Here is a 121,896-nt window from a genome sequence, read left to right as displayed (position 1 = left end):
CTAACGAAAAAAACTGTTGATCTAACCTGATCTAAGGAATATCTACCAAGATCCATTAAAAAAAATCCAAATTTCAGTTGAGGGGGGGCTAGCCCCCCCTCATTAAATATGCAATATCTCAGTAATTAGACTAGATCTAACAAAAATTTTGTCTGATCAAACCTGATCTAACGTAGAGCTATCATAATCAGTAACATTTTGTTGAAATTTTTGTTGAGGGGGGGCTGGCTACGGGTTAGCCCCCCCTGAAAAAGATTGTTAATATTGCCTATTTTAGAGTTGATCTAACGAAAAAAACAGTTGATCAAACCTGATCTAACAAAGATCTAACAAATGCCATGATCTTTTGTAAAAAAATTTAATATGGGGGGGCTAACCCGGGGGAGGTCCCAATATGTGTTCAGGAACATCTCCTGAGTACAGCGATACCCCACATGCATGGGCTTGTCAGATTGTTTGGCTGGTAAAAGGCTACTTTTGGGGCATGCGTAATTCAGGTGGTCATTTGGTCATTCTGCCTCCATCTCCTCTTTGGAATATCTTTGAAGCCGGTTAACTCAATTTAACCCATGGTAACCATATATTTTTGAAAACTAGACACTCCAGGGTATTCCAAATGCTGTTATTTTAACCCTTTCCATGCACCAATTATACAACTACACTTTGTCAAACTTTGTAATAGTAATTTTTTTTTTCCCCCACACAAATTGTACTTTAGTTATAGATATACAGGTTCTGGTATATGTCACTTTCAAACAACACCCCAATGTGTGTTCAGGAACATCTCCTGAGTACAGCGATACCCCACATGCATGGGTTTGTCAGATTGTTTGGCTGGTAAAAGGCTACTTTTAGGGCATGCGTAATTCAGGTGGTCATTTGGTCATTCTGCCTCCATCTCCTCTTTGGAATATCTTTGAAGCCGGTTAACTCAATTTAACCCATGTAAACCATATATTTTTGAAAACTAGACACCTCAGGGTATTCCAAATGCTGTTATTTTAACCCTTTCCATGCACCAATTATACAGCTACACTTTGTCAAACTTTGTAATAGTAATTTTTTTTTTTCCCCCACACAAATTGAACTTTAGTTATAGATATACAGGTTCTGGTATATGTCACTGTCAAACAACACCCCAATGTGTGTTCAGGAACATCTCCTGAGTGCAGTGATACCCGACATGCATGGATTTGTCGTGTTGTTTGAGATTTAAAATGCCACATTTGGGAAGTGCGCTTTTTTTGTCCATTTTGGAAAGTCTGTACCTATGCCCTATCTTTGAGCTCAGCCACTCCAATTTACCCCATCAGCCATTTTTTTTTATATTAGACACCCCTTGGGTATTTGAAGTGCTTTTATTTTAACTCTTTGTTGAGATTTTTGAGAAATTTTAGCACTTGCTCAAAATAATAAACTTTATTTTTTTATTTTATTTTTTTAATACTTTTTTTTATATTTTTTTACACATTTTGCTGGTACTGGATGGTTCATCTAGTGACATCACGGCATAATTATTTTTAAATGTTAGCACTTTTTTTTTTCTTTCTAATATTTTACTAATCACATTGTGATTAGAAAGCTGGGCTCCATTGACTTGCATGGTTGAATGCAGTACCTGTATTTAACCTGCAAGTGGAGCCAGAGTTCTCTAGAGGGTCTGGAGACCGTCTAGCGAACTTTTAAAACTTGATTGTTTTTTTTACAGGGTGGCCGCCATCTTGCTGATGGCGAAGATCACCGGCAGCGCTGGATGCCTGATCGCCTCCTAAACGCTTTTAAAACGGGCGTCCGCCGCCATACAATGTAGGCCGGCTGTTGACGCCCTGGGGAGGGGCCAGACATGGCCTCTGATGCCGATCTCGGCCTTGCTGAATGCCTCGACATCGAGGCATTACAGTAACGCCGTTTAAGCGAAGAAAGTGATCGTTGATCACTTTCTAAGCTTATTTAACTTTTTGACGGTTCAGGACCTGAACCGGCAAAGGTCGCGAAGGGGTTTAAACCACAGTCCTGCGGAAATTATGAACTGCAAGAAATATCTTTGGTTAGCGAATACTGCCTCTCGTTTATTGGCAATATTATAATCTTCAAAGGTGTAAAGAGGCGGCTCATGTCTTTTTACACTGATCTTGCTTGCTGTCTCTGTATGGCATTTCAGTAAATTTCAATTAAAAAAATTGTAAAATAACAAAAACAATATTTATGTTGGCTGATGAAGTTTTGTTTTTTTAGACTACAGCATCCATCACCTCCAGCCAGAATCATGAAGATAGCCCCCAAAAACCCTCGCACCAGGGCTACAAAGATTGTCATAAAATTTGATGCCAGATTAGAACCTTTCAGCCAATCTAGTCTACCTATTGTTCCTGATGTAAAGACCTTAATCAGTGCTTCCCGTGTTAGATTTATGCCAAACCCATGTAGAGATGTGAAGGTGTGAGAAAAAACAACAAAAAAACAGGGTTTTTTTCCCCATTTTTTTCTAAACGCCATTTTTGTTTCCACCCCCCCCCCGATGGAATATCTTCTTTTACAATAATAAATAATATGTTTATGACATTCACTATTTGCAATTGGAGCTAAAATGCAAATCTGATTGGGCATGTAGGGGGATTAGAGGAGATCTTTTGTTTTTTTGTGTTGATAGTTTCTTCATTTTTTTTGTTGTATTTGAAGGAAAGGGGGGTTACCTGTTCTCAAGCATAATTGAAATGTTCCTAATATATACAGACTTTCCATTTGCAACAAAAAAAAGTTTTTTAAAAAGCAAATTTAGTTTATTATTTACTGAATACGCTCCACTCTGCATTAACTTTTCTGAAAATGTAATATTTTTCCATGGCTTCAAAATTTCCAGAACTTTTACATCTCACAATTCCCTGACTGTATTAAACCCTACTACTTGTGATGGGAGGCTGTTCAATTTATCTACCCCTCTCTTAGTAAAGAAAAACACCCCTACATTACACCCATGACTCTTACTGTCTTCAAATAATGACCCCATACACTTCCTACATATAGCTGTGATCTGCCATCTCTTTCCTCTTTTTAGATCTATTAGCCGCAACATATAGCTTATATATATGTAAAAACTCACAAGTTCCGGAGCAAGCAAGCTCCTTTATCAAAGTGTACAGCCCACTGTACAGATTTGGACTGTACATTTGTATGTACACACTAAATGTGTACAGTCTATGTAGTCGTCAAGGGTTTGTTTATGTTGCTGTTACAAGTGTTTGAGACAGTCTGTTAATTGTTGGGTTGCTTCTCTTCTCAGTTTTAAGTTACCTTAAGAAAGGAGCTGCCTATGTAAGATTTGTGAGATAGCCATACTTGTCTGGGTGTGACTACTTAAGTTTTAGTTTATTTTAAAGTACTCATTCAAGTTTATCTGAATTTTTTTATTGAGCACCTGTCACAAACCGGATCCATACAGATGACTGTAAAGACCCAGAGCGCCCAAAGATTGTGTGCAGGAGTTACGGTGCAGGAGCGGAGTTGGACAGGGCCTGGTGCAGGGCAACAGCTCTCTCCCAGTGGGCATCTAGGGTTGTGCAGCCACATACCAGCACCATGACATAGCAGCGGATGATAACAGAACAAAGCTTGGAGATATCCTGCAGGCACCCTGGAGCAGGCATGAGACATAGCACTGGAATCATGTGCAGGAAGCAAGGAGCAGGGGACCAAGCAAGAAACATAACCAGACAAGAAATACATAATACAGGGCACAACATGGAACAAGACAACCTCCCCCGGGTTAGCCCCCCCATATTAATTTTTTTTACAAAATGTGTCTGTGGAGTCTGTTATTTATGACATCACCTCATACCTCCCAACATCTCGGCAAATTGGGACGCTGGCGCGCATGGGCATTGCTGCCATCACTCTTCCTAAACTGTGAAGATCAGAGTGTCAGCGTTACCGCGCATGCGCGCTAGTGCTGTCACTGAAGCTGGCAGTGTTACTGCGCATGCGTACAATGCTGAGCATGTCCAGTAGTCGTTTTCTGGTGACCCAGGCACCAGAGAACACGATCAGGACCCGCAGGATTCTGAATCCCGAATTCCATGGAACAAAGGTAAAGCTCAGCGGGACAGAGCCTCCAAATCGTGACTGTACTGCATTAATCGAGACAGTTGAGAGGTATGCACCTGTGGCTTGATGTGCAAATGAACAGGCATGGATCTGTAAAATCAAAAGAAGATTGTGAGTAGATAGATCTAACGAAAAAAACTGTTGATCTATCCGGATCTAACAAATATCTACCAAAATCCATTAAAAAAAAAATCAAAATTTCAGTTGGGGGGGGCCAGACCGTATGTGTACCCATCCCCCGCACACAAAATAGGATTGTGAATACCGCCTCCTGCGTGGTAGATCTAACGAAAAAAGCTGTTGATCTAACCTGATCTAACGAATATCTACCAAGATCCATTAAAAAAAATCCAAATTTCAGTTGAGGGGGGGCCAGACCGTATGTGTACCCATCCCCCGCACACAAAATAGGATTGTGAATACCGCCTCCTGTGTGGTAGATCTAACGAAAAAAGCTGTTGATCTAACCTGATCTAACGAATATCTACCAAGATCCATTAAAAAAAATCCACATTTCAGTTGAGGGGGGGCCAGACCGTATGTGTACCCATCCCCCGCACACAAAATAGGATTGTGAATACCGCCTCCTGCGTGGTAGATCTAACGAAAAAAACTGTTGATCTAACCTGATCTAACGAATATCTACCAAGATCCATTAAAAAAAATCCAAATTTCAGTTGAGGGGGGGCCAGCCCCCCCTCATTAAATATGCAATATCTCAGTAATTAGACTAGATCTAACAAAAATTTTGTCTGATCAAACCTGATCTAACGTAGAGCTATCATAATCAGTAACATTTTGTTGAAATTTTTGTTGAGGGGGGGCTGGCTACGGGTTAGCCCCCCCGAAAAAGATTGTTAATATTGCCTATTTTAGAGTAGATCTAACGAAAAAAACAGTTGATCAAACCTGATCTAACAAAGATCTAACAAATGGCATGATCTTTTGTAAAAAAATTTAATATGGGGGGGCTAACCCAGAGGAGGTACAAGACAAGGAATACTCAAGATCCGACATGAACAACACAGCACACCCCTCTACCGGGGTTAAAAGACAGGACACCCCACTAACGGGGATACACAACAGGGCAGGTCAGGACACCCCACAGGTTACATCACAGACTGACACACACATAAATACAGGAACTAGCCTAGGACTATATGATAACTATTGGAGATTCCGTCACATCTTATGGCCATAGTATGCTTAGCCCACCACTATGCCAAAGTACTCCAATGACGGTGGGTCCTAACGCTAAAGCCTGCTTACAGAGGTACGAAACAAACCAAACAAGAAATCCAAACACATCACAATGAGACATACCTTTAGACAAACATAACGGGTGGGGCACACCTATGAAGGAAACAGAGCTGAAGCAAAGAGCAGAACTAGAAGCAAGGAATGGAAGATCAGAACAGAGCATAAGGAAATCCAGGAATGGATTGAAGCAAAATAGAGAAACTATAGCAAGATTGAGACATGCAGCTCCACAGCCTGGGTAGAACGTGACAGCACTGCAGTTAGGGTGACCACATGTCCCGGATTGCCCGGGACAACCCTAAAACATCTCTACCAGCCCTGTCACACCAGTTCAGCCAACACTCTTTAGTATCCTATCACAAGTTGAATATTGAAAAAACACAGGCTTTATGCCTTAATCGAGACCATACTTTAAAATCTGAGCTAATAGAAACTCATAAATTTGATTGGAGGAAAGATTATCTTTCTTATCTTGGTATAAAACTAACCTGTCTGCCCCACAAATTGAATGGCCAACATATTCTCTACCTGGAAACAAGTACATAATGATATTATGCCATTGAAGGTCCTGAACTATCCTGGCTAGGGCGCATTGCTGCCATTAAGAATACAGTGCTACCTAAATTGCTCTACGTTTTCCGAACTGTACCGGTCAATGTCCCACATAGGTTCCTTTCCAATTTACAAAAAGCACTAACTGATTTTATTAATGTTAAAGGCAAATCGAGAATCTCTAGATCTTCTTTTTATTCCCCTAGATTTCGAGGTGGTCTGGGGACCCCAGAGGTAGAATCATATTACTTAGCTGCCAATTTATCCCAGGCAATTTTGTTTCATAACCCTGATACAGCTCCGCCTTGGGTTAGACAAGAGAACCAGTACTTATAACCCTTCATATGGGTGAAATCACATTTGGTTCCTTGCCTTCCTCCGCTTCTTCCTACAACTATGTGTATGCTTGAGACATGGACTAAGGCAGCTAAATGGGTTAAACCATTGAAAAGTATTACAAAAGTCACCCCCCTAACAACATTGGAGTTGTTGATTCCTAACCTCCAAATTCAAAAATGGGTGCTCTATTAAATGCCCCCTTAACGCCACTCTGCCTCCTGAAATGCCTTATACCTCCCTATATGCCACTCTGCCCCATAATATGCCTTTTAACCCCCTAAGTGCCAGAGTGGCATATAGGGGTATAAGGCATTCCAGAAATGCCCTATGCCCCCATTTAACACACACACACACTTACCAGTGCTTCCAATTTCCTGCTGTATTGTCGGGGCAGCGGGTTGACCTCTCTTTCCGCTGCAGCCGGAAGGAGGTGGAGTTGGCAGCGGGGGTTTGTCTGCGTCCGTCGCGCATACCTTCCCCGGCTGTCAGAGATCAGAGTTCCCCGCACCGGAGCCGCACTCTGATCTCTGACAGTCGGGGAAGGTATGCGCGACCGACGCAGACAACCCCCGTTGCTAGCCACACCTCATTCTGGCTGCAGCGGACGTTGTCTACGCGGATCGCGTAGACGTCAACCCGCTGCCCCGGCAATACAGCAGGAAGCACCGGTAAGTGTGTGTGGGGGGTGTTAAATGGGGGGGGGAGACAGGAGGATCCAGGTCCCCTGCAGCGGTGCGGGGGATCTGGATCTTAGTCTCATAATCAGACCTCTATTTGAGGTCTGATTAGAAGACGAGGGGTATTTTTCAGAGCATTTGCTCTGAAAAAAACCACGTCTTATAATCGAGCAAATACGGTATATACTATTTCTATGTACAGACATACTGCACTATTGTTTTTGTATTCCTGTTTTTTTCATTACATGTTACCACCCAGCGACTACTTATAAGGGGTGAGTTTAAAAAATAAAAAAATAAAAAAATTTGCGCGCCACACTTTTCTGGTGTGAAAGCGCCAGAATATATGTTTGCACTTTGTCACTTTGTGGAATAGGGGGTCATTCCACGTGTTTTTTGAGCTGCTATCTTCTAAACCTTGCACTACCATCACTACTGTTTGCTCAACCGGGAGATGTGGCAGCTGGCCCCTCTCCCCAGCAGCAGGCCGACCCAGAAGATTCCCTAACCCCATCTGAAGCGCTGGCAACACGGCAGAGCATCACTGGCCTCTGCCCAGCACCTGCCAAAGCTGCAGGAATTCAGGGAGATACAGCAGCCGACCCGTCTCCCCAACAGTCAGTCCATCTCCCCATTATAACATTATATAAATATATTCAGGGCCAATACAAACCATTGTGTGGAAATCTATTCATAAACAGGACTATGCATAGGACACGTGGTCATGCGTTTAGACTGGAAGAAAGGAGATTTAGTCTAAAGAAGAGGAAAGGTTTTTTTACAGTAAGGACAATAAGGATGTGGAATTCTCTGCCGGCAGAGGTAGTTTTATCTGAGTCTGCACAGACGTTTAAACAGCAACTGGATGTATACTTGGAAAAACATAATCTTTAATTGTGGGGAACAGCTTATTGATCCAAGGAGAAATCTGACTGCCATTTTGGGGTCAAGAAGTAATTTTTTCCCTGCTTAGTGCAAAATTGGAAAGAGCCAAACTGGGGTTTTTTGCCTTTTTTGGATCAACAGCAACAAATTAACCGATATAGGAAAGGCTGAACTTGATGGATACATGTCTTTTTTCAGCCTATATAGCTATGTAACTAATTCCGGGTCCAGAGGAACCTGACCTCCCTCCCCAGCGGCAGTAGGAGCACCAGGGAGGGGATGCAGGCGGCATCACTCCCCAGCAACTGAGTGAGTACCCGGGAGATGGCGCATCCGGCCCATCTCCCCAGCTGCAGCAGGAACACCAATTTTGGGAGGGCATTGATGGGCCAAATGAACTGACTGACTACGTTTGGGGTCTCCTCCTGGGTCAGTGCCATTCAGAAGGGGGAGAAATGTGATATAACCCTCCATCACTGGGACCACTGGAGAGGCCTGAGAGCCGGCCTCCTCCCTATTGACTATGGGCCCTGGGTTTGTAAAGGCTTCTGTGTCTACACCCAGCAGTATATAATCCCATCACTAGTTGAGGGGATTATCTCTGGCAGACAGCCAGGATCTGCAACCAGGGAGCTTCCACCATTGTTTTAGTTTAATATTGTATGTCAGTCCCTCCCCCCAGTTCCACCACTACAGACATTTACCAAGACCACCCTGGAACTGATTTTGGCCAGTAATAGATAGTGGAGGTTGGGACCATATTGTATTGTTAATCCTGTTACTGCCCCTGTTGTCTCTGGGAGGCAGATTAATTTATGTTAATGTGTGTTTTGCTGAATATATCCAGCCCTGTGTGTCTAATATAAAGCAGTGTTTGTTTTTGGTTATACCCTGCACTGAGTTCTGGCTAGCGACGGGGAAACCGGGGAAAAAGTGTCCCAGGCACAAGTCAGCGTTGGTGGTCGGTCGGACTAGCCAGATCCGTGACACACATGCCTACCCATACATATACAATGTCTATATCCATGCCTGCCCATACACACACATATACTGGCTTACACATACGCTGGCAACACCCTTTCTGACGTCATATCCCGGAGCCCGACACCAATTGCTGGAACACAGGGATAGGGAGCATGGAAGTTGAGGTCTAGTGCTCCCTTAAATGTTGGGCTAGTTATGGAGATCTACAAGGCGCAGGAGACATTCCTCAGAGATTTTGGTCCATATGGACACGATGGCATCATGCAGTTGTTGCAGATTTGTCGGCTGCACATCCATGATGCCAATCTCTCGTTCCGCCACATCCCAAAGGTGCTCTATTGGATTGAGATCTGGTGACTGTGGAGGCCATTGAAGTACAGTGAATTCACTGTCATGTTCAAGAAGCCAGTGTGAGATGTGAGCTTTGTGACATGTGGTCATAACACGGTCAGCAACAATACTGTGGCGTTTAAACGATACTCAATTGATACTAAGGGACCCAAAGTGTGCCTAGAAAATGTCCACACCGTTTCTACAGACATCTGGTTTAGGGCTCTCTTGCGGAGATGACCAGCAGGACCATTAGGGTAAGCCTCCATTGTGCTCCTTCCTCCCAACCCCTGGCGCCAATCTGCCTCTAGTAGTTTGAATAGACTAACTAATGTTGCCTCGCTCAGCTGCTCTAAAATATCATTCTTGTTTGCAAATGTAAATTAATGTCTGGCTTATTCTGTGTACATTTTGAGTGGCTTTCTTCTGAGCAGGCTACTCTGCGTTTGCACATGCAGCGTCACTTCGTAACTTCATGCTGTCTGTCACAGACCTTTTCCATTTACTATCCTCAGTTGGCAATGTGGAAAACAGAGAGATCCGACCAGATTGAATGGTAGTGCCTTGGTCCCTCCTAAAAATTCTCTGTACTCGCACATGTTTTTAGTTTTTCCTTTGCGTGTGTGCTGTATTACAGTTATATGAAGCCAACAAAACGTGATTATTTTTCTTATGAAATGTGGCTAGATATATAGATTTATTTTTTTTTTTAAGAGCTTGCATTTTACTGGTGTGTAGCCTCTTTGCGAATACATTTTCTCCCTGTTTTACCAAAAGCTCATCGTCTGTTGCACTTTATTACGGAACAAGGAGTTTTGCAGACACCTATTTAATGCATGATTAAATTCTCTCATTTTATTAGCCTCTACCACTTGTGGTTGGAGTCTGTTCCACTTATCTACCACCCACTTCGAAAAGGAAATCTTGCTGAGATTAAGTAAAATTTACATAAAAAAAAAAAAAAATCTACTAGTTTTGAATTTTATTCAGAGCTGCACTATAGGTGCAGCACGAAATTCCCCAAAAATAACAGTGGCTTCAATGAAAAACTAACGTTGCCTCGTTCAGCTGCCCTAAAATTATACAATCCTTGCATCTGCAGAGATTAACCAACTAACAGTGATCATTCCTTTAACCTCTGTGCCTCATTAAAATATAAAATGGTTATAAAACCAACTACAGATGCAGGACATACTAGTACACGCTGCAATCTTTAGGACGCAGGACAAATACCATGTTGTGTGTAAATGTCCTGAATCGCTGCATTAAAAAATAGCGAGTTTAGTGATGGCATTGTCACATAAAAAAATTCCCCTTCACCATGTCAAACACAAGTTTAATCATTGTTTGTCAGTGGTATCTAAGTGAAAAAATTCTAAGAAAAATTACAATTTATAATTGTAGTTTTTTCTTTTAGTAGCAACTATTAATTCACATGTAAACAATTTTTTCATTTTTAATAAAAACTATGAGAAAAATGCATTTCTTTTTATTTCCTGTTATTTGCCACGCTGCCCCCAGTTATGCACATCTGACACCAGGCTTGCCACTCTGCCCCCCCCTTCCGACTTACCAATGAATTCCCAGACTTGTCCCCCATGCTCCAGATTCCCTGGTGTCTAGTGGGGGCAGCTGCTGAACATCTGCGCGATGCACGTAGACATCTTCCGCTTTTGCCAGGCACTTCCGCCAGGGCTTCTATGACGCTCCGTTGTAGAAGCCCCAGCAGAAGTTCCGGGTAGCAGTGGAGGTTGCACAGACATTCACCAGCTGCCAGAGAGGATGATCCCCCGCAGCACTGCAGGGGACCTGGATCCTTCTCCCTGGCAGCCTGTGAATGTCTGCGCGATGACAACCTCCTTAACTACAAGGAACTTCTGCAGGGGCTTCTATGGCGGAGCACCGGAAGGTCATGTCACGCTGGCGCTCCGTCATGGAAGCCCCGGCAGAAGTTCCAGGTAGCAACGGAGGACGGCTGTCAGAAAGGAGCTTCCAGGTCCCCTGCAGCGCTGCGGGAGATCAGGACCTTAGTCTTGTAGTCAGACCTCGATTTGAGGTCTGATTATAAGACAACCTTGAATACAAGACAAGGGGTATTTTTCAGAGCATTTGCTCTGAAAGAAACTTGTCTTATGTTCGAGCAAATACGGTAGTTTAGCAACTTAATGTATGTGAGCTTTTTTGGAGGATGTGAAGTTATTCATTTTATTTAGAAAATTGTTTGAAGAGAGGTGGTTAATTATATTTAGGAAGAGGGGGGTTATTATATTTTGGTGTAATTTGAACCCTCTAAAATTTAAGAAGCTTAGACCTTTTGACAGAGTGCCTCCAAGAGAAAATTGTATGCTGCAGGTCTTGATGGCCAATCCTACTGGTACATTGGTCAAACATTAATCATGGTATTCTACTGATGTTACAGAATTAAAAGTGCTGACCATGTTAACAGAAATAAGAAAAACACACATACACAATATGGTCATACTGGAACACAGAACCTATGAATCTATTATGAATCTACTAACCCCATTTTTAACAATAATTTATGGAAATTACAAGGACCAGTTTATGAGCCAATTCTATACTTTATGCACTTTGCTGAAATTATAGGGTTTATAATATACCACAAAATGTTACCACAATGTTAAGCATCAAGTGTCTGTTATGTTGAACTGTGTGTTTATCATGGGTAAATCTGTGTTTTGTCCCATACTAAATGATACCACATCATTTAAAGAAATCCCACTTGTTCTGAAGAAAAAAAAAATAAAATATAGCGTGGGTGGAAACACTAAATGCGAGAGTGAAAAACAACAAGCATCTAACAAAAATGCAGAAATATCTTGCATCCTCAAATGCAACCTAGCTCTTGGGTTAAACTGTTGACAGGGGCTTGTTTTAAAAGTTCATTTCATAATGGACTATTGTTCAAATACAATTGAAGACCTGCTGTTTTTTGATTGGTGAAATATTTACTTAACTCATTTTAAATGGCTAATTTAACATTTTACAGTAGAAAATACTGCAAAGCAATGTATATCAAAAGGCATCAGATGTACAGAACTTTCATGTTTCTATTTTTTTAATTTTAACATAATTACCATCACACAGATGATCAAGTATAAATTGACAATCCCAGTTTTCTCATGTTAGTTCTGAGCAATCAGATTACTTTGTGTGCTGCATTACCAATATTATGTTGTCTATTAATGAAATGGCAACAGAAATCTGCCTCCCCCAGTGCAAGTTAGTGGCAGACCCTAACATACAAACAGCTGTGATCAAAGAGACTTTATGATAATTTAAGTCCTTGCAAGTTTTGCTGTAAGTTTATCCTCTCCTTTTCCTGTCTGCTTTTCTCCACCTTAAAGGCAAGTGTATTGGCTTTCTTCTCCATCCTACGCTCCTGGTAAGAAGAAAAGGACCAGCAGTTTATCACACACATTCACAAAAAAGTGTTATGACAACATAAATCAACACTTACATTAAATATTACCAAGCTTGTTTTATTATATGGCTGTGGCTTAGAAAAAAACAAATATTAAAATTGACCCAACAAAAGATCCAACATAAGCCCAACATAAGATCAAGCAACAAAAAAAAAAAAAAAGACTCTCTTCCTCAAACTGTTTCTTCAACTATGGTGACTTAACTCTAAGGAAGGAAGAATATGGGAAAATTGTTGGTAAAAAAAAAAAGTCTGGTCATCCTTAGATCACTGATCATTGCTAACTTTACATGCCTAGATACCTTGCGTTCTTGCTTTATGGCTTGTTTTCTTCCCTTCCGCTCCTCTGTGGATTCTTCTCTGGACCGTGGCTGGGTTGATGATCTTGGCAAGTCAACATCATTAATCATCTCCATGCGCTCCACTTGTTTTGCTGTAGGGCCCCTTGAAGGCAGTACTCCCAGCGGAATACCAGTTTTTGCAGATAACTTTATTGCTTTCTGCTGGAGAGGAAAACAAAAAACGAACATTTTATCTTCAAAATTTTCACAAGCTGATAAAAAGCATAAAAAACGTACACTCGCTGGCCATTTTATTAGGTACACCTGTTCAATTGCTTGTTAACACAAATAGCTAATCACATGGCAGCAACTTAATGCATGTAGGCATGTAGACATGTTCAAGAAAACTTGCTGAAGTTCAGACCGAGCATCAGAATGGGGAAGAAAGGGGATTAAAGTGACTTTGAACGTGGCATGGTTGTTGGCGCCAGACCGGCTAGTCTGAATATTTCAGAAAATGCTGATCTACTGGGATTTTAACGCACAACCATCTCTAGGGTTTACAGAGAATGGTCCGAAAAATAGAAAATACCCAGCGAGCGGCAGTTGTGTGGACGAAAATGGCTTGTGGGTGTCAGTGGTCAAACGAGAATGCGCAGACTGGTTCGAGATGACAAAGGCAACAGCAACTCAAATAACCACTCGTTACAAACCAAGGTATGCAGAGCACACAACACGTCGAACCTTGAAGAAGATGGGCTACAGCAGCAGCAGACCACACCAGGTGCCACTCCTGTCAGCTAAGAACAGGAAACCGAGGCTACAATTCGCACAGGCTCACCAAAATTGGACAATGGAAGACTGGAAGAACGTTGCCTGGTCTGATGTGTCTCGATTCCAGCTGCAACATTCAGATGGCAGGGTCAGACTTTGCCATAAACAACATGAAAAGTGTCATGGATCTGGCTACTTCGACCGACTACCTCCGCTGACTTGTGCTCCCTTAGCCTGAGACAACACACGTTCCCCAGTCACTAGCCAATACTCAGTGTAGGGTAAAACCAAACGAAGACTGATTTATTTTGGACACACAGAGCTGGATATATTCAGCAAAATACACATTAACACAAAATAAGATATTGGGACACAAACCGCCCTCTTAATCTGCCTCCCACAGACAATGGGGCAGTAACGGGATTAACAATACAATAGGGGGGGGGATTGATTTATACAACATTAAACTGAAAGAATGGTGGTCACTCCCTGGTTGCAGATCCTGGCTGTCTGCTGGAGATAATCCCCTAAGCAAGTGATGAGATGATAATGCTGGGGGTAGCCACGGAAGTCTTTACAAACCCAGGGCCCATAGTCAATAGGGAGGAGGCTGGTTGTCAGGCCTCCCCAGCGGTCCCAGTGATGGAGGTCTTCGTCACAAAAAGCATGGATCCATCCTGCCTTGTATCAACGGTTCAGGCTGGTGGTGTAATAGTGTGGGGCCCCTTGGCATAGTTTGGGCCCCTTAGTACCAATCGAGCATTGTTTAAACGTGACAGCCTTCTTGAGTATTGTTGCGGACCATGCCCATCCCCTTATGACCACAGTGTACCCATCTTCTGATGGCTACCTCCTGCAGTATAATGCACCATGTCACAAAGCTCAAAACTGGTTCCTTGAACATGACCATGAGCTCATTGTACTCCAATGGCCTCCACAGTCACCAAATCTCAATCCAATAGAGCACGTTTGGGATGCGGTGGAACATAAGATTTGCATAACTATCTGCAGCAACTGCGTGATACCATCATGTCCATATGGACCAAAATCTCTGAGAAATGTTTCTAGCCCCTTGTTGAAAGTATGGCATGAAGAATGAAGAAGAATGAAGGCAGTTCTGAAGGCAAAAGGGGGTCCAACCTGGTACTAGCAAGGTATACCTGATAAAGTTGTCAGTGAGTGTAAAAAAAAAAAAAAAAAAAAAAAAAAAAAAAAAAAAAAAGACGGAACAGTAGCGTTTTAGCTGGGATCCTTCGCCACACTCCCGGAATCAGGGAATTAACTTATTAAAACCCCACAATGGACCCCAGGAGTGATCTGAGAAGATACATGGGGTGATTGAGTTCCTTACCAGCCACACCCAAAAGTCATCCATGTTACCTGAGATGCGGCCCTCGATCACCTGCTCCGTGAGCGATGGCAGACTATGGGATGCAGTAGAGGATGCGACACTGACCCGCAACAGTTGGAACAAGGCGGGGAGCTGGAGTGGGGATGACATATATATATAGCGGCCGGCATCTTGCCGCCACAAGACCACTAAGCTCCTGAACACGAAACCGTCCAAGCTCACACCCTAACTGGGAAAACTACAAGGTCTATCACACGCTTAGCTATGGGGGTGTGGAGAGGAGTGCAGCAGCCAGTGTGGGGCCCTGGAGAGATTTGGGGAGGACCTTCAGAGGCCGGCATTTATGACAGAGTCCTAGAGAGTGGCAAACAAATCAAATGGTGACAAAAGCTATTTAGCGTAAATCAGATACTCTATGAAGGACAGTGTACCTCCTGACTACTTGTTTGGATAAAGAGTAGGTGAAGAAGGAAAAAAGCAGCAGAAAAAAAAGATTTCCCTAACTCTACGGCCAGGGGAGGAAAGCTTGGAGACCCTTCCCTACAAAGCCTCGGCTTTACATGACATGGGAACACCAATTCCGGGACCCTCAGTAGAGGGCTTGGTAAAAGAAGTAGCACAATCCATTCTACTACATACAACGATGTCGGTTGACATCTCTACTAACACGCTACGCTTTACCACCTAAGAACGCCAAAGCGATGTGGTAGACGAAAATCAAAGTCTTAAAGAAATGATAAATACCTACTCAGAAAGCTCTAACTGAGAAACTCGATGACCGAGAAAACATAAGTTGCAGTAATAAACCAAACTTTGTTGGTATCCCAGAATTAGGAAAAAACAATGTTCTTGCAAATTTGAAAAGGGAATTCAACTATGCTTACACTTAAAATTCCCATAAAAGTATTTCAGCAGCGGTATCAGCCAAAAGGAGAGAGTTTAACCTTATACGCAAACTTCTGTAAACTCAAGTTTACTACAGCATACCCTGCTAAGCTATACGTAACCATCAATAACTGTACAACCGTCTTCCAAAATCCAAAGGAGGCAGGACAGTTTGTTTCAGCTGATCTGACCCTCCAGGGCTAGCCAGAGGAGTATTCATGCTGCGTAAGAGACTATATGGTTTTTTTTTCATGTTGATTTTTGTTATCTAGGTTAAACTAAGGATGTTATATCTTTTAAATGTCAATGCAGTGTTTTCTTCACCCTCGCACACGCTACTTAATCAAGGAGCAACCCAATTGAGCTCTGGGACAGGCTGAGGTCCTGGAATGTGGTCAGTCTGTACACACCAATTAAAGGGACCAAGGTCCTTTCATTTTAACATTAAAACTCCTGAATCCACAGACGTTCCAAAAACGAGAAGGGACAGCAAACTCGATAAAAACACTTCTTTTATTCCGACTCCAATTCTTTGGATTAACATATCAAAATCAATAAAATCACGAATATATATATAAAATGAAAGCGCTACGCGTTTCGCTCGTTCAGAGCTTCGACCAGGCGTCTACCACGTACAAGTAGTTTGGAGACACTGTGGTCAGGTAGGACTCCAGGACAGAACAACGTCAAACAAGCCGAGGTCAGGATTCCGGAGAACAGGATAGTCATATAACGTAGCCAAGGTCAGGATTCAGGAGATCAGGATAAATGGTAAACGTAGCCGAGGTCAGGATTCAGGAAAACAACGAAGTCAGACGAGCCAGGATCAAACACGGGAAACAGTAATCAAAACGCTATCTGGGAGCTAGCACAAGGCATAGACAACCATCAGAAGGCGACGTATGACTGAACTGAAGAGGTTTAAATAGGGAACCTCAGGGGAAGTTCGAATCTCCCGCCAAACCGTTATGATGACACTTCCTGTATCTGGGAATCGCGGCCATCAAGAGTGTGGCGTAATCTCCCTTCATACAGGCTTGCAGTTTGGGAGTTCGCCACCAGAGGGGGCGCGAGCGCAGAAGCAGGACGCCGTGTACCAGGAGGTCTGCCTCTCCCACTTCAGAGGACGGCGGCGGAAGCGGCGTGTCCCTCTCCTTTGTGGCGGCTGCAGTTTGGGTGGCCATGCGTTGGAGGGGGGGGTCTCACTCTCCCTCGTGGCGGCTGCTGCGGAGGTGACCGTGCGTTGGAGGGGGGGGGTCTCCCTCTCCCTCGTGGCGGCTGCTGCGGAGGTGACCGTGCGTTGGAGGGGGGGTCTCCCTCTCCTCCGTGGCGGTTGCAGTGGAGGTGGCCATGTGTTGGAGGAGGGTCTCCTTCGCGGCGGCTGTTGCGGGAACGAGCCGAGGACAGGTAAGTAACAGCGTCTTGTTCTTCTGTATCCAGTTTCTTATATGCATGTGAATTAATATTTACTAGTAAAACATTTTTCCTATAGGATAGTCTTATATTAAGGCTTTTCTTTTTTTCCCTAAATTAATATTCAAATTTTGAGGGTGGTCTTATAGCCAAGCAAATAGGTATATTCAGGGGAATTTTTCTATTGTTTTAGAATTGTTCTAACTACGTTGACAGACTAAAAAAAATAAGCGGGACACCGTATGTAATCATAACTTCAGTGGATATTAAAAGTCCACACCCCTGCTAAAATGCCAGGTTCTTGTGATTTTAAAGAATGAGAGATAAATCATGTCAGAACTTTTCCACTTTCAATGATAACAATTAAACTGAAAAACAAGCTGAAGGTGAAAAAAAAACTAACAGTAACCTGAGTGCAGTGTGCACACCCTCTTATAACTGGGTATGTGACTGTATTCAGAATTAACCAAACACATTCAAATTCATGTTAAATAGAAGTCATTACACACCTGTCATCATTTAAAGCGACTGATTTATCACAAATAAAGTTCAGCTGTTCTAGTTGGATTTACCTGACAGTTGCATCTCAGAGAAAAAGCCATGGTCCGCAGACAGCGTCCTTTAACGTCCATTGTGCGTTGGTAGGGCCGCATGGTATAGGAAAGCCAATGTTTTTTTGTTTATAGTTTCATGCATTTTTAAGCACGAAATAAAAAAACCTGCTTTCTCATCCCACAGTATGCCCCCTGTTCCTTCTCCAATTCCCTGCCCTTTTCACACACTTTTTTTTTTTTTTTTAAGAAATTGCCTACGCTTCTGTCCTCTATTTGCGCACACAACTTCACTACCATTCAGTCCAAGATGTTCTTACCTGTCTATCTCTCTGCTTACTAAGATCCCACCACAAGGTAAGTTAGGTCATAACCACTCTAAATAACAGAAGCAACTACTTTTTCAGACATATCACAGCCAGACTTCACAACTACCACAAGCGTTTGCACAAACCCCTTCACTCTACTGAAACAGCTCTAACAAAAGTCTCCAATGACTTGCTCTCTGCCAAAGCTAAAGGTCACTACTCTATTCTAATTCTACTGGATCTCTCTGCTGCTTTCGATACTGTTGATCACCACCTTCTTCTTGACCTACTTGCTTCTATGGGCATTCGAGATACAGCTCTCTCCTGGATCTCCTCATATCTGTCTAACCGTTCCTTCTCTGTCAACTTCTCAGGCAACACATCATCGCCCCTTCCTCTTTCGGTTGGTGTCCCCCAAGGTTCAGTCCTTGGTCCTCTGCTGTTCTCTCTTTATACTTCCTCTCTTGGCAAACTAATCAACTCATTTGGCCTCCAGTATCATCTATATGCAGATGATACCCAAATCTACCTGTCTTCTCCTGATCTCTCTCCATCTCTCATGTCCCGGATCACCAGCTGCTTGTCTGCTATTTCTTCATGGATGTCACAACACTACCTGAAACTTAATCTTTCTAAAACGGAACTCATTATCTTCCCTCCCTCCATCTCCACTCCACTACCTGAATTCTCTATCACCATTAACAACACAACTATCTCTCCTACTAACCAGGCCCGATGCCTTGGGGTCATCCTTGACTCAAACCTCTCCTTCATCCCTCACATTCAGTCCCTCGCCAGATCCTGCCGCCTGCACCTAAAAAACATCTCTCGTATCCGCCCATTCCTCACCCAAGAATCCACAAAAACTCTGGTTCATTCACTTATCATTTCCCGTCTTGACTACTGCAACACTCTTCTGGTTGGCATTCCACTGTCTCGACTCTCTCCACTACAGTCTATCCTTAATGCCGCTGCTAGGCTCATCTTCCTTGCACGTCGCTCCTCTTCTGCTTCCCCCCTCTGTGAATCCCTCCACTGGCTCCCAATTACCTTTAGAATTAAATTTAAGATCCTGGTACTGACATATAAGGCCATCCACAATACTGCTCCTCCGTACATTTCTGACCTCATTAGCAAATACTCTCCTACTCGATCCCTACGTTCCTCCCATGGGCTAAGGCTCTCCTCCTCACTCATCACCTCTTCCTTTTCCCGTCTACAAGATTTCACTCGAGCTGCCCCATATCTCTGGAATCTGCTCCCAAGGAACCTTCAGAATTCACCCTCCCTCCCGACATTCAAGAAACATCTAAAAACCCACTTCTTCAGAGAAGCATACCATCTTAGCTGCTAGAACATCCTTGTCATTGATACCCCCACAATACCTCTCACCCTTTCTCTATGCCTTATGTTTATCACCCCATTTTCCCTCTAGATTGTAAGCTTGCGAGCAGGGCTCTCTCCACCAAATGTATCGGTTTGTCTTAGTCTGTCAATTCTTGTCTTGTCATATCCCTTGAATTTATGTATTGTATTAAGCGCTGCGTAAACTGTTGGCGCTATATAAATAAAAGATAATAATAATAATAATAATCTGTCCTTTATACAAGAAGCACTACCAGAGCTAACTTGCTTTTACAAGGTGGAATCTCACCCTTGTGACGGCACAGGGTTAATAAGTGCCGTCCATAACAATTATTACGACCACCTGGGGTTAAACGTTGCAGTGTCTGAGCAGTTGCCATTGTTTTATGATGTATCCCACTTCTATAAGAGTGTTGTGTATTGCCTACGTTACGTTCCCTTCCCGTCCTACCCCATCCATGTGTCCCCTGCCCTGCCCACAAACTTCGGCTCTCGTAGCTCAGACACCCCTGCAGAGACCGGGGATCCCTGGTCGCTAGCGTCGCGAGAGAAGCGGGCACGGCGCGGCTATCGGGCACGTGGCGGCTATCCCACGGTCTGCTTCAAACTACTGCCGCTCGGGGTCCCTTTGACCGATCATGTCGCTTTTTGGACCGGATATTCCTGGACCCTGAGCGCCCCCTCGACACCCCCGAGATTACCGCTGCTCCTTCGGGATCACCCCGAGAATGACGACCAAAGTATACGGACATTGCGGGGCTCGGTTGCCTAAGTGTGGTGCCGGACTGTCTGGGTAGGACGGGAAGATGCGTCCTGATTTATGACCTTTTTATCACCTAACCCGTATATAAGCCTGTGTGTTTCCCAATAAAGTCGTCGTCTAATGCTTCAGGGGCCCGTTGGATTACTAGATGCCCTTGTCAGGAAAACTATGGCACTGTATTCAGCTTCGCCTCGGCGGGATGTGGTGCCGGGAAACGAGTCACCATACCAGTTTGTGAGCCCTGTAGCGCTGGTATCGGATAGCGCTCGAAGCGGTTAACCCCTTCAGTCCTGGCAGGAAGAATCGCAGAACCGACGGGCGTACCCAGCCGGGGTACAAGGCCTGCCCGTGACAATTGTCATGCTGCGTAAGAGTGCAGCAACCCATGGTGACTGGAGATAGAAATTTAAACTGTAACACAAGAAGGCCAAGCTCATCTTTATGTCAACATATCTATAAGTAGCATCTGTTATATTAAACAGATAAAAACAGGTGTGGTAAAAATGAAAAAGCCATGAAAATTACTATACCTTTGGTGGATCCTTGATAATTTGGGGGTGATTATATAAATTAGAATATGTACCTGTTGCAAGAAAAAAAAAAAGTATTACCACTTATACAAATGTCAGATAAATATATAGATTCTGGTAGCGTAAATAAGGGAGGTGCCACTCGTCAGGGGGTGCTTGGTGGGCCAGCCAAGCAATGTCTATGCAGCCCAGTGGCCAACTACCCGGGTTAGGCGGTCGTTGGGCCGCATAGACGTCTGCGCAGCCCCCAATGACGCTCGACCAGGACCAGTGAAATATGCAAGAGTTAAGGGGGCGCAGTAAAGTGAATGGGTAATGAATGTTAGGAGGGAAGAGGTGGCACAGGCAGGCTGTTTTAGGGGCAGAGGCCTACCACATCAATGTCTATCTTAGTGTATAGTGATAGGGGCATGCTGCACTACCGTCGATGTCTTGCTCAGTATATAGTAATAGGAGTAATGCTGTACCATATCTTTTCAGTAAATGTTATTATACAATTATAGCAGGGCTCGACAAATCCCAGGCGCCAGGTCGCCATGGCGACTCAGAATTTTGCCCTGGCGCCTAGGTGTTTGTCAGCCTGTGATTGCGGGGAGCGCTGCTGCTGCTGTCTGCCCAGGAGTCTGGGCAGACAGCACATCCACTCAGAGCCCCCCCCCCCGAGCCTACGATCACTCCTGCAATCGCGTTTTCAGCTGCCACAGGCAGCTTCAGGAAAGGAGGTTGAGTGTTTATTGGGTCCCCACACAAGTGTGGGGACCTGACACAACACCCTCCTGCTGCCTGATCGCTCCATGAAAGCGAAAGTGCAGCGTTAACCCCTTCAATGGCACGATCGCGGCATTTTAGGGGTTAATTCCCGTTTTGTACGGGGCTCTGCTGCTGGTTGTCTGCCTGGAAACCCAGGCAGGCCAGCAACAGCAAAAAGGAGCCCCCACAAGCCCTGTGATGACTCCTGTAGGCATGGAAGCCTACAGCAGTCATCAAAGAAACCCCCTGCAATGGCTGGTCTATAGACCAGCAATTGCGTCCCAGCTACCAGAGGCAGCTTCAGGGACAGGGGGAGAGGGTTCTTTGGTCTCCACATGAGACACCCCCCTGCTGCCTGATCGCTCCCTGAGAGCGACAGTGCAGAGTTAACCCCTTCAATGGAAGCCCAGGCAGACCAGCAACAGCAAAAAACAAGCCCCCACAAGCCCTTTGATGATTCTTGTAGGCATGGAAGCCTACAGCAGTCATCAGAGACTCCCCCTGCAATGGCTGGTCTATAGACCAGCAATTGCGTCCCAGCTGCCAGAGGCAGCTTCAGGGACAGGGGAGAGGGTTCCTTGGTCTCCACATGAGTGTGGAGGCCAGACCTAACACCCCCTGCTGCCTGATCGCTCCATGAGAGCGACAGTGCAGCGTTAACCCCTTCTTTTCCACAATTGTGCATAACACATTCGTGGCATTGCAGGGGTTAACATCTGTCCCCACATAAATATCAGTCAATGCTGTGCTCCAATGGAACATCAGCATTGAAAGCGTTAAAAAAATAAAATAAATTACAAAAAAAAAAAAACAGCACTGACCTGAAAGTCCAGGGTGCTTCCAGGTCAAATGCTGTGAGTTTAGTAAGTGGGCTGATGATGATCAGATCACCAGTGGCGTCGGCAGGGGGGGGGGGCAGAGGGGGCCATGGCCCCCCTACATCATGCTGTGCCCCCTGGTGCGCCCCCCAAATTGAAACGCCGTTTTTTTTTTTTTTTTTAATAGACCCGGAGGAGAGAGTGAGAGGCGCCGAGTGGTTGCTGAGGAATAGGTTCTCAGCAACCGTTCGGCGCCTCTCACTCTTCTCCGCGACCGCGAGGCCTCTGCCTTGTTGGCAGTGCCGGCATTTCGATTTAATTTTTTTGGATATAGTTTTTTCCTTGTAGCCCTTCTTCTGAAATGACTCTGCCAGCGTGCCCAGGTGTTTGTCTCTGTCCTGAGTGTCAGAGCAGATACGGTGGTATCTTATGGCTTGGCTGTAAATGACACCTTGTTTAGTGTGTTTGGGATGAAAGCTTGAATTGTGAAGGTAGCTGTACCTGTCTGTGGGTTTTCTATACACGGAAGAGTGAAGAAAGCCAGAGGTGACGGTTATAGTGCAGTCCAGGAAACTGGCAGAGTCATTTCAGACTATATCCAAAAAAATTAAATCTGCTGTAAGAACACCACGGGAAAGGCTTCTAGAATTCAAAAAAAAGGATAACACAAGCAGGATCCCTCTGGTAGTTACCTACAACCCAACTCTTGAGGAAATCCGCAAAATTATTAAAGACTTACAGCTAGGGCTGCAACTAACGATTATTTTAATAATCGATTAATCGGCCGATTATTTTTTCGATTAATCGATTAATCGGATAAAAAAAAACAATATGCAAATTTTTCGTTTATTTAAAAGAATTTAATGAACTGGATGTTAAAAAACAACTTAAAATTTACATTAACATTCTTATTTTGTTATGATGTAATAAAAAACAATATTTTCAAAGTACAAGAACCCAAACACAATATTTATGAAACAAAATAACCCCAAACATTCTGAAAAGAGGTGGACTATTACTGTTCAAGAAACTTTGCCCCAGCCCTGGCACTTTGCCCCAGAACTTTGCACCCAGCACTTTGCACCCAGCCCTGGCACTTTGCACCCAGCACTTTGCACCCAGCACTTTGCCCCAGCCCTGGCACTTTGCATCCAGCACTTTGCACCCAGCATTCAGCACTTTGCACCCAGCACTTTGCACCAGCACTTTGCACTTTGCACCCAGCACTTTGTACCCAGCACTCAGCACTTTGCGCCCAGCACTTTGCCCCAGCCCTGGCACTTTGCACCCAGCACTTTGCACCCAGCCCTGGCACTTTACACCCAGCACTTTGCACCCAGCCCTGGCACTTTGCACCCAGCACTGGCACTTTGCACCCAGCACTTTGCACTGTGCCCCTGCACCCAGTCTCCAACTCTGCCCTGCACCCAGCCCTGCCCCCACATTCTGCCCTGCCCCCACACTCACACTCTGCCCTGCACCCACTCTGCCCTGCACCCACACTCACACCCTGCCCTGCATCCCCACCCCCACTCTGCCCTGCACCCAGTCTCCCACTCTGCTCTGCACCCACACTCACACCCTGCATCCCCACCCCCACTCTGCCCTGCACCCAGTCTCCTGCCCTGCACCCCCCACCCCCACTCTGCCCTGCACCCCCACCCCCACTCTGCCCTGCACCCCCACTCTGCCCTGCACCCACACTCACGAACCGCTCTCACTCGCACAGAGCGAACCGCTCTGTGCGAATGGAGCCACTCGCACAGAGCGAACCGCTCTGTGCGAATGGAGCCACTCGCACAGAGCGAACCGCTCTGTGCGAATGGAGCCACTCGCACAGAGCGAACCGCTCTGTGCGAATGGAGCCACTCGCACAGAGCGAACCGCTCTGTGCGAATGGAGCCACTCGCACAGAGCGAACCGCTCTGTGCGAATGGAGCCACTCGCACAGAGCGAACCGCTCTGTGCGAATGGAGCCACTCGCACAGAGCGAACCGCTCTGTGCGAATGGAGCCACTCGCACAGAGCGAACCGCTCTGTGCGAGTGGAGCCACTCGCACAGAGCGAACCGCTCTGTGCGAGTGGAGCCACTCGCACAGAGCGAACCGCTCTGTGCGAGTGGCTCCATTCGCACAGAGCGATTCGCTCTGTGCGATCCGTGCACATAGACATGAAGAATACTTACCTCCGGAACGCGTCACATCCGTCACGTAGCTGAAAGAAGGCGGAGACTGCAGAGCGTGTAGCAGAAGCGGGGAACGCTCGCGGAGGTAAGTAAAAGGAGCCGAGTGCTCCAACAACGAATTGATCACTCGATTAATCGATAACGGAAATCGTTATCGATGATTTCCGTTATCGATTATTATCGATTTTATCGATTCGTTGTTTCAGCTCTACTTACAGCCGATATTCTCAGAAGACCCCATACTGAAAAAAATATTCCCTCAGCCCCCAATACTGGCATTCAAACAACCACCAAACCTGAGGAAAAGATTAGTGCGTAGCAAACTGGCCCCTGAACAGGAGCATACACAGAATGGCACTGTACCATGCAACAAATCCCGCTGCAAACTTTGCCAACATATATGTGACAGTAACACAGCCAGTCACAACAACAAAACATACAGCATCAAAGACTCTTACTCATGTACACCACGTTTGCCGATGTACATGATACAATGCTCTGCATGTGACAAAGGGTGCTACATTGGAGAAACTGGGCTTAAGCTGCACCTTAGAATGAACCTGCACCGAAGCTCCATCAAAAACCATGAGGAAGACAAATATTGCACCCCGGTAGGACATCATTTCACACAGAACAATCACTCCATCCAAAACCTAAAAATTAAAGTACTCAAAGGAAATTTCAGAGACTCTCAGGAAAGAAAAACATTTGAGATGAAAATGATTACACATTTTAACACCATAAAAGAGGGACTTAATGTGGATTCTGGTTTCCTTACACACTACCAGAACTTCTTATGAACTTCATCTAGTCATCCAATGTCTAATTGCTGTTATTATCTTTGATGTTTTACTGTGGTTATTGGTTTCCCTAAGTTTATTTGTTCTGTCCCTGGGTTATCTCTCTACCTCTCTGCATTTCTCACCTCCAGACCTATTATTTACGACACCCCCCTCACCCCTCCTTCTCTTATACCATCACTTCTTTTAAGTTGTAACCTCTATCATGTTGATTAGTATTGCTTCAGACCTGATGAAGGGAGGATAACTCTCGAAAGCTTGTCTTTTTAATATTATGTTAGTCCAATAAAAAAGGTATCACCGCATACTCTGCAATACTCTATTTTTTGACACACATATATATATATATATATATATATATATATATATATATATATATATATCGGCAGCAGGGGCTAATATTAATATATATTGGCTGCAGGGGCTAATTTTATATATATTGGCTGCAGGGACTAAAAATATATATTGGCAGTAGGGGCTAATATTAATATATACTGGTAGCAGGGTCAAATATTAATATATATCGGCAGCAGGGTATAATTTTTATGTATATCGGCAGCAGGGTATAATAGAAGTATATATCCGCAGCAGGGGCTAATATCAATATATATCCGCAGCAGGGGTTAATATTAATATATATCAGAAGCAGGGTGTAATATTTCTATATATCGGCAGCAGGTTCTAATATTTATATATATTGTCAGCAGGGGCTAATATTAAAGAATGAGAAATAACTGCCAGTTTAGCTGTTATTTTGAAATCATATTTCAATCACGGTCTTTACTTCAAAGAGATGAGTGCATATTATGTAGTTAAAAATGCACGTCTAACGTGTGTGTGTATATATATATATATATATATATATATATATACACACACATACATATATATACATACATACATATATATATATATATATATATATATATATACATACATATATATATACACACACACATATATAGTGTATATGTACCGTTTTTTTATTTGCCCCCTACTTTGGTCCCTTGCCCCCCATGTGCCCCCCCTAAATATGAAAGCTGGAGACGCCACTGCAGATCACTCCTAACCAACTGGCTTTTTTAGCTGGCGTCTAGATTCACAACAAATTTGTCAAGCCCTGAATTATAGTATTATATACTATATATATATATACCTAGAGTATTTATATATTACACCCCTAATAGATTCCATGATGGTAAAAGTCGTGTGTTAGATGGGCAATGCCTTTGGTCTTTTAGCTCTTCATGTGTATGATCTTCAAAAAAAAATATGTCTGGTGCTAGTTTGTGGCCATATCCGCACAGTGTATTGTTATAGGAAACTACCAAATGAATGCTGCATTAATAACATTTACATGATATTGCTATTAAAGTGACACTCTAGGTGCCATATTACTTTAATATAGAAGACAGCTGAACACATTTCCTGACACCCCATATATTCCTCTTTAGTCATCTCCAATTTCTTGGAAGAAAGCACTCCAACTCATTTCAATGAGAATGCTTTCCTGAGACCTATGGAAACTTGGGAAGTACTTTAAAATTAAAGGTTTTTCATATTGCATACAGACTGAAATCTCATAGGGGAACATAATGTACTGTTATGGTAAGGTTTGCATTTCCTGTCAGGAATAAACCTGTAAACCATTATACTTACTCAGAATAGATTCACAGTCCCACTTTTCATGAGGCTCCTCTACTACTATAGTCTGCATTTCTTCCTTATCCTCTTCGGCTTCCTCAACAATCATTTGCATCCCCTCTCTGGGCGATAGTTCATCGAGTTTAACACATCTACGAAAGAAAATTAATGAACATTACAACTGTCTGTAACTAATACTTTCTTTGCAAAACAATAGGAACATACACCAGATCGACATTAGGCAAAAGATCGGAAATACATGATAATTTCACATTTTGCGCCTATATATATCGGAACAAAGTGGTACATTTATATTCCAAGTTAGGGCTGGTTAGCAAGTTTTTTGGTTTGCGGTCTTCGATACCATTCTGAAAAAATGCCTTCTATGAGATATATGTAGCATGTTTCATACAGACAACAGAACATACTCCTTTGCTTTCTGCTTGTAGTAGTCATCTATAATATTTTGCAGTCGTCTGCTGTCAGAGTAAATGAAACCTTCCAATTCTGCATTGTCGAGGGCACCAATTTCATCATCGTCAAACTGTTCATAAAACTGGAGTGAAGGGAAAAAAAAAACCCCACAAAACAAAGTGTTATGAAAACTGAGGTCAGGATAGATAAAACTACTGACAAACAAACTACAATGTTTTCAAAAAGTCCTGTATTTGCTCGATTATAAGATGACCCTGATTATAAGACGACCCCCCAAAATCTGAATATTAATTTAGGGAAAAAAGAAAAAAGTTTGACTAGTAAATGTTAATTCATGTAAACTATTTTTAAATAAAAGCATTGATGGAGAAAAATATATATATTTTTTTATTTCCTTTTATTTTCCAAACTCCCCCCCAGTTATGCACATCTGCCCCCAAGCTTGCCATTCTGCCCCAGAAATGCCTTATACCCCCTATATGCCACTGTGCCCCATGATATGCCTTTTAACCCTCTAAATGCCACTGTGCCCTATGATATGCCTTTTAACCCTGTATGTGCCACCCTGCCTCCAGAAATGCCTTATACCCTTATATGCCACTCTGGCATTTAGGGGGTTAAAAGGCATATTATGGAGCAGAGTGGCATATAGGGAGGTATAAGGGATTTCAGGAGGCAGAGTGGCGTACAGAGGGTTAAAAGGCATTTCTGAAGGCAGAGTGGCATAAAGGGGGTTAAAACGCATATCTGGAGGCAGAGTGGCATTATAAAAGGCATATCATAGAGCACTCTGCCTACAGAAATGCCCCCCACTTAACATCCCCCCCCCCCAACTTACCGGTGCTTCTGACTCCCCGGTGTGTTGTCCGGGCAGCGGGTTGACGCTGCAGCCGGAAGGAGGTGCGTTAGCAGCGGGTGTTGTCTGCATCCATCACGCAGACCTTCCCCGATTGTCAGAGAGGAGAGTTCCCCGCACCGCTGCGGGGAATTCTCTTGGACAGTCGGAGGGTGTAGACAACCCCCTCCGCTAAACACATCTCCTTCCAGCTGCAGGGGAACTTGCCTACGCAACTCGCATAGACGTCTACCCGCTGCCCGGACAACACACCGGGGAGTCAGAAGCACCGGTGAGTTTGGGGGGGGTGTTACCAGACAGGAGGATCCAGGTCCCCAGCAGTGCTACAGGGACCTGGATCTTAGTCTCATAGTCAGACCTCTATTTGAGGTCTGATTATAAGACGACCTCGAATATAAGACGAGGGGTCGAGCAAATACGGTATTTGTCCTCTTCCTGATTTCTTCTATTTTTGTTACTCACATTTAAATGTTTCAGATCATCCAACTAATTTGAATATATTTTAATGTATAACAATAAATATGATACATACTTAAATTACTGAATTCACTCACTTTTTCAAATCTCTCATCCAAAAGAGTGAGTTGTTCGTTTCTCCTCATAATTGAAGATGTCATGGAATATTCTGTGAATCTACTCTTTGTTTCCTCCTGCATAAAAAGAAAACCATTTACACTGCCGGAGTCTCCACGATCGTCATCATCAGATGTAGGTCTGTCTGAATCAAAGTCGCCTTCTTTGCTATCCACATCACTATCCATGTCTTCCCATTCCTCATCACCTTTCCCATAATGATTTCTATACAACAAAAAAGATACAATGAGAAATATTTTTCCAGTCAGTCATCAGAGAAAACAGTATTAACTTTTATTAATATAGCGCCAAACGGTTTACGTACCGATTCTTACAATACATACATTCAAGTGTAATGTTAAGCCTAAAATAGACAGACTAAGGCATACCGGTACATTAGGTAAAGAGGTAAAGTTCTTATGCTTACAATTCTAGTTTGCGATAAAAAAAATAAAACAAAAAGTAAGATCTAGGTGGCAACCTTACAACACTTTACCTTGGGAAATCCATTGTGAAAAAAGTACACCCTCCTTGAATTCTATAGTTTCACATAAGATTAAATTTGTTCTTTGGCAGGTCTAAAAATTAGGTAAACACAATCTCAGATGAACACCACCACATGGCATATTACACAGTTTTGTGGTTTATTCAAACAAAGCCAAAATGGAGAAGCCCTGCGTAAAAAAACTTAGTAAACCTTATGATTCAATAGCTTGTAGAACCACCTTTAGCAGCAATAGGACAGTCTCTAACATCATTGTGGAGAAGTTTTGGCCTACTCTTTACAACGTTGCTTCAGTCCATCGTAGGGCTGCAACTAACGATCATTTTAATAATCGATTAAGTGGCCGATTATTTTTTCCATTAATCGGAAAAAAAAATGCTAATTTTTATTTTATTTCAAATAATGTAATGAACAAACTGGGTGTTATAAGAAAACAAAAATCTAGCAGAATAAAAAAACTTTCATCTCTTTATCACAATGGCATTTCTCTAGTCACCTTCTTATTTTACTGACATAATAAAACCTACAAGAACCCAAACAGTGTTTCTCAAACTAGGTTTTAATACTTAGTTATTAGTAAATATTTATTCATGTTAACTATGTTGACTATAAACTTGTTTATATTTTCTTTTATTTGCGAAACTGTCCCCCCAGTTACGCACATCTGACCCCCAGCTTGCCACTCTGCCCCCAGATATGCCTTATACCTCCTATATGCCAGAGATTCCACTGTGTCCCCTTATATACCTTATACCCCCAGATATGTCTTATGGTCCCCTGATATGCCTAATATCGACATGCATTCATAGAAGCCCCGGCGGAAGTGAAGGGGAGTAGCAGAGGTTGCCTGTGTGCATCGCACAGACACCCACCAGCTGACAGAGAGGATGATCCTATGCAGGAGACCTGGATTCTCCTCTTTGTCAGCCGGTGGGGGTCTGCACGATGTGCACAGACAGCCTCCGTTACTCCCCTTCACTTCCGCTGGGGCTTCTACGATGTACCTCCGAGAATCCCCAGCGGAAGCGGAGGGGAGAGGCGGAGGTTGTCTGTGCGCATCGCAGGTCTCCTGCAGCGCTGCGGGGGATCTGGATTCTAGTGTTATAATCCGATCTCTGTTTGAGGTTGGGTTATAGAAGGAGAGGAGTTTTTCAGAGCATGTGCTCTGAAAAAAACCTTTTTATAAATCGATTATTATCGATTAGTTGTTGCAGTCCTAGTTCATTGAGGTTTGTGTGCATTTGTTTATGCACAGCACTCCTAAGGTACCGCCACAGAAGACAGAAGTCTTGTGGTTTGTTCAGATGCAACTTTGCAAACCCAAGCTGTGCTGCCACGTTCTTTTGAGAGAGAAAGGCTTTCTCCTGCTAACCCTTCCAAAGAAACCATACTTGTTCAGTCTTTCTAATTCTCCTGTAATGAACTTTAACATTTCAACATGCTGAGTGCTGTAGAGTCTGGGATGTAACTCTTGGTTTTTTTAAATTTCTCTGAGCATTGCACGATCTGACCTTGGGGTGAATTTGCTGGTACGTCCACTCCTGGGAAGATTGACAACTATCTTTAACGTTTTCCACTTTTTAATAATCTTTCTCGGTGTAGAAAGATGGACTTTAAATTGTTTTATAAGGCCATTTTCCCTCTTCCTATAGTGATGGGTAGCAACAATTGGTTCTCAAAGATAATTGCTGATGTCTTGGCATTGTGTTAACACAGACCAGCAAACTTTGGCTTTTATAGAGGTGGTCAAACTTGCTGATGATCAAAAACTCAAGGGCATTTGCTTAGCAGCATCTCTCTGTTATTTAGCACCTAATTCCTATGGAACCAGTAAGGGTGTAGTTAGTAATTCACAATTGCCTTCTCCATTTTTACTTTACTTTAGTTAAATACATCCTGACACTGTATAATATGTCATGCTTTATTGTTCATCAGAGGTTGCATTTACCCAATTTTTAGACCTGCTAAGGAACAGATGGTTGTTGTTAAGTCCTGATATGTAAAACCACATAATTCAAAGATATGTACTTTCTGTTTCACATAACTGTATATATATACACACACACACACACACACACACACGCACACGCACACACAGTCACTGGCCACTTTATGAGGTACACCTTGCTAGTACCAGGTTGGACCCCCTTTGAGAACTGCCTTCATTCTTCGTGGAATACTTCCTACAAGGTGCTGAAAACATTCCTCAGAGATTTTGGTCCATATGGACATGATGGTATCACACAGTTGCTGCAGATTTGTCAGCTGCATATCCATGATGTTCCACCACATCCCAAAGGTGCTCTATTGGATTGAGATCTGGTGACTGTGGATGCCATTAGAGTACAGTGAACTCATTGTCATGTTCAAGAAACCAGTTTGAGATGATGCGTGCTTTGTGACATGGTGCATTATGCTGCTGGAAGCAGCCATCGGAAGATGGGTACACTGTGGTCATAAAGGGATGGACATGGTCAGCAACAATACTCAGGAAGGCTGTCACGTTTAAAACGATGCTCAATTGTTACTAAGGGGCCCAAAGTGTGCCATGAAAATGTCCCCCACACCACCACCACCAGTTTGAACTGTTTGATATACACACATACACACACACACACATATATACACACACACATATATACACACACACACACATATACACACACATATATACACATATAAACAAACACACACATACATATATACACACACATACATACATATATGTATGTATGTCGGATGATTCTCTTTTCCTGTGAATAGTGTACCCATATAAACTATATATGGGCAAGCCTGGGCTCAAATGTGCTGAACTGGGGGGCAGGTTGGAAAATAAAAAGAAATGCATTTTAATCAAAGTTTTTTTAAATCTGCTGTTTGTTTTTAACATCTTGTTTATTAACCCCTTCAATCCCAGGGGTTTTTGGTACCTCAAAGCCCAGTGCAATTTTGCCATTTTTAGGGTATGTCGGTTTAGCGATGATTCTCTTTTCCTGTGAATAGTGTACCCATATAAACTATATATTGTTTTTTCAAGGAGAGGTAGAGCTTTCATTTGATACCATAGTTGGATGATTAGCTGAAAATTTAGAATGAGAAATTTAGTAAAAACTAGAGAAGATTAGAAAAATAAACTAATTTTTTTTTTTACATTTTCCCTCTGAATCCTCACAAAATTAGGTAAAGTGATGGAAAATCCCCTCCAAGTTTATTAATTCAGGTGTCCTGATTTCAGAAATACCCAATTTATATAGATTTTCCAGACTTTCCCAGCACCAGGGAGCATACTATTAGGTGTACAATTTTGTATAATTTTTATGCCTATGGCTTAACGGGTTTGGGGGTTGTGAACGGGGGCAGGAGGGTTATACTGGCTAGATGTTATGCTAGGGCAATGGGAAGTAAGGTTTTTTAATAATTTTTTTATTATCTTTTTTTATATATATTTTTTTTTAAAATATAAATTTTTTTACATTTTTTTTTATATATTATTTTTACACAGAAATGGTTAGAGGTCCTCCTAGGGACCTCCTGAACATGCCAGTGATGTCACAATGACATCACAGCTCACATTATAATTTTTTTTGTATTATTTATATTATTATTTTAATGATTTATTTAATATTATTTTGTAAATGAATTAACTTTTTTTTTTTTCTGCTTTTCTCTTTCAGGATGGGAGGGGGAGTGAGAGACATGGTTTCTCACTCCCCTCCCCGCGATCCCCCGGCACCGATCACACTGTGATCTCTATGCAGGTCCTCACAGACCTGCATAGAGATCGCAGCGTCTCTGTGCCTCATCGGAGGGCAGGATATCCCCACAGGGGATATCCTGTCCTCCGATGACCTTCCGGGTTACGTCAGCAGTGACGCAACCCGGAAGGGAATGCCCGATCGCGTGTTTGCAACTGGGCACTATCAACTGTAACAGCTTACCGGTTTTCATGCTGGAAGCTGTTACGGAAGATCGGGCAGCAGAAAGCCGGCAATGCCGGCTTCTGCTGCCAGAGGGGAGTCCAGGCTGTCAAACGGAGTCAGCCTGGTCTCCCGTGCAGCGGCAGGGATGTGTCCCTGACACTGCACGAAGGGCTGGACGTACCGGGACGTCCATAGGGGTTTCTCAGTGGGCGTTTTTTGGACGTCCCGGTACGTCTATAGGGGAACGAAGGGGTTAAATAATTTTAAATAAATGAATTTACATTTATTTTTTTATCCGATTAATTGAAAAAAATAAAATCGGCCAACTAATCTATTATGAAAATAATAGTTAGTTGCAGCCCTAATACATACACACACACACACACACACACACACACACACAATTTCACCCTAACAAAAAATATATATGAAACTAAAACTGCATTTTTTTCCTGAAAATACAGCATGGGTGACAGTAAATAACAAATAGCCAAGTATGCATACACATGGTATAGATTAATTCTATAATTAGGTTGCAGAAATAAAATGTAGGTTTCAACAAGTATGGCATTTTTTTTAATACATCTGTGCACCCACTTTCAAGGGATAAAACCCATAGCACCGTCATCATTCTGGTTGAGGGTCTTGGGACACTGCAGTTACTGATAAAGAGTTAAATATTTGTAAACAATACTATAGAGACAAAAATGAACAAATGAACTAAAGAAGTCTAATGTATGCCTACTTGTTCCTACTGCTTGGATCGTTGGCTTGAATAACAAAGTCATCATCCAGCTGGTTTTCTGGATCTTCAAAATCAAAGTCATCATCTAGAGCTGCCACAATATCTGGATCCAAGTCCAAGCACAGACCTAAATTTAAAAAAAATAACAACTGAAATAGACCTATATGGTTTCTTTACAATTTTGAAACAATGTATTTTATAAACTTGAAAGCATTCAAGAAACCATTTTTTGTTACCAGAATCATATTAAACATCTTACTCAACAGTTTGAGCTTTTAACCCCTTCGAGACGGGACGTACCTGGTACTTTCTGGTCACGTCACCCTCAGACCGGGACGTACCAGGTACGTCATCTCAAAATAATGCCCCCACATTGCCACAATCGTGGTGATCGTGGGGGCGCTGCTGCTGCTGTTTGCCCGGGTGTCTGAGCAGACAGCACAGCCCATCAGAGCCCGCCCCGAGCCTTCAATCACTCCCATGTAGTGATTTGGTCGGCTCAAAATCAGTTTTTCATAAAATGCAGCGATCGCAGCACTTAAGGGGTTGACCCTCTCATGGAGCATCAGACCAGCATTAACCTCTTCAATGTCTGACATTTTAAGTAGCTGATCAATCGGTCTCCCTGATCAATGTTGGCATCCTAAACTTACACAAAAAGAGAGGTTGGAATGCAGCACTCAGCAGTGAAATGGTGCACGAGCCAGGGTACCACCAAGTCCCTCAATAAATCCAAAATAAAGAAGCAGAGGCTCAGCACTTCAAATAATAAGGTGAGTTTATTTCACACAGAAATAAACTCACCTTATTATTTGAAGTGCTGAGCCTCTGCTTCTTTATTTTGGCATCCTAAACTTGTCACAAGTAATCTGATAAAAACATATTTAAAAAGATTAAAAAATGAAACGCCCACTTTCCAGTTTTGACTCCAATGTCTGAGAAACACCTCCCACTGATGTGAATTACATTAAAAGCTGGATTGGGATGTCTTGTAGCCATTTTACTTACAGAACATTAATGATAAAGATTTGGTACTACTAACCTCGAAGAGGGGCAGCTTTGTTTAACAGACCAACATCTTCTTCAAATTCTGATGCAAAAACTGATGAAGGTAAATTTATAGATGGAGCCTAATAAAAGAAAGAAATTGTTGTTCAGTACTTGCTCAATTGTTGTTTATATCCTCATTTCGATGACAAATGGCATCCTGCCTTTGGTGTAAGTCTGGCAGACACTGACATATTCTGACCAGCAAATCAGTAAACAAGGTTACGTAAAAAAAAAAAACAAAAAAAAAAAAACAACAAACTGGTCTAGTCATCACTAGACATTTGCAAATGGGCCTGCCCATTCGGTTTGCCCACATTCACTCTCCGTTTCCCTACCGTCTCTGCTGACCACTTCTGCATCTGCTGCTTCTTCATCTTTTATTCTCCCACTTCTCTTCTCTCTTTAATCCTTAATCTTTCTTCCATCCGCATCTCTGCGGACATAACCGGTAACTTCGGCCAAAATGGTAGCGCTGTGGGGATGTCCTCCCAGAGAGGACGGCACCGCAAGCACCATCATTTTGCCCTCACGTCCTCTGCCCCAACCCGGAGAAGAAGATGGAGATAAAGAAGATGCGGACGCTAAAGTAGTCAGCAGAGAAAGCAGGGAAACAGAGTTAATGTGAGAGAGTGTGAGTGAATGCCGACCCACTAATGTCGGATGAGAATTTGGAGCTTTTTGCTTAGCTTTTCCCCTGAATCCCGGGGGGTCTGGCCTCGTTTTTGGAGCTTCGTACAAATTGCCAAATTTACCAATATTCGTAAATTTGCAATCTGTACGAACCCGAATCCACAAGTCAAGTTATCAACATTATAAACAATCTGGTCTGGCTGATCGCCATTGTTGCTGTAGTCATAAACACACCTTGCAAACATCACACTAAAATCACATATTCACAATCCTTTTTCTGTGCCGGGTCAAAGCCAGAAATAACACAATATAAAAGCTCGGACACAAGGTGACAAGAATGGAAGTAGGGCTGCAACTAACGATTATTTTCATAATCGATTAGTTGGCCGATTATTTATTCGATTAATCGGATAAAAAAAATGAATGTACATTTTTCATTTGTTTAAAATAATTTAATAAACAAATGATGTTAAATAAAAACAGCAGAATAAAAAAAACTTCGATAAAATGCATTTCTTGTCTTTATTTCCCAACCAGCCCCCCCCAATTTATGCACATTTGAGCCCAGACATGCCACGCTGCACCCCAGACATGCCACGCTGCACCCCAGACATGCCACGCTGCACCCCAGACATGCCACACTGCACCCCACATATTCCACTCCACGCTGCCCCCCACATATGCCACTCCACTCTACCCCCACATATGCCACTCCACCCCAACATATGCCACTCCACTCTACCCCCACATATGCCACTGTGGCCCCCCGATATGCCTTATACCTCCTGATACACCACTCCATCCTCCCCAGACATACCACACTGCCTCCCAGACATGCCATGCTGCCCTCCCCACATATGCCACTCCACTCTACCCCCAGATATGCCTTATACACCCTGATACACCACTCCGTCCTCCCCAGACATGCCACACTGCCCTCCCCACATATGCCTTATATACCCTATATGCCTTATATCCCCAGATATCTCAGTCCCCTCAGAGTCACAGACCCGTTCGCATCACACCGACATCATACTTTTATAAATAAGTACTGGGTTAATCTTCACTGCCCCCAGGATTTAGATTCCCCTTAGTTTCCCCCCCCCTTTACCCCTAACTGCACCTTAAGTTAACTTTATTAAATTAATTAAATTAACCCTCAGTCATCATTAAATTAACCCTAAACACTCCATTAACCATAGCTGCCCCTAAATTAACCCTAAACACTCCATTAACCACAGCTGCCCCTAAATTAACCCTAAACACCCTATTAACCATAACTGCCCCTAAATTAACCCCCACCTCCCCTAACTTTCAGCAGCCCAAATATTAATTTCATACTTAGTTAGATGGGTGTCACAGCCATGTGGTTCTGGAAGAAGGGGCGGGGCCAGTTGTCAAAGTGATTACAGGGAGGGACTGGTAAGTAGGAGCTGCTGCTGTGAGTCACTGAAACGGATTATATAACGAGGGGTATTTTTCAGAGCGTTTGCTCCGAAAAAACCCTCATTTTATAATGTGTAAAAATCGATTCAACTAATCGATAATGAAATTCGTCGGCAACGATCTTCATTATCGATTATTATCGATTAGTTGTTGCAGCCCTAAATGGAAGACTAAAATTACTGTATTTGCTCGATTATAAGACAAGGTTTTTTCCAGAGAAAAATTACCCCTCGTCTTATAATTGGACCTCAAATAGAGGTCTGACTACAAGACTAAGATCAAAAACCCCCGCCTCGTAGCACTGCGGGGAGCCTGGATCCTGCTCTCTGGCAGCCGGCTGACGTCTGCACGATGCGCGCAGAGAACCTCCACTGCTGCCGGCACTTCTATGACGGAGTGCTGGCGTGACATAACCTTCCGGTGCTCCACCATAAAAGACCCAGCGGAAGTGCCGGCCAGCAGCAGCGGAGGTGTAAGTGTAAGGTAGCAGCGGGGTTGTCTGTGCGCATTGCGCAGACGTTCACCGGCTGCCAGAGAGGAGGGTCCCCGCAGCACTGCAAGGGACCTGGATCCTCCTCTCTGGCAGCCGGTGAACGTCTGCGCAATGCGCACAGACAACCCCCGCTGCTACCTTACACTTCCGCCGGGGCTTCTATGATGGAGCACCGGCATGACGTGACCTTTCGGTGCTCAGTCATGGAAGTCCCGGGTAGCAGCGGAGGTTAGACAGGTTGGTATTGTGTTACCGGTAAATTACATTTAGTTACAAAGAAAATACATTCTCAGGTAAGAATCTTCAATTCCCATGCCATTCCCGGCAGAATGTAGTAGGAGAGATAAAGTGACAGGGAAGGATACAAAACAGATAGCAGCACTCTTGCTGAAATATAAATTTTCAGCTAGAGATCTTAAGCTGATATAGTCAAGTAATTGTGCACAGATGAGCACATCGCTCAGGAGGCTTTTAAGCCTTCATGTACACATCCTAATCATTAACACAACCCAACTGGCAATATTGACTCTGAACACTTCCCTTTTTGCAAAGTAGATAAACTAGAGGGCTTTTCCTGGATGTTGTCCTATCCAGATAAATTAGCAGGCACCTGCATACATCCGAGTAGAGTTAAGAATTCCTTCCCATTTCTTGGATTGGGACACAACACTAAAGAAATAAGTTTCACAGACTGCAAAGAGTTCAAAGAGATTGATGGGATACTTTCTTTTTTTTTTCACTTGAAATTTTTTATTGAGACATCCACAGTTGACAGAAATGGAGTACAATGTACAAAGAAATACAAACAAAATGTACAGCAAAATGTACAGCATGTATAACATGTACCAGGACATCTCAAACATTTTTCTTTTAGAAATTACCTGCTCCATCGGGATGAACAAACTAAATAAGACATACTCTGGCAGGGTAGAGAAAGATAGGAGAGAGAGCTGAAGAAGGGAGAGAGAGAGAGAGAGAAGGAAAGAAGAAAAAAAAAAGAGAAAAAAAAAGAGGAGAATCTTAGTCGGCAGTAGTCGCCCTCACAAGCCAAGGAGTACGCATAGTGCCCAAGACATGACCCTGTGGGGTGGGGCAGAATGTGTGTGTGTGTAATATGCATCCCAACTTTCCCAGGTGGATTGGAAGATGTGTGTGGTATTGGTGGCTGAGTGAGCCATGTACTCATAGGTGCGAGTCGTTGTGATGGAATACAGAACGTCTTGAATAGTAGGGGGAGAAGTCTCCTTCCATTTGCAGGCTATACAGAACTTAGCCGCATTCAACACGTGTGCTAGGAGTTTTCTTTGTGTATGTCGTAAAGATCGGGGAAACATGTCTAAAAGAGCTACCTCAACCACCTGCTCCATCGGGATGGCAAGCAAGGTAGTAATAAGAGTAAAGACGTCAGCCCAGAAGGGACAGAGCACCGGGCAGCTCCACCAGACGTGCAACATCGTACCAACTTTACCACAACCTCTCCAGCATAGAGAGGAGGCTGAAGGAAACATGGTAGCTAGCTTGGAGGGCACAAAATACCAGCGGAACAGAACCTTGCGGTTAGTTTCAAAGTGCGCGACGTTCTTAGAAACTCCCTGAAAGGCAGAGAGAGCGTGATACCACACCTGAACGTCATACGTGGACCCAATCTCCTTCTCCCATTGCAGCATGTACGGGAGCTTGACCTCAGACCTGTGACCCATCAGAGCCAAGTAACATAGGGAAATAGTGTGAGAGACATGAGGCGCTTTTAGGCATAGTGCAACAATTGGTGTCATGGGAGACATAGCAAAAGGGTCCCTGAGGTGTTTTTTTACGCAAGGCATCACGAATTTGCAGGTATTTGAAAAAATCACGACTATGGAGCGAAAAGAGTCTGGAGAGACGAAAATGACTGTATGTGTCCGTGAGAGAAGAGCTGAAATATGGAAGCGATTCCTTGGTCTATCCAGCAATCAAGGGCCACATGAGGGAGAAGAGGTTTCAAGGCCGATAGCGGAGCAGCGCTGTGTAGTTCCATCGGGAAGTGAAGCGTAGCACGGTGTTTATCCCACAGCGCCAGAGACACTGTAGTAGTAGGCAACAAATCATGAAGTGGAGGTTGGCTGGCCTTAGGAAGCCACAATAAGTCTCTCATCGTATACGGAGTTGCCAGTGTAGATTCCTGATCCACCCATGCCACCGACGACTTGTCGGAAAAAAGGAGAATTGTCTGCGCTAGGTGGGCAGCAACATAGTAATTCTTGACATTAGGGACACCGAGACCTCCAAGCAGTTTAGGCCGTTGTAAAAGTGCAAGGGAAAGCCGTGGACGTTTATTCAACCAGATGAATTTGGACAAACGCATCTGGACAGTCCGGAAAAAAAATGGTAGGCACTGTGATGGGAAGGGTGCGAAAAAGGTGCAGCAGCTTTGGGAGTGAGTTCATTTTGAATGAGACAACCCGGCCAATCCAAGAGAGTTCCAGCTTTGACCACCGTTGGAGATCTTGACATATTTTGGACCACAGAGGTAAGTAATTAGACCGAAATAAAGAGGCGGCGGTTTTGGTAATGCGGACCCCCAAATAGGTGATAAAATTGGAACGCCACGAGTAGGCAAAATTCCTAGAGAGGACGTCAATCAAGTGGTCGGGATATCCAATATTGAGGGCCTGCGTCTTGTCCCAGTTAACTTTATAGTATGAAAGACGACCAAAGGCTTCCAGGAGAGCGTGCAGGTTTGGGAGAGAGACCATCGGTTCAGTGAGCGTCAGAAGGATGTCGTCCGCATAAAGGCATATTTTAGTTTCTGTAGACCGCACGTCGAAGCCCCTGACGTTAGGGTTATGCCGAACGGCAATTGCCAGAGGTTCCAGCGCCAGAGCGAAGAGGAGGGGAGAGAGGGGGCAACCCTGCCTCGTACCATTGCGGGTCGGGAACGGCTTGGATAGGAATCCGGAAGAAGAAACCCTCGCAGAGGGCGCACCATACAGGATATGAACAGCATTAAGAAAGGGCTCTGGTAAACCGAAGGCCTGTAACGTCAGACCCCCAATGTAGGCGGTCGAAGGACTTTTCAGCGTCCAAGGACAAGAGGACACAAGGTTTGTTCATCGACTTAGCTAGGTGCGTGATATTGATGATCCTCCTCGTGTTATCCGAAGGTTGACAACCCAAAATAAAGCCGACCTGGTCGTTTTTGATCAGGGAAGGGAGCAACATATTCAAACGGTTAGCCAGCAATTTTGCATACAATTTAGTATCCGTATTCAATAAAGAAATCGTCCGATAGTTCGCACACAATGTTGGGGGTTTTCCAGGCTTAGGGATAGTAACCACGGTAGCCTCAGACATCTCCTGCGGAAAATGCTGGGTACTCATGAAATTGGAAAAGAGAGCACCGAGGCGGGGAGCAACAATATCTTTGAAAGTCCGATAAGTATTCGAGAAACTGGGGCTTTATGGGCCTTGAGGCCGGCAATGGTGCGTTCAATTTCTTCAGTAGAAGGCGGTTTAACCAGAGTATCCCACTGGGGAGGCGGAAGCTTAGGGATAGGTAGCGAGTCGAGAAACGCAGATATGTCGACGGAGCGAGGGTGAGGAAGGTCAGATTGTAGAGGAAGGTTGTAGAGCGATGCATAATAGTCCGCAAATTTATCCGCAATCTCTTTAGGATTGAAAATCTTGTGTCCGTGTGAGTCAACCAAATGATGGGGAGAACTCTGAGATTCCTGAATCCGGAGGTGACGTGCGAGAAGGGAATCGGCCTTGTTGCCCTTCATATAATAGGTGAGATGTAGCCGACGGAGGGCAAATTCTGTACGCTGGAGTTGGAGCTTGTGTAGTTCCGACTTAACGTCCCGGAGCTGTGCATACGTATCAGCAGACCATGACGCCTTGTTGGAAAGCTCCAGAGCGGTAAGACGAGTAGTGAGGTCAGTCAGGGTACGCAAACGGTGTCTCTTCAATCTAGCAGCAATTTTAATTAAGTGACCTCTGATGACTGCTTTGTGAGCAAGCCATAGTGTGGACGGGGAATTATATGGGGTATCATTGTCCTGAAAGTACTGTGTGAGCGCAGTAGCAATCTCCGCACGAACATCAGCCTGGTGCAGTAAACTTTCATTGAGGCGCCATCTGGCTGACGGAGCCGCTCCAAAGCCCTTGGTGATGGAAATCGACACAGGGGCATGGTCAGACCACGTAATATGTCCAATGTCAGCCGCTTGTACATCCTGCAAGGTAAGCTTGTCAACAAGGAGCATGTCAATCCTGGAGTAGCTGGAGTGGACTGTGGAATAGAATGAATAATCCCTATCCATAAGGTGGAGGATACGCCAGGAATCGAAAAGGGAATGTTGGTGAAGCAATTGCTGAAACTTGGACCCTTGGGCAACCAGCGATTTCAAATACTTGGAGGATAAACGAGCCGAGGAATCTTGACTAGGGGCTGAAATTAAATTGAAATCTCCCCCCACAATCACTCTGCCATGCCACACATCATGTAACTTAGCAAGAACTTTATCCAAAAACGGTAGCTGCCCTGTGTTAGGGGCGTAAAGGTTCAGCAGTGTGTAAGGGACGCCATCAATACAACCTTGCAGGATCAGAAAACGGCCCTGAGGGTCACAGGTCTGAGATTGTAACTGAAAATTCACCTTGCTACTAAGAAGGATAGCTACCCCCCTTGTCTTGCCCGGAGCCCTAACATGAAATTCCAAAGGATACAATTTATACGCTAACAGGCGATGGTTGGATTTGGACAGGTGAGTTTCCTGAATCATCACCATGTCTGCCCGCTGTGATTTGAGTTCATGAAATAGCATATGACGCTTGTGGGGTGTATTTAAGCCCCTAACATTGAGAGAGAGGACCCTGAACGGCATGTGGACAGCCGACGTACGACAAAAAAAAAAGAAAAAAAAAAGAAGAAGAAAGACAGGTAGGAAAGAAAGAAATGAGCAGCCAGAGACTATATGAGAAAACCAATTACTGTAGGTATTAAGTAATCACACAATGAGAGAAAGCATAAAACAGAACACCCACCAGAGAGTGTTACCATGAGGGGGAGAAAACAAGAAAACAGCAATTCCCAGGAACTGCTGACACGCTCGCATTATAACATAATGACGTCAGAACACTGAGGCAAAACTCATAGTACACCACACATAGCACTAACACGTAACAGCACATTAGTACAATGCAGTGTAAAATACAGTGAAGACCCTTGTCAGAGGTGGAGCGCACATATAAAATAGGAACTAAACAAGCAGTACCATAATACCAGGCACAAGGCCAAGTTTCCGGTCAGTGAGGGAAGGTAGAAATATGACGCGCAAAATGTATGGGAAAAACAGAAAAAGTGTGTGTGTGTGTGTGATCAAACCATGCGAAAGCTGCAACGAACGAGCAGCAAAAGGATCAGTGATGAGAAAAAAAAAACAAAAAAAACACATAAAATAAAATACTGTGAACTCCCCAGCGCAACGAGAATCAGGACCCGAGATCTGGGACAGGCTAGCCCCCACAACTATAGCGGTGGAACACAGAAAACAAAAAGCAAAGAAAACACATTGTCCACCACACTCCGTGCAGATGAAAATCAAAAATAAAAGTAAATAAGGAGGGCAACGGCCCATCCAGGCTCACCAACCCTGCAACCGAAACAGGACGGCATCGGGTCGCCAGAAGGAAGACGCGCCCCGTCCTCAGTCAGGAGAGACTACCCGCATAGCGTCCACAGACAAAACTCCCCGAAACGGTGAGGGAGTGAAACAGGATCGCTGGAATCGCTGCTGGGCTTCAGGAAGACACCGGTGGGGTCGCCGAAGGCAACGCAGAGGGCCTCTCTGGATCCTTAGTGTGCGTGAGTAGTGCTGTCGCGTCGTCCTCTGCCGGCTGGGTTTAGGAGGCTCATACGCCGTAGGGGGTCTAGGAGGGACGGAAGCAGGGTCTCGACGGCTCAAGACGTCCTCGTCGTCCTGGACTAGATTCCAGCGCTGGAGGAGGTGTAGGCCCTCCAAATGCAGCTTGGCTACATGCAGGACACCATTCCGGGAAATCAGCAGCTTGGTGGGGAAGCCCCATCTGTAGGGAATGTGATTGGACCGGAGCGCCAAAGTGATTGGAGCAAAGGAGCGTCGCCGAGTCAGAGTCTCGGAGGATAAATCGGCAAAGAATTGAATTTGGGTGTACGGTGCAGGGAACGGTGAGAGCCGGCGCGCTTGGCGCATAATAGCTTCTTTGGTGGAGTAATAGTGAAGCCGCAGAATCACATCCCTGGACACAGTCGACGGGAGAGATTTCGGTTTCGGAATCCTATGGATCCTGTCTATACGAAGCTCTGGAGCCGAGGTATCAGGTAAGAGAGTAAGGAAGGACTCACAGGCGTAATCCGCTAATTCACCATCCGGTACATCCTCCGAAACGCCACGAAGCCACAGATTGTTCCGACGGGAGCGATCCTCCAAGTCGGCCAGATTGGGGAGCAATGTGTCATTTGTCTTCCAGCATGTTGTGACGGTCGACCAGTTCATTAAAGGTTGAAGTAAAGTCTTCAAATTTGTGTTCCATGTGTTCCGTGCGCGTGCCTAGCTGGGCCAGGTCGTACTTGAGGTCAGTGAGCATGCCCTTTATGGCATCCGTCATTGAGGATTGCATGGAGTCCAACATGCTGCGTAGGATCACTGGAGTCACTGTCGCCGCAGGGTCGAGGCCCAATTCATCCTCATCTGGAGCATTTGCCTGAGGCGCGAAAGAAGGCTCACCGCCATCTTGGGGCCTATCACTGTGCCAGGCATCTTTGGTGAAGTAATGGGGTAAGCTTGTGTGGGGTCTTCTTAGGGTGTCTGGCAGACATCCCACCTGTCTCAGGAGTGCCGAGATAGAAAGCTGGCAGGTAAAAACCCGGTGTTCAAGCTGTTTTAGCCGGTTTTATGCTCGCGTGTTGGCAGAGCTACACACTCACGCGTCCATGCAGCTCCGTTGCTAGGCCACGCCCCCCGATAGGATACTTTCTGATCATGCACCGGGAAAAAAACACTCCTACTATAACAGCCCATATGTCATGATTGTCAGAATATCGTAAGCTCAGAACACGGTTTTATTGCAGTCTCTCCTTCTGCAGACACCATCTGAGAAAAGCTGTAGGAGGAATCAGAGATTCTCAGTCTAGAGCCTAAACAGCTGCATTATGTGAAAACAAACCCAGGGCACTGCATGTCCTGCAGATGTCAAACTAAAAAGCTTAATTATCATTCTGTGTTACGGACACTGTTAAATGTGGAATCTGCTTCTAGCAGAGGGCTAGTAAGACCCATAAGTAGGCGGGGGAAGCAGGCTTGCTCAAAGACAAAGGCAGGCAGAGTTTTGTTAGAACTCTTCTGAAAAGCCTGACTTTAGCCAAGTTGATGCAGCCATGTATATCCATACTAGCAGTTTTCCATGTCTGCATCTTTTCCTGCATCCAACATCACCAAAGAAAGTGCCCTGGAACTGATAAATATACCAGTATCACAAGGTTTTATACAAGATATTTTTAAGAAACTATTCAGGTTTCTAATGTGATGTGTTTGTAATACATTGTTAATTTCTGCACTGCTTTGATAAGGTTCTAGCTAAAAATAATTGGTGTTTTAGTTAGAACATGTTTAATCTAGGGCTGCAACTAACGATTATTTTCATCGATTAATCGGATAAAAAAATTAAATTTTTCATTTATTTTAAATTTAATAAAGTAACATAGGATGTTAAAAACAAACGGCAGAATAAAAATGTTTTCTTGTTTTTATTTCCCCAACCTGCCCCCCAATTATGCATATTTGAGCCCAGGCTTGCCACACTGCCCTCCCCACATATGCCTTATATACCCTATATGAATTATACCCCCAGATACGTCACTCCGTCCTCCTCAGGTATGCCGTATACCCCCCTGATATGCCATAGTGCCCTCATAGGATTTGCAGACTCGTTCACAGACACAATACTTTTATAAATAAATACAAGGTTTATCTTCACTGGCCCCAGGATTTAGATTCCCCTCAGTTTGCCCCCCTTTACCTCTAACTGCACCTTAAGTTAACCTTATTAAATTAAATTAACCCTCAGTCATCAGCATTAAATTAATCCTGAAGAGAAGACCCCATTAACCACAACTGCCCCTAAATTAACCCTGAAGACCCCATCAACCACAACTGCCCCTAAATTAACCCTAAACACCCCATCAACCACAACTGCCCCTAAATTAACCCTAAACACCCCATCACCACTGCCCCTAAATTAACCCTAAACACCCCATTAACTATAACTGCCCCTAAATACCCCATTAACTATAACTGCCCCTAAGTTAACCCTAAACACCCCATTAACTATACCTGCCCCTAAGTTAACCCTAAGCACCCCATTAACTATAACTGCCCCTAAATTAACCCCCACCTCCCCTAACTTTCAGCAGCCCAAATATCAATTTTATACTAACAGTTAGATGAGTGTCACAGCCACTGCCGATTGGCCCCGTCCCTTTCTTTCTCCAGCAGCGATTGCAGGGAGGGACTGGAAAAAGGAAGTGGGCGGGCCAATCGGCAGTGACTGCAGGGAGGAACTGTAAGTAGCAACTGCTGCTGTGACTCCTGTGAGTCACACTAAACGGATTATAAACACGAGGGTTATTTTTCAGAGCATTTGCTCTGAAAAAACACTCATTTTATAATCGATATAAATCGATTCAACTAATCGATAATGAAATTCGTTGCCAACGAATTTCATTATCGATTATCATCGATTTTATCGATTAGTTGTTGCAGCCCTAGTTTAATCCCTTTGTGACAATAGCTGATTTTATTTTTTGTACCCTTTGTGATAACGGCTGTTTTAATATTTCTGCGGTGCTTGTGTTTAGCTGTAACCCCCCCCTTCTCACTGTCTCCCTCCCATGCACTTTTCTAATTCCTTTAGCTTGCTAAAGGTCCTGTGATAGGAGCGCACAAGGCCTCTATCCGGTTGCACGCGGCGTCACTGCTGAGCGCCAGGATATGACATCATATTACGGCGCGCGGCTTCAGTGCTTTTTGCATGGTTAATGCTGTAAGATGTAAATTAACCACGTTTTCATAAGTAATTTTATTCATCTTGTGCAGCAAAGCAAAATGACAATTGAAAAACAAGAGTGAAATTTCCTTACCATGGATAATTATCAATTCAAGTAAGTCAAGGGGAAAGAGCTTAGAGACACTTACTGCTATATGTTCTATTTCTTCTTCCTGTTCTATTTCAATGAGCTGGTTTTGTGGCCTGCTCCCACCACCAGGCACAAGCTCTGCTGGGCCCACGTCTTTAAGATGCTGTAGGTAATTGTAGTCATCATCAAAAAAGACACCAAACTTTCTCTGTTCTTCTTTTCTTTTTTCCGTCTCTACCTGAGAACAAAATGAAGAAAAAAAAACAAACAAAAAAAAACTTAAGCCTCACTGTTTGTACTGCACTTTTCCTTAATATAAACTATTTAATAAACATCTCACACAGTAATAGTCATCCTATTTATTTGGGAAATAACACTTACAGAAAACTAGTGCCGCTAAAGAAAACTACCTCAAAATACATTCATGTATTTATCCTGATACTGAAAATACCCCACGTACCTAGGATTCCCATGTACCATATTTGCTCGATAATAAGACGACCCCCCAAATGTTAATATTAATTTAGAAAAAAAAGAAAGAGCCTGAATATAAGACTACCCTATAAGAAAAAAGTTATTAGTAAATATTCACATGTAAAACTATTTTTTTATATTTAATAAAAAAATATATTTAATAAAAACTATGATATGATTAATATGCATTTTTTGTTTTCATTTCATTCTATTTGCCAACCTGCCCCCCCCAGTTATGCACATCTGCCCCATGGTTTGATACTCTGCCCCAGATATGCCCTATATCCCCTATATGCCCCTTTGCCCCCCCAGATATGCCTTATTCCCCTCTATATGCCACTGCCTCCCTTATATGCCTTATACCCACTATTTACCAATCTGCCCCCCAGATATGCCTTATTCACCTCTATTTGCCCCCCTGCTATGCCTTACACCCCCCCGACACATCCTTAGACCTGTCCCCCGTTGTCACGCCCCATCCAGGCTGCGGATCTGAATCTCTCTGGTTTCCCCTGTCTCGCTACAATCCATTCCTGGATTTCCTTATGCTCTCTCCTGAACTTCTGACTCCAGTCCTGCCCTTAGCTTCAGCTTCTGTTCCCTTTATAAGGTGTCCCCCACCCGTTATGTTTGTCTCAGTCTGCAGTCTATAGTTATGTCTTTCTCTGATGTGTGTTTAGATTCAATGTTTAGTTTGTTTATTAGTAATTCGGTTGGCAGGGTTTAGTGTTAGGACCCACCGATATATCGGAGTACTTTGGCATAGTGGTGGGCTAAGCATACTATGGCCATAATATGTGACTGAATCTCCAATCTTGTTATCTTAGAAAGGGGTTCTATTCATGTCCTTGTCTAGTCTGCCCTGTTCAGTCCAGTTATTCCTGTATAGTCCTGTCATGTGTAACCTGGTCAGTCTTGTCAGCCCTGTACTCTGTTGTCCTGTCCTTTGCCCCGGGAGAGGGGCATCCTGTCCTATTTCCTATGTCGGATCTTCTGTGTAGCCTGTCCCTGTAACCTGTACTTCTGATTCTGCAACCCGTTTCTACTCTTTTGGTTCTGTCCTTAGCTGCAAGATATCTCTATATCCTGTTATCAGTACTGGATACCCCCCGCTGCTATTTCAGCGTCCTGGTATGGCCCAACACTCAGGGAAGTGTGGTTACCCTGCATCTGGTCCACCGTTACTCCTCTCTTGCACGGTGACTCCTGAAACTCATTGGGCGCTTTGGGTCATTACCGTCATCTGTATAGACCCCGTTCGTGACACCCGTGCTCCAGATTCCCTGGTGTCAAGTGGGGGCAGCCAGTGAACGTCTGCGCGATGCGCATAGACAACCTCCACTGCTGCTGGACGTTAATTCTGCCCCAGAGAAAGCGCCGGCAGCAGCGGAGGTTGTCTGTGTGCACTGTGCAGACATCCACCGGCTGTCAGAGAGGAGGATCCGGGTGCCCTGCAGCGCTACGGGGGATCTGGATCTTAGTCCTGTTGTCAGACTTCTATTTGACGTCTGATTATGAGACGACCTTTAATATAAGACGAGGGGTATCTTGCCAGTCTGTTTCCAATAGTAAACTCCCAAGGATACGTGGCAAGTGGCATTTTTAATCTTTTCCTGCCAAAGCTTTTAGTGAGATTTTTACCTCTTTTTACCAAAATTTTATCTTTGTGAGTGAATTGTGTCCACCTGGTGGGTAATTCTGCCACAAACACTCCCATTTTCCATTCTGCTGTAACCCCCAGTACAGCTGTGCCACCCAGTATATGCATGTACCATTCTATTCTGTAGTTATAAGGGCCTTTAGGTGATATGCACTTTTCAGAATATCAAATGTGACATTTTGACCACTTGATTTTGATTGGGTTAACAGTCGGCAGCAGATGGAGGTTAAGAATCAGCAGCTGCTGGGGGGTGAACGAGAGCTGCATGGTCCTCCCAAAAGCATTTGCCAACACAGAATACTGGCTGGGAAGCGTCCTTCCTTTTGCCTTTCCTTACGCACACTTGGCATTCCCTTTGGGGGTTTCTCGTTGTGGTAGTTGGAGGATGTTATAGATGAATTGGGCTTCAGCAGTCCTTCCCACTCCTGGAACTGCTGAAGGGCCAGGTGCATCAGAAGTCAAATCCTCGGAAATCAACGGGAGCTGAAATTGCAGAAATGTTTTTGCTCCGTGGAGTTCCTTTTTAAAAATGAGGAAGATCATGTAGATTGCCACCTTTTGTCTATCATGCTTACACTTCCTCATGATAAATTATGGAAGTAGGAGAAAAACAACCCAAATTCCACGTGTGAGAATATGAAAAAAATGTAATAGTAATAAATACTCCCCAGAAAAGCAACTTCCAATAACACTCTTCCTGAGGATATTTAACACAATATGACAACCATGGAGCACATATAAATGGGGAGAAAAGAAACAACAATAATAGTGTAGTATGAACACACAAATGGGAAAAAAATAAAAAAAAAAAGGGGGTTGTAAGATCCACTCACAAACACGTTGGATAAAGCAAGCTCATCAGAGGTTCAGTAGATTATCAGCAGAATTAAATGGCTTCTAAAATCTATAAAAACAAGGAGAACAAAAATGGTGCAATATCATCACAAAACAGGAATAGAGAGGTCTGGCTACACTTACAGTTGGAAGAGGCACGACTATACATAAATAGTGTGCAAAAACACAATGTAAACCAAAACCAGTCCCAAATATCGCTGTTATAGTGGTAAGGAAACTCTCTCTATGCGTTTTGTCAGTAGTCCGCTGGCTTCTTCAGGAGAAAAAGTCAAATGGATTGGTATGCGTAGTCAGTGAGAATAAATTGATGTGTTTCAAGCCCGTGCCTTGATTAAATACTCGTTTACTTCCGGGTTTCGGCCGTCTCGTGTCATCGCGCATCCAATCCGGCTGCTGGTCTGCCCAAACGTTGTCTGCGCCGTGTACGCGATTACATAGTCGCGTGCATCATCTCGTCTGGCTGCCAGTCCGTTTGTTCTTTACTCTCATCGGATGCTTGGTTGCGTAATCATACGGAATCGGCAAGGCAGCATGACGTTCCCCTTGTTGTTCAACAAGTACGTCCGGAGATCTTTAGACCGCATTTATGGTGTTATTAGCCGCGGCAAGAACGTGTAAAATGTAGGGCTGCAACTAACGATTATTTTCGATTAGTTGGCCGATTATTTTTTCGATTAATCGGATAAAAAAAATGTACATTTAAAATAATTTAATAAGCAAATGATGTTAAATACAAACAGCAGAATAAAAAAAAAGTTTGATAAAATGCATTTCTTGTCTTTATTTCCCAACCAGCCCCCCCAATTTATGCACACTTGAGCCCAGGCTTGCCACGCTGCCTCCCAGACATGTCATGCTGCCTCCCACATATGCCACTGTGCCTGATATGCCTTATACCCCCTGATACACCACTCCATCCTCCCCAGACATGCCACGCTGCCCTCCTCACATATGCCTTATATACCGTATATGCCTTATACCCCCCAGATATCTCATAGTGCCCTCATAGAGTCACAGACCTGTTCACAGCACACCGACACCATACTTTTATAAATAAGTACTGGGTTAATCTTCACTGCCCCCAGGATTTAGATTCCCCTTAGTCTGCCCCCCTTTACCTCTAACTGCACCTTAAGTTAACTTTATTAAATTAATCAAATTAACCCTCAGTCCTCATCATTAAATTAACCCTAAACACCCCATTAACAATAACTACCCCTAAATTAACTCTAAATACCCCATCAAACATAACTACCCTAAATTAACCCTAAACACACCATTAACCACAGCATCCCCTAAATTAACCCTAAAGACCCCCATCAACCACAACAGCCCCTAAATTAACCCCAAACACCCCATTAACCCCAAACACCCCATTAACCATAGCTGCCCCTAAATTAACCCTAAACACCCTATTAACCATAGCTGTCCCTAAATTACCCCTAAACACCCCATTAACCATAGCTGCCCCTAAACACACCATTAACCATAACTGCCTCTAAATTAACCCCCACCTCCCCTAACTTTCAGCAGCCCAAATATTAATTTTATACTTACAGTTAGATGAGTGTCACAGCCACGTGGTTCTGGCCTTCTGGGTAGTGATGTCCGGATCATGAACGAATCGTTCATTTGATCCGGTTCTTTTTAGTGATCCGGATGAATCGGTTCACTAGACTGAACGATTCATTTGTAGCGGTTCAGTCTGTGAATCATGCAGCTGTAACCTGATCCTAGAGCTGTGAGTCATCTGCAGAGCACTCAGACACAGACTCTGGGGTCAGGTTACAGCTCATTAATTCACACAGGAACGATGACTCAGAGTCAGAGAGTCGTTCAAAGAGTCGAATGAACCGAATCTTACAGGGATCCGGATCTTACAAGGATCCAAATCTTACAGAGATTCGAATCATTCAGAGAATATTACTGATACCATACTTTTATAAATAAATACATTAATAATGTTCACACTGCCCCCAGGATTTAGATTCCCCTGAGTTTGCCCCCATTTACCTATAACTGCACCTACAGTTAACTTTATTAAATTAATTAAATTAACCCTCAGTCATCAGCATAAAATTAACCCTTATACCCCATCAACCATAACTGCCCCTGAAATTAACCGTAAAGATCCCATTAACCATAACGGCCCCTGAAATTAACCCTAAAGACCCCATTAACCATAACGGCCCCTGAAATTAACCCTAAATACTCCATTAACCATAACTGCCCCTACATTAATTGCATATACTCCAGATAAATTACCTAATAAATTGGTATGGTTGATGGGGTCTTTAGTGTTAATTTAGGGGCAGTTATGCTTAATGGGGTGTTTAGTGTTAATTTAGGGGCAGTTATGCTTAATGAGGTGTTTAGGGTTAATTTGGGGGCAATTATGCTTAACGGGGTGTTTAGGGTTAATTTAGGGGCAGTTATGGTTAATGGGGTGTTAAGAGTTAATTTTAAGGGCAGTCATGGTTGATGGGGTGTTAAGTGTTAATTTTAGGGGCAGTCATGGGTGATGGGGTGTTTAGGGTTAATTTAATGGTGAGGGTTAATATAATTAATTTAATAAAAGTTAGCTTAAGGTGCAGTTGCAGGTAAAGGGGAATGTAAATCCTGGGGGCAGTGATTATTAATGTATTATTTATAACAGTATGGTGATATTCTCTGAATGATTAGAATGCCAATGAAGGCAGAGAGTCGTTCAAAGATCCGGATCTTACAATGATCTGGATCTGCCGGGTTTTTAAGCTGATTTTACTCGTTTTTGCTTATTGTCTCCTGAAGAAGCCGACGTGCTATCGGCGAAACGCGTCGAGACCAATAAATATTGATATCTCACAGCTGTCTACCGGAGTTTCCTACACATCAGGCTTTTGCACATTACTCGTTGAGTTGTGCCACTTCTTTGATGTAAGTGCATGTTTGATTCATCTTTTTGCGGCTTTAAGATACTGCACCATTGTGGTTCTCCTTGGTTTTACAGCTCTCCACATTCAAGTTTATCCAGAGTCCGTATTTTGATGAGCCTCATATTTTCGACCCGTTTGTGAGTGGATCTTATATTTGATTTTATTTTTATTTGATCTACATATTACACTATTGGTGTCTGTTTCTTTCCCCCATGTATATGCGCTCCATTGTTTGCTGTTGATTTTCGTATACACTTCAGGAAGAGTGTTTATGGAAGCTGTTTTTAGTGTGGGGAAGTATTAATTTTATTATTTGATTGTTTCACGTGGAACATTGGTACTTTTTTGCCTGCCGGGTAGAGAGGCAGAGCGGTGTATGGGAGGGGGGAGGAGTCAGAGGGGTGTATGGGAGCCACCCTCCAATATACACCACTCTGGCTCCTCCCCCTCTCATACACCACTCTGCCTCTCTACCCGGCTCCCTGGTGTCTTGTCAGAAACGGAGGTTCACAGGAGGCAGAGTGGAGTATGGGAGGGGGGAGGAGGCAGAGTGGAGTATGGAAGGGGGGGAGGAGGCAAAGTGATGTATGGGAGGGGGAGGAGCCAACGTGATGTAAGGGAGGGGGAGGAGCCAGAGTGGTGTATGGGAGGAGGCAGAGTGGAGTATGGGAGGGGGAGGAGCCAAAGTGATGTATGGGAGGGGAGGAGGCAGAGTGGTATATGGGAGGGGGAGGAGGCAAAGTGATGTATGGGAGGGGGAGGAGGCAAAGTGATGTATGGGAGGGGAGGAGCCAAAGTGGTGTATGGGAGGGGGGAGGAGGCAGAGTGGTGTATGGGAGGGAGGAGGAGGCAGAGTGGAGTATGAGAGGGGGGAGGAGCCAGAGTGGTGTATGGGAGGGGGAGGAGCCAGAGTGGTGTATGGGAGGAGGAGCAGCCAGAGTGGTGTATGGGTAAGTTATAGTGGTGTATGGGGGGTATTATGAATTTTTAAGGCATATAGGGGGTATAAGGCATATGGATATTAGGCATATCAGGGGGGGCATAAACATATCTGGGGTAAAAGGTATATCAGGGGGCTCAGTGGCATATCACTGGCATATAAGGAGTATAAGGCATATCAGGGGGCACAGTGGAATCTGGCATATAAAAGGTATAAGGCATATATGGGGGCAGAGTGGCAAGCTGGGGGTCAGATGTGCATAACTGGGGGCAGTTTGGTAAATAAAAAAAATTTAAACAAGGCTTTTTTTTCAGTTTTTATTAAATATGAAAAATAGTTAACATGAATTAATATTTACTAATAACTTTGTATTAAAACCTAGTTTGAGAAACACTGTTTGGGTTCTTGTAGCTTTTATTATGTCAGTAAAATAAGAAGGTGAATAGAGAGAGGCCATTGCAATAAAGAGATGAAAGTGTAAATTGTACGTTTTTTATTGCAATTTTTCTTCAATTTAAAATAATGTATTTTTTTATCCGATTAATCGACAAAATAATCGGCCAACTAATCGATTATTAAAATAATTGTTAGTTGCAGCCCTAGTTACATTATCATGCCATTATTAAAACATTAGGTAGATCAATGCATTAAAGTGCCAATGCTATAAAGTGCTATATAGAACCAAATAATACAGATAATTTTCAGAGCTAATCCCATGTTGGGGAAAATAAGCATAATTACATTAACCCCTTCAGGACCGGGATGTACCTGGTACTTCCTGGTTAACAGTCACCGGTAGACCGGGACGTACCAGGTACGTCTCCTCCAAAAACCGCCCCCACATCGCCACAATCGTGGCGATCGTGGGGGCGCTGCTGCTGCTGTCTGCCCAGCAGAGCCGCTCAGAGCCCACCCCCAAGCCTACGATCACTCCCACGGAGTGATTCTCTACGCAGAAACCGCGATTGCAGAAAAATCTGCAATCGGGGTTTCAGCTGCCACAGGCAGCTTCAGGGAAGGGGGTGGTGTGTTGAATGGGTCCCCACACAAGTGAGTGTGGAGACCAGCCCCCCCCTTCCTCAGTTAACCCCTAACCCCCTCTTCCTCAATTAACCCCTTCAATGCTGCGATTGTGTATGACCCCCATCGCAGCATTGCAGGGGTTAATATTAGTCCCCACAAGCTTGTGGGGACTAAATATCAGTCAATGCTGTGCTTCAATGGAGCATCAGCATTGAAAGTTAAAAAAAAAATGTAAAAAATAATAATAATAAAAAAAAAATAACAGCACTGACCTGAAAGTCCAGGGTGCTTCCAGGTCAAATGCTGGGCTGGGCTGATCAGATCGCTCCTGGCCAATAGGAGTGATCGGATCATTATGGCAGCCCACGGATGACCCTGCTCTACAAAGAGAGAGGGGTCATCTAGGGTAATTATGAAAAAACAAATTATTAATAAATGAAAAAATCATAATTATTACCTGATCACTTGTCGGTGACATTTTAAGTCGCTGATTATTGATCAGTCTCCCTGATTGATGTCAGCGGCCTAAACCTCTCACTTACAAGTAATCTGATAAAAAAAAAAATATTTTAAAAAATGTAAATGCACATGTTCCAGTTTTGCCCTCATAGCTTCCTCAAAAAATGCACGAACCGTGCATGTGAGGCCTTGTTGGAACCGGGGGATGTTGGTGAACAAAATGTGGTGTTTTCTTCCAGTGTTACACATATGCTGTGCAAGAAATAAATTGCAAGATTGAAATTTATGCGTTAAAAACGCAATAAAATAATTTCCCTGTGAAGTTTGGCAGACATCAGTGAAGAAATGGCTGGCTGAAAACTGTCAAAACTACCCTAGTTGAACACCTTGACTCGTCTACTGTTCATAAATATATACTTTTATGGGGTAATTTACAGTGGGGGGCTTCCAAAATGTCCCAAATGGGATATGGGCCCAGGAAACCAATTTCTGAAAATTCCAAATTTTCAAAGTAAAATGCGCATGTTCCAGTTTTGCCCTCATGGCTTCCTCAAAAAATGCATGAACCATGCATGTGAGGCCTTGCAGAAGAAAACAATTTTGTGTTTTCTTCTGCAGTTGCACATATTCTATACAAAATATAATATAAAATCTAAAGCAACATTGCAACATACGCAAAAAAAAACAAAAAAATATAAAAATACCTCAAAATTTGGCAGCAATTGGCGATAAAATCCCTGTTTGAAAAGTGTCAAAATGACCCTAGTTGTACACCTTGACTTATCTACTGTTCATAAACATAATTTTGGGGGGATAATCAGTATCTGTGACAACTATTGCAGTTATTAGCCCACCATTCCAAATTTTAAAAAAATTACATTTCAAAAACGTGATGCATGCCTTGCAATATTTGCCCTATACTGGTCAAAATAGATGAAAATCCTGGCCATGTTGGGTGGTTTCCAAATCAGGACAACTTAATGAATATATTTGGGATAATTTTTTTCCCATTGGTTCAATGTGTGTACAATTTGTATGTATACAAAACTGTAAAAAAAATGCGTTTTTTTTCATTCCCCCCCACCACTTTTTCCAGTTTATTTCAAACAAAACAATGTACTATCCAGCTTAATATGGTTTCAAATGAAAGCCCTACTTGTGCTGAAAAAAACAATATATGATTTGTGTGGGTGCACCAATTGATAAGAGAAATTACAGTTGAAGAAAGACATGGCAAAAACACAAAAACGGCTCCGGTCCTTTAGCGACACGTTAGTATCAAAAAACGGGTCCTGAAGGGGTTAAAGTGCAATTCTAATAGCATACCAGCATATGAAAGTGCTTTAAGTGATGAGTGCAATTAGGAGGAAAAAGTGCATCTCCATAGAAGAGAAAGTGCCATGTGCAAGTACATTTTTTTTTTTAATCATATTTACCTTATTTGCTCGATTATAAGACGACCCTGATTATAAGACGACCCCCCAAAATCTGAATATTAACTTAGGAACAAAAGAAAAAGCCTGAATATAAGACGACCCCAAAGGAAAAAAGTTTTACCAGTAAATGTTAATTCATGTAAACTATTTTTTTTAATAAAAGCTATGATTGAGAAAAATATATTTTTTGTTTTTATTTCTTGTATTTTCCAACCTGTCCCCCAGTTACGCACATCTGCCCCCAGGCTTGCCACTCCAATATGGCACTGTGGCCCATGATATGCCTTTTAACCCTCTATATGCCACTGTGCCCCATGGTATGCCTTTTGACCCCCTATGTGCCACTCTGCCTCCAGAAATGCCTTATACCCCTATATCCCATTCTGGCATTTAGGGGGTTAAAATGCATATTATGGGGCAGAGTGGCATATAGGGAGGTATAAGGCATTTCAGGAGGCAGAGTGGCATTAAGGGAGTTAAAAGGCATTGTATAGAGCACTCTGCCTCCAGATATGCCTTATACCCCTATATGCCACTCTGCCATTTAGGGGGTTAAAAGGCATATTATGGGGCAGAGTGGCATATAGGGAGGTATAAGGCATTTCAGGAGGCAGAGTGCTCTATTAAATGCCCCCTTAACGCCACTCCAGAAATGCCCTATGCCCCATTTAACACACACACACCCTATACCCCCATTTAACTAACACACACACACACACACACACACACATCAATACCTATTACCTTAAAGTTTGGTAAGGAAAAGGCTCTACATTGATTACAATGCTTCAGGACGCTATGTTTAAGATTTAGATTACGTATACCGCCCAGATGTTCCAGGGCTCTGATTTTTAGCTCTCTCGTAGTTCTCCCGATATACTGGGTCCCACAACCACACTCTAGCAGATATGACATTTTTGGACTTACAGTGAATGAAATGCTTAATTATATATTCTTAGTGTTTGTGCATATGAATTTGTTGATTCTTTTACTCTGTTGATGGCACGTTGCATAGTTTGCATTTTCCACATCGGAAGAAACCAGGATTTTTCTTAAAAAGAGGATCACTTTCTTTAGTCTCTTTCATTTCCAGTAAAACACTAGGAGCCAGTATTGATTTAAAATTTTCTGATTTTTTGTAAATGACATTAGGTTTTGCTGGAAGATAAGTCTTTTAAAATACTATCCTGCTTTAAAATAGGCCAGCACTTTGCTATGGTTTTTTTTGATGTCATATGCCTTATCATTATATTTAGTCAGAAAAGCAAAATCAAACTTCCTATCGGATTTATACTTTTTATCTTGTAAGAAAAAAATCTCTTTTCTTTTCCTTTATGGCTTTAAATCTATCCTGTAATAGCCCATCTGGATATTTTCTCTTTGAACTTGTCCATAAGGGCCTAGCGCTGAGTAGAAAAATCAGCATCCTCAGGGCAGTTTCTACGTATACGGGCAAATTGCCCTTTTGGTATATTTTTTTTTTCATTTGTTCATACTACACTATTATTGTTGTTTCTTTTCTCCCCATTTATATGCGCTCCATGGTTGTCATATTAAATTATGGAAGTAGCAGCTGGTCTGCTAATTCCAAACTTTTCATGTGCCTATTATAGGCCTTGATGCACACTGGCTTCAAAGTAACCTGGGTTCTGCCACGGACTGGGACGGGCATAGCGCTTTCGTCATGGGTGGTGCGGAGTGTGCACACATCCTTCCCGTCTCTAAACTTAAGTGCCAGAAGCTCCTGGTGCAGTGGAGCCAGGTCTGTGCTAACTGTGCTGGGAACAAAATGCGGTTACACCTTATAGTACCACAGGTGACCGTCTCAAAACATTAAAGCAATCAGAACAAAGCGACGTTGGCGTAACACTTATAAAGACACAGATGATACCCTTTAGTAATCAGGGGAAGTATAAGGTCCCACACAATTTAGATGTTCTGGGGAACCAGGAGGGTCAAGGTGGCAGTCCTTTCCCTCAAACCCAGAATGCCTGGATGTACACACTCTCACTCTTACAGAATTTATAGAACTTCGCTCCATATCTGAGCGTTTTGAAGGAATATATTGTTTGAATGTTGGTCCTCCCTTATACTTCATGAGATTGCCTAATAATGCTGGGGTATACATCTGTGCAAACCTGGCCTGAAAGTGGGTAAGAAAGGGGCATACCTTATATAGCCTAGCATACTGGGGTTCTTTTGGGGGGTATTGACACCCTGAAACGGAGGAAACGTAACAGCATTTCATAACGTAACCTGGGTATTGTATGGGATAATATGGAGGTAGATATAACTATCTTTGCTCTATGCCCATGAAAAGGGTAAGGGCCCAAAATTGTTGGATACCAGTTTTGGATAAACTGCAAGTTGGAGGGGGGGGCAGCAAGATATTGCACTGCATAAATAAGTTTGGGAGGCTATCACACAAGAATATTCTTCCCCCGAAAGAGGTCCAAAACCTGCCACATCTACCTTTATGTCAGTCTTGGCAGTAAAAGTTGTAATGATTGGTAAGGTTCAGTTTGGGGGAACCCATGCCTCACCATCACCAGCAGCTGGGGCAGGTGAAGGGCAAGTGGTATGTCTACTCTTTGTTGCTGGCTCAGCAACAAGAGGAACTGTGACACTCAGAAGTCTGACGCAGTGGCAGTTGCAGTAGAAGATGCAGATGCCAAAATGGCATATATATACACTATACTGCTTCTTCAATACCAAAAAATAAAAATCCTGATACAAATGAAGCCTAACTGGATATTTAGAGGAAGGGTACCTAACCTATTTTTTTTGTTATTTTTTTTTTTTTTTTAGATTTTCTCCCACAAATCCATAACCTTCCCATTTTTTTTTACACCCAATTAAAGGGGGGGGATTGATTAATAAAGACCTAAGAAGGCAATAAAGATCAAACAGAAACGAAAAATCAAATAAAAAATTCAAATAACAAAAAAATGAAAAAAAAATCTATGAAAAACTATAAAAATAGAATAATCACTCAGTAACACAAACTCTCCTCTCTCTGACACAAGATCAAAGTGACAGAAAAAGGTAGGGCTTTGTTATGTCACTGAGCGTGTCATTTTTTGGGATGTGACCACTGATTGTTTTTTCACAGTGATTACATAACTTATTTTAAAAAAAAATATTGGATGAGCCTGGTCTGCCTAAACTACCAAGGCAACCAGAATTAACTCACCCCATCAAACTCAATGAATGTGGGGGCTGAGGATTAATGACAAGCATTGCCTAATCCTCTATGCAATTGTTGGGATAGCCAATGTCCCCTCTTTTTGGGCAACTCAGGCTTGCCTCTCTTAAGAGGCATCCTGAAACACCCCTCACCATATTTACATCCTGGTTGGAGGCGTGATTGACAGACCAGTGACTTGCCTCTTCGGTGAGTCAGGTTCTGAAGCCAGTTTTAGACATGAGGCATGTCACGCTTGCTTCAATTAGAAAACATCCTGGATCGGCCATTACCAGATTTCCATCTGGCTGGGAGGCGTGTTTAAAAGATCTGCATCACTGGTCAGCGGAAAATCACGTTACCGCGTACATACATGGGCATCGTCACAAATGTATTGGATCGTGAGCCCGTGTACGGGATAAAGGTTATTTCTGTCCTTTAAGTGTAAATTTAGATTGTACATATTCATTTCAACTATTTCTTCTAAAGTTAATTCATGTTAACTACTTAAGGACTGAGCTGTTTTTTCTTTTTGTGCCCTTCGTGACCAAGGCCGTTTTAACATTTTTGTGGTGCTGGTGCTTATATTATAACAATATTTTTATTAGTGATATTGCAGAAGGTCTTGATGGAAAGGAATGTCTTTTTGCTGACTAAGTTTCAGATCCCCTGCAGTGCTGCAGGGGACCTGGATCATAGTCTCTAACAGCCGGTGTGTGCGTGTGAGGGGGTGTCTGAGCAATGCGCGCAGACAACTTCCGCTACTGTCCTCCACTTCTGCCAGGACTTCTATGATGGAGCACCAGCATTAGGGCTGCAACTAACGATTATTTTAATAATCGATTAGTTGGCCGATTATTTTGTCGATTAATCGGATAAAAAAAATACATTATTTTAAATTGAAGAAAAATTACAATAAAAAACGTACAATTTACACTTTCATCTCTTTATTGCAATGGCCTCTCTCTATTCACCTTCTTATTTTACTGACATAATAATAAAAGCTACAAGAACCCAAACACAGTGTTTCTCAAACTAGGTTTTAATACAAAGTTATTAAATATTAATTCATATGTTAACTATTTTTCATATTTAATAAAAACTGAGAAAAAAGCCGTTTAAATTTTTTTATTTACCAAACTGCCCCCAGATATGCACATCTGACCCCCAGCTTGCCACTCTGCCCCATATATGCCTTATACCTCTTATTTGCCAGATTCCACTGTGCCCCCTGATATGCCACTGTGCCCCCTGATATGCCACTGTGCCCCTGATATGCCTTATACTCCTTATATGCCAGTGATATGCAACTGAGCCCCCTGATATACCTTTTACCCCCAGATTTGTTTTATGCCCCCCTGATATGCCTAATATCAATGTCTTATACCCCCTATATGCCACTGAGCCCCCTGATATACCTTTTACCCCCAGATATGTTTATGCCCCCCTGATATGCCTAATATCCATATGCCTTATACCCCCTATATGCCCTAAAAATTCATAATACCCCCCATACGCCACTATAACTCACCCATACACCACTCTGGCTCCTCCCCTCCCATACACGACTCTGGCTCCTCCCCTCCGATAAACCACTCTGGCTCCTCCGCCTCCCAAACACCACTCTGGCTCCTCCCCCCTCTCATACTCCACTCTGCCTCCTCCCCCCTCCCATACACCACTCTGCCTCCTCCCCGCCCATACATCACTTTGGCTCCTCCCCTCCCATACATCACTTTGCCTCCTCCCCTCCCATATACCACTCTGCCTCCTCCCCTCCCATACATCACTTTGGCTCCTCCCCCTCCCATACTCCACTCTGCCTCCTCCCATACACCACTCTGGCTCCTCCCCCCATACTCCACTCTGGCTCCTCCCATACTCCACTCTGCCTCCTCCCATACATCACATTGGCTCCTCCCCCTCCCATACATCACTTTGCCTCCTCCCCCCTCCCATACTCCACTCTGCCTCCTGTGAACCTCCGTTTCTGACAAGACAACAGGGAGCCGGGTAGAGAGGCAGAGTGGCGTATGAGAGGGGGAGGAGCCAGAGTGGTGTATTGGAGGGTGGCTCCCATACACCCCTCTGACTCCTCCCCCCTCCCATACACCGCTCTGCCTCTCTACCCGGCTCCGTTACTGAAGGCACTTTCATTGCAGCTTCATAGAAGCCACAGTGTAAGTGAAGGGCAGTAACGGAGGCTGTCAGCTGGTGGGGGTCTGCATCGCACAGACAGACTCCGTTACTCACCTTCACTTACACTGAGGCTTCTATGAAGCTGCAGGGAAAGTGCCTGTCAGTAACGGTGCCGGGTAGAGAGGCAGAGTGATGTATGGGAGGGGGGAGGAGGCAGATGGAAGGGGGAGAGAGAGACGGAAGTGAGAGACCGGCCGACAGTGAGGGGAATCCAGGTCCCCTGCAGCGTTGCGGGGGATCTGGATTCCGGTGTTATAATCCGATCTCTGTTTGAGGTCGGATTATATAAGGAGAGGAGTTTTTCAGAGCATTTGCTCTGAAAAAAACTCTTTTTATAATCGATAAAAATCGATCCGATTAATCGATGATGAAATTCGTTGACAACGATTTTCATTATCGATTATTATCGATTAGTTGTTTCAGCCCTAACCAGCATGACGTAACCTTCTGGTGCTCCACCATAGAAGCCCTGGCGGAAGTATTGGGCAGCAAAGCGGAGGTGGTCTGCGTGCATTGCGCAACGTCTGCCAGAGAGGAAGATCCGCTGCAGGGGACCCGGGTCATTCTCTCTGGCTGCGATACGCGCAGACATCCTCCGATACTGCCGGCACTTCCACTGGGGCTTCTATGATGTAGCACCGGTGTCACATGATCATCCGGTGCTCAGTCATTGAAGCTCCGGCGAAAGTGCGCGCCAAAAGCAGAGATTGTCTACGCACATCGCACAAATGCTCACCGACTGCCCCTACTAGACACAGAGGAGTCTGGGGGTGTAAGGTATATCAGGGGGTATGAGGCTTATCTGTGGAGGACGGAGTGGCATATCAGGAGGGTATAAGGCAGGGCTCGACAAATCCCAGGCGCCAGGTCGCCATGGCGACAGAGAATTTTGTCCTGGCGCCTAGGTTTTGTCAGCCTCTTACATCCAGACGAAATTGTGGATGTAAGAGGCTGAGTCACCACACGGGGGCGCTGCTGTTGCTGTCTGCCCAGGAGTCTGGGCAGACAGCACAGCCACTCCGAGCCCGCCCCCGAGATCACTCCCACGGAGTGATCCTGTAGGCTGAAAACGCGGTTGCTGCAAAACCAGCAATCGTGTTTTCAGCTGCCACAGGCAGCTTCAGGGAGGGGGTTTGTGTGTTGATTGGGTCCCCACACAAGTGTGGGGACCTGACCCAACACCCCCCAGCTGCCTGATCGCTCCATGAGAGCGACAGTGCAGCGTTAACCCCTTCAATGCCGCAATCGCGGCATTTAGGGGTTAATTCCCGTTTTGTACGGGGCGCTGCTGCTGGTGGTCTGCCTGGAAGCCCAGGCAGACCAGCAACAGCAAAAACGAGCCCCCCGAAGCCCTTTGATGATTCCTGTAGGCATGGAAGCCTACAGCAGTCATCAAAGACTCCCCCTGCAATGGCTGGTCTATATAGCAATTGAGTCCCAGCTGCCAGAGGCAGCTTCAGGGACAGGGGAGAGGCTTCTTCGGTCTCCACATGAGTGTGGAGTGCAGCCCCAACACCCCCCTGCTGCCTGATCGCTCCCTGAGAGCGACAGTGCAGCGTTAACCCCTTCAATGCCACAATTGTGTATGACACATTCGTGGCATTGCAGGGGTTAACATTTGTCCACAAGTTTGTGGAGACTAAATATCAGTCAATGCTGTGCTCCAATGGAACATCAGCATTGAAAGAGTTAAAAAAATAAAAAAAAAGAGTTAATTAAAAAAAAAAAAACAGCACTGACCTGAAAGTCCAGGGTGCTTCCAGGTCAAACGCTGTGAGTTTAGTAAGTGGGCTGATGATGATCAGATCACTCCTGACCAACTGTTAGTTTAAAAAAATACTGGCTCCTAACTTTTTTACCTGGCGCCTAGATTCCCAACAAATTTGTCAAGCCCTGGTATAAGGCATATAAGGGATATGTGGGGAGGACTGAGTGGCTTATCTGGGGGTATAAGGCATACGTGGGGAGGGCAGAGTGGCATATCTGAGGTTATGTGGCATATCTGGGAGGCAGTGTGGCAAGCTTAGGCTCAAAATGTGCATAACTGGGGGGCGCAGGTTGGGAAATAAAAACAAGAAATGCATTTTTCTCAAAGTTTTTTTTTTATTCTGCTGATTGTTTTTAACATCCTGTTTGTTTAAATTATTTTCAATAAATGAAAAAATTACATTTATGCTTTGTTGTATAGGGAGAGGTATTAGCTGGTTTAGAAATAGCAAAACACTGCTTGTACTTACTGCCCAATAACTTGCAAAAAAAAAAAAAGCAAAAAAAAAAAAACCCATAAGAACATTGGGTATTTCTAAACTCAGGACAAATAGTAGAATCTATTTAGCAGGTTTTTCCATTAGCTTTTTTGGATGAGTAAAAGATTTTTTGGGTAAAAGTCAGAAAGTGTTTTTTCCCCCCATCATTTTAATCCCCCCCCCCAGCATAAGTGGTAGATGTTAACCCCTTGACTGCTAACGAGGGCATGGTACCGTCGCTAGCACTACCCTACCTTGATGGGGGTCTGAGGACCTCCGTCATCCCCTAACCCGGCGATCTGCCCCTCACATTGAATGGCATCACCGGGACCACCCGATCTGGCCAGTAATGACGCGATGACGTCACCACGCAACTTTATTGAAAACTGACAATTGTCAGTTAAAGAGGTATGGGGGCATGCTGCTTAGATGCCTGTATCTCAGGCATCTACAGACCCCAATATATACCATTGGAAAGGTAATCGCCTCACCTTTCCAACGGTATAAGACTTGTAAAAGAAAGAATAAAAAATATTAAGTAAAAAAAAAAATGTACAAAAAAAAGTAAAAAAAAAAAAAAAAAAAAAAAAAAAAAAAGATTTGGAGGTCTCTAAAGGCAGATAAATAAAGATCAAAATTGCCTAGAGACCCCCAAATTAAATTACCTAAACATAAACTAGTTTAACTTTAAACAAACAAAAAAAGTTTAAGTATTCTAGCTAAATGATCACTGTGTTAGCCAATATTACCACGGTGATCATATAGCTATGAAGAGTCACATTCCCTTTTTAAAAATGGCCGATACTAAATTTTAATCCCATGATCCCTTTGATCATGGGGTTAAATTTAGCCAATGGTAGAGGGAGGCAACTTTTGAAATCTTGATGAACTGTAAATTAACTGCAAATATTATTAAAATCAGCCGTTTAGCCTGTGCGGTACGTGAGTAACCATCTCATCCCTGGAGCTCCTTGCATTTTTGCTGTAAAAGTTATTTATTTTCTCCCTTTACCACAATTTCTTTGGGATTGTAAGGGGAAAATATAGTGTGTGCTTCTGGAGATATGAAAGGCATGCGAATGGTCAGTAATTAGGGTTGAAGCCTTGACATGGCATTACTGCTCACGTAAGAAGTTAAATTATGGCACAAAAAGTACACATTTGCAAAAACTACACCCCTTGGCGCATCAAATGAGGGGCTGCATGTGTTTCTGGTACAAACCTGGAGTGCGCACGACACAAATGAACATATCACTATGGTTAGAAAAAACATTTTCTAGCAGAAGCGACATATTTCATCATTATTTGTGCACTCAACTTTTGTCCTAGAAATACATGTAGCCCCTCATTTGAAGCTCCAAGAGGTATAGTTTCTTGAAATGTGTACTTTATTTACATACATTTTACATAAAATTTAACTTCTCAGATGTCTAGACCACTTTAACAGATATGGCAGATTTGAGAATCTCGTTAAAAAATTGTCTTAAAACATTTAGGGGTGATGCCTGCAATTAGACAGCTGGGAAGTTAAATTATGGTACATAAAGTATAAATTTTCAGAAACTACACCCCTTGGCGCATCAAATGAGGGGCTGCATGTATTAGTAGCACAAGACGAGTGCGCAAGACATAAATGAACTTGTCGCTTTTAATTTACTTTTTTAAAGATTTTTATTAGTGTGAAATTCACTTATTTGTTGTGCACGTCAGATTTGCGATACAAATACAAATAAAGACCTCATTTGCTGCAGCTGGGGGTGTAGTTTCTAAAAATATATAGTTTTGTTGGCATATTTTAACATCCCAGGCAGCTAGAGCTGTTTAATTGTTGGCAGCCATGCATTAAATTTAAAGATGTCTTTTGTGATAGTCTAATAAATTTAACTTTTAGCAATAAAATATTAGTAAAACAGTCTACTGTTCTCAATTTCTGTTTATTTTAGACCGGTTACCTACTACAAATATTTAGCAACACAGCTTTTGATATTAGCGTTTAGAAAGATAAAACTAGTTTTTACTCAGTCGGAAGTGGAAAATTACACCTTTTTCCCATTTTTGGCTTTATTTTGCAAACCTAATAAGACATACACATAACAAAAATTGTATGTTTGGAATCTGCTAGGTATGCTGAAAAAAACAATATATGGTTTGTATCGTTTATTCCCAAGAAATTTACTTCTAAACGCGTTTAAACGTGAGATGCACCAAAATGCCGAAAACCTGCTTAGCACCAGGGTGGGAAATGGCTTAGCAGCCAAGGGGTTAAATTAATAAGGCCAGGTACTAAGGAAAGTATTCAGAGGTTGGGCAGACTGGAATGGGAGGAATGGTTCTCATCTGCCGTCACTTTCTATGTTTAGCTGTAATTATCTTCTCTCTCATTTAGTGTACCCACACAAGTTATATATTGTTCTTTTCAGGACAAAAAGGGCTCTCTACTTACCATTTATTGATTTATAATTTTCTACAAACAAAATAAAATGTGGTGAAAACTGAAAAAAAAGTTGTTTTTGCCACTTTTATTTTAAAAAAAATTCTACAAAAGCTAATTAAAAAAGCCTGCTAAATAACCAGTTTTTATGTTTGTTTTGTTTTTTTGCAAGTACCGTATTTGCTCGATTATAAGACGACCCTCCCAAATTTTAGGAAAAAAAGAAAAAGCCTCAATATAAGACGACCCTATAGGAAAAAAGTTTTACTAGTAAATATTAATTCATGTAAACTATGTAAACTATTTTTTTAAATAAAAGCTATAATTGAGAAAAATATATTTTTTTGTTTTTATTTCCTTTTATTTTCCAACCCCCAGTTATGCACATCTGCCCCCAGGCTTGCCACTCTACCCCCAGAAGTGTCTTATACCCCCTAGATGCCACGGTGCCCCATGATATGCCTTTTGACCCCCTATGTGCCACTCTGCCTCCAGAAATGCCTTATATACCCCTATATGCCACTCTGGCATTTAGAGGGGTTAAAAGGCATTTCAGTAGGCAGAGTAGCATATAGAGGGTTAAAAGGCATTTCTGGAGGCCTACAGAAATGCCTTATGCCAACATTTAAACCCCCCCCCCAAAACTTACCGGTGCTTCCGACTCCCTGGTGTGTAGTCGGGGCAGCAGGTAGACGTGTACACGATTCGTTTAGGCAACTTCCGAAGGAAGGAGGTGCGGTTAGCAGCGGGGGTTGCCTGCATCCATCGCGCATACACCCTCCGGCTGTCAGAGAACTCTCCCCTCTGACAGCCTGGGAAGGTCTGCCCCGACTACACACCAGGGAGTCAGAAGCACCGGTAAGTTGGGGGGGGTGTTAAATGGGGGGCATAAGACAGGAGGATCCAGGCCCCCTGCAGCTCTGTTTGAGGTCTGATTATAAGAGAACCCTGATTATAAAAAAACCTGAAATAAAACCTTGTTTTATAATCGAGGAAATACGGTAACATTTAGCTATTTCCCAGATCTGGTCATTGCGTCCCCACGCGCTATTTGTGGCATCTCGGAAGCCAGTCAGTTGAATTTAACCCCATCAAAAATGGTCAGCAACAAGACTCAGTTAGGCTGAAGCGTTTAAAATGATACTCAATTGGTACTAAGGGGCCCAAAGTGTGCCAAGAAAACGTCACCCACACCATTACACCACCACCAGCCTGAACTGTTGATACAAGGCAGGATGAATCCATGTTTTCATGTTGTTTACAACAAAGTCTGACCCTGCCATCTGAATGTCGTAGCTGGAATCGAGACTCAGACCAGGCAACGTTCTCAGTCTTCCATCGTCCAATTTTTGAGCCTGTGTAAATTGTAGCCTCGGATTCCTGTTTTTAGCTGACAGGAGTGGCACCCGGTGCCGTCTCGTCTTTTGCTGCTGTAGCCCATCTGCTTCAAGGTTCGATGTGTTGCGCATTCAGAGATGGTATTCTGAATACCTCGGTTGTAACAAGTGGTTATTTGAGTTACTGTTGCCTTTCAGTCATCTGGAACCAGTCTGCCCATTCTCCTGCGACCGCTGACATCAACAAGGCATTTTCGTCCCACAATTGCCGCTCACTGGATATTTTCTCTTTTTTGAACCATTCTCTGTAAACCCTAGAGATGGTTGTGCGTGAAAATCCCAGTAGATCAGCAGTTTCTGAAATACTCACACCAGCCCCTCTGGCATCAACAACCATGCCACTTAAATCCCCTTTCTTTTCCATTCTGATGCTATGTTTGAACTTCAGCAAGTTGTCTTGACCATGTCTACATGCCTAAATGCATTAAGTTGCTGCCATCTAATGGGCTGATTAGCTGCGTGTTAACAAGCAATTGAACAGGTGTACCTAATAAAGTGGCCAGTGAGTGTATATGTCACTGTCAAATAGGGCTGAAACAACTAATCGATAAAATCGATAATAATCGATTATGAAAATCGTTGGCAACGAATTTCATCATCGATTAATCGGATCGATTTTTATCGATTACAAAAAGAGGTTTTTTTCAGAGCAAATGCTCTGAAAAACTCCTCTCCTTATATAATCCGACCTCAAACAGAGATCGGATTATAACACCGGAATCCAGATCCCCCGCAACGCTGCAGGAGACCTGGATTCCCCTCACTGTCGGCCGGTCTCTCACTTCCGTCTCTCTCTTCCGTCTCTCTCCCCCTCCCATCTGCCTCCTCCCCCCTCCCATACGTCACTCTGCCTCTCTACCCCCTCCCATACGTCACTCTGCCTCTCTACCCGGCACCGTTTCTGACAGGCACTTTCCCTGCAGCTTCATAGAAGCCTCAGTGTAAGTGAAGGTGAGTAACGGAGTCTGTCTGTGCGATGCAAACCCCCACCGGCTAACAGAGAATCATCCTCTCTGCATCGCACAGACAGACTCCGTTACTCACCTTCACTTACACTGTGGCTTCTATGAAGCTGCAATGAAAGTGCCTTCAGTAACGGAGCCGGGTAGAGAGGCAGAGCGGTGTATGGGAGGGGGAGGAGTCAGATGAGTGTATGGGAGACACCCTCCAATACACCACTCTGGCTCCTCCCCCTCTCATACGCCACTCTGCCTCTCTACCCGGCTCCCTGGTGTCTTGTCAGAAACGGAGGTTCACAGGAGGCAGAGTGGAGTATGGGAGGGGGGAGGAGGCAAAGTGATGTATGGGAGGGGGAGGAGGCAAAGTGATGTATGGGAGGGGGAGGAGCCAAAGTGATGTATGGGAGGGGGAGGAGGCAGAGTGGAGTATGGGAGGAGCCAGAGTGGTGTATGGGAGGAGGCAGAGTAGAGTATGGGAGGGGGAGGAGCCAAAGTGATGTATGGGAGGGGAGGAGGCAGAGTGGTATATGGGAGGGGGAGGAGGCAAAGTGATGTATGGGAGGGGAGGAGCCAAAGTGATGTATGGGCGGGGGAGGAGGCAGAGTGGTGTATGGGAGGGGGAGGAGGCAGAGTGGAGTATAAGAGGGGGAGGAGCCAGAGTGGTGTATGGGAGGGGGAGGAGCCAGAGTGGTGTATGGGTGAGTTATAGTGGTGTATGGGGGGTATTATGAATTTTTAGGGCATATAGGGGGTATAAGGCATATGGATATTAGGCATATGAGGGGGGCATAAACATATCTGGGGGTAAAAGGTATATCAGGGGGCTCAGTGGCATATAGGGGGTATAAGACATATCGATATTAGGCATATCAGGGGGGCATAAAACAAATCTGGGGGTAAAAGGTATATCAGGGGGCTCAGTTGCATATCACTGGCATATAAGGAGTATAAGGCATATCAGGGGGCACAGTGGCATATCAAGGGGCACAGTGGAATCTGGCATATCAGAGGTATAAGGCATATATGGGGGCAGAGTGGCAAGCTGGGGGTCAGATGTGCATAACTGGGGGCAGTTTGGTAAATAAAAAATTTAAACAAGGCTTTTTTCTCAGTTTTTATTAAATATGAAAAATAGTTAACATATGAATTAATATTTACTAATAACTTTGTATTAAAACCTAGTTTGAGAAGCACCGTGTTTGGGTTCTTGTAGCTTTTATTATTATGTCAGTAAAATAAGAAGGTGAATAGAGAGAGGCCATTGCAATAAAGAGATGAAAGTGTAAATTGTAAGTTTTTTATTGCAATTTTTCTTCAATTTAAAATAATGTATTTTTTTATCCGATTAATCGATTAATCGACAAAATAATCGGCCAACTAATCGATTATTAAAATAATCGTTAGTTGCAGCCCTACTGTCAAACACCACCTCTATGTGTTCAGCAACATCCTATGAGTACAGTGATACCACCCATGCATGGGTTTGTCAGGTCATTTGGGGGCTAAAAGGCCACATTTAGGAAGTGTGCCTTTTTCAATTTAGGACTTTTACCATCTGGTCAACCTGCCCCCATGTCCTATTTGGGATATCTTTGGACCTGGTCAAATCGATTCACCCCATCAGACCTTACATTTTTTGCTTTTGCATCACTTTCTAAGCGTTTTTAATGCCAGGCACACCATCAGTCATTAACTGGTTAACACAAAAGTACCTGTTGACCAACAATGAGAAAAAAGGAAATCTAAAGTCTACCATTAGCTGAGCACGAGACACCGAAGGACAATAACACTCCAATGCAGTCACCTTTTCAGCTGGTAAGAGGACCCGCTGAGGAGCAGTTTCATCAGCAGCTAATGGATCCCTCTGACTTCTGTGCACAAGATGAAATGTGACAGCTTTCTTCTTTTCTATGAATGGCTTCTTCTTTCTGTGAGGCTAAAAGAAAAAGTAAAGCAGTGATAAGAATGATCCTAAAATGACCAAAAATTGCATTTGCTCAATTTTCTTATTAAAAGCTAGATATCCCATCTGACCGCACCAAGACACTCAGGCCTTACTCAGAGTCAACCACACTTTATGAATGCATAACAAAACTTCCATTAAAAAGCACAATGAAGTGCCTCTCTCACTGTGAGCTTTAGTTGTAATATAAGATTTGCATGGGGGAAGTGATGTAGGACGCCGAGGCGGAGCCTGAGGAAGGAGCAGAGAAACTGAAGCTAAACGACCCGGTCGACGAAGCTGTTACAGCCGATGAAGAGTAAGTGGATCGCGTCAAAAAGCTAGAAAACCTGCTGAGTCTGGCGATTGTTCCCGGTGCTTGGTTCCCGTACATTTTATTTGTGGCCTGTATCTAGCCCGTGTTTCTTAGCTGGCAGAGAGACTAGAGTGGAGACTTGGAATCTGTCTGGCCAACGTGAGGTGACAACTTCAAAACTTGGTGGGACGATAAGCCCCTACACCTAATGCTGGTACCGACCCCAAGAACTATCTTCCTGAAAGCCATAAATTGTCATTCGTCTCAGGTAATTCGCCCTTTCCTTTCCCGATACTTAATACAAAAGTTTATTAACGACTGCTAACACAATTGATGAGCTAGGTGGCATATGACAAAGCTACTTGGGAAATATTAATAGACTGCTGGCTGTCTTTTGGATACTAAGTGTGCGGGAACAGGCCAAACAAACATTTGTGAGACCTGCTAATTCTGAATTTAGATCATTCCAAAGCCCAACAGACTTATCCCAGTGTGCATAATTTTGTAATTTTTTCTGTAAATATTTTAGTGTCTTATACGGCTGCAACAACTAATCGATAAAATAGTTAATCGATAATGAAAATCGTTGCCAAGGAATTTCATTATCGATTAGTTGAATCGATTTATCTATTATAAAATGAGGGTTTTTTCAGCGCAAATACTCTGAGAATTACCCCTCGTTCTATAATCCGGTTCATTCAGTGTGACTCACAGCAGCAGTTATTACTTACCAGTCCCTCCCTGCAGTCACTCTGACGATTGGCCCCGACCCTTCCTTTCTCCCAGTCCCACTGACAATTGGCCCCGCCCATTTCATATAGCATCCACATGGCTAAGACACTCATCTAACAAAGTATTAAATTAATATTTGGGCTGCTGAAAGTTAGGGGAGCTGGGGGTCAATTTAGGGGCAGCCGTGGTCCACGGGGTATTTAGGGTCAATTTAGGGGCAGCCGTGGTCCACTGGGTGTTTAGGGTCAATTTAGGGGCAGCCGTGGTCCACGGGCTCAATTTAATTTAATGCTGAGGACCGAGGGTTAATTTAATTATTTAATAAAGTTAACTTAAGGTGCAGTTAGATGTAAAGGGGGGGGCAAACTAAGGGGAATCTAAATCCTGGGGGCAGTGAAGATTAACAGTACTTATTTATAAAAATATCGTGTCAGTGTGCTGCGAACAGGTCTGTGAATCTATGAGGGCACTATGAGATATCCGGGAGTATAAGGCATACCTGGGGAGGATGGAGTGACATATCAGGGGAGTATAACGCATATGTAGGGAGGGCAGTGTTGCATATCAGGGGGCACAGTGGCGTATCAGGGGGTATAAGGCATATCGGGGTGGACTGGCATATCTGGGTTAGAGTGGAGTGGCATATCTGGGAGGCAGTGTGGGAAGCCTGGGCTAAAATGTGCATAACTGGGGGGGGCAGGTTGGGAAATAAAAACAAGAAATGCATTTTATCAAAGTTTTTTTTATTCTGCCCTTTGTTTTTAACATCCTGTTTGTTTATTAAATCAGGGCTTGACAAATTTGTTGTGAATCTAGGCGCCAGGTTAAAAAGTTAGGAGTCAGGATTTTTTTAAACTAACAGTTGGTCAGGAGTGATCTGATCATCATCAGCCCACTTACTAAAATCACAGCTTTGACCTGGAAGCACCCTGGACTTTCAAGCTTGTGGGGACAATTGTTAACCCCTGCAATGCCACGAATGTGTCATACACAATTGTGGCATTGAAGGGGTTAACGCTGCACTGTCGCTCTCATGGAGCGATCAGGCAGCAGGGGGGTGTTGGGGCTGGTCTCCACACTCATGGGGAGACCAAAGAACCCTCTCCCCTGTCCCTGAAGCTGCCTCTGGCAGCTGGGACTCAATTGCTGGTCTATAGACCAGCCATTGCAGGGGGGAGTCTCTTTGATGATTGCTGTAGGCTTCCATGCCTACAGGAATCATCAAAGGGCTTGTGGGGGCTCGTTTTTGCTGTTGCTGGTCTGCCTGGGCTTCCAGGCAGACCACCAGCAGCAGAGTCCTGTACAAAACGGGAATTAACCCCTAAATGCCACGATCGCGGCATTGAAGGGGTTAACGCTGCACTGTCGCTCTCATGGAGCGATCAGGCAGCAGGGGGGTGTTGGGTCAGGTCCCCCCACTTGTGTGGGGGCCCAATCAACACTGAACCCCCTTTCCTCAAGCTATCTGTGGCAGCTGAAATCACGATTGCTGGTTTTCCAGCAACCGTGTTTTCAGCCTACAGGATCACTCCGTGGGAGTGATCTCAGGCTCGGGGACGGGCTCTGTGTGGCTGTGCTGTCTGCCCAGACTCCTGGGCAGACAGCAACAGCGCCCCCGTGTGGTGACTCAGCCTCTTACATCCACAATTTTTTCTGGATGTAAGAGGCTGACAAAACCTAGGCGCCAGGACAAAATTCTGTCGCCATGGTGACCTGGCGCCTGGGATTTGTCGAGCCCTGTATTAAATTATTTTAAATAAATGAAACATTTACATTCATTTATTTATCCGATTAATTGATTATGGAAATAATCGTTAGTTGCAGCCCTAGCGTCTTATGATTCATGAATGCTGTGTCTTCTAAAATCAGAAAATCTGTTTTCATTGTTTCCTGTACACACTGAGAAATAAATCGTAAAGCGATACAGACATTAACTACTCAGATATTCTGAAACCAAAGTATAACTATGGGTACAAAGAGGTACTAGAAGCGCAAAGAGACAATAAGATAAAGAGTAGGATCGGAACATGGCAACAAAAAAAAAAAAACGTGAAACGAAAAATAAAATCACAAAAAAAAAAAAAAAAAAAGCTTCAGGGGCAAGAAAGAGAAAAGAAAATTCCAGCTATCTTTTCCCCCTTTCCCAGTAATGGGAATCTGGATCTTCCCTTTAAATCAAGGAGATATGGATTCTACTAAAACTCAAAATGACATTTCTGGTTCCTCAGATTCCCAAATACTGACTGTAGATCTTATAATAATAATTAAAAAAAAGTCTTGAATCCCAATTTGATTTGAAAGAAAAGGAAATGAAATCCAATGTTTAGGAGATAACAATAGACCTAGAAAACACAGGAAAGAAACTCAATCAAAATGAAGTTAAAGTGGATACCCTACAAATAAGATTGAAGAAAAGATTAATAGCCTACAAAATAAAAGTAGAAGAACTAGAGTTAACGATTGAGTCATAAAAAAAAAAAAAAAAAATCGGGACAGACGAATTAACTTGAAGATTCGTAGTAAGTCAGAGGATATAACATCAAATTTACTTGAAAAATACCTGGAAGTGCTTTGTGATACTTTAAAAATAAGGCAACAAAAACATGGCATTCTATTCGAGGGTGTCCAACAGGATCCAAAAGCTAAAAAGGCATCCTGCCAGATTTACCTAGAGATGTAATAATAAGGTTTCACACATATAGAGTTATTTTCGTAGAAAGAATAGGGGACAAGGAACCTCTCCCTGATAAATTTGAACATTTCATATGTTATCCAGATCTGTTAAAAAAAACTATTAGGATGTTTAGAAGATCTTTTTCTGATGTTACAGCAATATTGAGATGGGGACAAATTAAGTATAATTCGGGATATCCCTCAAAAATAATCTCATACGTGATTTCCAAATTGATTTTTGTCTCTACCGAAATGGCATCTAAGTGGTTGCAATGAAAAAACCTGCCACTTGATAGAGTCTTAGGATCTCCTATAAAACTGTGGACAGGGCAAGGGTAATAGGGTTGGAACAGAAACGGAGGTTTCATTAAAACTGTCGGTCATATTTTGCGGGGAGGGATGAAAGATGATGTAGGTGGAGCTGAAGGGGGAGGGAGCAGGGGATGGGATGGGGAGATTCCCCCCCCATAATTATCATTTTGGCAATAGCCTAATAGCCATGACACTGAAACGGATTATAAAACGAGGGGTATTTTTCAGGGCATTGGCTCTGAAAAAACCCTCATTTTATAATCGATAAAAATCGATTCAACTAATCAATGAAATTCGTTGGCAACGATTTTCATTATCGATTAGTTGTTGCAGCCCTAAGATATACACACATATATATATATATACACACACACACACAGTATTTGCTCGATTATAAGACGACCCCCCAAATCTTAATATTAATTTAGGAAAAAAAGAAAAAGCCTGAATAGACCCTATAGGAAAAAAGTTTTACCAGTAAATGTTAATTCATGTAAACTATTTTTTTAATAAAAGCGATGATTGAGAAAAATATTTTGGTTTTATTTCTTTCTATTTTCCAACCTGCCCCCCAGTTATGCACATTTGCCCCAGAAATGCCTTATACCCCCTATATGCCACTGTGCCCCATGATATGCCTTTTAACCCTCTAAATGCCACTGTGCCCCATGATATGCCTTTTAACCCTATATGCCACTCTGGCACTTAGAGGGTTAAAAGGCATATTATGGGGAAGAGTGGCATATAGGGAGGTTTAAGGCATTTCAGGAGGCAGAGTGGCATATAGAGGGTTAAAAGGCATTTCTGAAGGCAGAGTGGCATTAAGGGGGTTAAAAGGCATTTCACAGAGCACCCTGCCTTATGCCCCCCATTTAACACCCCCGTCCCACTTACCGGTACTTCTGAGTCTCCTGTCATGTAGCTGGGGCAGCATGTAGACTCACGCTGCAGCCGGAACGAGGCGTGGTTGGCAGCGGGGGTTGTCTGCGTGCATCGCACAGACATTCCCCGGCTGTCAGAGATCAGAGTACCGGTGCGGGGAACTCTGATCTTTGACAGCCGGGGAATGTCTGTGCGATGCACGCAGACAACCCCCGCTGCTAGCCATGCCTCCTTCCGGCTGCAGCGTGAGTCTACACGCTGCCCCAGCTACATGACAGCTGCACACCGGGGACTCTGAAGTACTGGTAAGTGGGGCGGGGGGTTGAGAAAGGAGGATCCAGATCCCCTGCAGCTGCAGGGGATCTGGATCTTAGTCGTCTCATAGTCAGACTTTGAGGTCTGATTATAAGACGAGGGGTATTTTTCAGAGCATTTGCTCTGAAAAAAACCTCATCTTACAATCGAGCAAATACGGTATATACACACACACACGTATAAACAGATATATACACACACACACGATATATACACACGTGTGTGTGTGTGTGTGTGTGTGTGTGTGTGTGATCATGTGCTTCATAGTGTGTCCCTGAATGGCAGGAATAAAAATGTTTTTTTCAACCTAGCTACAGCCAGAGCCATAAAGTTTTAAGGTATGAATTTGTGTAAAAATCAACTGCACAACAATCACGAAATAACACATTGCTGGTCTCCTTGTAAAGACAAAAAATTACACTTAAAATTCATCCCCTCTAGTACAATAAAGCTAAAGTCAGAGCATTAACAATACTCCTAGAGCGCATCAAAAAGGTTATCATTATCTAATTTGTATTCGCTTTCCGTAAGCAACGACCTATCGCCGACATAATAGTAATCATAGTATAAACACAGCTCTAAAATACCCAGTCACAGTAACTCTGTGTTACCACTCTTACCATGACGCTCTGTGAAAAGGGGATTCAAAATTATATACAGGCCTGCCACGAAGAGTACTCGGTCCGCGAACTTTACAATACAGCCAAAACAATCTGAAGAACCCCGTGGGTCAGTGCAAACGCTCAAGCCATGCTGCCACAACCATGCCGGATTGTACCAATAAGACGAAGGGATGGTACAGTGAACACTTAACAATTTTACATTAAAACGTGCAAAATAAAAAAACAAAAATTCAAAACGATCATATACGTATATTAAAACATATATGTGCGAGTAAAAAGCATGTGGTATTAAAACTAATACAATAAATCTCTCACTATAAAACTTTTGGTTCGCTCCGCAAAATGGAAGCAAAGAGTTGTAAATACTAGAGCTCATATAAACAGCAAATGAAATCGTGTCGCTGCACGTGAAAACTTAAAACGGAGGCGGCGTATGTTAGCATGCCAATGGTCTTCGTCAAAATGATTCCGGCGTTAGAGACATAATAACGTCCGGGGGGGGTGCTTAGAAGTTTACGCGTCGCATGTGCGGTGATAAATTAAGTAGATTGGCGTTGATAAGCCATCTTTAGCCCCTTCAATCCCAGGGGTTTTTGGTACCTCAAAGCCCAGAGCAATTTTGCCATTTTTGGGGTATGTCGGTTTAGCGATGATTCTCCTTTCCTGTGAATAGTGTACCCATATAAACTATATATCGTTTTTTCAAGGAGAGATAGAGCTTTCGTTTGATACCATAGTTGGATGATTAGCTGGAAATTTAGAATGAGAAATTTAGTAAAAACTAGCGAAGATTAGAAAATTAAACTAATTTTTTTTTACATTTTCCCTCTGAATCCTCACAAAATTAGGTAAAGTGATGGAAAATCCCCTCCAAGTTTATTAATTCAGGTGTCCTGATTTCAGAAATACCTAATTTATATAGATTTTCCAGACTTTCCCAGCACCAGGGAGCGTTCTATTAGGTGTACAATTTTGTATAATTTTTATGCCTATGGCTTAACGGGTTTGGGGGTTGTGAACGGGGGCAGGAGGGTTATACTGGCTAGATGTTATGCTAGGGCAATGGGAAGTAAGGTTTTTTGATAATTTTTTTATTATCTTTTTTTAAATATTTTTTTTTAATTTTTTTTTTATTTTCATTTTTTTATATTTTTTTTTATTTTTTATATATTATTTTTACCCAGTAATGGTTGGAGGTCCTCCTAGGGACCTCCTGAACATGCCAGTGATGTCACAGTGACATCACAGCCCACATTATAATTTTTTTTTGTATTATTTATATTAATATTTTAATGATTTATTTAATATTATTTTTTAAATGCATTAACTTTTTTTTTTTTCAGCTTTTCCGTTTCAGGACGGGAGGGGGAGTGAGAGAGATGGTCTCTCACTCCCCCTCCCCGCGATCCCCCTGCACCGATCACACTGTGATCTCTATGCAGGTCCTCACAGACCTGCATAGAGATCGCAGCGTCTCTGTGCCTCATCGGAGGGCAGGATATCCCCGCAGGGGATATCCTGTCCTCCGATGACCTTCCGGGTTACGTCAGCAGTGACGTAACCCGGAAGTGAATGCCCGATCGCGCGTTTGCAACTGCGCGATCGCGCGATCGGGCACTTTCAACCGTAACAGCTTACCGGCTTTCATGCCGGAAGCTGTTACGGGAGATCGGGCAGCAGAAAGCCGGCAATGCCGGCTTCTGCTGCCAGGGGGGAGTCCAGGCTGTCAAACGACAGCCTGGTCTCCCGTGCAGCGGCAGGGATGTGTCCCTGACGCTGCACGAAAGGCTGGACGTACCGGGACGTCCATAGGGGTTTCTTTGTGGGCGTTTTTTGGACGTCCCGGTACGTCTATAGGGGAACTAAGGGGTTAGAGAACGCGGTGAGGAGGCGGTGTTGAGAAATGTTTTAGTATGTGCAAGTCGAATAGGTACTATTTTTAACCCCTTCAATCCCAGGGGTTTTTGGTGCCTCAAAGCCCGGATCAATTTTGCCATTTTTGCGCTATGTCGGTTCAGCGATGATTCTCTTTTCCTGTGAATAGTGTACCCATGTAAACTATATATTGTTTTTTCAAGGAGAGATAGAGCTTTCTTTTGAAACCATAGTTGGATGATTAGCGGAAAATTTAGAATGAGAAATTTAGTAAAAACTAGCGAAAATTAGAAAAAAAAATTTCCCTCTGAATCCTCACAAAATTAGGTAAAGTGATGGAAAATCCCCTGCAAGTTTATCAATTCAGGTGTCCTGATTTCAGAAATACCTAATTTATATATATTTTCCATACTTTCCCAGCACCAGGGAACATACCATAAGGTGTACATTTTTTGTATAATTTTGATGCCTATGGCTTAATGGGTTTGGGGGTTGTGAACGGGGGCAGGAGGGTTATACTGGCTAGATGTTATGCTAGGGCAATGGGATGTAAGGTTTTTAATTTAATTTTTTTTAGTCTTTTTTATATATTTTTTTATTTATTTATTTGTATTTTTCATATATTTTTTTTTTACACAAAAATGGTTAGAGGTCCTCTTAGGGACCTCCTGAACATGCCAGTGATGTCAGCAGTGACGCAACCCGGGAGGGAATGCCCAATCGGACGCGCAATCGGGCAGTTTGAAATGTAACAGCTTTCCGGCTTTCATGCTGGAAGCTGTTACAGCAGATCAAAGACAGCCTGATCTCCCGTGCAGCGGCAGGAATGTGTCCCTGACGCTGCACCCCATAGGGGTTTCTTAATGGGCGTTTTTTGGATGTCCCGGTACGTCCATAGGGGATTGAAGGGGTTAACACCATTGCTAAATTGCTTGCACTTATGGGCTTTGTATGATTGTTCCCTTCCTTAAAACAGCTACATTAAATAATCACTGAATGGTAGTGTTTAATAAGGTTTTAACACCTGAAGGACAGAGCTGATTTTTATTTTTGTACCCTTTGTGACAGTGGCTGTATTAAAATTTTTGTGTGTTGCTGTTTAGCTATAATTTTCTTTTCTCTCATTTCGTGTACCTACACATTATTTTCAGGACAAGGGCTTTCTTTAGTTACCATTATTTTGATCATATCATCTTACTATAAAAAAAAAAAAAAATATGGTGAAAACGTAAAAAGAAAAATACTCCATATGACTTTTATTTGAAAAATGTTTTACTTATCTACAAAAGCTATAGAAAAACCTGTTCATAGATTCGTATATTTGGCCTGAGTCTAGAAATACCCAATCTTTTAATGTTTTTCATAGGGCCATAAGTGGAAGTAGCATTTTGCTATTTCAAAACCATTTTAACACCTTCAGTCCCCCCATGGATGTACCAGTACGTCCAAAAATGCATCCCAAGAGTCCCCTATCCCCTATGGACGTACCGGTACGTCCAGCCCTTCTTGCAGGGGCAGGGACACAACTCTCCCCCCTCTGCCCCTTCTCACTGCCTCCCCCCCTCTGCCCCTTCTCACTGCCTCCCCCCTCTGCCCCTTCTCACTGCCTCCCCCCTGCCCCTTCTCACTGCCTCCCCCTGCCCCTTCTCAATATCTACCCCCCCTGCCCCTTCTCACTATCTACCCCCCCCGCCCCTTCTCACTATCTACCCCCGCCCCTTCTCACTATCTACCCCCTCTGCCTACTTCTCATTATTCTTACTTACCTGCGGTAGGAGTGGGAGGCGTCCGTCTTCCCGCTCTGCCGTGGAGCTCAGCAGGAAACGCCGGCACCGCGACGGAGTCACGCTCCTGCCCGCTCCTGCCCGGGACTTAAATTAAAACACCGTTTTTTATGTTTTAACTTTATTTAACATCTTCCGTGTTAAATAATGTTAAAAAAAAACTTTATTTAACATGGAAGATGTTAAATAAAGTAAAAAAAAAAACAAACAAAAACACCCCGATGTCCCGGGCAGGCGCTCCTGTTGCCATGGCGCCCTGTGCGGCCGCACAAGTTGCACACCCCTAAGGCCAGCCCTGGTACCGATACTTACCTGCTTGCACTGAGGCCCTCTTGCTGTTAGGATCCTCTAAGTCCTGGTTTACTCCTACAGAGGGCTTCTTCCTTGGTAGTCGTATTCTAGGCAGAAGAACTTACGCTGTAAGTGCCTCTGGTGTGGGCAGATGTGGCAGCAACATAATTTGTGTTCAACAACATCTGAGTACAGTGATACACCCATGCATGGGTTTGTCGGGTTTGGGGACTAAAAAGTCCACATTTGGGACATTCTGCCCCATGTCCTATTTGGGACATCTTCACTAGACAGCCCAGGGTATTTCAAATGGTAGTATTGTAACACTTTCCATGCACTATTTCTACCAGTCGGGGTACAGGTCGGTCCCGTCACACCTGGTATATGGCGATGCATTTCCATGACATGCCTGGCACATCAACTGTCATCAAGGAGTTAATTCACAGAACAAACATTGGATATTTCTTAGAGGCACAGGCCACCTTCCATCCAAGTGCCACTTTACTAAGTGCCACTGTATAGTTTACCAAGGGATTAATTCTACTGCTTACTTTGTTGATACTCATCCCATACACATCACCAGGAACTATTCATCTTTCTTCTCTCATCTACAGGTATTCCTCTTTTTGCCTTTACCCTGTCTGTAATCTGCATCATTGCTGGTTGCCCCGCTTAATGAATTGTCTGGGTATTCCACTTGTTGCACTTGTATCGTTCCTTTGATCTGTCTGTATTGAATTATTAGTACCCGGTTAGCTACCCCCCTTATGTCTGATTTTATTGCGGGGTAATTAATAAATTGGTAAATACCTAACAGGCAGCCATCACTATATCAGTACTGACATCGGAGGCACAAGCCTCTTAGAGGCACAGGCCACTTTCCATCTGTCTGCCACTTTCGTAAGTGCCACTATATAGGAGTTTAACAAGGAAGAACCTGGAGGCTCCCTGTAATCAATACTCCACTGAACTGTCATCAAGTGCTGCCTACTGCTCATTGAGTGCTCCACCTCCCCTCACTCCCAGCAATCTCTCCACCCAAGTCCTATTCCCAATTTGCCGCTCCTCCTACCTTGACATGTAAAAATTCCAGACATTTTAGAGTGGAGTAGGTTTACAAATTTAAAATGATTTTCTTACACTGGGAACATGAAATGCAGTGTATATAAAAGTATCATTCTTAAATTATAAGTACAGCTTATTCAGTAAATAATAAACTAAATTTGCTTTTTAAAACAGTTTTTTGTTACAAATGGAACAACAAGGTCTGTATATGTTAAGAACATTTCAACTATACATTAGAACAGGTAACCCCACTTCCCTCAAATGCAAGAAAATAAATGAAGAAACCATCAAAGCAAAAAAAAAACCCCCAAAAAGATCTCCTCTAATGCTCCTACATGAATTAGATTCGGAGAGCGATCGTCCAATCAGATTTGCACCTTAACACCAATTACAAATGAAAAAGTGAAATAACTGGCAATATTTTTGCAACTTTCATAAAGGTCTTCATGTAATATAGTTTGAATGCCATGTCATAAACATATTATTTATCATATCAAAGAAGATATTCCACACTCCATTTTGTTTACATTTTTCTGTTTTTTTTCCCCCAGACCTTCCCATCTCTACTCCTACCCCCCTTTTACCTTTGCACTCTGGAACACATGTTCTGTGTGTAACAAACAGCCTTACTCGACCAATTTGTCTAGTTCCCTGCACCTTCTTGCTCTAACTGAAACCAAGCTAACCTCTTCTAACACAGCTTCTCCCGCTGCTCTCTCCTATGGTGGCCCCTCACTCACTCAAAAGTAGGCTTCCTATATTTTTCAACCTAGATGTTTTCAACCCTAGCACACAACTGCAACCCGAGACCTTCAACGTTGTTTCCGCACCGCTGAACATAGTTAGCGAAAGTCACATTCCATGTCCATAAATTAATGCTACGTTCCTACTACTCTGCTCTCAACCTACTTCACCTCCCTCAAATCTAGCTCAGATCTTCAGCCTATTTCGCATCCTCCTTCAAGCATGCTACCATTACTCCAATCTTGAAAAAGCCCTCCCTGGACCCAACAGATCTGTCCAATTACCCTCCCATCTCTCTACTTCCTCTCGCCTCCAAGCTTCTTGAAAGAAGTTTCTTGATTCCAACTCCTTACTTGACCCTCTTCAATCTGGTTTTCACCCTCAACACTCTACTGAGACCGCCTTTACTAAAGTTTAAATTACATAATCACTGCTAAAGCCAAGGGCCACTACTCCATGCTAATCTTACTGCTGTTTTCAACACTGTAGACCACCGTCTTTGCCTTCAAACTCTTCATGCTCTTGGTCTCCATGACTCTGCTCTCTCCTGGTTTACTTCCTCCCTCTCTGAATGTACCTTCGGCGTCTCTGTCTCCAGTAATGCTTCCCCTCCCCCTCTCAGTCGGGGTACCCCAAGGCTCAGTACTAGGACTCATTCTGTTCTCTCTTTACACTACCTCACTTGGCAAACTGATCTCATCCTTTGGCTTTCAATACCACTTGTATGCTGACGACACCCAGACATATCTATCCTCTCCCGACCTCTCTCCTTCTGTATTAGATCCTGTAACTAACTGTCTTGCATTTGTCTCTACCTGGATGTCTGCACGTTTCCTGAAACTCAATCACTCCAAAACCGAACTTCTCATCTTAATTTCCTCAAATGCTAAGATTCCCTCATCAGTTTCCCTTAATTGTTAATGGTGTTATCATCTCTCTGCCTCCTCATGCTTGCTGTCTTGATGTCAGCCTTAACTCTGAGCTCTCATTCACCCCCCACATTTAGTCTGTCTCTAAAAACTGCCATCTCTATCTCAAAAACACTGCCCGCATCCGTCTCTTCCTAACACAGAATGCCACTAAGGCTCTTGTCCATGCCCTCTGTAATGATCGTACTCACATTTAGCTGCAAGAACCCAGATGCAGAGGGAATCACCCTTGCTGAGGTAGTACACAGAAGAGTACTAGTACTCACTAGAGTAGGCTACAAGCATGGGTGACCAGTGATAGGCAGGATAACAGACCTGGATTAGGACACCAGAACGAGGGAAAACCAGGATAGACAGGATAATCCAAAATAACGTAGCTGAGGTCAGGGTGCCAGAAGGTGGGTAGACCAAAAACAAGCCAAAAAATCAGGGGAGCCGGAGGTCAGAATAGTCCAAGAAATATAGCTGAGGTAAGGAAGCTGGAGTTAAGAAAGTCCACAAATCAGGGAGTCAGAGGTTGGGATATCCAGAAGTAGAAGCCAGAAGTCAGAACCAGGAAATCAGGAATACAGCAGAGGATAACAGAGGACAAGTAACTCCAGGAAGGTTCAGTTTTGGAAGTGCTCAGGGTTTATATAGGGCTGGATGAAGGAGTGTCAGTGATGTCAGTGGGAGAAGTTAAGTCCGAAGTTGCTAGGGCAATATCAAAGAGTATTTTTATTCATGGTGCGGCATGCACGCATGCGGGGGCGGCCAGCATGATTGATGTTCTCCGCAGCGGTTTCTCCGTTCAGCGAGAATGCGGACGTGACACCCCCATTATCACCCCTCTACAATCCACCATGAATGCTGCTGCCAGATATATCTTCCTCTCCGATCGCTTTACTAACACCTCTCCCCTCTGTCAGTCTCTTCACTGGCTGCCTGTGCGCTTCAGGATTCCTTTCCTGACTCTTACTTTCAAAGCCCTTCACAGCAGTTTCCCTACCTACTCATCTCATCACTCATCTCTAAAAACACTCCTAACCATCTCTCCGCTTATCCAATGATCTCTTTCTATCCTCTGATTACTAGCTCTCATACACACTTACAAGATTTCTCAAGGGCTGTCCCATACTCTGGAATACCCTCCACCTGCCTATCCGTCTTTCCCCCTGGCTTCGGTCCTTCAAAAAATCCCTCAAGACCAACTTCTTTAAGAAAGGTTATAACATTGCACATTAACACCCTCCCATATTCATTTATCTCACCTAGTCCCTCTCCTGCAATACTTATAGTAATGTGGCTGGTCCATGCCGAACATGGGCACTTTTACCTATTGTGTAATACACCCTAACTCCTTCTAGATTGAAAGGTCATTTGAGCAGGCCTTGCCTCACCTGTTGTTTCTGTAAGTCAAATTGTTATGTCATATACTACATGTTATATCCTGTCTAAACCTTTATACAGCATGTAATTTGATTGTACTATTTAAAACAATAAATAATAATAACTCAAATGATTACCAACCATAATACATAATCTCATCAACACAGCAATAAACATTAAACCTTAAACTTTTTACAACCACGATTGCGCCCCAATTAGTCTAAGATGTCTTTCTCAAGGCCGGCACAATTTAGATACCAAAATGAAGAGAACCTTGGAAGACCTTTGTATTAAAAACACCTTATCATTTTCACATCAAACAAAAAATTAACAGATTTTAAAACTCCACCATCAGTCCCTCCCAAATGAATAATAATGGCATCCCAATGAGGGAAATCCAATAAACATAATACAGAAATAAGCTGTGCCTGTCTAAAACCCTGCACCCCTTTCCAAATAATGTTTGCTATCACCAAGTTCAAGCCCAAATTTAAGCCACATAGCATCTTTCTACAGCCCTCCTCTGAGCCTAGAAGATAATGGTGTACATGACTACCCAGACAAGTTCCCATTTCCTCTTGCCTGATAAAATTTTTATAGAAAAAACTTCATGACTTTAATATAGAGACTATAATATGTGAGGCCTAACATAGGTTTTAAATCGCTCAGATTCCTACCTTTTTAGGTGCATCATCTTGCTGCTTTTGTTGCTGCTCCTATTCTGAAGGAGTGTGAAGAATAATGCAAATTCCCCAAGCCAAGAGTCTCCATAACTTAAATATTGTACTGAAATTTAGTTAACGGCGTTGATTGATGCACTAAATATGGGCCTTGCACCCCTGGACACATTGCAAGGTAACCTAACAGTAAGGAAAAAGGACATAACGTGGACCCATTTAGATTCATGAGAAACAACCACAACGATAGGAAACATCTCTAAAAGTGCTGTGTTCTTTGTTAACCCTGCCATCACCCATTCCTCCGCAACCATTGTGAATGAACATCACTGAATATGCCAGTAAATACAACAGCCCACTGCACCCGATGCATCCATAAATAAGTGAACGCCCTGAAAAGACACAAATTTCTTATGAAGCCCACATGAATGTCTCCCACACATTTAAACATAAGAATGTTGTGATCTAAACCTAGAAAGGGACATAGCCTTTCCCTGGGAAAAACCCTCCCCATAGGTATCACTATTGAAGCAAAAGCTAGTAAACTCAAAAGTGATTGCATTACTGTAACAGTCACCTTCTTCTTCTCCAAAACCTGCAGCAGTAAATCATTTGTCTTTAAGATCTTGTCCGGGGGTAACCTAACCTCAAATTTAAGTGTGTCAATTGCTATGCCAAATAGGTAAGAGAGATCATCCTGCCAGTGGGATCCCAAAATCACCCAACATTCTCTGAAATGTATCCAATAGAAACCCACACTCAACATTCCCTTTGTGACCCACAAATAAAAAAAATCATCTAAGTAATGCATGACACTGGTGTAACCACTCTCACTTTTGGCTTCCCGTTCAACAAACGTGTCAAATGATTCAAGAGCACCTCACTTGTCAAAGAAACAAAAAACATTAAACTGGAATCAAAACATTCAGGGTGGATGGACATCTATCCACATCAGCCTTCAAAGTCCCTCTGCTTTAACTAGGTATAATGCTTTGTCAAAAGACGAGTATGAGCTGACCTTCTGAACTGATACAATCATTCAGTGATTAACCCTTCAGATATGAGAAATGGTGAATCAATCTGAGATCCCTTGGCTCTTTCTTCAGGAACTAATCCCAAAGGATACAATTAAAACAGGGAAAAAGAGGAGAACCAAAATGGTCTTCTACCCTTCCTCTGTCTAATTCTTTAATCCTACAAGCAAGCTCTGGTGATTCTATAAATTACATTTTCATCTCAAATACAAGCGGTACCCAGACAAGTTGAGGGCAAGGTTTCTTAAAAAAGGGTTTTCGAGGCAGAAATGAAAAAAATATATATTACTATTTAACCCTTGTGTCATGGAGCTGGCTAGTCCGACCGACTACCTCCGCTGACTTGTGCTCCCTTAGCCTGGAACTGACACTCTTTCCCTGGTTTCCAAGTCACTAGCTGAGACTCAGTATAGGGGATAACCAAAACGAAGACTGATTTATTTTTGACACACAGGGCTGGATATATCCAGCAAAACACATATTAACATAAAACAAGATATTGGGACACAAACAGCCCCCTTAATCTGCCTCCCAGAGACAACAGGGGCAGTAACGGGATTAACAATACAATAGGGGTCCCAACCTCCACTATCTATTACTTGCCAAAATCAGTTCCAGGGATGGGCGAGGTAAATGTCTGTAGTAGTGGAATGGGGGGGCTGACTTATACAACATTAAACTAAAACAATGGTGGTCACTCCCTGGTTGCAGATCCTAGCTGTCTGCCAGAGATAATACCCTCAGCAAGTCAAGGGATGATATATTGCTGGGGTGAGCCTAGGGTCACTGGCGTTTGGGTTAAGGATTTCCCTCGATGCCCCTACTGGAATTTTTGACCCATTAGTTTTCAGGCAACACATTTTATTCCCTGCCCAGTTGATTTAGCTGAACATTCAAGGGAGTTTTTAATTTAGGAATGAAATCTAGTGCCCATATTCGCTCTCACGCTCTCATTGTCGTTCTCTCTCATGCTTTCTAAATGTTTCCCTACCTTCTCTGCCGAACACTTCCGCATCTTCATCCATCTTTTATCATCTCTGTTCTATCGTTATCCGCATCTCCACAGACATAACCCAGCGGGAACTTCTGCGAAATTGGTGACACTTGCAGTGACGTCCTCTCCATGATCCTCCAATCTGTTACATCCAAATCTTAAATTCAAGAATGCTCAGGGCGTACTAAACTTCTAGTAAAACAGAGCATTTCACTTATATTTCTCCTATTTATAAAAAGCAATGGTATACTTGGGTGTGGTGGGTGGCTGGTACATCAACAATGTTTAGAAAGGGTTGGCTCTAGGTCAGACCAGCCCTTTCTGCACAATTTGCATTCTGAATATTGAGTGTTGGGTAGAGTAATTTGGGAAGATTGACTTTCAATAAAGCAATCTGCTTCAACATTTGTGGGGAAAGCAGTATTGCTAAGTATGTTGCCTATCCTGCTTTGGACACTGGTGGGTGGGCATGAAAGCTACTGCTAAGCCACTAAAGAGAGGCCTGGCCAGACAACAGCTTTCTGGTCCCAATAACATAGATGGTTAGTACTAGAAGTTAGTGGCAGTTCCCCATTTGTAACCATTTCAGAGGTGCTTGTCTGACTTTGGGGAGCTTGGGTGGTTCTAGAACCCACCGAAGTATCAAGGGTCGCTGCTCCAATGGCTGATGTTCCGGTGGATCTAGTGCAGCTGCTCTGCATGGGTACAAAGGATTGGAAGTTGGACATGTGGCTGGCTCTACTCCCGCTGCTGCTACAAATTTCTATTTTCAATTCCTGCATCTCTCCTTCGCTTAGAATTCCCCTATTGCGCTGCATCTCATGCACCCTACAGATGAGCATGTTCCTCCAAGTTTTAAAATTAGGCCAACTTGCCCTTAACCCTTGGGTCACAAAGGGTGGCCAACATGTACTCTGGTGAGTCCATGATGGCTTGCATGCAACCTTTCAGCTCCTCTAGCAGCCAACTGATCAGACTCTCAACCGCCACATGTAATCTGATCCCTTGAAAGAACTCATTTTGTTCCTGGAAGTCATGCATATGTTGTCCAATATAGGTAAGTCCTCAGTCACATCCGCTAAACTTAAAAGCCATGCCACTCTCCACGAGGAGAGATAAAGTGTCAATAAAGGTCCTGAATACACTCCCCTGTAAACCGTGACTAAATAAAAAAATACAGGATACAGTGACAAAATACTTAACATACACAATGTTTTAGAGGAACAGAATATGGAAACTTGCACATGGTGCAAAACACTAATGACTGGGACAATCTAATGATCTTAAGCATTGGCATTAGCCTTGTGACAGGAACGACCTGTACCCCCACTGGGTACTCCCGCCAAACGTTGCTTCCTCCTGCCGGGACACCAACAAGTAACCCCTTCTGCGCCAGGCAGAACCAGCGTTGTAGATAGAAGGGGGGACGTTGCTGCACCGAAGCTGCATTGGCACTGTGGCTATCCGAAGCTTAGCTACACAGCGTGGCTACAGCCCACCCCAAACATCAGGCAACACTCATGTTGAGGTAAAAACAGGACTCCTTTATTAAAACCAAAGACAGAGCTATATATACACAAGTAAGAAGACAAATATCACATGATCCAATTACCATGTTAGGAAGGAAGTAATTAGATCAAATCCTGCAACACAATATCCAGGGAAAGGACAGAATGACATGAGACATAAATAATTACATTAATTGGGGACGTAGACGTGGAATGACAAAAGACATATACCGTATTTGCTCGATTATAAGACAAAGTTTTTTTCAGAGCAAATGCTCTGAAAAATACCCCTCGTCTTCTAATCGGGGTCGTCTTCTAATCAGACCTCAAATAGAGGTCTGATTAGGAGACTAAGATCCAGATTCCCCGCACCGCTGCAGGGGACCTGGATCCTCCTGCCCCCCCACCATCATACACACACTTACCGGTGCTTCCTGCTGTGTTGCCGGGGCAGCGGGTTGACGTCTACGCGATCCGCGTAGACAACGTCCGCTGCAGCCGGAAGGAGGTGTGGCTAGCAGTGGGGGTTGTCTGCGTCCGTCGCGTAGACCTTTCCCGACTGTCAGAGATCAGAGCTCCCCGCACCGGTGACGCACTGGTGCGGTGAACTCTGATCTCTGACAGCCGGGGAAAGTATACGCGACGGACGCATACAAACCCCCGCTGCCAACTCCACCTCCTTCCGGCTGCAGCGGAAGGCGACGTCAACCCGCTGCCCCGGCTGGAAGCACCGGTAAGAGAGGGCCAGGCCCGGACTGGCCATCGGGCACACCGGGCATTTGCCCGGTGGGCCGGGCCACGGCAGGGCCGCACTGACTTAGGGGCTGATGGAGCTGTAGCTCCAGGCCCCTACCCTACCTACGGCCGCATTAACGCAGGGCATAAGGGGCACCTGCCCCTTAAGCCCGCCGCAACTGCGACCGGGTCCGCCACTCTAAGGGGCCGGGAAGTCTCCACCAAGGCCGGCCTTACGGGTCTGCGGCCGCACAGAGTTTAAATTAAAACATCGGGGGTTTTTTTTTAACTTTATTTAACATCCTCCATGTTAAATAAAGTTTTTTTAAGTTGAAAAAAAACCCCACGATGTTTTAATTTAAACCCTGTACGGCCGCAGACCCCTAAGGCCGGCCCTGGTGGGGGCTTCCCGGCCCCTTAGGGCAGGGCCGACCTTTGGGGTGTGCGACCACCCTCCAGGGGGCGGCGGCGGCGGCGGGCGGTCCGCACTGGGTGCCGCCAACTTGCGGCACCCGGCACCCCTCCAGAGACGGACAGTAATGTCCGCCGCTGGAGGAGCAGGCTCGCAAGGGAGCGGTATCGGAGGTCTTTGACAGACCTCCGGCTCCCTTGAGTGATTTTAAGCCGGGTTCAACCCGGCTTAAAATCACTCAAGGGAGCCGGAGGTCTGTTAAAGACCTCCGATACCGCTCCCTTGTGATCCACGCGGCAACAGCTGCTGTGCGCCGGGGTTTGTTGTCAGATCCCGGCGCACAGCACTGAAGCCGCGCCCACCGCTGTCCGTGCCCTCTGACCCGGAAGAAGACAGAGAAGACAGAAGAACTGAAGAAGAGGAAAAGAAGCTGAAAGAAGAAAGGAAAGGTAGGAAAGCATTAAGTGAGAGTGGATTGGTGTATATGTGTGGCTTGGTATATATGTGTGGATTGGTATATGTGTGTGGATTGGTATATATGTGTGGATTGGTATATGTGTGTGGATTGGTGTATGTGTGTGGATTGGTATATGTGTGTGGATTGGTGTATGTGTGTGGATTGGTGTATGTGTGTGGATTGGTATATATGTGTGGATTGGTATATATGTGTGGATTGGTATATATGTGAGGATTGGTGTATATGTGTGGATTGATATACGTGTGGATTAGTGTATGTGTGTGGATTGGTATATGTGTGTGGATTGGTATATATGTGTGGATTGGTGTATGTGTGAGGATTGGTGTATATGTGTGGATTGGTATATATGTGTGGATTGGTATATATGTGTGGATTGGTATATATGTGTGGATTGGTATATATGTGTGGATTGGTGTATATGTGTGTGGATTGGTATATGTGTGTGGATTGGTGTATATATGTGTGGATTGGTATGTGTGTGGATCGGTATACGTGTGGATTGGTGTATGTGTGGATTGGTATACGTGTGGATTGGTATACGTGTGGATTGGTGTATGTGTGGATTGGTAAATGCGTGAGAGTGATGGGTGTTATGCTGTACCATTTCCAATGTCTTTTTTCATGATCTAATTATGCTCTAAAAGTACATCATAACTCCCATCACTCTATACTGTTCCATACAGTGGCAGAGCTGGGAGACAGAGGCCTTGCACCCCCACCACAGGACTCCTGAAAGGTAAGTGAACTTCAAAGAGGGAGAGGGTAGATAGTTAGGAGGGGGTAGTTGCGGCGGGCTTAAGGGGCTCTGTGTTAATGCGCCCATATAGTACCAGTCAGTCCGGTCCTGAGTGGGCCTATTTTAAGGTGGGGGCCTGGAGCTGCAGCTCCATTAGCCCCTAAGTCAATCCTGCCCTGCCACAGGCGCGGTCGCAGTTGCTGCTTGCTTCGGCAACAAGGTAAGTAGGGTGAGGGAGGTGGGTGCAGTGAGAAGGGGCAGAGGGGGGTTAGATAGTGAGAAAGGGGGAGGGGATAGATAAAGGCGCTACATATTGAGAAGTGGGGAAGGGGGTTACATAGTGAAAAGGGGCAGATAAGATGAAGAGAGGGGGTAGTGTGAATGCGTATGAGAATGAATGAATAAATGTGTGGATGAATTGTGTGAATGCGTATGACAATTAATGAATTCATGTGAGGATGAATTGCTTGAATGATTTGTGAGACTGCATTAATGAATGTGTTAATGATTTGTGTGAATGATTAAATGCAAAGATGGTACATGAAGGGTGGGCTTTAACAATAAATAAATAAATAAATAAATATGGGCTGCTCAGGCTTAAATGCCCGGGCCTATTTTTTGTCCCAGTCCGGGCCTGGAGAGGGCTGAGAGGGGAGAGAGGGGTGAGAGAGAGAGTGTGTGTGTGTTAGTGAAATGGGGGTATAGGGTGTGTGTGTGTGTGTTAAATGGGGGCATATAATAGAGCACTCTGCCTCCTGAAATGCCTTATACCTCCCTATATGCCACTCTGCCCCATAATATGCATTTTAACCCCCTAAATGCCAGAATGGGATATAGGGGTATAAGGCATTTCTGGAGGCAGAGTAGCACATAGGGGGTCAAAAGGCATACCATGGGGGACAGTGGCATATAGAGGGTTAAAAGGCATATCATGGGCCACAGTGCCATATTGGAGTGGCAAGCCTGGGGGCAGATGTGCGTAACTGGGGGACAGGTTGGAAAATACAAGGAAATAAAAACAAAAAAATATTTTTCTCAATCATAGCTTTTATTAAAAAAAATAGTTTACATGAATTAACATTTACTGGTAAAACTTTTTTCCTTTGGGGTCGTCTTATATTCAGGCTTTTTCTTTTTTTCCTAAATTAATATTCAGATTTTGGGGGGTCGTCTTATAATCGATCAAATACGGTAATTGGCTTGAGACAGACAATGGCTAGGACACAGGCATAACAGGAGCTCACAGGATTAACAGCTACCTGTTATGTAATTGATAATTAGGTATGCAGCAGTGACACCTAGTCATATCTACAGGGGGACTTAAGACAAGGGCTAACTCACACAATAACAGGGGAAACACTTCACACCTATACAATTAGCAATGCTAAGACAATCAGCCTTCTTCCTACCACAGGATGTCCAGCTGACGTTACAGTTTTGAGACTCTGAGTGCTAAAACATGGGGAACATCAGCAGAAACTGAACCCCTGTATCCACACACAGAAGTCTCTACAAGACCTGGGCCTATAGTCGATAGGGAGGAGGCTGGCTCTCAGGCCTCTCCAGGGGCCCCAGTGATGGAGGGTTCTGTCCCAAGCAGGGGCTTAACAAGAAACCTCAGGGCCCCGGTGCGAGAATCTGTTAAGGGCCCCCCCAACCCCCAACCCATCTATCCCTTTCTCACGATCTCCCCTCTCCCTCCCTAACCCCCCTTCTCACGATCTACCCTCTCCCTCCCTACCCCCTTCTCACAATCTCCCCTCTCCCTCCCTACCCCCCCTTCTCACGATCTCCCCTCTCCCTCCGTACCCCCTTCTCACAATCTCCCCTCTCCCTCCCTACCCCCCCTTCTCACAATCTCCCCTCTCCCTCCCTACCCCCCTTCTCACAATCTCCCCTCTCCCTCCCTACCCCCCTTCCTCACGATCTACCCTCTCCCTCCCTACCCCCCCTTCCTCACGATCTACCCTCTCCCTCCCTACCCCCCCTTCCTCACGATCTACCCTCTCCCTCCCTACCCCCCCTTCCTCACGTTCTACCCTCTCCCTACCCCCCCTTCGCACGATCTGCCCTCCCTACCCCCCCTTCGCACGATCTACCCTCTCCCTCCCCCCCTTCTCACGATCTACCCTCTCCCTCCCCCCTTCTCACGATCTACCCACTCCCTCCCTACCCCTCCTTAGGTCACTTACCGTCAACTTCTCTGTTGGGAGTGTGAGGCGTTTGTCTCGGGTGCCGGCGCTTCACTGCTGTCTGTGTGAAGTGCCGGCACCCGAGACAAATGCCTCACGCTCCCAACACTGCACTCTGGGCAGCGCTGAGGCAGGTGGCGGCGGCGGCGATGACGGAGGCAGCAGCGGCGGCGACGACGGAGGCAGCAGCAGCGGCTGGGAGCAGAGGCATCCTGGATTTCTGTCAGTCAGGGGGGCCCAAGAGTTGCCGAGCGGTCGTTTTCAGCAACCGCTCGGCACCCCTTGGGCCCCCCTGACTGGCAGAACTCCAGGGCCCGGTCGCAGTCGCGACCCCTGCGACCCCGGTAGTTGCCGCCACTGGTCACAAACCTTAACACGCACTGCACCGCCCAATGGCCATGCCTCAGCTCTTCGTCCCACCAGTGCTGAGGCACGGCCATTGGCTGGTGCGGTGCGTGCACACCAGCCCCTTTAATTTCACGAACGCCAACCTCCACCAGACACCAGGGAGTCAGAAGCAGTGGTAAGTCGGGGGGGGAGTGTTATATGGGGGCATAAGGCTTTTCTGGAGGCAGAGTGCCCCATGATATTCCTTTTAACCCCCTTTATGCCACTCTGCCTCCAGAAATGCCTTTTAAACCCCTATATGCCACTCTGCCTCTAGAAATGCCTTTTAACACCCTATATGCCACTCTGCCTCTAGAAATGCCTTTTAACACCCTAAATGCCACTCTGCCTCCAGAAATGCCTTTTAACACCCTAAATGCCACTCTGCCTCCAAAAATGCCTTATACCCCCCTATATGCCACTCTGTCCCAGAGTGGCATATAGGGGTATACGGTATTATTTGAGGCAGAGTGGCATATAGGGGGTTAAAAGGCATATCATGGGGCAGAGTGGCATATAGGAGGGTATAAGGCATATCAGGGAGGAGAAGTGTCATATAGGGGGGTGTAAGGCATTTCTGGGGGCAGAGTGGCATATAGGGGGTTAAAAGGCATATCATGGGGCAGAGTGATATATAGGATGGTATAAGGCATATCAGGGAGGCAGAGTGTCATATAGGGGGGGTAGAAGGCATTTCTTGGGGGCAGAGTGGCATTTAGGGGGTTAAAAGGCATATCATGGGGCAGAGTGGCATATAGGAGGGTATAAGGCATATCAGGGAGGCAAAGTATCATATAGGGGGTATAAGGCATTTCTGGGGGCAGAGTGGCAAGCCTGGGGGCAGATGTGCATAACTGGGGGGCAGGTTGGCAAATAAAAGGAAATAAAAACATAATTTCTCAATCATAGCTTTTATTAACCCCTTGATGACAATTGCCGGTCCGGACACGTCACCGAAAATCAAGTCGATAACGACAATTGACGTGCCAGGACCGGCACGTTTTTAAACGGGTGCAGAAAGCGAACTATTTTCGCTTTCTGCACCGAAACGGCGTTGCTGTAATGCCTCGACCTCGAGGCATTCAGCAACGCCATGATCGGCACAAAGGCCATCTCTGGCCCCTCCCCGGGGCGTCAACATCCGCCATACTTTGTATGGCGGCGGACGCCCGTTTTAAAAGCATTTAGGAGGCGATCAACGATCAGGAGGCATCCAGCGACACCAAACACTTACCTTGAGATGGACTGTGACCGCTCCGGAGAGCGGTCACAGCCGCCGCTGCAAGTGATCTTCGCCATCAAGCAAGATGGCGGCCGCCCTGTAAAAAAAACAATAAAGACTAAAAAGTTCGCCAGACTCTAGAGAACTCTGGCTCCACTTTCAGATTGAATACAGGTACTGCATTCAACCATGCAAGTCAATGGAGCTCAGCTTTCTAATCACAGTGTGATTAGTAAAAATAAATTAAAAATAAAATAAAATTAATAATAATTAGAAAAAAATAGTAAAAAAACAGTAAAATGTAAAAATAATTTCCCACTGATGTCACTATCAGGGGAACCTTCAAGTTGAAAAAAAATGTAAAAAAAAATGTCAAAAAAAGGCAAACAAAATATATATATATATATAAAAAATATATTTTTGTGAGCAAGTCCTAAAATTAGCATATTAGCTTAAAACAATTCTCGCATGGAAAGAGTTAAAATACTGGCATATTAAATGCCCATGGGGTGTCTACTTTTAAAAATGTATGATTTGATGGGGTAAATTGAATTGGCCAGGTTCAACAAGGTCCCAATTAACACGGGGGGGATGGATGGCCACACATCTAATTTCCAATTAGAAAAATGCACACGTACCAAATGTGGCCTTTTAGTTCCCCCAAAAAATGACAAACCCATGCATGTGGGGTATCACTGTACTCAGGAGATGTTGTGTTGCTGAACACATATTGGGGTGTCGTGTGACAGTGCCATATACCAGGAGCTGTACATTCATACATAAAGTAGGTGTGTGTGGGAAAAATACACACACAAAAATACTACTGCAAACTTTGAAACAATGCTGGTGGTAAAATGTGTGCATGCAAAGAGTTAAAATACCAGCATTTAAAATACCCTGTGGTGTGTAGTTTTCAAAAAAATATGGGTTTATTGGGCACACTGAAATGGCCCGGCTCAAAGATGTACCAAATAGGGCATGGGCAGTGGATCCCCAAATGCCAAAGTTCAACATTGAAAAATGTGCATGCCCCAAATGTGGCCCTTTTGCCCCCAAACAGCCAGGCAAAATCATTCATGTGGGGTATCACTGCGCTCAGGAGATGTTGCTGAACACATATTGGGGTGTTTTATGATAGTGACATATACCAGAACCTGTTTATTCATACCTGAAGTAAAATGTGTGTGAAAAAACAAATGCAAAAAAATTACTACCATAAAGTTTGACAAAGGCTGATGGTAGAATAAGTGCTTGGAAAGGGTTAAAATACTAGCATTTGGAATACCCTGGGCTGTCTAGTTTTCAAAAATATATGACTTGATGGGGTAAATTGCATTGGCCGGCTTCAAAGATACCCGAAATGGCACATGGGAGGAAGAATTACCAGATTTGGAAAAATGGCTTTGAAATAGCAAAACACTACCTGTACTTATTGCCCCATAATGTGTAGAAAAAAGCAAAAAAACATAAAAACATTGGGTATTTCTAAACTCAGGATAAATAGTAGAATCTATTTAGCAGGTTTTTTTTTATTACCTTTTATAGATGAGTAAAAGATTTTTCAACTAAAAGTTAGAAACAGTCATTTTTTTCTAAATGTTTCACCATATTTTATACTTTTTTTAATAGTAAATAATACGATACAATCAAAACAATGTCATCTAAAGAAAGCCCTTCTTGTCCTGAAAAAAATAATATATAATGTGTGTGGGTTCAGTAAACGGGAAAGAAGAAAATTACAGCTAAACACGAGCAGCGCAGAAATGTTAAAACGGCCATTGTCACGAAGGGTACAAAAAGTAAAATTAGCCTTTGTCACGAAGGGGTTAAATATGAAAAAATGTTTACATGAATTAATAAAGAAGTTACGTTTCTAACAAGAATATGGTGAAGAATAATGTGATCACTGTTTTGTTCTACTGAATAAAATGGAACTTTTTCATTTAAAAATGTTTGCAGTAGCAAATGTTTTGATTCCAAAATCAAAGGGCAGTGTACATGTATATGTAAGGGCAGTGTACAAGTATATGTGTGTGTGTAAGGGCAGTGTACATGTATGTGTGTGTGTATAAGGACAGTGTACATGTATGTGTGTGTAAGGGTAGTGTCCGTGTATTTGTAAAGGCAGTGTCCATGTCTATATTTTTCTTTAAGGGCAGTGTATGTGTATATATGTGTGTAAGGGCAGTGCACGTGTATATGTGTGCGTGTAAGGGCAGTGTAAGTGTACATGTGTGTGTGTAAGGGCATTTCACGTGTATATGTGTGCGTGTAAGGGCAGTGTATGTGTATATGTGTGCGTGTAAGGGCAGTGTACATGTATATGTGTGCATGTAAGGGCAGTGTATATGTGTGCGTGTAAGGGCAGTGTACATGTATATGTGTGCATGTAAGGGCAGTGTATATGTGTGTGTAAGGGCAGTGTATGTGTGTGTGTGTGTGTGTGTGTAAGGGCAGTGTATGTGTGTGTGTGTGTAAGGACAGTGTATGTGTATATGTGTGTTTATGGGCAGGTGTGTGTAAAGGCTGTGTGTAGGGGTCCTGGGAGGGAGACTCATTAAAAAAAACCTCTGCTGCTGTAGACAACTCTTCCAATGATGCTCAGCCAGCATTATGGTGGACACTTGGCTGGCTGAGAATCATAGGAATTTTAGTTCACAGCTAACATCTGCAGCTTTACTGTTGCTGCACTTCCCATGACGCTCAGCCAGCATCATGGAAGTAGTATGTCTGGCTGAGCTTTATTGGAATTCAATTCAATGTGTTGGTTATTTTTAATATGCATGGCTGTGCTGACAAAAACGAAGCGTGTTTTAAGTGGCGATGCAAGTGCGACATTTTAAAGTGCAATAGCTTGTATTGGTGAGTTCTGCGAGATTTAAAAAAAAAAAAAAAAAAGTGTCCCTCTTTCACATTTTGAAATGTTGGGAGGTATGCATATGTGAGTTACTCAGGGGGAGGTCAAGTGGCCAATGTTTTATGTTTCTGTCCCAGACAACTTGCCACAGCAATACTTCTCGTGGGCAACCCCTCCGATCCCTTGTCCACCACTGTAAATTTGCTAAGCAACCAAGGACCTTATTACCATGAGTCCAGTCACAGAGCAAACAGCCATACCCACAATGTATCTACCCTAAATCATAGCTATACCACAAAAACACAATCATTTCCAATTATAATATGTCAAGAATATGTCAATCTAGCCATAGCTACATATATTAACCTACTATGTGCTACCACAAGGTATTTACCCTAAATCTGGGGTGTCCAACCTGCAGCCCTCCAGCTGCTGCAGGACTACATCTCCCATCCTCCTCAGCCAGCCCCTTTGCTGAAAGAGCATTGTGAGAGATGTAGTCCTGCAGCAGCTGGAGGGCCACAGGCAGTGGCGTCGGCAGGGGGGGGCCAGAGGGGGCCATGCCCCCCCCGTGTGCCCCCCCAATTGAAACGCCGTTTTTTTTTTTTTTTTTTTTTTTATATAGACGCGGAGGAGAGAGAGAGGCGCCGAGTGGTCGCTGAGGAATAAGTTTTCAGCAACCGTTCGGCGCCTCTCACTCTTCTCCATGAGGCCTCTGCCTTGGTCGCGGTGCCAGCATTTCATGATGAGCACCAGAATATGACAACAGGGAGACAGAGGCCTTGCGATCCCACCTCTGGACTTCTACAAGGTAAGTGAACTTCAAAGGGGGGAGAGGGTAGATAGTGAGAAGGGGTAGATAGGGAGTAGGAGAGGTAGATAGGGCAGAAGGGAGTGAGAAGGGGTAGATAGGGAGTGAGAAGGGGTAGATAAGGTAGATAAATAGAATGTCTCCATCTTAATGTGACTCATAAAAGTCTATGGAGAAAATGACTTTCAGGACTTCATTTGGTACTTGCATAAAAAAATCAGCTCAGAGTGTGTGTGAACAGTGAAAGTAACTCAAACTAGCACAACTACAGTGGCAACAAACAGGTTAGCAGCTAAAGGCTACTGGCAAAAAATACACACTTATGTTCAATATTCTACTACATCATTATATGCTTTTACTTCTTATTACAGCAACCATACTTTATTTGCATTTGAAATCTGAAGGTTTCATTGTAAGTAGCCATGATAGCCGGTACCACCCGATACCCACAAATGACAGTGCTGATTGCTTTATGGCAGTTTTAATGACGTCCTTGTTAAAGGGGGCATTCCATGTAAAAATAATTTACATGGAATGCCCCCTTTAACAAGGACGTCATTAAAACTGCCATAAAGCAATCAGCACTGTCATTTGTGGGTATCGGGTGGTACCGGCTATCATGGCTACTTACAATGAAACCTTCAGATTTCAAATGCAAATAAAGTATGGTTGCTGTAATAAGAAGTAAAGCATACTTTTCTTCTTGTTAGAAGATAGATAGGGTAGATAGGGAGTGAGAAGATGTAGATAGGGCAGAAGGGAGAGGGGGTATATAAAAAAAAGGGGGAGAGAGGGGGTAGATACGGAGAAAGGAGGATGGCAAGAATATTGAAATAAAGAGTCAGAATGAGAGAGAGAATGAATGGATTAATGTGTGGATGCATTAATGAATATGTGTAAATAATTTGTGTGAAAGAACAAATGATTGCGTGAATGAAAGTGAATTAGTGAGTGACTAAAAGTGTTTGTGTGAATCATAGGAGTTTTATTGATTTGTCAAAAAAGCAAAGATGGTATAAGCAGGGTGTTTAAGCACTGGGGATAAAGATGGCACAGGTAGGGTGTTTATGGGACAAAGATGGTGTACGGTCAGCTGTTTGGGGACAATGTTGACTCATGCTGGGCTGTTTGGCGAGAAAGATGGCACGTCCTATGTATGTGTAATTTGAGTGCTGGTCAGGTTCTATGTGGGCAATGTGGACACCAGAGTTGGCTTTGGGGTGTGCGACCGATGATCTATGCCTATAATTTAGGGGGTTTTATCTATACCTTTAATGCAGAGTTTATATGTAATTTCCAATTGATATATACCTGCAAGGCTGGGTTTTATGTTATTCTGTTGATCTGTATCTGCTATGCTATGTTTCTATACATTATTTATGTTTACCTGCAAATATAGGATTTGTATGTCTTATTCAGCTGATCAATACCTGGAGTGTTGTTCCACACTGTTTACATGTGATTTCCAGTTGATCTATACCTGCAATGCTGGGTTTTTGTGTTCTGTTGGTTTATACCCGCAATGCTATGTTTCCGTACATTATTTATATATACCTGCAAATACAAGGTTTTTTGTCTTATTCAGTTGTATGTGCTGTGGTATGGTTTAGTGAATGAGGGGACAAAGGGACTCTGGGGATGATTACAGGGGAGAGGACCTCTCAATGTCACGGTGCACTCAGAAGTACTGACTCTCACTGTCTTCCCCTGATCTGCAATCAGTGTGGCATGCAAGGGAGCGTTCAGCGGGGCCCAAGGAAATGCTTGGGTAGGGACCAATTTTATCACTATAAAATATATTACAGGGTCTAATATTTATATATATATTGGCAGCAGGGGCAAATATTTATATATGTTTTGGCAGCAGGGGCTAATATTTATTTATATATTGGCAGCAGGGTCTAATATTTATTTATATTGGGTGCATGGGCTAATATTAATATATATCGGAAACAAGGACTAATAATATATATCGGCAGCAGGGACGAATATTAATATATTTAGGCAGCAGGGTCTAATATTAAAATATATCAGCAGGAGGGGATAATATTAATATATATCAGCAGCAGGGGCTAATATTAATATTTATTGGCAGCAGGGTCTAGTATTTATATTCATATTGGAAGCAGGGTCTAATATGTATATATATATATCGGCAGCAAGGGCTAATAATATATATTGGCTGCAGGGACTAATATTTATATGTATTGGCAGCAGGAGCTAATACCGTATTTGCTCGATTATAAGACAAGGTTTTTTCCAGAGCAAATGCTCTGAAAAATACCCCTCGTCTTATAATCGAGGTTGTCTTCTAATCAGACCTCATTCTGCTTCAGCCGTGCTGCTTACCGGGCTTTGATCGTGAGCAGCGTCTCTGCTATTAGCAGCAGGAAACAGGAAGCTAGCACAGTAGTGATGTCCGGATCATGAACGAATCGTTCATTTGATCCGGTTCTTTTTAGGGATCCGGATGAATCGGTTCACTAGACTGAACGATTCATTTGTAGCGGTTCAGTCTGTGAATCATGCAGCTGTAACCTGATCCTAGAGCTGTGAGTCATCTGCAGAGCACTCAGACACAGACTCTGGGGTCAGGTTACAGCTCATTAATTCACACAGGAACGATGACTCATAGAGTCAGAGAGTCGTTCAAAGAGTCGAATGATCCGAAGAGTCGAATGATCCGAAGAGTTGAATGATTCGAATCTTACAGGGATCCGGATCTTACAAGGATCCGAATCTTACAGAGATTCGAATCATTCAGAGAAAATTACTGATACCATACTTTTATAAATAAATACATTAATAATGTTCACACTGCCCCCAGGATTTAGATTCCCCTGAGTTTGCCCCCCTTTACCTATAACTGCACCTAAAGTTAACTTTATTAAATGAATTAAATTAACCTTCAGTCATCAGCATAAAATTAACCCTTATACCCCATCAACCATAACTGCCCCTGAAATTAACCGTAAAGATCCCATTAACCATAACGGCCCCTGAAATTAACCCTAAAGACCCCATTAACCATAACGGCCCCTGAAATTAACCCTAAATACTCCATTAACCATAACTGCCCCTAAATTAATTGCATGTACTCCAGATAAATTACCTAATAAATTGGTATGGTTGATGGGGTCTTTAGTGTTAATTTAGGGGCAGTTATGCTTAATGGGGTGTTTAGGGATAATTTAGGGGCAGTTATGCTTAATGGGGTCTTTAGTGTTAATTTAGGGGCAGTTATGCTTAATGAGGTGTTTAGGGTTAATTTGGGGGCAGTTATGCTTAATGGGGTCTTTAGTGTTAATTTAGGGGCAGTTGTGCTTAATGAGGTGTTTAGGGTTAATTTGGGGGTAGTTATGCTTAATGGGGTCTTTAGTGTTAATTTAGGGGCATTTATGCTTAATGAGGTGTTTAGGGTTAATTTGGGGGCAGTTATGCTTAATGGGGTGTTTAGGGTTAATTTGGGGGCAGTTATGCTTAATGGGGTCTTTAGTGTTAATTTGGGGGCAGTTATGCTTAATGGGGTGTTTAGGGTTAATTTGGGGCAGTTATGGTTAATGGGGTGTTAAGGGTTAATTTTAGGGGCAGTCATGGTTGATGGGGTGTTAAGGGTTAATTTTAGGGGCAGTCATGGTTGATGGGGTGTTTAGGGTTAATTTAATGGTGAGGGTTAATTTTTTTTTTTTTTTTGTGCTCTTTTAGCTTAAACGGTTTAGTGAAATCGAATTTTGTTTCATAGATTACAAAGCATGTCTTAGTATATATTTTCTTTTTTTTTTTTTTTATTTCGTAAATTTATTTCAAAAAACAAGCCTTTTTTATTTTTTTTTTTCACACAAATCAATAGTAACAAGAGTAATGACTGTTGTATATATATTTTTGGTCATAGATAAAGAAATATGAGAAAGAACAAAAAAGAGATAAAAGTAAATGTATGTCGAGTGCTAATTAATCGGCTTGAAAGGTTATAAATAATTCCTGTTGAGTTAAACATATAAAGAGACCAACATTGGACTATCATTCTGACCCATTCATACATCAAACATCTTCATAGGGAGGGCCTAAGGCTTTTTGTCGAGGCGGTTTGCCGTTCTTCTATGAAATGGACTGAACCACCCAGGGAAAAAAAAAAAAAAAAAAAAAAAAAAAAAGAAATTTTAAGAGAAAAGAAACTAAAGAAAGAAGAGGATAGCAATTTTTATATTATATGTTTTAAACCCCTTTTAGTTAACAATTTCATCTAAACCACCTAAAAGGGCTGATTTCCAAGGTTCCCAGATTTTATCGAATTTACTGATATTGTTGATCTTAAGAAAATATCCTTTTTCCATTAAGTATTGATATTGTATTTGATTGAAAATTACAGTCCAGCTAATTGTATCCTCTTTTTTCCAGTGCCTAGCCATACTAATCTTAGCCGCTAAAAAAACATGTACGATTAAAATCTTTTGATTTAGAGAAAATGAGTCTAAATCCAAATGAAACAAAAACATCTGAGGAGCCAGTTGAAACTGAAAGTGAAAAAGGGTACTAATTACCTGTGAGATATTTTTCTTAAGATGAGAGAGATGGGGACACTCCCACCATATATGAGAGAAAGATCCAATATGGGCTGAGCACCGCCAGCACACATCTGAATTTCTGTTACTAATTTTCTTGAGTATACTTGGAACTAGGTACCAACGGTATAATACCTTAATGTAGAGCTCTATCAAGCTTATCGAATGGACATGTTTGTTAACTAGCGAAAAAGCATTTCGCCAATTCCCCAGCTCGAACTCGATATTGATATCTCTTTCCCACCTAAGGATTGGTAAATCTTTCTCATCAGTGGAAAGTCCTTGTATTAATTTAGTTGTACTTGAAATTTGTTTTTGTTTTTTATGTGTAACCAGCCAATGTTCAATATCAGGTTTTGATATTAATTTTACCTGCTTCATGTAGCTCTTAATTCTCATATAAGAATAGAACTCAGATGCCGGTAAAGAGTAACAATCTCTAATCTGAGAAAAGGACATAAATAGCTCCTGACAAAATATATTTTCAAGACACCGAATACCACTATTGAGCCAATTAGTTAAATCAATATCTTGGATATAGAAGTGTATAACTTCTATAGAAGTGGAAAGTGAAAGAAGAGAATTTAAATTCGCTTTCTTTTTAAATCTATCGATCGATCTTAAAGTGTCATATATTATAGGGTTTAGTTTAATTACCCCTTTTAGAAGAGATATATCTACCCAGAATAGGGAATATAGTTTGCACTTCCTTATATCAGCTTGCTCTATTTGTATCCATCTAGGAAGGTTATTTGAGATGTTATCCCATGCAAGATAGTGCGTCAACATGGTAGCCTCATAGAGGTTAGTGACATTTGGGTAAGAAATACCCCCCCTATTGGGTTTTTTGGTTAAGATACTATGAGCTATTCTTGTTTTTTTTTTATGCCAGATAAATTGATCGATAGATTGTTGGAATTGTTTTAGTATATTTGGGTGTACCCTCAGGGGGATTGTTCTGAAGAGATATAATAGTTTGGGAAGAAGATATCCATTGATTAGGTTTATTCGTCCGACCCAGGAGATTTCAAGATTTTTCCATGCAAGAAGATGTATCTTAGATTTTTCCTTTAAGGTTGTATAGTTACAATTTATAAGTGAAGGGAGATCTTTTGTTAGCTTAATTCCTAAGTAATCAATTCTTTGGCCTTCCCATTCTAAATTATAACAAGATCTAAGTTCTTTTACTTCATCCTGAGAGAGGCCGATCGTAATTATCTGTGTCTTCCCAAGGTTAATTTTATAATTAGAGTAGAGACTGTATTGATCAATTAAATTAAAAAGCATAGGGATAGAAGAAGGCAAATTTGTCATAGACAGAAGAACGTCATCTGCATATAAGGAGATTTTAAATGAATCCGAGTCTATTACTATGCCAGAGATATCCGATGTTTGTCTTATTATTTCTGCTAGAGGTTCCATGCTTAAAACATAAAGTAGTGGGGCAAGTGGGCAACCCTGACGGGTTCCATTTTTAATATGGAACCAGTCAGAGTCCAACAAGTGACCCACCACCTTTGCAGTAGGGTTTGAATAGAGGGACAACACACAGTCCGTGAATAATCCGTCAATACCAAAATTCCTTAAAACTGCCTCTAAAAATCTCCAGTTGACCCGATCGAACGCCTTTTCGGCGTCTAATGCCATAAAGGCAGTTTTCAATTGATAGAGGTTAGCCTTATGGATGAGGTTTATAATTTTCCGGGTATTATCCGACGCGCTTCTACCCTCAACAAAACCCGTCTGATCCTTATGGATGATATACGGGATAACTTTATTCAACCTTTGTGCTAAGATTTTGGAGTAGATTTTAATATCGAGGTTTATTAATGAAATAGGCCTATTGTTCGAAGTTAAGGTTGGATCCTTACCCTCTTTCAAGATTGGTATAATCGCAGCTTGCAGAAGTTCTAAATGAGGCTGTGCTTTTGAGGATAGTGACTTGTAAAGTCTCAATAATAGTGGAGCTATAGTATGGTGCAATCGTGCATAGAAAGGAGAGGAAAATCCGTCTGGGCCTGGTGCTTTACCTGGCTTTAATTCATTAATCGTTTTTGTTATTTCCATTAGTGTAAAGGGTTGATTTAGATAATCCCTTTGTAAACTTGTAATTTTAGGGAGGTTTAAATTTTGTAGATATGAATCTATTTCTTGCACAGAATGGATCGTCTCGGGTAAATTATATAAAGATTCATAATATTTAGCAAAGGAATTGGAAATCGCTTTTGGAGTTAGATGTACAGAATTATTCACTATAATTTTTTTTATAATTTCAGATTTACGTTTAAATTTCAGCTTGTTCGAAAATTTTTTCCCAATTCTATTACTGGAATAGTACCATTTTTGTTTTAGCTGTAAGAGCATCCAGTTAACTTTTTCCAATTCCTTAGTTTCTATTTCTTTTCTAACGTTTTTTATCTCTAAAAGTGTGGAAGGAGCTATATTATTTTTGTTAGATCTTTCTAATTTGGCTAGTTTAACATATAGTTCCGTCAAAGGCAGACCACAGCGTTTCTTGTCTCTAGAGCCCATCTTTATGAGTATTCCTCTGATGTAAGCCTTAAATGTGCACCATAGAGTAATATCTGAGACTTCTCCGTTGTCGTTTTGCTTTAAAAATTGTTGAGCCTCATTGATCAGTTCTTGTATATTTGATGGATTTTTTAATAGAGATTCATTTAGTCTCCAATTGCTTCTAATATTATAGGCTAAGTTATTATCTATTTCCAAGAACACCGGGGCGTGGTCGGACCACGTGATGCTCCCTATCCTTGACTTTTTCACTGAATTCAGAAATCTAGAATTAATCAGAAAATAATCTATACGTGAATATGAGTGATGCCTATTTGAATAAAAAGTGTAGTCTTTATCAGTCGGGTGAAGGATTCTCCAGCAATCAAAAAGAAGGTTTTTTAATAATAGCTCTTGAATTTTAGGACAGTGTCTCGTTTGAGCTTTAGAGTCTGATTTCAGATAGGTACGATCAATCTTAGGATCTTGGACATGATTGAAATCCCCGCCAATCAGGAGAATACCCTTCTGGACCTTTTCGATTTTATTAATTATTGTCTCCAAAAATCGAGATGAATTTCGATTAGGGGCATACACATTGGCTAGGGTATAAAAGATGTCATTGATTTTAACTATACTTATCAGAAACCGTCCCTTAGTGTCAACTTCCTCAAAGATTAGTTCTACCTTCAATTTATATGAGAAAATAAGTGCCACTCCTCTTTTTTTCTTGTTGCCAACTAAATTAGCTGAGTACACCAGTGGATATTTGCTATATTTCCATAAATTTAGGTGTGATTTAATCCAGTGGGTTTCCTGGACGAAAGCTATATCTATGTTATTATTCTGTAGCATATTGTACAGTCTGCCTCTTTTCTGCGGGGAGTTTAAACCCTGGGCATTAAGGGTACAAAGTTTAAGAGACATCCCACATAGTTGACTGGTGTAATGCCCCGAGTACCTTTGGCCTCCTACTCACTATTCCCATTCTAACACAAGAAACATACCACATCCACACCGTTAGAGATTGATCATGTTCTCTCATAATTCTATCTCCAACAATTCCTGTAACCATCACAGGAGCTGCGTGGAGGGGGAGGAAGATAACGAAGGAGAGCCAGCAATCTACTCCCAAGCCTTAATGAAAAAGAAGAGGAAGAAAAAAAAAAAAAAAAAAAAAAAAGAGATACTAATGAATAACAGACTACCTCTCACTAATATATCTATTATATAGCCCGAATTTATAATACAGAAGAAAAAATAAAAAAAAAAAAAATAAAAAAAATAAGAATTGTATAATAGTGAGTGTGGTAATAAGTATGTGAAGTTGATAGTGAATATGTGAATGTGTAAAAATCAACCTCTTAATCAAATTAAATTTTTTTTTTTTTTTTTTAAAAAGGAGTGCGTGAGATATATTGTATATTTAAAATAGTGTAAAAATTATTTATATTAACAAATACAATTACAAAAAGTGTATAGTGTATAGGTGTGTGTGTCATGTTTCCCTGTTTAGAATAGACTTAATAGAATTGAAGAATATTCTTCTAATATTGATAAGTCGTGTGTGAAGTGTATAACTAAGGTCGAGTCCTCCAAATTAATACTTAGTCAGACATCGAAGATTTTAAGAATGTGTTTTAAGTGTTATGTGTTAGCTTCAATTTAAGTGAAATTAGAGAAAAAAAAAAAAAAACCAAGAAATTTATATAGATATATTATCAGTATATATGTATATATGTATATAGAGACTAAAAGATGTCCATTAACCAATGGACGTTATATCCAGAATCAAACAAAATCAATATAAACAGAGGGTATGAAATGTCCATTATTCATATGAAAATAGCAAGTCTTTAGTCAGATAGACCAAACCAAAAGAAAAAAAAAAAAAAAAAAAAAAAAATGCATAAAAAAAATAAGAAGTAATTAAGTAAGTAAATAGGTAAAAAATTTAAGTCTCTATATTGTTCTGTATAAGACCCCAAAGGAGCAGCTTATCTCTAGCAGAAGCTTGATCCTTGAGGTAATATTCTTTGTCTTCATAGAAAACTATCAGAGCCGTTGGAAAACCCCATCTGTATCGAATTTTGTTGACCCTCAGGATTTGAGTAGAATCTTGGAAGCTTTTTCTTGATGCTCTTGTGGCCTGAGAAAGGTCTGCAAATACTTGAATGTTTTTATATTGATCTGGTCTAGGTTTATCTTTTCTGATTTCTTGCATAATGAGATTTTTAGTATAATAGTTCGAAAACCTTACGATTATATCTGCCGAATAGGAAACGTTATGAACTTTAGGTTTTCGAAGTCTATGAAATCGCTCGAATGGGAAAGGCCCTAATTCGTGAGGTGAGATAAAGAGCAAAAAAAAGTCTTTCAAGAATTGGTCCAAAGCATGAGGTTGTATTGTTTCAGGAATGCCCCTCAATCTTATATTTTTCCTGCGAGATCTGTCCTCCATATCTGCAATTTTTAATTCCAGATCTTTAACTTTACTAGTTAGTAAGGTATTTGCATACTGCAATGATTTATTGTCTTCCTGGATTTTTTGGATGTTTTTTTCTTGTTTAGCTATTGATTCAGAAACTTGAGTAACCTCTGTTCTGATTTGAGCTAAATTATCTTCCAGGTCGTGTTTAATTTTCCTATAATATCCCTCCATTAGGTCTCTGAAAAACTCCTGTGAGATATCTTGATGTGCCAGTAAAGGAGGGGTAATAGAGAAGTCTTGTTGATGAGACTCCATGGCTTTATGGGGAATTGATTCCTTTTGCTCGACAGATAACGATCTTCTATGATCAGCTGGTTGCGAATTTAATTTAGGAGAACAAAAAATAGTAATTGGTTTGCTTCTTTCTTGAGTTTTCTCTTTTTCCTTTTCTCTATCCTTTTTTGGAGGCATATTGAACGAAAGAAAAAAAAAATAAATAAATAAAAAAATAATAATGAGCAATTAGCTTGGGTTCTGGTATACTCCTGCTCTCTAGTTGTAATTGCTAATGCCAGTTAGTGGATAGGCAGAGTTCAGCTGCTTATTGTTCCCTCTTTGTCTGAATATGGCTGTAGATACGAGTGAAAAAAAGTAAAAAAGTAGTATTCGGTAATGATAATAGTATAGTAATGTTCAGGTCAATTCAGACCATTTCAATTATCGACGATATAGCTACTTATTGTTCGCTTTTTCCTTTGAATGTGAATACTAATGCGAAAAAAAAAAAAAAAAAGAGAAATTGAAGTTCAAAAATAAAAAGTCCTATTCAGGAGTGGTCGTAGAAGTTGGTAGCCATAATAGTAATAGTAGTATTTAATAGTAGTATTTAACAGGATTCAAATCAATTCTTTAGTTCAATTGTCACCAGTATAACAGTTCATTTGTCGGCAGATGTATCAGCATATTGTTCCCTTTTTCACTGGGTAAACTTCAATAATATTCAAAGAAAAAGAAGTCTGTAAACAGTTTAGTATCTTGTCAATCTTATGTGTCTCCACTAGGGAACGTACAGTTCACTACAGGCAGATCCAACAAGTCCAACAAGTCCATAGAGGTTAGATTATTCCAAAATTCATATAACAGTAAAGAGGAAAAAAAAAAAAAAAAAAACTTTTATGTACTGCTCACCACTCTGCAACCTGAGCAAAAAGCGGCTGTAAGATGTAGGTGTAGAGATTTCCTCTGATGTATCTGAGGAGGCTGTGAAGGCTGCAACGGTCTGAGGATAAAATCTCTCTCAGCCTGTATTCAAGGCTCTCCCTGCCTCCACCGTTCGTTTCTAGGCGTCTCCAGCAGCTAGACCCCGGTCTCTCCGAGAACGCCGTCAGTCTCGACGGGACAGAGCCGGCACAGGACCCACATCGGCTCCGGACAACTCCGTCAGACCACCGGACCTCTAGAGACCAGGAAGGAAGGAGACCAAGCGTCGTAAGCGAAGGCGCCGAGGCCTCAGAAGTGCCGGGCGCCAAAAGGAGAGACGCTGCCGAATCGAGAGCTGGAGCAGGGGCAGGTTTGGCGCGGTTTAGCTGCCATCAACAGTCATCGTTCCCCTCCTCCCCCATAGACGCAGCGACGCACATACGTGTGTTACGTCATCGCCACCGCCGTCCGTGAGGGTTAATTTAATTAATTTAATAAAGTTAGCTTAAGGTGCAGTTGCAGGTAAAGGGGAATGTAAATCCTGGGGGCAGTGATTATTAATGTATTATTTATAACAGTATGGTGATATTCTCTGAATGATTAGAATGCCAATGAAGGCAGAGAGTCGTTCAAAGATCCGCTTTGAGCTTGTGTGTGTATGTGTGATTAATGGAATGAATAAGTATTTAAATGTTTGTGAATGAGTGTGTGTGTGTGATAGCATGGATGTGTAAGGGGGGTGGGGGTGGTAGCATGGCATAGGGAGGCTGTAATCACACTTCTAACATCCCCAGGTTCCAGCATGTACTGGCTGCCTTGGCTTGATAGGAGCGTGATTGCTGTTAGCAGTATATATATATCTCCAGAAATGCATTTTAACCCCCTATATGCCACTCAGCCCCATGATATGCCTTTTAACCCCCTATATGCCAGAGTGGCATATAGGGGTATAAGGCATATCATGGGGGCAGAGGGGTATGTAGGGGGTTAAAAGGCATATCATGGGGCACAGTGGCATATAGGAGGATATAAGACATTTCTGGAGGCAGAGTGACATATAGAGGGTTAAAAGGCACATCATGGGGCAGAGTGGCAAATAGGGGGGGTATAAGGCATTTCTGGGGGCAGAGTGGCAAGCCTGGGGGCAGATGTGCATAACTGGGGGAGGCAGGTTGGCAAATAAAAGGAAATAAAAAATATATTTTTCTCAATCATAGCTTTTATTAAATATGAAAATTAGTTTACATGAATTAATATTTACTAGTAAAACTTTTTTCCTATAGGGTAGTCTTATATTTCCTAAATTAATATTTTGATTTTGGGGGGTCGTCTTATAATCAGGGTCGTCTTATAATCTAGCAAATACGGTATTTAAGAATGAAAAATAACTGCCAGTTCAGCTGTTATTTTGAAATCATATTTCAATCACGGTCTTTACTTCAAAGAGATAAGTACATATTATGTAGTTAAAAATGCACGTCTAACGCATATATATACTGTATATAGTGTATATGTACCGCTTTATAATTGCCCGCCTACTTTGGTCCCTGTGCCCCCCCCTAAATATGAAAGCTGGAGACGCCACTGGCCACAGGTTGGACACGCCTGCCCTAAATCATAGCTATACACGTGTATATATACCTTCATTACATTTTATGAACATCATGAAAAGAAAACGCAGGTCTGAAGGTAATGAAGCTCTACTTTTTAAACACCTCCTTCGTTCCTGCTCACAATTATCTCCACTTCCTAAGCCTAATTTATTTTGCCCTATCCACACTGACCTGAACCCTGGGTGACTTGTGCACAGCAAGCAAAATCGACTAGGACAGAAAAATTTAAGTTTGGATTTCTTTTGATTTCGTAAAGTTCCTGCCACCGTCTGGACTCACCTTTCAATTACAGCAGTAGCATCTCAATGTTTAGAAAGAGAACCATACATTTTGTATTGCAGGACCGCCTCCACCAGCGGTGGAATTTTGACCATTTTTGACTGTCAGACACTGGTAGAGGATACTGAATTTCCTCCAAAATTAGAAAAATATTTAAGTAAGGATGGAGACTTAGCCGCATCAGCAGCAAAGGCAGGGCAGAGCACAGGGCAGGCATGGGTAGGCAGACACATCCAACAAAACAGTACAAGACACACCAATATTAGAAAAAAGAAAAGAATGATGCACAGAGTAAGGGTGATCTGCAGCGGAAGAAGCAGGTCACAAGGTAAGCATTGCTAGACAGACACATCTAGCAATGGCCCAATGGCTATGCCTCAGCACTTCATCCCACATCTTAAAAGGGGTGGGACGAAGTGCTGTTGATTGTTCAGATGACTTGATTATGATGGTTGGGAGTACTGGGAAGCAATGTTGTACGCTTCCCTGAGTAGGTGGGTTTTGAAAGTTGTGCATGAGGCAGAAAGTCTTAACGGAACGGGGAAGGGAATTCCACAGGAGGGGTGCGGCGCGGGTGAAATCCTGCTTTCTGCAGTGGTACTTGGTATGTAGTTTCTCTCCAGTTTACCTCCAGTGTAACTCTTAACTGCCCACTTACGAAGAGTCCACTTGGGGTAAGGCCACAGCAGCTATATTTCCAAGCAAGCTTGTTTCCCAGTGAGGCCTAGGAATTTATAGGGATGCCTCACAAGTGGTCAGAAAAGAGGATTGCATACAGAAGGCAGATGTTTCACACCTTGGCTAACAAATGCAATTAAGCTAGACTACAGGGCACAACATTTAACCCTTTGAGAGGTTTTCAGAGAGGTTCTGAAAGTTGCGTATGAGGCAGAAAGTTTGAACGGAACGGGGAAGGGAATTCCACAGGAGGGGTGCGGCGCGGGTGAAATCCTGCTTTCTGAACCAGATGCTGTACCAGCGTCAGTGCTTGACAGGATACGCACATAGGACTTACCCCAACACCCAGATTGCACACATGGGACTTGCCCCAGCACCCAAGTTACATCCAAACTACTTGCCCAGCACCCAGAAAGTTTTCAGCGACTGCTCTGTGCATCTTTCTCTTTGTTGTGCACCACATGCATCCACCTCTGCGTGGCCCTGAATAACAGAAGCACATCAAAAGGTTTTGGATTTTAATTTATTATCTTCAATAGAAAAACATAAATCAAGAAAATCTATAGTTTCTGTGTTGGACATAAATGAGAAGTTTAATCGATATTCGTTATGATTCAAGTATGATTCAAAAGTATCTAATTGTAATTTTGTACCTCTTGATATGAATATCACATCATTAATACCGTATTTGCTCGATTATAAGACAAGGTTTTTTCCAGAGCAAATGCTCTGAAAAATACCCCTCGTCTTATAATCAGGGTCGTCTTATAATCAGACCTCAAATAGGTCTGATTGTGAGACTAAGATCCAGATCCCCCGCAGCGATGCAGAGGACCTGGATCCTCCTGTGTTAACCCCCCCCAACTTACCGGTGCTTCTGAGTCCCTGGTGCCTAGTCCGGGCTGCGTGTAGAGCTCTACGCGATACAATCGCGTAGAGCTCTACACGCTTCCCGGACTAAGCACTGGGGACCCAGATGCAGGGGACCTGGATCCTCCTGTGTTAACCCCCGACCCAACTTACCGGTGCATCTGAGTCCCCGGTGCTTAGTCCGGGCTGCGTGTAGAGCTCTACACGATACAATCGCGTAGAGCTCTACACGATACAATCGCGTAGAGCTCTACACGATACAATCGCGTAGAGCTCTACATGCTGCCCGGACTAAGCACCTGGGGCTCAGGATGCAGGGGACCTGGATCCTCCTGTGTTATGCGCCCCCCCCCAACTCAGAAGCACCGGTAAGTTTGGAGGAGGGAGGGGGAGTGTTAAATGGGGGGTGTAAGGCATTTCTGGAGGCAGAGTGCTCTGTGAAATGCCTTTTAACCCCTTTAATGCCATTCTGCCTCCTGAAATGCCTTAAACCTCCCTATATGCCACTCTTCCCCATAATATGCCTTTTAACCCTCTAAGTGCCAGAGTGGCATATAGGGTTAAAAGGCATATCATGGGGCACAGTGGCATATAGGGTTAAAAGGCATATCATGGGGCACAGTGGCATTTAGAGGGTTAAAAGGCATATCATGGGGCACAGTGGCATATAGGGGGTATAAGGCACTTCTGGGGCAGATGTGCATAACTGGGGGGCAGGTTGGAAAATAGAAGGAAATAAAATCAAACTATTTTTCTCAAGCATAGCTTTTATTAAAAAAAGTGTTTAAATGAATTAACATTTACCGGTAAAACTTTTTTCCTATAGGATCGTCTTATATTCAGGCTTTTTCTTTTTTTTCCTAAATTAATATTAAGATTTGGGGGGTCGTCTTATAATCAGGGTCGTCTTATAATCGAGCAAATACTGTATATATTTTCCAGATTTGCACCAAAAGGGTTGGAATCCCTCACAAAAACAGATTCCAAAAACCTATTAAAATGTTGGCAATAACAGTGACTGTCCCCATGGCAGTACCACTGATTTGTAATTAAAACACCCCTTCAAAAAAGAAATAATTACCGTATTTTCCGGCGTATAAGACGACTGGGCGTATAAGACGACCCCCAACTTTTGCAGTTAAAATATAGAGTTTGGGCTATAATCTCCGTATAAGACTACCCCTCTACCCAATATACAACAACCAGCCAATCACAGCAAGCACTGTACCTTACTGGTGGTTGGCTGGTTGTTGTATTCAAAGCCTGCTTGGATTGGGTGGGTCAGCTCTCCCTAACATACGTACACACCAGCTTACAAACACACATATACACATACAGTGCCCTTAACATACGCCTGTCCATACACATTTATACACTGCCCTCACCACACACCCCTGCCTTTACACACACTGCCACTCTGTGTGTGCCCCCCCGAGATATGCTGCCACTCTGTGTCCCCCCCCAGATATGCTGCCACTCTGTGTGTGCCCCACCGAGATATGCTGCCACTCTGTGCCCCCCCCGAGATATGCTGCCACTCTGTGTCCTCCCCGAGATATGCTGCCACTCTGTGTCCCCCCCGAGATGTGCCCCCCTCCCCTAGACTTATCAGTGCAGACTCCCAGAGTCCCGGGTGTCTTACGGGGCCGGCAGGGGACATCTATTCTACGCAAAACTGTATACAACTTCCGGCAACGGAAGTTGTATACCGTTCTGCACTGGTAAGGAGGATTGTTAAAGCTTACCGCGCAGACGTTCACCGGCGAGCGTAGACAACCTCCGCTGCCGGCACGTCTGCACAATGTGCTTTAACAATCGTTAAAGCACACCGAGCAGACGTGCCGGCAGCGGGGGTTTACGCGCATCGCCGCTGCCGGTGAACGCCTGCGCGATGCGCTTAGACAACCTCTGGCACTCCCCCCGTGGAAAGCGCGGGCAGGGGAGGCTGTCTGAGCGTATCGCAGAGTAGGACGCAGGTCCCCCGCACTGCTGCGGGAGATCTGTATCCTAACCCTGCCAGACCTCGAGCTCCCTGTTGGGCTAGTTAGAGGGAGGTCATGATCTCCCCAACCAGCCCTGCTCATCGGGCGCCCGCTGATCAGGACTAGTTGGGGAGATCACGATCTTGCACCTACCTCCGCGCGGCCCTGAAGACTGGCCCAGGGGAAGCAGCTTCTCCACTCACCCCTCCCCTAGAGATTCGTGATTCTCCAGTCCGGCTCGGTAAATAAGTTTACCCGGCGTATAAGACGACCCCCGACTTTTGAGAAGATTTTCTCGGGTTCAAAAGTCATCTTATACACTGGAATATACGGTATATCTTAAAATAAATGTAATGGCTAAAATGAATCCCCTCCGTGTATTTTACATATTTCTATTGTTCTTCAACATCTGATCCATTGGGAGAGAATAAAAACAAGGTACCAGTGGATGAAGAGGGGATAGAAAATTGTATTTGTACGCAAAAAAAACCCTATATTTTTACATGGGGAAAAAATTGAAATTTACAGTAAGCTTTCAAACTTAAAATTAATTGTTACAAAATCCTAGGCTATTTGTATCTCTAGTTCGCAGGCTCAGCAGCAGGAATTAAGAGAATTATTTGATTTCAATAAAGAGCCCCTGAGGAACTTAAGTTTTAATGAAACACGTAGGGCGAACACTACACCACTGCATATATTGAATATTAGTTTATTATTCATTTATGTTAACGGCATTACCGGGAGGATAGTCTCAAAAACAGTGACTTACCACACCTTTTTACTGCACTCTGGAACAGAGGGGAATGCCTGAGCACTTCAAAGAAAGCACCTGATTCTGCACTACTTCCAGAAGAGCACTTTATCTTACGGAGGTGTCCGGTAACCCTAATTTTATCAATGCACATTTTGCACTTGAGCTGGTCCTCAGTGCATGTTTCTTTGTGAGTTTATTTATAATAAATTATATACAGAGATTTTTTATAGAGACAGTATTACACTATTTTTGTATTTTTTGTCCTTTCTTGCATATATCCACCTGTGTCCCTGAGGGGGTCATCCAGTCTGGCTTTACCAAGCTATTTTTGTTGAGATATTCAGTTTTTTACTGGCTATGTTACATACTACTTGTTATGTCCTGTCTACCCATTGTAGAGCGCTTCGGGATTTGATGGCGCTATATAAAACAATAAATAATAATAATAATAATATTCCTTTTTTATTCCAGTCTCTCTGTACGCCTTTCAAATAACATTGTAAGTCTTCCATGTCCTTGAGAAATTTCCTTTTTTTATTAATCAAAGTTTTTTCTTTCAAATCATTCAGTGTTCTCTGAAAATCCACATACATTTTCTTGAATTCATTAATATCTTGATAAGGAGGTAATTGTTCCTTCATTTTTATGATCTTATCTTTGAATTCAACAATATAATTTTATGTTTAAGAACACATTCTTTTAATTAATATTAGAGAACATTGAACTAAACCCCCATACCAGCATTTCATAAAATCCTTGTTTTCTCTGCCAAATGTTGGCATCTTATCCAATCTGAATCTCCTGGGTATAATATTACTGGCAATATACCGTATTGGCTCGGATATAGGCCGCCCCCGTATATAGGCCGCACCCTAAAAGTTTGGTGCTTTTTTAAAGAAAAAGTTTTTTTTCTTTAAAAAAGCACCCAAAAAAACATGCTGCCACTGTCCTCCCTCCCCGCGATCCGCTGCCGCTGTCCTCCCTTCCCGCGATCCGCTGCCGCTGTCCTCCCTCCCCGCGATCCGCTGCCGCTGTCCTCCCTCCCCGCGATCCGCTGCCGCTGTCCTCCCTCCCCGCGATCCGCTGCCGCTGTCCTCCCTCCCCGCGATCCGCTGCCGCTGTCCTCCCTCCCCGCGATCCGCTGCCGCTGTCCTCCCTCCCCGCGATCCGCTGCCGCTGTCCTCCCTCCCCGCGATACGCTGCCGCTGTTCTCCTCTGCCCCCCCTCGACTTACCGGAGCAGACTCCCGGGTGTCTTGCGGGGCCGGCGAGGGACATCTACGCAATACGCGTATGCAACTTCCGGTACCGGAAGTTGCATACGCGTATTGCGTAGATGTCTCCCGCCGGCCCCGCAAGACACCCGGGAGTCTGCTCCGGTAAGTCGGGGGTGGGCAGAGGTAAAACGCTTAGATAACCTCCCGTGCCGGCACCCCCCCCCCCCGTGGGAAGTGCTGGCAGGGGAGGCTGTCTGAGCGTATCGGGGAGAAGGATGCAGGTCCCCTGCACCGCTGCGGGGAATCTGTATCTTAACCCCGCTGCCTGCCCGGCGCCCGGGACTGCATGTCCCGGGCGTCGGGCGCTAGACCCCGAATATAGGCCGCACCCCCACTTTAAAAACTTAAAGTGGGGGAAAAAAGTGCGGCCTATATTCGAGCCAATACGGTATTTCCCAATCAAAGCTAAATCTAACCATTTTTTGTTTCTATTATAATTTACGTGAAATCTCAAAATAAGGTGAGTTCTGCTTGGCTTTTGCAGTTGCATTTAGCTTGGACACCTGAATGGTGAGCTGGGGCGAATCTCCTAAGTGACTGTGACGGGACCGACCTGTACCCCGACTGGGTACTCCCGCCAAACGTTGCTTCCTCCTGGCGGGACACCAACAAGTAACCCCTTCAGCACCAGGCAGAACCAGCGTTGTAGATAGAAGGAGGGACGTCGCTGCACCGAAGCCGTATTGGCACTGTGGCTATCCGAAGCTTAGCTACACAGCGTGGCTACAGCCCACCCCAAACATCAGGCAACACTCATGTTGAGGTGAAAGCAGGACTCATTTATTAAAACCAAAGACAGAGCTATATATACACAAGTAAGAAAAGGGGCAAGACAAATATCACATGATCTAATTACCATGGCAGGAAGGAAGTAATTAGATCAAATCCTGCAACACAATATCCAGGGGAAGGACAGGATGACACGAGACATAAATAATGACATTAACTGGGGACGTAGATGTGGAATGACGATAGACATATAATTGGCTTAAGACAGACAATGGCCAGGACACAGAGATAACAGGAGCTCACAGGATTAACAGCTACCTGTTATGTAATTGATAATTAGGTATGCAGCAGTGACACCTAGTCATACCTACAGGGGGTCTTAAGACAAGGGCTAACACACAATAACAGGGGAAACACTTCACACCTATACAATCAACAATGCTAAGACAATCAGCCTTCTTCCTACCACAGGATGTCCAGCAGACCTTACAGTTCTGAGACTCTGAGTGCTAAAACATGGGGTACATCAGCAGACTGAACCCCTGTATCCACACACAGAAGTCTCTACAAGGCCCGGGCCCATAATCGATAGGGAGGAGGCTGGCTCTCAGGCCTCTCCAGGGGCCCCAGTGATGGAGGGTTCTGTCACACTTCTCTCCCTTCCAAATAGGACTGACACAGGAGGAAACCCCAAACGGGTTGACTCCGTAGTCAGTTAATTCACTTAGCCCATCAATGGCCTCCCGAAACTGGTGCCCCAAATAATCTGCCCCTCCAAGAGCAGTATTCCCCCGCCCCACCTCTGACTCTCCAGAAAAATACAACTGCCGCTGGAGAGAAGTGCCTACAGCACCTTCTCTCTGGAATCTTCCCAGTCGCTGGGGAGTGATGATGCCTGCATCTTCTCCCTGGGGCTCCTGTTGTCGCTGTGGTGATGGGTTGGCATAGCCATCTCCCAGGTCATCTGTCCGCCACTGAGGAGGAGGGAAGACACCCTCGGCTCCCTGAACTGGGATCTGCGGCTGGGAAGGGAGGACAGGTTCCTCCCCTTCCGAATCTGTGAGCTGCTGCTGGGGAGACGGGCCGCCTGCGCCATCTCCTGTGCACTCACTTGGCCGCTGGGGAGTGATGCCACCAGCACCCCCTTCTTGATGCTCCTTCTGCTGCTGGGAACATGAGCCGGCTGTGCCGTCTCCCGGGTCATCCGACAGCCGCTGGGGAGGAGAGACGACACCCTCGGCTCCCTCGATTGGGATCTGCCGCTGGGGAGATGAGCCGGCTGCGCCGTCTTCCAGGTCATCCGTCAGCCGCTGGGGAGGAGGGACGACACTCTCAGCTCCCTCAACTGGGATCTGCCGCTGGGGAGGGAGAACAGGTTCCTCCACTCCCAGAGTTGTGAACTGCCACTGGGGAGACTGGCCTGCTCCACCATCTCCTGGACACTCGCCCACCCGCTGGGGAGTGATGCCGCCTGCATCCCCTCCCTGGTTCTCCATCTGCCGCTGGGGAGATGAGCCGACTGCGCTGTCTCCCGGGTTATCCAACAGCCGCTGGGGAGGAGGGACAGCACCCTCCACTCCCTCGTGCTCCTGCTGCCGCTGGGGATATGGGCTGGCTACCGCATCTCCCTGGATTCCTGTTGTTGTTCCAGATACGGGGCAGAGGCCAGGGGCTCCCCACCCTGTTGTCAGCGCTTCAGCTGGGGGTTGTGGATCTGAGCGAACTACCCAGCATTCGGAGGACCCCGGTGGGAAGACCGCAGCCTCATCCCCCCATCCTGGGTTAACATCATCGGATGAACAATCGACAAAATCCATGGACACTGGGGCATACTGCTGAACACGGTCAAACAGTTTTTTATATGCTTTTTCCAGTTCCCACTCCTGTGTAGTTAAAAAGTAAAAATCACCTCTCAGTGCACCTGGGAGGTCCAATTCCATGCAATCTCGGATGTCCATAATCCGCCACTCCGCTGTACTGCCAAAGTCCAGGTCCTCCTGAAGACTATCCCATAACAATCCCAGGCCGCCAAAGTCATAGCCCTCCGTGGGCTTTGTACCTTCCAGGCACCAACCCGCCTCGGCTGCATACCATCGTAACGCCCTGTATCCGTCATCCCACATCATCTCGGTTTGGACCAGCTCGTCTAACTCGGCCACCAATTCCTCCCTAGGCTGCTTTCCCAGCAACGGCATTCGTGCCTCCAGCTGGAACCAGTAAATGTCCTCGCTGGTTGGGAGGCACTTACCCAAGTATTCCTGTTCCCATCGCAGAGTCTCCCACCAGAGTTGCCGACGGATATGATCCCTCCACCGCAGCTCGTCCTCAGCTGATACAGGTCCATCGGGTTGGGCCCGTGCCTCCTGCATACGCCGTCTGAACTCCAGTTCCATAGCTGAGGATCCTGGCGTTGCTCCTTCTCTGCCCGAAGGGTGACCAATCCTGGTGCTTTGGATGTCCCCGCTCCGGTGTGAGAGAGGAAACTTCCGGCCCCGGAAATCAGACCATAACAAATTTCTTTAAGGAAGCATCCCACCGCTTGCCACCAATGTGACGGGACCGACCTGTACCCCGACTGGGTACTCCCGCCAAACGTTGCTTTCTCCTGCCGGGACACCAACAAGTAACCCCTTCAGCACCAGGCAGAACCAGCGTTGTAGATAGAAGGAGGGACGTCGCTGCACCGAAGCCGCATTGGCACTGTGGCTATCCGAAGCTTAGCTACACAGCGTGGCTACAGCCCACCCCAACATGCGTGGCTAAGAGCGTGGTGTAAGAAAGAGGGATTTGGGTTTTTGGAGAACTGGGCAGACTTTGCAGTCGGCTAAAGACTCTACAGCAGGGATGGACTGCACCTCAATGAGGAGGGGGCTGCAGTGCTAGGAGAAAGGATGGCTAGGGGAATTGAGGATCTTTTAAACTAGGTTCTGGGGGGGGGATAAAGATAGAAATGAAGTGCTAGCTAGAGTAGACTGGGATGGGGGTCTAGCTATGGGAAAAGGGCGTGAGAGCAATGGTGGGGTTAGCACAGACAATATGGTGTTGCATAGTACAAAACCTGCTGTCAAGAATTATTTGTCAACCGTTACACCAGAAATGGGTAGTAACCTTAAATGTCTTTTAGCAAATTCGAGAAGCTTCGCAAACAAAATGGGTAAGCTGGAAATATTGGTAAGTAATGAACAATATGACTTGATCGGTATCACGGAAACGTGGTGGGATGATACGCATGACTGGTCAGTAAACTTACAAGGATATTCACTTTTTAGAAGGGACAGAGTAAATAGAAAAGGAGGAGGGATTTGTTTATATGCAAACCCTAAATTTAAGCCCAGTATTAAGGAAGATGTGCATGATGACAGTAGTAATGTGGAGACACTGTGGGTGGAGATTAACCTAGATAGTAGAAAGAGTCACACAATACTTGTGGGTGTATGATACAAGCCACCCAACATTAGTAATGAGGGGGAAGATCAGCTGCTATTTCAAATTGAAAAGGCTGCAAATAGGAATGAAGTTTTAACCCCTTCAGGACCGGGACGTACCTGGTACTTCCTGGTTAACAGTCACCGGTAGACCGGGACGTACCAGGTACGTCTCCTCCAAAAACCGCCCCCACATCGCCACAATCGCGGCGATCGTGGGGGCGCTGCTGCTGCTGTCTGCCCAGGAGTCTGGGCAGACCAGCAGAGCCGCTCAGAGCCGGCCCCCAAGCCTACGATCACTCCCACGGAGTGATTCTCTAGGCAGAAACCGCGATTGCAGAAAAATCTGCACTCGCGTTTTCAGCTGCCACAGGCAGCTTCAGGGAAGGGGGTGGTGTGTTGAATAGGTCCCCACACAAGTGTGGGGACCTGACCCAACACCCCCCTGCTGCCTGATCGCTCCATGAGAGCGTCAGTGCAGCGTTAACCCCTTCAATGCCGCGATCTCGGCATTCAATGCCGCGATCGCGGCATTGAAGGGGTTAATTCCCGTTTTGTAGGGGGCTTTGATGCTGGTGGTCTGCCTGGAAGCCCAGGCAGACCAGCAACAGCAAAAACGAGCCCCCAGAAGTCCTTTGATCAGTCCTGTCGGACTGATCAAAGAGACTCCTCCCCTACAATCTCCAGTCTATGGGAGATTGTGTCCCAGCTGCCAG

General features: G+C 43.6%; 1 protein-coding gene across 1 annotated transcript; it reads right to left on the bottom strand.

The window, feature by feature from the left end:
* Positions 1-12,077: 12,077 nt before the first annotated feature.
* LTV1 (LTV1 ribosome biogenesis factor) lies at positions 12,078-76,947 on the bottom strand. Its single transcript, XM_053460878.1, has 11 exons — positions 76,769-76,947; positions 70,781-70,912; positions 46,857-47,036; positions 35,068-35,155; positions 34,026-34,152; positions 28,837-29,080; positions 27,420-27,547; positions 27,007-27,143; positions 20,795-20,847; positions 12,876-13,076; positions 12,078-12,531 (listed from the first exon to the last, which is right to left on the bottom strand). Exons 1-11 carry the CDS (start codon positions 76,769-76,771, stop codon positions 12,418-12,420), a joined length of 1,407 nt encoding a protein of 468 aa, XP_053316853.1. The 5' UTR covers positions 76,772-76,947; the 3' UTR covers positions 12,078-12,417.
* Between the last annotated feature and the right edge of the window lie 44,949 nt (positions 76,948-121,896).

Source organism: Spea bombifrons, chromosome 3, assembly GCF_027358695.1.
Source record: "Spea bombifrons isolate aSpeBom1 chromosome 3, aSpeBom1.2.pri, whole genome shotgun sequence".
Taxonomy (NCBI): domain Eukaryota; kingdom Metazoa; phylum Chordata; class Amphibia; order Anura; family Pelobatidae; genus Spea; species Spea bombifrons.
Note: the sequence above shows the minus strand (reverse complement) of the source record. Positions and strands in the feature narration are given on the sequence as shown.

What these genes read in the sequence shown, in the direction of transcription:
- LTV1 (XM_053460878.1), bottom strand. An exon ending in CAAAGCTGCCCCTCTTCGAG is followed by an intron (nt 34,153 to 35,067) that starts GTTAGTAGTACC and finishes TTTTAAATTTAG; the next exon opens with GTCTGTGCTTGGACTTGGAT. An exon ending in TGGATGAGAGATTTGAAAAA is followed by an intron (nt 27,548 to 28,836) that starts GTGAGTGAATTC and finishes CCTTCACTCCAG; the next exon opens with TTTTATGAACAGTTTGACGA.